General features: G+C 48.8%; 1 protein-coding gene across 2 annotated transcripts; it reads left to right on the top strand.

The window, feature by feature from the left end:
* The first annotated feature begins 49,969 nt into the window (after nucleotides 1-49,969).
* On the top strand, nucleotides 49,970-126,118 carry SPIN1 (spindlin 1). Of its 2 annotated transcripts, none has more exons than XM_032866424.1 (6): nucleotides 49,970-50,066; nucleotides 90,400-90,609; nucleotides 106,062-106,110; nucleotides 117,120-117,255; nucleotides 121,478-121,711; nucleotides 125,748-126,118. In XM_032866424.1, the coding sequence occupies exons 2-6, from the start codon at nucleotides 90,554-90,556 to the stop codon at nucleotides 125,945-125,947; spliced, it is 675 nt and encodes a 224-aa protein (XP_032722315.1). In that variant the 5' UTR covers nucleotides 49,970-50,066; nucleotides 90,400-90,553; the 3' UTR covers nucleotides 125,948-126,118. The 2 variants fall into 2 exon arrangements, with proteins under 2 accessions (XP_032722315.1, XP_032722314.1); XM_032866423.1 differs by having other exon boundaries at nucleotides 117,120-117,373.
* The last annotated feature ends 16,469 nt before the right edge of the window (nucleotides 126,119-142,587 follow it).

Genomic DNA, 142,587 nt, shown 5'->3' with positions numbered 1-142,587 from the left:
CCCCCCACATATATCACCATCACACACATACACATGCACACACATGCACACACATGCACGCACACATGTCACACATGCATACGCCCTCACACATCACACACATACACACAAACACCCCCACGCACACATATATCATACACGTGCATATGCATGCACACATCACACACATGCACACACATCTCACACATGTGTGTACACACACCACAAACACCCCCTGCATGCACATACATACACACACGCCCATGCACATACCACACACACGCACTCCACACAGACACATCACACGCACACGCACACATCACACATATGCATATGAACTCACATCACAAACGTGCACACATCACAGCACACACACCCCCACACACCACACGCACAGACATACACACCCCACATGGTTCTGACTCCTGAAGATCTTATTTACACACCAAAGTGTTGAATTAAAGACTCAGGCCTGTTGTGTTTCCAAGGAGACCCTCTCAGAGGGGGCGGGAACAGGTGCCTTGATCCCTTTCTAAGAAGATAAAGCAAATCATTGTTCCTGTCCCTCTTGCACAGAGTGTCCTGCTGCTGATGTTAGAAAAACTCCCACCAGCTTGCCTCACATATGCTGATACGCCCATGAGCTCCCCGTGAGGGGCCAGTCTCTGGTCTAGAGAATCTTGTATGCAGTGTGTCAGGCTTCCATTCCTCATAACAGGAGGCCTAAGGTGACAGAAATGTTTTGTTTTGTTTCCGGAGGCCAAGAGTGTGAGAGCAGGGTGTTGTCAGGTCTGGCAGCCACGCAGCCCCCAGGGGCTCCAGGGGAGCTTCTGTCCCAGTTGGTGCCCCTTAGCTCAGGCAGAGTGATGGCACGAGCTGCTGCTTCATCATCACGGGCAGTCTCCCTGCTGCATGTGTCCACGTGCAAACTCCCCTTTGCTCACCAGGACACCGGCCACTAATGCAGTCCACCTCATTCTGGCCTGATACATCTGCAAAGACCCAATCTCCAGAGAACAGGACGTCTGCAGTTTCCAGGTGGACCCGATTTTGGCAGTAATTATTCATCCCTGGCTAAAATTAATAAAGATATACATTAAAAGCCCAACACACCTGTCATCTGGGCATAATTATGAGTAGCTCCCCCTCTGGGCTGAAAAATGGTAAGGTCACTTGAAGGACAGACATTCCTAATGGTCATCCATACCCAGCCCCAGCAACTCTGCTCTCCTGAAGGTGGGTGTGGCCGTAGCCCAGTTGTAGTCAGTGCATGTGAGAAGCGACCCTCCTCCACGACCTCACTGTGCTATCAGACCAAACCTGCATGTACTGCAATAATATACGGAGGCCAAGCAGACCATATCCCAAGACTGCAAGGATGTTATCTGTGAAGGTAATAAACCAGCAGATGAAAAGAGGGGAAATGACCACCTTAACTGATAATGAAAAAATGAAATTCAACATTTATCTGAAATTTGGGATGGGGGAAGACTCTTAATAAACTTAGATTAGAAAAACCTTTAACTTGATACAAAAGTATCTGGCAGACACCTCTGAACGCTTAAGCAGAGATACCAGAATTCTCATTAAATTCTGGGACACGAGGACGGTCACTGTCATTGTCACTGCTCCACAGGATATTCAAGGTCCTCCCAGGAGAAGAGGAGAAATGACATCCATGTTGTCAACAAAGAGGAAGGGAGCCACCTGTTTACTGCCTGTGATCATCCAGCTAGAAAATCACAGGGACCCCATAAAAAACCTTTACAGGCAGTAACACTCAGCAGGACGATCAAAATAACATGTACAGGGGCGCCTGGATGGCTCAGTGGGTTGGGTCTCTGCCTTCAGCTCGGGTCATGGTCTCGGGGTCCTGGGATTGAGCCCCATGTTGGGCTCCTGCTCGGCGGGTAGCCTGCTTCCCCCTCCTCTCTCTGCCTGACTCTCTGCCTGCTTGTGATCTCTCTCTCTGTCAAAATAATAATAATAATAATAATAATAACATGTACGTATAAAAATTAGTATCTTTATATACACTTTTTAATGTCTTGGGAATAAAAGGGATCCATCCACAATGTCACAAGTTACAAAATCCTAGGAGCCTCATAAAAAATACACAAGATTCACATGAAAAATTAGTTTACTCAAAATACAAAAGGCCTTGAAGGGAAGGAAAAAGCCTTTCCCTACTTCTCACAGTCCTCCAGCTGGACTAAGAATCAAATTGACATGAGATTAACAGAAGAAATAGCCCGGTTTTATTACGTGCACACGGAGGCCCAGTAATGAAATTGAAGCTTGCAGAAATGACCATGACAGGAAGTTTTTATACTTTTTACGCAAAGAGATAACTCTGTGAGGAATTGACAGAACAAAGAACACTTAACTTTAGGAGCTTCGAGTAGCAGGGATTCTAAACAGCATTTGGGCTGGGCTAGAAAATTAGTAAAAGTAACAGGGTTATTTATATAAGCTTCTGGGCTCCAGATGTCCCCCATCTGCTGACAAGGATGTCTCCTTCCCTCCTGGTGCAGGGAGGGCACCTTTCACATGGGAGATTTATCTCCTAATTTCAGGAAGGGTCTGTGTCTTCTCGCACAGACTGTCTCTTAATAACTTTTATTGCAAATAATCAATAGGCCAAAGTGCTGTATTTTGGGGCTGCCTGCCCTTGGCTCCTACAGCCTATATAAATGAGTAAATGACCCACACAGTAAGACTCAGGGTCATAGAAACAGAAAACCCCACAAATGTAAATTCATCTTGTTTAAAATGATAATTAAAACAATAAGTTATGTGTGGTCACCTGTGGGTGAGGTTGTTTATTGTGAAACCTTGAGAGAAAGAATCAGCTCATCTTGGATTTGACTTAAAGGCCAACGTTTAAGATACTTAGCTAGTAACTAAGATAAAGAAGAGTAGGAAAGTCTTCATCCTGTGGCCCTGAAAAATTGACAAATAACTGCAGAGCAGAGAAATAAGATTCTTCATTTTAAACTTACACACAATCACATTTCTTCTTAAATGTTTAATAAGTAAGAGTAGAATGCCCCTGTAATATTCAATTTATAACTAAATAGGTTGTTAACCTATAAACTCAAGGATGATCTATAAACTATATTTACTGGAATGTTAGGATGTTTGTTACATACAAGTATAAATTATATTTATACGCTGAAATCTGGAAAGAACATTCGTTGTAAAATATTGAATTTGTTCCCCTACGTTATCATGACCTACCTACTGACTTACAACTCTACCAACATACAAACACTATAAATTATACGGAGAATTAGGGAAAGTACATCTAGATCTTTCTCCCTGGTGATTTGTTGTTCATGAATAATTTCAAATCTCTGTAACTTAATTTATAAATTTAATACAACCTCGTGAGAATATTTTATGAAACTGGACAAGATAATTCCAAATTTAATTAGGAAAAGAAAATATAAGGAAGTAGCCAAGAAAGTTTCCCAAGAAGAAACAAAGGAGAAAATGTTCCTGCCAGATATAAAAGCATGAATAACCGTAGGTATATATATTTTACATGATACATTACACACATCCTAAGCAACTGAAATGTTGGCACCGAGTTGACGCATGAAGCCATGGAACAAAATAGAGATTCCTGGAACAGCTACAGTGGAAAATCCGATCTTATCTCACATTGTACAAGAAACAGGAAAAAATACTTTGAATTGTGCATAGAAGCAGAATTTACAAAACTGGGGTACAGAAGACCTTCTGAAGAGAGACATGAAGCACAAACAGGATAGGACCGTAGTCATTGCGGCTGCATCAAAATGTAAGACTCCGGCCAACAAAAGACAGTAAACCGAGAAAGAGGACGAGAGAGCACGTGCCTGTGTCCACAGAGGGTTTACATTCACACTGTGTATTTACTTCAACTCCTCTAAGTCGATTTTAAACAACAGACAAACTACCCAATGTGATTAGACCAGGTTTACGGACGGTTAAAAAAATGGCCTGTAGACACACACAGAAAAAGGTTTTCACCTGCACGAAGAATCCCAGGAATTATTTAAAACATCTAAGATGCAGGGTGTTCTGTCTCTCAGAGGGACTTCCTCTGTTTGATAACACATCAAAGAAACGAGAGTGAGCTGGGGCAGACTCCAGGAGCGCTTGGTGGCACGTCTGCTGCTAGTTTTGACAGGTGGACCCGAAGAGGATGCATTCCCACTTCACATCCACCCCGATTTCTGGAGGAGGCGTCCCCGTCCTTCTGCCACAGGAGACCTCCAGGGCCTTGCCTTAGGCCGGGAGCACGTCCTGATTGTCGGGCCTCAAATTTCAGGTGATGCCTTGACATCTTCGAGCCTCACGGGTCTAAGCGTGAGCTCCTCTGCTCTCCCCAGAGAGGCCCCTAAACCAGCAGGAAAGCCTCCTTGCCTTCCCGCTGCTCCTCAAGCCCACGGGGTCCCACTCCCTGGCGCACCAATCTGCAGATTCAAGACGATTCCTATCAGAATCACTGCTGACCTCTTCATAGAAACTACTGAACTGATGCTAAAATTTGCATGGAGAGGCACCTGAGTGGTGAAGTTGGGTAAGCTTCTGACTCTTGGTTTTGGCTCAGGTCACGATCTCAAGGTCATGAGATCAATCACTGCACTGCTCTCTGCTCTGGGTTTGGAGTCTGCTTGAGACGCTCCTTCTGCCCCACCACCCGGCTCTCTCCCTCTCTCAAATGAATAAATAAATCTCTAAAAAAAAATAAAACTCGCGTGGAAACTCAAGGGGCCCAAAACAACCAAAACCATCTTGGAAAAGCAGGGCAGCATTGAGGATTTGTGCTTCACAGTCTCAAACTTACTACAGACCCAGAGTGATCAGGACAGTGTCATGCTTGAACAAGGAAAGACAGAGATCAATATCCTATTGATAGAACAGAATTGGGAAACCAGAAATAAATCCTTGTGATTATAGTCAATAGACTTTCCATACAGGTGCCAAGATAATTCAGCGGGGAAAGAACAGTCTTCTTAACAAATGGTGCTGGGAAACCGGACAGCCACGTGCAAAGAATGAACTCGGACCCTCATCCAACACCCTATACAAAAATCAACTCAAAACAGATCAAAGAGGGTGCCTGGGTGGCTCAGTGGGTTAAAGCCTCTGCCTTCGGCTCAGGTCATGATCCCAGGGTCCTGGGATGGAGCCCCGCATTGGGCTTTCTGCTCAGCGGGGAGCCTGCTTCCTCCTCTCTTTCTGTCTGCCTCTCTGCCTACTTGTGATCTCTGTCTGTCAAATAAATAAATAAAAATCTTTAAAAAGAAAGAAAGAAAATAGACAAGTGGGACGTTACCAACATGAAAAATGCTTGCGCTTCCAAGGACGCCATCAAGGAAGTGAAAGCACAACTCAGGGAAAGAGGGAAAATGTGCCCATTATACCTCTGGGGAAGGTCTTGTATGTAGAGTCAAAAAAGAATTCCCAGAAATAAAAAATTAAAAAGAACCTAGTAGACATTTCTCCAAAGAAATTTATATCTATAAAAATGGCCAATAAGCAGAGAAACGCTCAGGCCCCGCTGGTGGAAGGGGGAGAGGAAGATGGTGCAATGGCTTCGATCCACCACGATGAAACGTGCAGCTCACGCGACCCAGCCCTTCGGCTCCCGGCTGTGTGCGCGGAGGGAGGAAAGCACGTGTCCACACAAGCACCCGCGCGCGCATGCTCAGAGGGCAGGCAATACTCCCCACCCCCGAAAGCGGGGAATAAACCGCATACCCGTCAGCTGACGCAGGGAGGGGTAAAATACGGCCTGCGGCGTGGAAAATTCTTTGGCGATAAAAAGGAACAAGTGGTGATAAATACTACGGCACGAGCGAACTGGGAAACACTGTGGTAAATGAAAGAAGCCAGTCGTGAGAGAGAGGGGTCGGCGGGGGGCGGGGGGGAGCAAGGGACAAAGTACAGCAGAGTGTGTACAAATGTCACGACTTGTGTAAATATGCACGTGTGTGTGCAAGGTGTGCGTGGCTGTGCTCGGATCACCCCCTGAACACCGGGGAGCACTGAGACCACCTCAAGGGCTCCGTGAGCTCGAAACTAGGTCCACAGTAACACCAAGACACCCTTCGCTTTTGCGCAGAGTTCCTGTTTCCACCCATGGTGGGAAAGCCACGGAGGGTGACCCCACCAGTGCCTCCACGGGGTCAGGACACAGACCCGCTACCGAGCTGCTACCCTCCCTCCGTGATTCCAGGTCCCTTGACTCTTTTTTTCTTTTCTTTTTTTTAAGATTTTATTTGACAGAGAGAGAGAGAGAGAGAGAGAAACAGCCAGACAGGGAACAGAAGCAGGGGGAGTGGGAGAGGGAGAAGCAGGCTCCACTCTGGGCAGGGAAGCCCACCCGGGGCTCCATCCCAGGACCCTGCGATCACGACCTGAGGGAAAGGCAGTTGTTTAACTGACTGAGCCACCCAGGCGCCCCCCAGGTCCCTTGACTCTTGACGAATGAGTAGGGAATCCCCCTGCCGGACGACTGGGCACCTGAACCCTGCTCCTTCCAGCGCCCTCTTTACTCTCCCCTTCAGTCTGGTGATGAATGAACACATCCCCACTGTCTGGATGGGAAGGAAAGAGTTGTTTCCGCTCCTCCTTAGGTTTCTGAACTGGGGTCCTGTAAATCAGGCTGAACAAAGGGAAGCAAACAGGTCAGGACGACGTGCAGCCCGCACTCAGAGGGGCGCCTGCCACCCGGGGCTCAGGGCGCGGGTCAGCAGAAGGGGGCCCTGCAGAGGAGCAGCAGAGGGCAGAGGAGCAGCAACTGCAGGGGAGTGTGCACAGGGCACTGGTGGACCCAGCGTGCGTGTACCCCGTCCTGGGGCCGGCTCACCGGGGTCACCGCCTGCAGGCTTTCCCGCCAGGGGAATCCACGGCAGTCATTCCTCAGAAGCCGGTGCCGTAGGTCAGAAGACAGGAGCTCAGGGAAGGCGTCCTTCTGCACCTGTCCGTTCTCATCTGGCTCCAGCTCAAAACAATCCTTCTGACAAATGGCACACGTGGGTGACATGGTCCCATCCCCCAAACTCCCATGATGAAGCTGGATTGTCCCTGACAGTGTCCCAAACCTTGAAGCCATCTTCCGGAGACATTCCCCCCTCCATGTGGTCATGTCCCTCCATCCACTGTCACCTCTGCTAGGATGCTCTCAATTCCCCCTGGGAATCCCACATTGTGACTGATGCCACCTCTCATCATGTCCCTTCTGCCGCCTCCAGGGCCTCCACCTCCCTTTCGACTCACCCTCGACACTCATGTTTTCAGCATCCTTGGTGGAAAAGTCCCTCCACTCGGATGACCTTCCCAGTCTGCTCAAGGACAGAAGCTGAGGCCTGAGGAGGCAGGAGGCAAATCCTTCCAGCTTGCAGCCTGTGTGATAGCGCACGTGCCCAGACCCACTTGGGTTCCTGGCTCTGCTCCTGTGGCCTCCCCACCCACCCTGTGCACATTTCCTCTGCGAAGCTTTTGATGGCCGACCAGCCCAAAGCAGCTGCTATTGACAGAGTCTGGGGGACACAGGTGACGTCACCAGACTCCTTCCCATCCTGCTTCTGCAAGTGGTCCATCTACGTGGCACGAAGCTGTGGAAATGATGCCCACCAGTGGCACTGCCATGAGCAAGAGCCACGCCCCACCCACTCTTGTCCGTACACATACCCAAGCGTGTTCTCCCTGATGGAACAAATTCCAGCGTGTGGTTTTCACACATAGCATCGTCTGGTCCCTAAAAGTGTCCTACATAAACTGGAGGCTGGGAAGGAGGCAGAAGAGACCTGCAGCTGAGAGCGGACGTTACGAACATGTGAGGGGAGGGGAGCCTTAGCCCTCCACGAGGGGTCCTGGAGACTCGGAGATTAATGTGGGGTCCCCCGGGTGCCTGCAGGAGATGTGGAGCTGGACGTGGGGTCCCTCAGGCACCTGCTGGAGATGTGGAGCTGGACGTGGGGTCCCCCACCTGCCGCACACACAGAGTTGCAGGCTGCTGGATCCAAACGTCTGCAGTATGGAGACCCCAGCAGCCCGAGGGTAGGCTATAGCTTGAGGACCCAGGTAGTCTCAAGGGCAAGTGGGGGCCCACGGAGGAGGGGAGGGTCCAGAGGCCGAGCTGCGTGGGTTCTTATCTGGCTCTCTGCACCACCCACAGTTCCCAGATCATCACCTCTACTGACCACCCTGCCCCCGCCCCATGCTTTCCACCAATGTGTCACTGATTAGCAAACAGGAGACACTCTTGTCACCATGGACCCCCAGGGTTTTAGGCCAGGAGCCAGGGACACAGGGCCTGCCTCTACCCTGCCCTCACTGGGGTCCTTGAAGTTTGTTGACTGACTCAGGGAGAGGGACGTTTCTGTCCTGAGTCTGGGCGGGAAATGCCTTTCCATCAGTGGGCGCCGCGGACTGTCTGCCTGTCTGTCTGACACTTCTCCGGGCGTACCTGCACACTTCGGCTGTGCCCACCCAGCTACCTCTCTGCTGTGTGCTGGTTGGCTGCAGGCTTCTGCTGCATACTCTAAGGACCGTGGCTTCCATGTCTGAGGCCTTTGGCAGCAGAGCAGAGGGGCTCGCCGGTGAGGCCCTGCTGTCCCCCCCAGCCATGGGCCCTGTGGGTCTGCCTCCTGTGAGACTCGGTGGCCATGCCAAATGGCTGGGGTCCAGGCCGCCCCAGGCTCGGAACCAACCCCCCGCCAGCCTGAAAAGGCAAACCCATGTTTAGGGGTTCCAAATTTCCATTTCTGGGGGAATATATGAAATGGCTTTTTTTTTTTTTTCCTTGAGAAACTTTTCCAAATACAACCCCTGGACCCATCCCTGAGACAGTCAATGCAATGACTCATTCGTCGTGCCACCAGCAAACTGCGCGGCATGTTTGTGAGGACACGGAAGCCTCCGGTCATCGGAGGGATCGTCCAGGAGTCAGGGCTGTGTGTCATGGAGACTCACTTTGTACATCTGTATGTGACAACTACAGAAGCGCAACAATGACCTAGTCATTAGGATGCTTTTCTGCGTGGCTGCCTACTCTGGTCTGGGATGAGCTCTGGCATCCTTCCTCTCTGTCCCTGCAAACCAGGCAAGACTCGTGTCTTGTCCCAGCCCACACCAGCTTCCAGCTGGCCTGGCTGCTCCCCTTTGGACAGTGGAGTCTACCTGCGGCCCACCACACCCCGCTTTGCCAGGAACATTCCTGGGGATTCTAGCAAGTGGGCCGGTGGGATGGCTGGTCACCCAACCATGAATCCAGGTGACTTTGGGACCACCTCAACCCTTGAACCATGCTGAAAGGGACTGGGAGCTCCACACTGGGCCATAAAAGGACATGGTGCTTCATCCACGTTCTCCTGGGGAATAATCAAGCTTTTTATTGTCTGTATCTTATGGAGTTTTGACGTCTTAAACAGCTTGCTGGCCGGAGAGGCAGCCCTGCCCAGAGCCACCCAATTCCGAGACAGCATGGCATTCGAATGTGAATCAGCCCAGCCCAGGTCCGTGCCCCCAACCACCCCTTACCTGACACCACACACCAAGCAATACTCCCCCAGCCCTAGGTCACCGCAAGGCCAGGTTTATAGCCCAGAGCCAGAACTGTCCCAAGAGCCACTCCCAAGCTCTTTGCTGCCCTGCCTTGCCTGTCTGTGGAAACCAGGACAAATGCCAGAGCCCACGCGCTCCCCTCATGCCTGCTTCTGCCTCCTCACCAAACCCCCAGGCTCCCTCCGTGGTCCCATGTGGTGGCCCGGTGTGGCCTGCTCCCGCCCCTTTGGAAATGTTCTTAGTAAATTCTTCTTTGAATGGCATTAGCCTCTCCATGTCATCACATGGTCACCTCCATAAATTAAAATGTCTTGGGTACAAGTAAGCCATCGTAGGATGCCAGCCCTGAGAAAGGCAGCCACCGTGTAAGATGTCCCTGAGACCACTGGGCCGGAGGGGCCTGTGCACAGGAGGGGACTACACTGCCTGATCCCACCCTCTAGCCATCCCCGCTGAGATGCATGTGGGAAGACTCTTTGGATTTCCAGACCAGCCAGCCTGTTGGCCTTGAACCCCTGAGTAACCTCCACTGAGGCCATGTGCCATGGGAGGTCCAAAAGCCGTGCTGAGCCCAGCCCGGTGCCCACCCCAAGGCACCTTCGAGCATCACCGATAGCCCCGCCCGAGGCCCTCACCTTGGAGCAGTGTGCGGTTTGGGGCGTCAGGGGAAGCCGACTCTCCTTACATCATCCGGGGGTTTCAGGATTTGCTTTCTTGGGGACCAGGACTTCTTTGGCACTCAGGGCTGCATGGATGGGCAGTGGAGGGAAACGCCTGCCCCCTCCCTAGCCCACCACCCTGCAGCCAGAATCGCTTTTGTCCCTCTTCGTGATTTGTCTTCCAAGGGAAGATTTCCCACGAGCAAAGAGATGCTCTGGAGCTGAGTGTTCTTAGGTTTATAAACCGGGGACTCCCTTCACTGTACAGAGGAGTAAACTGAGGCCCAGAGAGAGCAGTTGCCACGGTAACATAGCAGGAGCTCCCTGCTCACTAACCTCCCCTTGCCACCGTGGTTGTTCCACGGCCTGACGGCCACCATGCCCTGAGGATCGAGAGAAGGACCGCGCTACTGCTCCCGCGCGCTCCGTTCCCACGTTCCAGGCTGAGCCCATTGGCTGGCAGCTCGGCTCCGCCGGGCCGGCTCTAAGCAGTCCGCCTGTGGTTCTCACGTCAGCTCTCATCGCCACGGTGTCGACACTCCCCAACTTTCGGACCCGATTTTTTTATCACGTGTGATGACTTCAGTGGTGAGCTAAGAAAACGAGGTTATTCACACTTAAAGGAGCAGCATCTAGAATCCAACTTAGTAGTTCTTACTGTTTGTTCCCTTTCCCAAGCTGGAGGGGCCTCACGGCGACGGGCACGTGCCGGCTGCTCAGTCCGCAGGAATGGGCACTTGCTGAGATCGGACCACACGTCCGAAGCTCGCTGTCGTGAGGCTAACGCAGCTGTCCGTGTGGGGGACACCCGAGACACTCAGAAATACCGGAAACACTACGTTGCTTGGATCACCGGAGGACATGCATTTGGAAATGTTAACAACGGCTTGTTGAAAGTCCGTTTGCTGGACGCAGAGATTCTGAGACGCAAGCACCCAGGGCAGCACATGGCAGAGAGATATTCGTGAAGTGAGTCGACCTCCAATACAGCTGACCCTTGCGCAGCGCCGGGGGTTGGGGCACCGACCCCCCACAGCCGAGGATCCACACGTAACTCCGCACTCGCCGAACACTTAACCACTCGTAGCTGCTGTTGACGGGAAGCCTTACCAACCACCTAACCAGTCGGGTAACACATATTCTTTGTGTCATGTTATTATACCCTGTTTTCTCACAATAAAATCAGCCAGAGAAAAGAAATGGCATTAAGAAAACCATCAGGAAGAGAGATTACATTTACAGTTCTGCACTGTGTTTATCGGGAAAAACTCCGCATGTTAGTGGACTGGAGCCGTTCAAACCCTGTTGCTCACGGGCCCCGGTACAACCTGACCTTTGGGGCGTGAGCCTGGGTCGCCCTGGGGGACGGCAGTGTGGCTACCGTCGTATTTGGCAATCAGGACGCAGAGAGGAGGTTCCTGCCCGATGCACGTTCTGCAAGCACAGATGGACAACAGGCCTGCGAGCCGCGGCCGCCCCTTGCCCACTGCCCCGAGCCTCGGCCCCGAGCTTGGCGAAGCACAGGGCTCTTGTAACACATCTGCTACTCAGACTTCGTAGGCCACCCTGGGTGGTGGTCAGGCAGCCATGGGGAGCAGACACCAGGCTCCTCTCCTCGACCACCTCTCGGCGCTGGGAGCGCTGGGTCATGGTTCACGGTTGTGGGCCACCTTGTGTGGCCAGCCCAGACACCATTGAGCCTTCTGTCCTCCCTCCTCATTCCAAGCTGCAGCCGTCTGCACAGCCCACATCTGAGCTGCAGCAGCGAACGATTCCAGCTTTCCCTGTGACTTGCTGTTACGGAGTCTTTGGATTCCCTGGGTCTCCTTAACCCCGGATCTAGACGTTGGAACTTTCGTGACTCTGCACGCGTACATATTAGACTCCAGATCTTTTCTTTCTTTTTCCATTGCTCAGGGCATCTCTCAGGACGGCATTCCCAGGATTCAAGGAGCACGGGGCCTCAGCCCCATGACCTCCAGCTCCCTCCCACCTCCTTCTTCCTCTCGGCTCCACGACCCCTCCCTGGACCCACAGCTGCTCCGAAGGGCCTCCATGCATTCAGCCTTCCCTAAATCCTTCCCGAGGGTCCGCCAGCTCCCAGGCACGCTGTCAGCCAGCAACACTCTTAGCTCATTAAGGCAGATGTCCCTTTGTCCTGGCTCTGGTGGCCAATAAACATCGGTTGATTGATTGATCCCATGAGGTCGCGGCACTTAGAGAAAGTAAAATGACAGAAGTGTCCATGCGGCCACTGTCCACTCCCCCAGGTGTCCACACTCTCTCTGGGCCTGCTCCCTCACCACCCAGCTGCAGCCTAGGCCGGCTGAGCTTGGTGTCTGCTGCAGACCGCCCGATGCCGTCACGGCTCCCTGCTGTGCCTTCCGCGCGCCCACGGGGCAGCCCTCATTACCTCCGCAGTCACATGCAGCCTCGTATGTGGGGCACAACGCAGGCACCAAGTTGGTCTTCAGTGAACGGTGGAGGTAAGGAAGCCATTTACAGGATCTTATTTTAAAAGGCGGAGATAAACCAATTTTTCCTCCTCCAAACAGCAGGCATGCAGGCAGTGAGGTTTATTTCTGTAGAAAGGCTCAGATCTTGAAAGGGAAACCAAAGCCGAGTGTTGCCCCTGGCCCGCCAGGCATCCTCGCCCTTTCTGTGACGAGCCACCGGCTCGCGCCTGGCACCCCCGAGTCCAGAGCTGCCCCAGAGATGTAGGTCACTGCTCAGGACGGAAGTAAAGCATGAGAAAATGGGTTGGCTAAGTCAAGAAATACGACCTTAACAGGCCACAACAAGAAGCGCTCTGAGGATAGCGATCGAGAGAACAGTAAACCGAGCATTTTACGGTATAGTTACTAGGGAAGAGAAGCATCATTTCCAAGGGAACAGGGCCTTTGATTGCTAAAGGGGTCACACTCCCCAAATTTGCTCCTGTCGGGGTGCGCCTCAGAGTGTCGGTGCCAGACGGTGCAGGGCGTGCTGGTGGTGGAGTCCTGGAGGGTTCGGTGTGCGTGACCTTTAACACAACAGGGTCTGGTGGTTGGCCCGGTGGAGGAGGCCAGCCGTGACTTGCCATTTCTGGAGGTTGGTGAGGAGGGAATTGCTTGCAAGACGGGGGTGGCCCAGGCAGGTTTTGCAGGCTTTCAGGGGGTGTGCTGACAAGGGCAACAGGGATGGATACCCTTCTGACTTGGACACTCGCCCAGTGCCGCCCTGCACTCCGTGCCCGGAGCCAGAAGTGTGACTATAGGCCTCAGCCTTCGTTTAAACCAAACAGACCAGAAAAGTTTACACTCAAAATAGCCAAGTAGTAGCTCTTTGGAAATTACTCTTAAAATAGATTTCTCTGGGGGCACTGGGTTGGCTCAGTCAGTGGAGCATGTGGCCCTTGATCTCAGGATGGTGAGTTCGAGCGCCAGGTGGGGTACAGAGTTCACTTACAAATAAAATCTACAGTACACCAACACACACACACACACACACACACATCTGTATTTTAAGAGTTTCCCAAATTCACATTGTATTTGATCAGGCCAAAGTTACAATATTTTTTTTTATAGATTTTATTTATTTATTTGACAAAAATCACAAGTAGGCAGAGAGGCAGGCAGAGAGAGAGGGGGAAGCAGGCTCCCCGCTGAGCAGAGAGCCCGATGCGGGACTCAATCCCAGGACCTTAGATCATGACCCGAGCCGAAGGCAGAGGCCTAACCCACTGAGCCACCCAGGCGCCCCTCAGTGGTCTTTGTTAAAGCAGCCCTAAGAAACTAAAATGACCTGTAAGAAATTTTATTTTGGGGGAAAGAGAGGAAGAGGTTGAAAATTAAAAACCACAGAATTTTATGGCCTTTATTTATTTTTTTTTTAGTTTTGCTTTTGTTTTCCATGTCAATGGAAGTTTTGAGAGGTTTTGAGAGAAGTTTTGAGGTTTTCTTTTCTCCAGGTGTGGGTTATGTCCTCCTGTGCACAGACTGGCAGCTTGGGTCTTGGCTGGCTATTCTGGGCACTCTGGGATTTGCGTGGCTGCTGGGAGGTGTCTCTGCCCCTCTTGGCAACCCCCCCACAGAATTGTTCTGGGGTCTTGATGCACTTTGGTACTCCTGCTGGGGACTCTGTCCCTCCCCGTATCTGTTACTGAAAAGAGTTAACTCTGAGTGCCCATTCTGTGTCCAGCCAGGGAAGCTGGACCCTATGCACGAGGCCAGTGACTTTCCTCATTTTGGAGAAAGGAGGCATTTCTACGCCACAGAAAGCTCCCAGAGCATGAGGTAGCAGGGGCATGGGGATGAGTAAGCTTTCTCAGAGTTTTCCCTTTTCGCCAAGTGCTCTTAGAGGGATAAGCACTGTGTCTGTCCATCTGTGTCCATGAGGGACTTCTCCAGCTTCAGATGAGTAAGTCATGCACTGGACAATGTGGAAGAGGGAGAGAGGATGAGCCCATAAGATTAGAGCCAGATCCGCAGTCAGTGAGCAGGTCTGAGCCTTGATTCCTGACTGTGCAGTGGACCCTGGTCTTCTCCGGCACATGTGGCTGGCCTCCCTGAAGCCTGTGGAGCCCAGAGGCTGCCCCATGGAGGGAACCAGGGCCCTAAGGTGGGACCCTCAGAAAGATGCTTCCCCTTTGGCTTTCCTTCCACCTCTGCCACACCATCAACGCACCTCAGTGGCCCATTTTCATGGAACGGAGTCAACACAGAGAGTAGGGTCCAGAGGGAGAGACCCTGAAATGGCCGTGTTGGAATCAGACTGCAAATTTTTATGCAGAAAAAGTTATTTCTTCATTAGAAGGTAGAACTCTTACAGAGATGGAAATTCTACCTAATTTTTAATTTTTTGTTCAATTTCTATGTAGGGATTTTTTATGATGGCTGGTGTTCCATGAGAATGCCTTGGGGTGTTCATCACTCAGAGGCCTATGTGTTTGCTGGAGGAGGGTCTGTAAGGACCTATTTAGCCAGAGCGACTCCATCTTGGTTAAAAGCCATTTTGTTGTTTGTGCAGTAAAACTGAAACTGACCCTGCCCCCTCCCCCCAGAGAAACTTACTTAGAAGCAAGTCTGGGAAACCAGTAAAATATGGTCGGCTAGTTCCTAATAACAGAGCCCAGAATACAAGGACGAGTCCGGCCAGGTGGAGACATCCAGTCAGTAAGAAACACACATACTTTTCCCCTAACCACCAAAGAATGCAAACCCCGCCCTTTGGGCGCCGACCTTGAGCACCAATTCTGACCAGAGTAATAGGTTGGGTCAAACAGCTACTATAGGGTAAATTGTAATTCAATTGGCCACCTGCGTGTGACCTAACATGACTACAATCTCATTGGCCACCTATGTCTGGCCAGACTTTTGCTCTATAAAAGGTGGTCTGTAAGATGGGGAGGGGTCGCCCTCTTTGGAGGTGGCCCTGACCGGTCAGTCAGTCAATTCTTGAGCCTGTGAGCTGGGGGGGGTTGGTCTCTTTGGAGACGGCCCTGGCCGGTCAGTCTGACTTCTAATGCTTGGCATAGAATAAAGCTTTGCATAACTTTAACTTTGTTTCAGTCCCGTTCCCCTGGCCGGTCAGTCTGACTTCTAATACTTGACATAAAATAAAGCTTTAAATAACTTTCACTTTGTCTCAGTCTCGTTTCGTTTAATAATGGACCTAACAGGACCTGCAGGCCCCACCAAAGCCAATACTTGGAGCGCTGAGTACCCTCTCCTTGTCCAGGGAGAGCAACAGGCAGGCTTGGGACCAGCCTCCTCCAGCAGACCTAATGCGTCCTGGCTGGCGCCTGACTCTCCCTAAACCCCAGGGGGTCAGCCGCACACCCAAGCCCTGGGCGATCCGAGGGCACAAACCCAGCCCACCAGAGAGCCCCCCACCCAGAGCACCACAGAACCCAAGATATGGAGGCCCTTCCGCCCTGCATGGGGCTCATCTAGGTGCGTTCACTCCATCGTTACTGTAGCTAATTCACCGACACAAGAAGAAATATATCCAGTCGCAAGTGAGCTGTTGGCTTCACGCCTTCCTTAAAGGGCCAAAATGTTCCCCAATGCTGACCACTCTTCAGATCGTTAACTTGGACAGACATCGCAAGGGAATCCTCTTCCTTTGTAGGAAACCGTCCGAAGCATTCACTGAAGGGTTTTCCGCCTGTTGTCTTCCCTCCTTGGTAGAGAAATCTGTACTGTATCCACAGCCGGGGCAGTGGACTGGGATGTGGGTGTGTCTATCTGTCCAGCATCCAATCCTGAGGGACAGACCCCTTCCCGATCCACCCAGGTGGCTCACCCAGCTGTCACACTTGCCTTTCGTCACTTTACACAGAAAATAAGAGGATCTATTTCTGTATGACTTTGAGCAATCTAGGGTGGGGGAGGCACATTTGTGTTGTAGCAAACAACTTCATTTCTCCTGCGTCTCGTATTTCTGCCTGCAAGTCCCCTGAAGCCTCCAGTGTGCGGGGGAGATGCCCCGCTGCACACTTTCCATCCCAGGTAATGCTTGAAGTTGCTCCGCGGGGATTCTACTGAACTCCCACTATGGAGAAGTAAACAGCGGTAGAACTGACAGTGAATTTGTGAGCACGAGCCTCGATAAATATGCTTACCAGCACAAAACCTTAGCAATGATCATTTTTCTCCATGAAAAGAAGGAAAGGCTAGGTAAGGACAACCTTGTGCAGACATTTATCTGTGACTCCAAAGGCACGTCTGCTCTGTCTCCGTCTGGGTAAGGCGCAGCCTCGTGCCTTACCCCCAGACTCACCAGCGGGAGTCAGCAAGCCGTCCAGTCCCGGGGCCCCCAGGGGAAGGCCACGTGGGGCCGGGGAGTTTGGTGGGGTCTCCAAAGAAGGCCCTGCAGAGTCTGGATCTGCGGTGCTCCTCCTTCCCTCCCTTTGCATCTGGGCTGGCGGTGGACAGGCTCTGACCACAAGAGTGCAGGGGGAGGGTGGCTGCCAGGACCCAAGGGGCCGAGGAACAGCTGGGCTCCGCTCCTCCCCCTGCAGCTCCGAGCTCCTTATAAAGAGCCACGTGTGGAGAAAGGTCCAGGCAGCTCCCAGGTTTCAGCCCCCCAGGTGGGGCCAGGTTGATGAGTGCCGCCCCAAGGGTTTCAGACCCCAGCCGACTTCCCACCTGAGGTCACAAGGACCAGAAGTACCCAGCTGAACAGAGCCTCAGCTGCTGACTACAGAATTTTGCACAAATAAAATGATTGTTATCTTAAGTCACCACATCTCTGGGTAGTTTGTCATCCAGTGAAACGGTTGAGTGACCCTTTGTACCTGGGGTCCGAGCAGCCTGACAGTGAACGGTGTGGGGGGCTCCAAGCACAGCCGGTGGGAGGTGAAGCACGAGCCACACTAGGGGAACATTCCCTCTGCCAGGCCCACACCCCAGCAGGGCCTCGAAGCTGTCGCGGCACAGAAGGCAGATAGGAGACAGCACGCTGGGGCCTTCGGTGCGGAGGCCCGCTCCTAGAGCAGGTCTGAGCTGGGGTCAGAGATACCAGCACACACAGGTTCAGCCTCAGGGAGGGAGGGGTCCACAGACCCCGGGGATCAGAATGGGTCTCAGCCTGGGAGCTACAGGTCTGTGCGTGGTTGGATGGAAAGGCCTGGCTCCCGCAGACTGAAGGAGCACAGACTGGAAACAGACCCTCACGTTGCTCAGACGGATTCCAGGAGCCTCCAGTGGGGAAAGACAATTATTTTAATAGATGGTGCTACGATGACCAGCGCGCCCCGTGCAATGAAATGAAGTTGGATGTTTACCTAACGCTGTATATGAAAATTGACTTAAAATGATTCATAGACCTGACTGTAATGCTAAAACCACTGGACCCCAGGAGAACACAGAGTGGGCGTCTTTATGCCTTGTCTCTGGTGGTAGCTCTTAGGTATGACACCAAAAACTCATGCAGCAAGAGAAAAATAGGTGATCATTTTTGTGCCATGAACGAGGTCGTAAGCAGGTGCAGAGAGAGCTCAGAGTCGGGGACAAAATGTCAGCAAACCGTACACGGGATAACAGATGTGAACCCAGAACACCCCCGGAGTGACGGGTGGTCCTCACCCACAGCACTGCTCAGCCTGGCCAGGCCCCAGGGCTGTGAGGAGCTGGGGGACAGCAGTTCCCAGGCTGCTGCCCGCATGCCCAGCAGTTTCCTTCTGAGGCCAGCTCACAGGGCTGAGCCTCCAGCCCCAAGGGCCACGGCCGACCTGCCCACACTGAGCCTCGTCCTCCTCCGAGCCCACAGGCAGGGCAGCAGGGCCGGGGTCTGGATCCCCGGCTGCACGGCAGCTGGGCTGTGAGGACCAGCGGGGGAGGCTGGGAGGCCACAGGCTCCACACAGACCCCGGCAGCCCACGTGGTAGTGTCTGCGGCGGGAGTGGGGGGACCCATACAGACGGGGAGACGATCAGATACAGTGCCTTGCTCACGCCACCAACAGCCACCCCGGATCAAGTCTGGGAACAGGGAGCCGAGCAAGAAACAAGCCGCAGACCGTTCCCGCGTCTGTGAAGCCATTCCTGTAAAAGTGAAAAATCCACAGAGGACTTTATGGACAAAAACAAGTCTTTTGGACTGCGGTTTGCTACCATGGTTTTAAAACTTGAGACAGTGTCGTGGCCGAGACTCGTGGCAGGGCCCTGCTCCGCCACCAGGGGCCACGAGACTCCATCATCCGCGTCTTCTCCCCTGACCTGCGGGCCATAGTCCAACGTCCAAGTGCAGGTGGTGGGGGAGGACGAGGCCTCCCTCAGAGAGTAAATGAGGGGGTGATTCCATGTGAATAAAGCAGAGAGGAGGGTGCATTCGCTCCAGGAGTCTGGACAGATTCAGACCCAGGAGCGGAGAGCCCATGCGGTTCACACCCCCTGGAGCTGCCTCGGAGGGGACACAGCCCAGCCGGCCGGAAGAGCCACGTCAATGATGCAACGGGGACACTCACAGCCGTCAGACCCAAGAAGCCGAGAGGCAAAGGGGTGAGGGAGCCCAGAAGTGGGGCGACCTGAGAAGTTAGATGGAAAGGAGAAATCTGCGGGGCACCTGCTGGCCTTGCCGCCCTGATGTAGGAGCACAGCCCCCCACAGGAGCGGTGCGCTCTCCACGAGTACGAAGACCCCGCGTTCACCTGCTTCCGTGTTGCCACGAGGCTTCACGCAAGACAATGTCCTCATTGCCAATATGGTGACTGATTTTTGTACCTTGTGGAAGTATTTCTGTCCCTGGGATGCTACGGATTTTGTTTCAGAATTGAGAATGTGGATGGCGGGGCAGGTGGGGAGGGGTGTTTGGAGGCCTTTAACAGACCAGGAAAAATTTCATGATGTCCTGTGTTGGAGCGTGTAATGTCATTACTGATGTTTTCTTTCTTTCTTCCTTCCTTTCTTTCTTTCTTTCCTTTTTTTTTTTTCTGTTTACAGTGACTTTTTCAGAATTTGAAACACACATTTTATTTTGAAGATTTTATAAAAATAAGATTGTCTAATTTAGAAGGTAGAATTTTCGAATGAAGTGAGAGTACATAATGCTCGAGGTCCTCGCTAATGCAATAGATGGGGCAGAGTTGGGGGGGGCAGGCAGCAAGAACAACAAAGTGGTTATTGTCTTACACACAAAATTTTAAATGATCAACAGGGAACCGAGTGGAAGCAGCAGGGATTTGGGCGAGCAGATACAGGTCCAGCAGATCATAACCGCTGGCTTTTCTGTGCATGAGAAACATCCCGTTAGAAAATGTCATGTAAAATTGTCCCAACAATAACTATGAAAAACTTAAGAAATGTGATCAGTAAAGACAACCCATCCTCAGCCTGGTGGAACTTGGAAAGTGAATCCTAAAATTCTTCTAAAAGAGAAAATACATAATTTACCAAGACAATTTTGTAGGAGAGGAGGTATGAGAGGACGCCGTCCTCACATCCGCTTTGCGGTGAAGACAGTCCGTGTGGCTCTGGCCCCACTGGACACAACCTGACTGTGGGAATTCTGCACGTGACCAAAGGCAAGGTCCAGAAATGGAGGGAAAGAATGGTTATTCTGTAAATGGTGTGAGACAGCTGTCTCCACAGAGAAATGAGGATCCTTCCCAGGTCAACAATCCCATATTCTTTAAAATATTTTTTTATTGGGGTGCCTGGGTGGCTCAGTGGGTTAAGCCTCTGCCTCTGGCCCAGGTCATGATCTCAGGGTCCTGGGATAGAGCCCCGCATTGGGCTCTCTGCTCAGCAGGGAGCCTGCTTCTCCCTCTCTCTCTCTCTGCCTGTGTCTCTGCCTCCTTGTGATCTCTCTCTCTCTCTCTCTCTCTCTCTGTGTCAAATAAATAAATAAAATCTAAAAAAAAAAAAATAAAACAACTCAGTGTGTGTTGGGGGGCACAAAGGATATTAGTGGATGGTTTCCATAATGAAAAATACAAATGGTTAATAAAAATGCTTCCCCTTAGTAGGTATCAGGGAAACCTAAATTAAACAGTGAGATAGCATGTAAGGTAATCACATGGGCATCGATACTGAAGATTAATAACATCCAGTGAATGGAAAGGAAGACCTTTTTTTTTTTTTAATATTTTACTTATTTGACAGAGAGAGAGAGACACAGCAAGAGAGGGAACACAAGCAGGGGGAGTGGAAGAGGGAGAAGCAGGCTTCCCGCTGAGCAGGGAGCCCGACGAGGGGCTCCATCCCATGACCCGGGGACCATGACCTGAGCCGAAGACAGACACTTAACAACTGAGCCACCCATATATAAAAAAATTATATTTTATAATTTTATTATAAAAATAAAATTTTTATTTTAGAGAGAGAGAGTACGAGTGTGAGCAGGGGGAGGGTCAGACCAAGGAGTTGTGTCTCCAGTGGTGCCTGCAACTTTTTCACCCCAGGCTCCCTGCCCACACACCCTAATGTGACCGTGCTGGTGGCCCATGGGCCCCTGTGCTCTTGCTCAAAGTTCACTGGACAGACCCCTGGGGGGACATGACCTCTGTGCAAAATTCACCTGCCGCAGAAAAAAGAACCAACAGTTTTCAAGAGAAATACTTCTATAAGCAAAGGGCTGGACCGGATGGGAGGGAATAATTCGGGGCACCACGTACAAGTTAGAAAGTCTCTAACATACCTGGAGAGATTAAGATTCTTCACCACAAAATACAACCTGGCGAAACAGGGAGCTGGTGTTGAACAAGGACAGAGTTTTGGTTTTGCCAGAGGCAGGTGTTGGGGCATGTGAACGCATGTACTGCCCAGCACTGCACACGCGAAAATGGCTAGGACGCCATTACATTACCACATTTTGCTACCACTGGAAAAGTAAAACCAAGACTCTTTGAGAAACGAAAAACCAAAGACAAAGAACAGCTCTGTCCCCATTCAACACCAGCTCTCCGTTTCACCAGGATGAATTTTGTGGTGAAGGATCTTAACCTCTCCAAGAATGTTAGAAATTTTCTAACTTGTATGTGGTTCTCCAGATTAATTAATCTGGGTATTTCCCACCAAATAACTACAAATTCACTATCACCTCGAAAAAAATTGGGGGGCCCCTGGCTGGCTGTCGGGGGAGCACATGGCTCTTGATCTTGGGGTCATGAGTCTGGGCCCCACGTCAGGTGTAGCGATTACTTAAAATCTTTACAAAGAAAATCTAGGTGCTTTTCTGTGTTCAATAACAAATTCAACTGAGTAATTTTTTTTTACTATTTAATTTATTTATTCGAGAGAGAAATCACAAGTAGGCAGAGGCAGGGAAGGAAAGGGCAGAGAGCCCAACGTGGGGCTCGATCCCAGGACCCTGAAATCATGACCTGAGCCTAAGGCAGAGGCTTTAACCCACTGAGCCACCAAGGCGCCCCCTCAACTGAGTAATTTAAAAGATCAAATTGGCTGTAATAAACAATTCATGAGTAGGACAGCAAGTGGAGGGGAGCTCTGCGGGGCTGCAGAGGAGAAAAGGGTTTTAAAGGCAGAGAGGGCGTGTGAAGGGGGAAATTATTAGCAAAGAATGCATTGTTGGAGGTGAGCCGCCCTCCTGTCTGCTGACTTCCCAGGAGGCTGGCGTGGACAGGTCCCGTTTCCGGGAGGTTGAAAGTGCCTCCGGCTCAGATACTAAGTCCTGACTGGCTGATGGGAGGCTCTTGGCATAAAGGATTCCAATCTGAGCCTGCAGTTTTCTTAACAACTGTACGGTTTCGTTTTGTTTTTTTCAGGGCAGCGGGGGGGGGGGGGGGCGTTTAACCAACCTGGTATTTGTAGTTCTGCTTCCCCAGTGAACAAAGCCTGTGGTTTTAAGGCCTCTCCTGCCTCCCCCACTATGTTGCCTTTCTCTTGGTTTTCCTTGACAGCTGGGCCCTTGCCTCTAAGCTCCAGGCCAAAAAGAAATCACACTCTAGAAAGATGATCTAAAACATTAGTTTATGATTGTATCGTTTTCTACTCCAGGTTTTACAGAGAACTTTTAAATCCATAATGCACAGTGTGTTGGTGTCACCAGCTAGACCCCAGGACCTGACCTCTGCTGCTCCCCCAGCTTGTGCTCTCTCTCTCTCAAATAAATAAGTAAAATATTTTAAAAAATGAATACATACGTACTCATCCTAATCCTAAATAGAAGGGACCCATCCAGCCTTGCTCAGGGGTTGCGGCTTGGAGGTGATTCCCTGGGACCCCTTATTTGCAGCAAACAGTGTCCTCTGCACGACAGCTCACTTGCCGTGGTTTCCATCTGGGACTCAGCAAGGAGCGGACTCATGTGGCATCGGTGACACGGGACTGTAGTAACATGCGGATTCCCCTTTCCGATAAATTGTACTTGACATCCAGGAGCACTCAGCTGTAGCGATCACATGTTCCCTCCACGGGGACCCTCAAGCCTACCTTCGTGCTTTCCTTCAAAAGTGAAGCCAACTGTGTAGCGAGACCAGCAGCTCTCGTGGGGAGGGGTGAGTCAGAGTGGTGGGTGAGCAGGAGCCACGAATCTTTTAGGAAGAATGACCCGCGGGCCCTTCCTGTTTTCCGGGCATGTTCAGGGGCTCTGCCCTGCACAGCCCACGTGCTGTCTCTGTACTTGGGGGTGAAAGCCAAGTTAGGTACCTGCTTCACTATGGCCTACTGCCTGACTGCTGTGTTTCCCTAATGGCGTGACGTTTCTGATGGCAAAGTGTACAAATGATAGCTGATGTGCGAACAAAGGCAAAAAAAATAATTAAATGTTCTTACTACCTACAGCGCACTGGCAAGTCCTCGAAACAGGCAGAGTGACATTCCTCTAGGGACGCAGCTTCATCAATGTTGACACTTTGCTAAGGGCAACAGGCAATTCTAGCCCGCCCCCCACCCCAGGATCCTCTAAGTGTACTTTAACATATAAAAATTTCCTTTATCTCAAAATCCCCCAAGATACTTGTTGGCAATCACCGCCCCCAAGCATATGACCCACCAGTAGACATCTGAAGGGTCTCATGACTAAGGTTTCACTAGATGGTGATAAATGACCTTTTCCCGACAGCAGCCAGCCCCCTCAAGGTCCTGGAAACCTCGCTTCCAAATTCCTTAGAGACTCATGCTCTCCTTAACCCACTCCCAGCTTGAAAGTATATAATGGGCCCCTCCTCATGACCCCGGTGCTGCCCTTTCTGCTCACAGGTCCTGTCCTCATATTTTAATAAAGCCACTTTTTTGCACCAAAGATGCCTCAAGAATTCTTTCTTGACCATTTGCCCAGAACCCCAACATTTCTATAGCAGTAGTGATGTATTTCTACCTGATTTGTGTGTGTTTGTGAATCAATCTGGCTCCTATTTCCTTGTCTCTTTGCAGAAAATACCGTTAAATCAAACAAAATAAGTAAATAAAGGGGGAGCAGATAAGCACCCTAGGTCTTAACCAAGAAAGTAGGCCGTGCTGGAGGGAGGCCCATGGGCGAGCTCCAGGAACATCCCCCCAACACCAAAGGCCAATGGAGGGCCCGGCAAGGCCACTCTGCTGGAGAAAGGAGCGAAGCCTTCCCGCTGACCACCGCGTTGGCCTCCGGAGGGCGGCCTGCCCCGCACTTTGGTCTCCTGTGCTCCTTGAGCAAAAAAAAAGGAAGCAATCTGGGTGTACAGCCCCCCCTTCCCACCAAACACAGAACCCAGCCGCTCTCCCCAGGGTCATTCTGGTACAGTCTGGCCATCTTAGGAACAAAACAAGAAGAAACGCTGAGGCTCCTTCTCTTTTCTCAAGCTAAAGTTACCACTCGGGGAGGAGCTCTTTGTTCAAGGCCATCCTGCGAGAGACGTTGGCCCAGCTGCGGGCCGCAGGGGCACTGGGGCATGTAGTCACGCCAGGCGGGGGCCGGAGAATGGAGCCCCCCACCCACTGGGGCGCAGTCCAGGTGAGGGCTGCAGGCCCGGAGGGCGGTCGGACGCGGCGGGAGGAGGAGTGCGATCCCCTGTGGGGCGGGGATCTGGCCGCACGGACTCTGTAGGATTCTTGGCTACGAGGGTCACCAGGGCCACCAGGGCCGGGGCGGGCGCCTGTTCTGTTCCCGCAAGCGGAGCCTTTGTGAAGCGGCGGGTTTGAACGCGGGCAGCCGGTGCGAGCGTGTGCAAGTGGGACAGGCCGGACACCGCCCCTCCCGCTCCGGGCGGGCCCCCGTCTCTCCGTCCAGGCGCGCAGACACGGCTGTTCGGAAGCGCTCCTCACCCCGCTGCCGGGACAGGCCGGCCTGAGAGACCCAGGAAGCGAGACAGGAGTGGGGGGCGGTGGCCGCGCACACGTCTCTGGTTCCCACCGCAGATGCCGCGCAGGGTCCCGGGAGTCTGCACGCTGAGCCCCTAGGGCGGCGCTCGGCCCTCCGTCCTCGAGCACGTCCGGAGCCCCTGCTCGGAGCCGGGCCGCAGTCCCTGGGGGAGCGGGCAGCTGCGAGGGGGCGAGGGGGCGAGGGGGCAGGGCAAAGGGAAAGCAGGTGGGGCAAGGGGGGAGGAGGAACCGTCCGAGATGCCTCCCCGCCTCGCTGACCTCCCTCCTTCCAGGCCGCGGGATGAGTCCACTCGCGTCTCCCCCGTAGCTCCCCACGCCTGGCCCCGCGTGGACGCCGGCCGCCCAATCACGGGAGCTGGGTTCGGTGACTGAACAAGGGCTTCCTGCCGTCGGGATGTGCACAGAGGCGCCCGCAGTGGCCCGCGAGCTTCCGGCCGCCTCCTCTCTGCGGCTGCTCTCCCGTAGTCATCCCCCGGGTCCCAGGACACGGCTGACGATGCCTCGGAGGAAGGTGTTAGCTCTGGGGGCAGGGGAGATGCTTCCCGGTATCCCCACCTCCGGGAGGCTCTCCCGCTGGGCCCGCAGGTCACCCCCCACAGGAGCCAGACCCACAGGAGAAAAATCGCACAGGCATCCGGGTTCGCGCATGCAGACGCGGACACTCAAAGGGGTGGCCACCGCAGGGGTGGGGGTGGGGGTGGGGCGTGTGTGCCTCCTAACACCCTCCACCTGCTGGGAAGACTGGAGGCTCAGGAACAGGTGTCCTGGCTTCCCCCCAGCGCTGTTTGGGGGCTTTTGTCATGTAGACTCTGGTCCTGCTGTCTCCGTTTGCCTCCTGCTTTTAGGCGGAAGGGGAGGGCAGAGAGCTTTGATTCTCAGTTGTCTTTAGCTCAAAAAATCCTTATACCAGAGTGGCCTCTTTCAGGGTGGCTGTTCTGATTCCCTACAGCCCTTAACAATCCGGAATTTTGAATGGTAGCCGCATAAACGGCAGGACCGTCGTGGTAAAGGGGTGTTTGTGGCGTGGGGATGGCAGAGTTTCCAATCCCTGCTCTGTCGCTCCTGGCCGAGGAGCTGTGCACAAATTTGGAAATCTCTCCAATCACTCAGTACTCAGCAGAGCCAAGAATTATGCGGGAGTTAGCAGGGGTGTGATCCTCAGCACTGATGTGAGACACAGAGGCAGAAGAATAATTATTAAATTTCCTTACCTACTGATAAGCCCTTAAAACAGGCAGAGTGACTTCCACCTTAAGGCTTTGCTAAGGGCAAAGGACAATCCTAGCCTGACTGACCCCCTACCCCAACAGGTCCGACCAGGATCCTGTAAGTCTACTTTAACAATTCCTTCAGGAAACTTTATCTCTAAACCTCCAAGATAGTGTTGAGAATCATTCCCAAGCACAGGCCCCACTGATATACATCTAAAGGGTCTCATGAGAAGACTTTTATTACTGGTAATAAATAACCCTTCTCCCAACAATAGCTAGCCCCTCAAGCTTCCAAAATTCCTTAGAGACGTATGCCATCCCTAATCCCCTCCCTAACTTACAGAGTTAATAACAGTTAATAACAGACCACTCCCACCCCTACTCTACCTTTAAAAACTCTGACTGTAATCCGGTTCCTCGTCCAAGTTCCTATTCCACTGCGTCAGATATGCTTGGGCCCAAGCTTAAGCTTGTGGAATAAACCCTCGTGTGATTGCATCAGTGTTGGCTCTTTGGTGGTCTCTCAGACATGAGAACTAGGGCACAACAAGCACATCGCCGCACACAGTAAGCACTCCATAAATGCCAGTGTCTGTCACTCAGCTACAATGAGACTTCAGCAATAATCCGCAGCCACAGGAACCCCGTGAACTTTGGGGTGAGTGTCTTCCTTTAATGGATTCTATGTGGGTGACAAAGCTTCAACCCCACAGACAGAAGCAACCGACTTTAGTTCGTCCGGAACAGAAAGCTGAGGGCTGGGAAAGCGTTGCACAAGTAGAAGTGGGAAGGAAGGGGGAGAGAAAAGAACTTTGAAAAAATGATGATACAACTTGTTTCATTTGTCCAGTTGCCGATTAGGTTGATGCTCTCCGGAGAGCACATAATGGTCTCTCTCAGGGGCGCCCCATAAATGTCCATCTGCCCATTGGGGTTCTGAGCACCTGGAGAACTAGAACCACGTGGAGCACACAGCCCTGCGCTTTGGTGGCCCTGCCGCCTGCGGGACGCCTGCCTTCGGGGCTCACCCGTCCCTCGCCGCGAGGGCTGGTGGGAGAGAGGTTTCGGAAGAAGCTAGTGTTCCAGAGAATGGAACATTCCTCCGGGCTAAGAGGACCGTCCAGTGGGGAAGCTGTGCCGGGCAGTTTGTGGACATCTCTGTGTCCAACTCTTTTTTTTTTTTTAAGATTTTTTTTTTTATTTATTTGACAGACAGATCATAAGTAGGCAGAGAGGCAGGCAGAGAGAGAGAGGAGGAGGAGGCAGGCTCCCTGATGAGCAGAGAGCCCGATGCGGGACTCAATCCCAGGACCCTGGGATCGTGACCTGAGCCGAAGGCAGAGGCTTTAACCACTGAGCCACCCAGGTGCCCCCCTGTGTCCAACTCTTAATTTTGTTGTGAATCTACAACTGCTCTGAAGCAAACCAAGTCTGCCCCTCCAGGGTGCGCGGGACACGCAGAAGGATGCACACGACAGCAGAGAGAGCGGCTCACGGTCCTAGTGCAACTGCTTCTTTCTCCAGAAGTGTTCAGTCAGGCAGCGTTTTGGCAGACGCTGGTGCTGGCACCGCAAGATGCGCTCAGGTCGGAACCTTCTTTGAAAGGCCAGGAGGGACTGTGTCTCTATGGCAAGACAGGTCACCTGAACCTACTGTCATCGCCTCATAGAATATGTGAATCAGGCCATCCTATTGTGTGCCTTAAACGTGTGCAGCGAGGTATGTCAATGATTTCTCAATAAAACTGGAAAAACAGATAAGTGAAATAAAAGGAAGAGCCACGAGTTGCACGAGGGAGGACCAGCGGGCGCGGACGCTTTCACACGCAGCTCCCCTGACAGAACAAGATGAGCAGAAGGCCGTGTTTCGAAGAAAATCCAACAAGAAGGGAAGACAAGGATGTGGCAAACCATGGCCCCTTGTGTGTCGTGTGTGTGACACCTGCGGGGCCACCCTTGCTCTCCATCAGGCATCGGAGCTGCGTGTTTTATCGCCCTCCACGGGGCTGGGTGTTGGGCCGGGGTGGTGGGGAGTACGCGGGCACCCCCCGTGAGGACACGCAACTCTGGTCAGTGATGACCCAGACTCAGGGAGGGGAGGCAGAGAAGACAAGAACGCTGAATCCCTCCCTGGGGTTTCCCATGGGTAGGTTGCTCCAGATTTCCCTGTGGCAGAGTGCAGACCTGCTGTTAGGGCACGGCTGAAGGAGGTCGGTGGTTCCATTTAGCTTGGGTGAAGAGACATTTCTTAAGGATGAGACCACTGTCCACGGCAGCACTAGGGGATTCTTTCTTTCTTTCTTTTTTTTTTTTAAAGGTTTTTTATCTATTTGTCAGAGAGAGAGTGAAAGAGCAGCAGGCAGAGGGAGAGCAGGGAGCTGGTTGCAGGACTCGATTCCAGCACTCCGGGATCACGACCTGAGCCACAGGCAGACATTTAACTGACTGAACCACCCAGGCATCCCCAGGGACTTCATTCTTATCAGTCCTTCCATTAGATACGGGAACATGGTATTGGTCCCAGTGAGAAGACCAAGTGCCTGACCATTGCCACTGACCATTACCTCCCTCCCCGCCTCCAAAGGACGATGCCAGCCTCTTGCTCAGACTGTCCACCACCGCCAAGAAAGGCCTCCGGACCACTGGGAGCCATGGGAAACATCCCCATCCACCAGTGCCACCATGGCCATGCTAACAACGCTCTGGGTGATGTGGACAAATTCAGCGTTGGGAGTCCAGCCGCCAGAGCCTGCGGTCCTTTTCCACATGCTCTCACTGGGACACCAGGCAGGCCAGGCAGGGTGCTGGTTGCCGGGAGCACCATCCTGTGCCGCCTGCCATCTCTTGCTACGGGCCCTACCGTGCCAAACCTTAGGATAGAGGCCAAGCTCTTACCTCCTGGATGGGACGCTGTCCTCCCAGCCGGGTGTGGCTGCCTTGTGGGAGGGTGCCAGCGCGGCCGCACATGCAGGAGGGCCGGGCCCGCCAGTGTGCGAGCTCCACAGCACGGAGCCCTCTGGCTGGCGGGGCTGGTACACACCCCACAGAAGAGGCTTCACAGTCCTGAGAAATACTGGAAGACAGCCTTCTTCCTCTTTCTTTCAGAACGTCCTTGTCTATCCTTCTTAAATGTATGAAAGTCTTTAATAGCCAAAGAAGCCCTGGGAGGGGATGGGCCGGACTAGTCACCTGACTCCAGATGGCAAATCTACCCAAAGCATGGCTTGTCTGCAGTTTCCTTCTGTCTCTGCGGCACTGTTCCTGGACGCCTGATGGTCCTCACGACTGGGTTTAATGCTTATCTGTGACAACATTGTAACAACATTGCTTTCTTTCTCTTCTACTATTATGGAGCGATTTTCTGGGGCACAAGAGGATTTTGTTTGCAACTGTATCTCCCCACCCCTGGCCCCAGACAAACCCAGTGCGGTTGCCTCAGAGCACCTGCAGGCTCTGCCCGCCCCCCGCCCCCTCCCCAGGCACCAGCGGTGCTCCAGCCGGAGCCCAGGCCAATCACCAGCAATCGGAATTTCTGGGGTAGGGCTGGGAAATCAACATGTTTTGTTTTGTTTTGTTTTGTTTTGTTTTTAACTTCCCAGGAGGTTCCAGTGTGTAGGCACTGCTGAGATTTCCACCCTGGGAGACAAACAAACCCAACTCTAGCAGGAATTGGAGGCTGCAGCCGTTAAGGAGCTGGGTCTCTAGACTGCCTTCTGTTGGGGGAATAATAAGTTTCCATTAATTTAATTTCACTTAAGTTAGCTCACCATGAAAAACCCAATATAGCTCTTCTAAGGAAGCGTGAGGGATAAAGGAAGCTGCCCGTGACCTTCTCAGGGTCCCTGGCTGGGTCTGAAAAGTAAGCGGACAAAGACAGATGACACAGATGGGCAGGGGAAAAGCAGACAAATGGATTTACTATAAGTTTTACAGGACACGGGAGCCTGCATAAGGAAATGAAGACCCAAGGGAACAGCTAAGCACGAGTGTTTTTGTGCGAGGTTTGATGAAGAGTGTAGGTAGGTGTGGGCAACAGCCCAGGATGGCGGTGTGAGGGCAGTGTCATAAATCAGGGCAAAATTAAGGGCTGTTCCTTCAGAGTCCTCTTAGCGTCCCTCCTCCGGGTGCAAGGAGGGCACCGCTTGTGTGAGGGGCTTATGCCCGGCTTCAGGGGAGGGGGTCAGAGAACTCTTCCAGCACCTGTCATTTCTCAGACCCCTTCAGCTTAAAACATGGGGTATGCCAAGGTGCCACGAGGCCTCCAATGCCATGAGAAGGAATCATTAGCCTGAGCTTTATAATGAAAAGTCTAACCGTGAGTTAGATTTTTTCCTAACCTCTCACAGCTTAGAAAATCCAATCCAACCTGCTTAAGACCATGGTCCTGTTAAAGAAAAAATTATTCTGACTCTTGTTGAAACGGGATGTCCAGCCACCTTCATGGTCATGTTGGGCCAGTTTAGCCAGAATCCCCTCTTGATCGGTTGGTTTTAATATCCCAAATGTTCTGTGGTGCCTGAGTGGCTCAGTTGTTAAGCGCCTGCCCTTGGTTCAGGTCATGATTCCAGTGTCCTGGGATCGAGCCCCGCATCGGGCTCCCTGCTCAGCAGGAAGCCTGCTTCTCCCTCTCCCACTCCCCCTGCTTGTGTTCCCTCTCTCGCTGTGTCTCTCTCTGTCAAATAAATAAATAAAAACTTTTTTAAAAAAGCACTAGATTTTAAAACATTATGTAACTGTTGCTATGAATAGATTGTCAACTATTTGTGGGAAGAGACCCTTGTATAGTGTCAACACCCCGCATGGTGCCTGGCCCCCAAGTAGTTCCTCAAATTTAATTTAACTAAACATGAAGACATACATTTCTTTGAAATAAAATAAAAGCCCCCCCCCAAAACAAAGAAAGAGAAAAGCAAAAGAAAAGAGAATGAAGTAAATTTAGACTATAGTTGGTTGATTACAAGGCAAAACTAAACTCAGGGGACTCCCCACAGAGTCACCCCTTGGGTCCCAAGGTCCTCAACAGCCGGCCTTCTTCTCTGCAACTTTCAGAGTCTTGTCATGTCTGTTTAATGTTCAGCATCCAGTGGTCTGGGTTGTATTTAGCAGGAGGGACAGGGAAACCACCATGACTCCCGTCGTGGAGTGGATCATTGGAATAGCCACGTAACTACTAAGAAATGGAGGCCATAATTTAAAACTCTCAAAAAAGAAATATTTAGGGCCGGATAGTTCCATTGGAGACTTCTACCAAATGTTTAGAGAATTAACCCCAATTGTGCATAATCTATCCCAGAAACTAGCAGAGGTGGGAACACCTCCTAAATCATTTTATGAAGTTAGTATTACCTTGTTACTAAAACCAGACAAAGAAAACACAAACGAACAAACAAATAAAAAAAAACGCAGACTAATATCCTTCATGAGTAGAGGTCCATAAATCCTTAAAGTATTAGCAAATAGAATTCTACAGTGTATTTAAAATTGCACACCACGACCTGTAGACTTGGTTCTAGGAATGCAAGACTGGTTCAACATCTGGAAAGCAATCAGTGTAATCCACTAAACTAACGGCATAAAGAGGAAAACAATCACGTGATCATGTCAAGCAATGCAGAAAAGGCTTCTGACCAAATTCAATGCCCGTTAGTGACAGATCTGCCCGAGGGAGTGTGGGATGGAGAGAGGCATCTCTGCAGTTCCTCAGTGTTGCTCTGGGACCGGGCAGCTTCACTCCCAAGCACCAACTGGGAGAAACACAGGGTGGGATGACACAGAAACTCATACACAAATGCTCTGAGCAGCATCTTTCATAATAGTCCCCCAAACAGAATAACCCAAATGTCCATCCACTGATGAGCGAGGAGACAGAATGTGATCTACCTGCCGAACGGTTCTTCTGTCAGAAGGAAGGAAGCACTGACACCTGCTACCACATGCACGAGCCTTACAAACACGTTGAGTGAAAGGAGCCAGATGCAGAACACCACACCCTGCAGGATTCTGCTAATGCAAAATGTCCAGAACAGGTAAAACCACAGAGGCAGGAAGTCCATCAGTGGTTGCCATGCGCTGGAGGAGGAGGGAGCAGGGAGACACTGCTAACGCTGTAAATATGTTAAAGTGATTGTAGTGTTGGTTGCACAACTCTGTGAATACAGCAGGACTATTTAATTGCACAGTTTAAATGGGTAAACTGGGGGCGCCTGGATGGCTTAGTAGGTTAGGCCACTGCCTTCGGTCCAGGTCATGATCCTAGGGTCCTGCGATGGAGTCCTGCATCCGGCTCCCTGCTTGGGGTTGGGGTGGGGGGGGGACCTGCTTCTCTCTCTACCTCTGGCTGCCACTCTGCCTGCTTGTGCGCGCGCTCTCTCTCTGACAAATAAATAAATGGAATCCTTAAAAACATAACATAAAATAAATGGGTAAACTGTATGCTATGGGAATCATATATCAATACATTTTAAAAAAAGATTTTATTTATTTATTTGACAGACAGAGATCACAAGTAGGCAGAGGCAGGCAGAGAGAGAGGGGGGGAAGCAGTCTCCCTGCTGAGCAGAGATCCCATGCGGGGCTCGATCCCAGGACTCTGGGATCATGACCTGAGCTGAAGGCAGAGGCTCAACCCACTGAGCCATCCAGGCGCCCCTCAATACAGTTTTTGAAATATGCTCTATTGGACATTTCTCCTGCCTTATTCCGTGTTCAAAAGGCCAGACCTAAATTAAAAATACAGTGACACCTTTTTAGAAAAGTTTTCACCCAAGTTTATTTAAACATAACCAAGTTCTATGAAGACAAAGAAGAGGAGAACCCCATCCAAATTGTTCCAGGCTTATCTGCACCACATGTGCTCACAGTTCCAGGGGACTCATGCTTGGGTAAATGTGGTTTCCTTCCTCTGAGGCTCATCATGTCTCTCAACTCGGAAGACATTCAGGTGCCAAAGGATACGACTGTCACACGTTTCATGCATGCAAACCAGCTTTGTGCTTTTATTTATTTATTTATTTATTTGGCAGACAGAGATCACAAGTGGGCAGAGAGGCAGGCAGAGAGAGAGAGGAGGAAGCAGGCTCCCCGCTGAGCAGAGAGCCCGATGCGGGGCTCGATCCCAGGACCCTGGGATCATGACCTGAGCCGAAGGCAGAGGCTTTAACCCACTGAACCACCCAGGTGCCCTAGCTTTGTGCTTTTTGTCATAGCTGTATTTCATTGTTTTTAGGCATTATTCACATCTTTTTAAGCGCGACATCCTTGGCGCCTAACAGTGCCTACACAGTCAGTAGAGCAGCAGGTAAGTGTCTGTTGACTGAACAAGGGCAGAGGACAGCGAGGGAAGTCTGATACAAGTAAATTGCAGACTCTAGTATTTCTATTCCTTTGGCATAAAAGATTAGCCAAAAAAAAAAAAAAAGGCAGCATCTTCTAAGGATCTCCATGCCAGGGGATGACACTGTTTACAGCTTCTTTAGGAACAAGACCACCGCACTTAGGATATGAATGGATTAATGATTAAAATGGATCCACAGCAGCTTCCCCAACTTTATGCACTCATCTTGCTTCAATATTATGTTGAACTTACTGACAAGATGCTTCGAAAGATCTTACCTGCATAAAAAACACGCCTGCTGCTGGGACGTGTTCTGGTGAATCTTCTACCCTACCTTATCTCTTTGTTTGCTTGGCAACAGGGGACGAGAAGCCAAGTGATTTTCCATTTTCTTTTCTTCTTCTTTTTTTTTTTAAGTTTTATTTATTTGAGAGAGAGAGAGAGAGAGAGAACAAGGAGGGAAGCAGCAGTAGATGGGGAGGGAGAAGCAGGCTTCTCGTGGAGCAGAGAACCCAATGAGGGGCCTGATCCTGGGACCCTGAGCTGAAGGCAGATGCTCCACCAACTGAACTACCCAGGCGCCCCAGTTTTCAATTTCCTACCACAAATGAGCTGCCCTCTCATTCAGTTAAAATGCTATCTGAGTGACTAACACATTTTCTGCACCCAAGTGGGAAGCCGGCTGTGTGGTGGCCGTCAATGTCCACCATGATGAAATGAAGAGATGCCTGCAGCCCAGGGCTGGGCTCACTCTAGGATTAAACTGTGGAGGCCAAGAAAAACAAGGCTGTACCCACCTCGAGTCTAGCCCTGACATAAATACAGCCATCTTGGCAAAGCAAAAGCTGGCACCTTGCACCCCCTCTCCACCTGCTCCCCTCCCCTTGCTAGTATGTGTGACATTCCTCAGCTACCCCTGGCTGCCCTAAAAGAAAAACAAATGGTTACCTTGCAGAGATCACAGTCCTGCAAGACAGGAGTCACCCTTGGTTTACAAATGTCCTAGTGATTTACAACAAAGAAGCTATCTTCTCAATAGCCCAATTTCCAGAGACAAATAACTCAGTTCCTTAAGCCCTAATGTCGCCCTCCCCACCATAAAACTGAAAGAGGCTAAGGCAGAAAGAAATGTAAATAAAGTTAAATTTCTCCTAAACCCAAATCTCACTAACAAGGACACTTGATAGGAGAAATGTGAAACTTTATCTCTAAACCTCCAAGATAGTGTCAGCGATCATTCCCAAGCATATGACCCACTGATATACATCTAAAGGGTCTCACAAGAAGATTTTTATTATTGGTAATGAATAACCTTTTCCCCAGACAACAGCTAGCCCCTCAAGGTCCTGGAGACCTCGCTTCCAAAATTCCTTAGAGACATACATCATCCATAACCCCCTTTGTCCTCACCCACCGCTGAGTCCACCCCTACTCTGCCTTTAAAAACTTTGACTGTAATCTGGCTTGGGGTCCAAGTCCCTACTCCTCTGCATTGGGTATACTTGGGCCCAAGCTTGTCAAATAAACCTCGCTGTGTGACTTGCATTATCGAGAGTGTTCTCTGTCTAACTGAGGGGTGGTCGACTCCGTACCCTAACAAAACAAGCTTTACAGGGGTGCCCGGCTGGCTCAGTCAGTGGAGCAGGTGACTCTTGATCTCAGGGTTGTGAGTTTGAGCCCCACACTGGGTGCAGAGATGACTTAAAATAAAAAAAAATCTTAAAAAAAAAAAGAAGCTTTACTAGCAAGAATCGTTTTACATCAAACCAAAATAAGACCAACAAAGAGCAGGAACTTTTGCCAAATGGGGTAAAATAATAAGGGATCAACAATAATGAGAATTTTGCAGAGATTGTTCTAGACCAAAGCAAGCTAAACAACACAGCATCTGTTCAGGCCATGGACAGGGCTGTTATTTAACTCAAATCCCACTGGCTTTTGTTTAAACTTGACTATGGATTTTATTGCTCTTAAGTTTGTTTCCTGGAGCAGCAAACAGCTGGTATATGAAGTACCAGGAGAGAGGTTTAAAGGAACAGATCACAGACAGCTCCAGGACCCTGTCTGCATAGACCTGACCAGGTTCTGCAAAGTGTGAGCACCTGCGGGGATGAAGGCCAGAGAGAGATCGGCCATGTGGTACAATCTCCAGGGCTGACTCATGTTCCACCAGCTGGCCTGGAGAGACCCCCAAGAAACCACATCTTGAGAAAGGTACTCAAAAGGGCTTTTTGTCTTGGTGGGAGTGAGTGGCTCCAGAGTAAACGAGTCTCACAAGGGTTAAACCCTCTCCACCACCCTCAGGGTGTACCCCAGAAAAGGCTAAGAATATCTAAAGGGATTTAAAAAAAATCCTGCACCCAAGGACATATTTACCACATGTGTCAAGCAATAAAATATCACATGTGCAAAGAGGCTGGAAACTATAACTCAAAAATAGTAGGAAAGTCCATCCGTAGAGATGGGTGCAGAAGGACACCAGTGCTGGAACCAGGGAACGCGATGTTATAGCAGCCTTGACCACCACACTCCAGATGTGCAGGAAGGCCCGCCAGAGATCTAGAAAAAGGGACCCAAACAGAAGGACCCTCAAGAAATGAAAACACTGGGGCGCCTGGGTGGCTCAGTGGGTTAAAGCCTCTGCCTTCGGTTCAGGTCATGATCCCAGGGTCCTGGGATCGAGCCCCGCATCGGGCTGTTCACTCAGTGGGGAGCCTGCTTCCCCCTCTCTCTCTGCCTGCCTCTCTGCCTACTTGTGAACTCTCTGTCAGTCAAATAAATAAATAAAATCTTAAAAAAAAAAAAAGAAATGAAAACACAACATCTAGCATGAAAACGGCACTGGGTGGGATTCATGGCAATGTAGACAATGTGGGAGAACGTCGAGGACAGAGCAAAACTGTCCAAACTCTGACCACAGCACTGAGCTGCAGGTCACGAAACTGCCCAGTAACGTGGTGATGTGAGCCCGGCATTACAGGACGGGGTGGGGGTACTGGGCGAATCCTATAAACCCAGAGCTCAAACAAGAACAAAAACCAAAACTCAATAACCCCCAGCAGAAGAAACATGGAGAAAATTACCCCAAGCCATATTGTAGTAACATTGCTTAAAGCGAGGGATGAGGGAAAATCTCCCAGCATTGGGAAAACACCGACGCATTGAAGGCAGGCAGGTCAACATGGTGGGGTGCCCGGGGTAGGTGGGGAGGGGACCCTGGTCCTGGAGGGCCTGCCTGTTTTCCCCTGGGCCAGCGAGGTGCATCTGAACCCCTGTGGCACCTTCTGGGCTCCCTGCACGTGCCTCTCTCCAGACTGGGAAGGTGCGCTCCCTCGGAAGGTGGTAGGGAAGGGGGGGTCAGGGGGGGGTACGGGGGAGGCAAGACCTTCCCCTGCACCAGGCTCCAGGCCCCGGTCTGTGAAACAGTCTGATGGCAGCTGGGACACAGAACAGAAGACATACTGATTTGTTAGATTTTATTATTGCGTGAACGGGTGTCACGGGGTAAAAGTGACTGTCCCAAAGGCAGTGGGATGTGAGAGCTTCTGTTCATTCTGATAGGGGCAGGGGAGGGGGCCTCTTAGGGGAAGAAGGATGACGGCACCCTTGGAAGAAAGGCTTAGAAACAAAACAAAACAACCACAGCCAGGACAGTTTCCCTAAACCACGGCTTAACACCGGCCAACTGCAGGTTCCAGCTCGCCTGCAAATGCAGTCTTGACCAGCCAGGCAGGGCAGCAGTGAGGAGATCCGCTACTGGGGCGCATGCCACCCCCTGGGGGAAAGTGGGGGGGTCTGCACTGTAATACTCCTGCCCTTCCCCTGCAGGGAAGGTGACCTCCTCTGGAACAGCCCTTTCTCCCTTTTGCTAAATGCTCGCCGCCTTCCAGCTATAGAAAGCTTGCATTTCTAGAGCTCCTGGGAGACCCCCACCTGCTGGGTGGGCTTCTGCCCTGGTCAGCCAGGAGCTGGAGAGAAAGCCAAGTAGATCTGCAAACTTACCAGGCTGCATTTTTGTTCTTTTTTTTTTTTTTTTTTTTTTTTGAGTCTTTTTTGTTTGTTTATTTGACAGACAGAGATCACAAGTAGGGAGAGAAGCAGGCCTGCGGCGGTGGGGGGAGCAGGCTTCCCCCTAAGCAGAGAGCCCGATGCGGAACTCGATTCCAGGACCCTGAGATCACGACCTGAGCCGAAGGCAGAGGCTTTAACCCACTGAGCCACCCAGGCACCCTGCACTTTTGTTCTTTATCAACAGTTTGGGACAAAGTCTGGGTGTGGTCTGTGGTGGCTTCCAGTCTCCTCTGCTCTGATAAGAGCCAGCCTTCCCCGGTGCAGGGAGCCCTGGGGGCAGACCCCTGCTGAGCTGCTCTGAGGCCTCATCACGATTCGAAGAGGGGACTTCAGAGAAAGCTTCTCCCAGCGTTTGCTCTTTTCAAGAGCGATGTACCAAAGAGGCGTATTTCTGGGTGGCGTGTCCGGAACTCCTTCAAGAGACCATAGAATTTGTGGGTGCAGAGTGAGGGCCTCGGGAATGTCATTTAAATATCTTACAGGCACAAAAGGCAAAAATGCCAAATGCAGAGAAGTTCAGCCACTGTCTTCAGGGCCGGCCGGAGAGCAGTATGGATAACGCCTAACCTGAGTCCTGCAAACGTGGGCTGGGTGGCCCTTTGGCCAGAAATGTTTCCCCCCGTTTTGAGGAGGGTCACAACGGGTTTCTGGAGCTGAGGGATCAGCACTGCTCGGGAAGGGTGTTCTGGCCCTGCTCCACGGTCTGCTGGGCGAGCACGCTTTACTCCAGGGAGATTTCAACGTGGGTGCGTGCCCGAGGGCCCAAAGTGAACCCAGTGTTAGTATTCTTGTGCATATCTGGTATTTTAAGTATTTTTTAAAAGTATAAGGATTTGGGGCACAACAGTCTTATGATTTCAATTTAAAGCATGTAAATAACTGAATGGACTTTTTTTTTTAATTTTGAAAGGAAATCTTTCTCTTCATAAACATTCAGTCCACTTGGAAGTGCCTGCAATGTATGAATTTGTGACGGTTACTAAGCACTCGGGAACGTTTTTGTTCCTTCATTACACAACAAAAGCTCTTACAGAGGAAATCTAGTATTTTGCGAAATGCTTGAGGGAACTTCAGTTGTTTCAAAGCCCCTCCTTAAAACGGATGCAAATGTTTGTTAGACACAGGGAGTAGTAAGAATTATAAGTTTAAGTTGGAGAACTAGGTTTTGACATTTTTTTTTTAAAGATTTTATTTATGTGTTCGACAGACGGAGATCACAAGTAGGCAGAGAGGCAGGCAGAGAGAGAGGGGGAAGCAGGCTCCCAGAGGAGCAGAGAGCCCGATGCGGGACTCAATCCCAGGACCCTGAGATCATGACCTGAGCCAAAGGCAGAGGCTTAACCCACTGAGCCACCCAGGCGCCCTGGTTTTGACATTTTTAAAATTCATAATTCGTATTCATCCCTTCGTAAAGTAAATACTGATTTAAAAAACAAAGGTTGCCCCATGAAGTAGCTTGAGTATGGGGAGCCTCTGTCAAGGATATCCCACACTGTGTTTTGAAGACAGAAGTACTCTGGAGCTTAGCAGGAGTGGTCCCTGAGCCATGGAGGGGAGCTCGTTGTACACAACTCCCTGGCATTCCTTGTGTGTTATTTTTTCCTTAAAGATATTATTTATTTATTTGTTAGAGAGGGAGAGACAGAGCACAAGCAGGGGGAGCAGCAGGCTCAGGGAGAAGCAGATTGACCAGTGAGCAGGGAGCCAGATGCAGGGGTGGATCCCAGGACCCTAGGATCATGACCTGAGCCGAAGGCAGACGCTTAACTGACTGAGCCTGCCAGGCGCCCCGTCTTTCACATACTGATGTGCAGCAGTGTATACAGACACTCCCGTGAAGCACATTTGCACGTGGGGATGCGCAGGGCTTTTAGCGGCCCGATCACACGTTTGAAATTCACCTGTTTTGAGCATGCGAATGCCCCTGCCTTGATGGAGGAGTGTCAGAAGAGCTGAAGAGAACAAAATTCTTGCCTTTTGGTGGGCAAAGTAGGCTTCGGAGGTCACAGGGTAGAGGGTGTAGTTTGAGACAGAAACAGGAAGCCTAGGAGCCAGGTTTGAGGCTCAAACTCCAGTTCCTAAGGACACTCAGATTTGCGAATGTTGGGGGAGAAAATGAGGTCAGCCCTGCTCTCCCCAGATCAAGAAGCTCTCCTCCTCCCAGGCCCAGAGTCTGCTGATGCCAGGAAAGGGCCCAAGAGGACTTGGCACAGATCATGGCACAGGAGCCCTGTGGCCCCGGGCTGTCTAGGTCTGTCCTTGTTCTGGCCACGGGCTGCACTACTGGGGTGACCCTGGACCCGTGTTGTCCGCCAGAATGCAGGTCCTCACCTCCACGTGTGCGCAGACTTCGCTCAGCCTGAGTCACGCTCACAGCAGGAAGAGGCGTGGCGAGGACCAGGATCACCCTTGGAGGGCACTAACCTCACACACCCAAACTGAAGTCGGTAGCTGGGCTGGCAGGCACATTGTGAAAGTCACCTGTCACTCAGGGCCATTGTTTGCAAGCACTGGGGCTTCACATAGTTACTTTCTCCCATTGTATGTCAATTATCCCCATTTTTCAAATCAAAGAAAGCTTTGGAGGCAAATAGGGCCGGGGAAGAGGGTGCTGGGCTCTGTTTCTAAACACACACACACACACACACACACACTCATGACCGTCAGGAAAGTGTGTTTTGGATTTCTAGGGTAGTCATCTCGGAATGATACGGACTAATATTTAAACATGATAGAGGATGAATGTAAATGGTTTTGGGTATTTGACAATGAAAGCCACATTAAAAACATGGGGAAATGTTTATAGACAAAGTCAAAATTAATCTTTTCTACTGCTTAAAGTTATATTGTATCATTCTAACGTCCTAAAGAAGCCAAAAAAGAAAAGTTTCTGACCGTGAGAGGAAAAAAAGCATTATTTCATTATAGGGAAGGTCTTTCCAAACATGGTAAAAAATATGAAGAGGCAACATAACAGCACCAAATCCGCTTGTATAAAGTTTTTAAACCTTTGCAGGAAAAACAAAACAAACAAAACAAAAAACAAAAAACAAAACCACTAGAAATGGAATAAGAAGCCCAACGAAAAATCGGGTAAAACTTCGGCCAGCATGTAATTAAGGACTAATATTCTTCAATGTGCAAAGAGTTCCTATAAACAAAGGAGAAAAACAAACAAAAACCCAAGTAGAAGAGTAGACCAAGGCCACAGACAATTCACAAGACCACAGCCATCAGTGACGTTTTTCTGTCTTATTCCTTCATGTAGCAGCTTGTGTTGAGGGAGAATTCACATAGCAGACAGCCCGCTCATTTAAAATGTCCTGTGTGATGGCATTTGGTACATTCACATAGCTGTGTACCCATCATCACAACCATCCTGGGATGCTTTCCCTGACCCCTGCCTCCAGTCCTGGGTAACCGCTCATCTTTCTGCCTCCATGGATTTGCCTATTCTGGGCATTTGTATAAATAGAAATATACCCTCTGTAGCCCTTTTGACAGTTGATGACTTTCAATGTCTTTTCCGGGGCTTATTGGCCATCTGCTTCTTATTTTGGGAGAACTATCTATTCTGACCCATGGCCCCCTCTTAATTGTTCGTTGTTTTATTATCGTTCTTTATGTTGTTCTGTACACAAGTCCTTTTCCAAAAGGTGATTTTCAGATATTTTCTCCCATTGTGTGGGTGTTTTTTTTTTTTAAGATTTTTATTAGTTTATTTATTTGACAGACAGAGATCACAAGTAGGCAGAGAGGCAGGCAGAGAGAGAGGGGAAAGCAGGCTCCCTGCTGAGCAGAGAGCCCGATGCGGGGCTCGATCCCAGGACCCTGAGACCATGACCTGAGCTGAAGGCAGAGGCTTAACCCACTGAGCCACCCAGGTGCCCAAGAAACCACTGTTCTAACCCAAGCTCACAAAGATTTACATCTGTATTGTCTCCTAGCACTCTATAGTTCTTAGGTCTTTGACACGTTTTGAGTCAATACTTAACACACAGTGTGAAGTGGGGGAAGCAGTTCCAACCTCATTTTTTTTTTTTTTAAGATTTTATTTATTTGACAGAGAGAGATCACAAGTAGGCAGAGAGGCAAGCAGAGAGAGAGAGAGAGGAGGAAGCAAGCTCCCTGCCAAGCAGAGAGCCCGATGCGGGACTCGATCCCAGAACCCTGAGATCATGACCTGAGCTGAAGGCAGAGGCTTAACCCACTGAGCCACCCAGGTGCCCCCCAACCTCATTTTTAACATATGAATATACACTTCTCCCAGCACCATTTGTTGAAAAGACTGGCATCCCATTACACTGTCTTGGAAAATCAATTGATTTCCCCGTGGAAAATCGATTGATTGTAAATATGAGTGTTTATTTCTGGGCTGTTTTCGTGCCTCCTCCTGTAGCTCTGTTCCTAAGGCGGTCCCACCGCTTTGTTACCTCGGGAGGCTCAACAATCGAGAAGCGCGATTCCTCACGCTCCACTCTTTGTTTTCAGTATTGCTTTGCCTATCCCGGATCCCTTACATTTGTACACAAATTTGAGGATCAGCCTGTCAATTTTTGAAAAAAAAAAAAAAAATCAGCTGGGATTTCGAGAGGGATTGCCCTGAACCCGAAGAGCCATCTGGGAGGTACTGTCACCTGTAAGCACGAAGTCTTTTAGTCTGTGACTCAGTTCTTTCTTTTCAACGCTGTTTGGAAGTTTTCAGGGTATGAACTTCGCACTTCTTTTATTAATTTTGTTCCTGTTTTATTCTTTTGAAAACTTTTTTTTTTAAAGATTTATTTATTTATTTGACAGATCACAAGTGGGCAGAGAGGCAGGCAGAGAGAGAGGAGGAAGCAGGCTCCCCGCTGACCAGAGAGCCCAATTCGGGGCTCGAACCCTGGACCCTAAGACCATGACCTGAAAAGGCAGAGGTCACCCACTGAGCCACCAGGCACCTGTTTTGTTTTTTAGATCCTACATATAAATGAAATCATACGGCATTTTTCTTTGACTTATTATAATACCCTCTAAGTCCATCCATGTCGTAGGAATGGTTTTCTCAATCTCACTTTTAGTTTGCTCATTGCTACTATACTTTAAAACTGTTGTACCCGAGTTTTCGCGTCCCAGAGAGCACCAAGGAGCGAACACCGATGCAATCACACGAGAGTTTACTCAACAAGCTTAAGCTTGGGCCCAAGTATACCCAACACAGCGGAGCAGGGACTTGGACCCCGAGGTGACATGCTTAAGCTTGGGCCCAAATATACCCGACGCAGTGGAGTAGGGACTTGGACCCCAAGCTTAGTTAAGGCAGGGGTATTTATGGGTTCCTGTTATTAAAGCAGGGTGGGGATTCCTTTACTAAAGCGGGGGGGGGGGGCCTTCTTAGAACTAAAGTAAAGTAGGGGAAAGTTCTGCCCTTGGGCACAGGGGTCTGAGATGGCTGCCGGAGCTAAGATGGCTATACTTATGCTAAGGCTAAACCTGAGGTGGGATGGCCTTAGTTTTTCTTGGCCTCCACAAAAACTACAATTGATTTTTGTATATTGATCTTATATTCTGCAACCTTGCTAGATTTGTTTATGACTTCTAATAGTTTATAGTGGATTCCCTAGGACCAAGTGACTTTTAAACATATGAAAAGAGACCAGTTTCTCTTATGATGAGAGAAATGCAAGTGTAAACTATCATGGGTATGGTTTTGTTCACCTAATAAATTGGCAGATATCTGAAATTCTATCACTGCATAGGTGTTTTATCTGGTAACACATATACTTCGTTCATAGATCCCACTTCTAGGGGTGTAGCCTATAGCAGCTGTCTTCCAGTCTGTGCACAGGGTCCCTGGGACACGTATAATATTGAAGGATTATGCGATAGGCAGGCGTGTCATTGTTTCATTCCATTTATATAAAGGTCAAACACAGGAAAAACTAATCTTCTGAGAGAAATCAGCACAATTTTATTATCCTCGTAACATTTAATCAAAATTCTTCAGGTTTGTTTTTTTTTAATGATGAGAATTTCCTCCCTCTCAACCTGACCATTGTGCCATCCAACAAAGCAGTAAACCCCCTACCATCAAGTGTCCAGTGTGCTTGGTGTTTGGAAGTTATATCATCCTTTCCATGAGCATTCCATTCAGCCCAAAGCTGTCCCCCAACATCATTACCACAGACTTCTTCATAGTCGCCTGTAGTTCATGATTCTCGAAATTCTCCTCCAGGTAGCACCAGATTGATTCAACAGCCACCCCACAAACCCCCCCAAACATCTTTAGCTGTGTCTTCCTGGACGGTGAAACTCCCTTCTGAGTGTACAGGGCTGTACAGAATTTATTTTGATTCTTGATATAATCTTGTAAGGGTAGGTAATGAGAATTTAAATTGCCCAGTGTCCTGGCATTTGACTCCCTTCACAAGCCCTACGTCCTGATAAATCCACATGATCCAGTATTCCCAGAACAAGTCATATGTTCATCTATAACCAACAGTTGCTGAGTCCTTACTTTCCTTCAGGAGGTATACTGGTAAGGACAGATTTTGATTCTGCCATCACTGGTAAGGACGGATCTTGTCTCTGCCATCTGGATTTCGTAACAGGGTGGCAGACGGGCAACACACACATAAACAAATCAACATTCTATGGGACTGCAAAGGAGAATCAGTGCTCTGAAGAGACACACAAGCACGTACGTCGCAGAGACCAGAGAACAATTGACGTGTGCAGGTGGTCATGGCAGGCTTCTCAGGAGACATTTGAGCACGTTTATTTGCCCGCTGTGCGCAGAATGACCTGGAGGGGCCCAGGAGTGAACCAGGGGAGGAAGCTGCCAGTTGACCAGATGGCTGAACTCTGCTCCTGCCATTTCTCTTGGAGTCATCCTTTCTGCAAACACTTCCTTCGCACCACGTGACATTCCCTCCATGAAGTGTAAACGTTCTTGTGGCCGTGGACATAGGCTAATATGGTGCCTGGGCTGTTCGACATTTGTTAAGCCAGGGGGTGGAAAGGCTCTCCAGGCTCTTTTTCATTTGGCAGGGCGGTGACAGTTTCGATGGCCCAAGAGGAGACTGGTAGGGGCAGGCGCTCAAATTTGTGATTTCGCTGAAGTTCCAGGAGCAAGTTTTTAAGCCAACAATGCCTGTGGAGAGACAGGATTCCCAAGGGGAATGGTCCTCTGGCCCGTCTTGTCCCACTGCTGCCAGACTTCCAGGGTGAGGGGATTATGACAGGCTGGCTCCCTCCCCCTTTATAAGAAGCTTCTGTGTGGGATCTACCTGGTCTGAGGCTTCCTGGGAAGCAAGGTGGCCAGGCCCCTCCAATCAGAGCGGAAAGAGGGGATTTACACCCTCCCAGTTGAGGTGGACCCTGGGGGACCCTGGGTGTGGGGAAAGGGGTCAGCGGCCAGGGTCTAGGCCTGGGACTGTGTGGCCCTCCTGAGCCTGCATTAGCAGCTCTGGAGAACCTGTTTTTTTCCTGAAGGATTACTTCCCCTAGAAGAGTAGCATCTGGACTGAAACCGTGCAGCAAACCTGGGAAGCCATCTGTTGACCACAAATGGTGTGCAGGATCCTCAGTGAACCCATTGCTCACTCTGCTGTAGTCCAGGCAGTGGACATACAACAGAGAATGGAAAGAAAGGGTCTTGCCAGAGATCAAGTGACAGGAGGGTGAGAAGAGGCTTGGAGAATCCAGACTCCAGGGGCCTTGTGTGGGTATATACCTGGAGAAGTTCCAGGCAGAGGTGACCCTGCCCCTTCCTGAGCTTTCCTTACCCCTCCCCCCATTTCTGGCCCCACTGCCAACCATGCAAGCAAGCTCTGGACATCCCTGCACCAGATGACAATGTTAGACCTCACGCATCCTTCTGCATAGTGTGTATCAAGATGGCTTTCAGTGGGAGATCTAACCCCAGTGCCCTATCAGGACCAGCGCAGAATTGATGCCCCTGTCCTGGTAAGGCCGCCATCTAATCAGGATTCATATGCTAGGGATGCCTCATTAGCACAGCCAGAAATCTGGAGCCACAGGTGGGAGTGGATGGGCCAGCCTGAGCTCCAATCATAAGGACCAACATATTAGACAGGAAAGAAGCTCAAGTGTTCTCAGTTCAACGGCTTTTGCTCCCACTGCCCGGGGGGTCCCGGGGGGTCCCTGGGTACTGGGCCAATGGGAGGATGATGTAGCTAGCCAATAGGGAGAGAGCCTCCCTATCTACAAAAAGATGGAAAGCTCATCAAACTCATCCACCTAGAAGCTAAACTAATACAAATTATCCTTGTGCACAGTGTATATGATGCATATTGAATACTTTTTGCTGTGTTGAACAACTGGATTATTTTATAATAAATATAATTTGAGGGGCACCTTGGTGGCTCAGTGGGTTAACCCTCTACCTTCGGCTCAGATCATGATCCCGGTCCTGGGATCAAGCCCCGCACTGCGCCCTCTGCTCAGCTGGGAGCTGGGAGCCTGCACCCCACTCTGCCCCCCCACCCCGCCTGCCTCTCTGCCTACTTGTGATCTCTGCCAAATAATTAAAAAAAAAAAATCTTAAAAAACAAACTTGAAAAGGCTTCTTAAGTTTGGTTTCTAATGAACACAACAAGGTCAGTGGGGTAAGTATACCAATACACCAAGGTTTGCTCTTGGTCTAAGCCCACCCCACTCCCGTATCAGAGATTTATTAATCTCTGGGGCAGAAATTTGCTCTCCTCAAATAGGAGCCCAGAGACCCAGCATTAAGAGACAGAGCCTTAGGGGGGCCTGGGTGGCTCAGTTGATTAAGTGTCTGAGTCTTGGTTTTGACTCAGGTCATTATCTCAGTGTTGTGGGACAGAGCCCTGTGTTGGGCTCTGTTATGTGATGGGTGTGGAGCCTGCTTAAGATTCTCTCATTCCCTCTCCCTTTGCCGACCCCCCCCACCCCCAAATGCTCTCTAGATCTTTCTTTCCCAAGTACATAAATAAAATCTTAAAAAGAGAGAGAGAGAGAGACAGACAGACATAGGCCTAGCAGAGGCTGGACTATTAACATGCCAATTTATATTTACCAGCAACAATGTTGCTGCAGGAGAAAAGATACATGTAGGGGCGCCTGGGGGGCTCAGTGGGTTAAAGCCTCTGCCTTCAGCTCAGGTCATGATCCCAGTGTCCTGGGATCAAGCCCCACATCAGGCTCTGCTCCACAGGGAGCCTGCTTCCTCCTCTCTCTCTGTCTGCCTCTCTGCCTACTACTTGTGATCTCGGTCTGTCAAATAAATAAATAAATAAAATCTTAAAAAAAAAAAAAAAAAAAAAAGAAAGGATACATGTAGGCTCATCTGACCTAATCTCCAGAAATCAAGTGTGGTTAAGAAACTATAAAAAACAAAACAAACAAACAAAACTGTAACTTTTAAGTCTCTGGAAATGCTTGGTTAGCAAGTTGGAAGGTGGCAGGGACTGCTCCCTGAGCCTCCCATCCTAGAGATTCTTGACCTAACTGCGGCTCCACTTTTCCAACTCATTATTTTGAAAAATTTCAGTTTTCCAGAGAAGTTGAACTGGACAGTGAACACACATACACCCGTTATTTAAATGCACCAATTGTTAATGTTTTGTTACATTTGCTTTATCTCTAGATAAAATACATCTGTTTCTGAACCATTTGAGAGTAAGTTGTAGCCACCAGGAATCTCAACTTGAAATAATTCAGAACATATCTCCTAAGAACAAGGGCAGTGCGACAGACGTCATCACACTAAAAACATTTAATGATAATTCAGCAGCAGTCTGAAATACATTTCATATAAAAAAGTCCTCCAGCTGTCCCCCAAATCTCCTTACAGCTTCTTTCCTTCAAAGTGGTGTAGGATTGAGGGTCATGTGAAGAACTTGGTTGTGGTCTCTTAGGTCTGGCCCCGATTCCCTAGCTTTTCTGTTTTGGTTTGATACTGACTTTTTGAAAAGTCCAATGGAGCTGTTTTGCACAATGTCTCTCAATGGATTTGTCTGTTTTTTTTTTCCCCTGTAAATAGATTCATTTAAAAAATCTTCTGAAGATTTACATGGCTGATGTACAAGCCTATTTTTGACATTCAGCATGCTAAAGAGCAAGGCTTCTCTGGGGAGGGTGGGTGAGATACTTCTGGTAGGAGGACTTGGTGGTTGCCGGCTTGGGAGGGTGGCCTTTTCCGACATGGGGTTGGCTTACCTCCCTGCCCGTGCATTGTTGACAGCTCCCAGGAGTCATCAGCAGAGGCAACATTTAAACCCGAGCTTCTCCAGGAGGGACGGGGATGGGAAAACGCATTTGGCTTTGTCTGGAGACCATTTTGACCGTCATAATGTCGGAGAAGGTGCGTGCTACCGGCATCAAGTGGGTAGAGGCCAAGGATGCTGCCAGACATCCCCCTCAACAAAGAATTACTCAGCCTCAAATATCCACAGAGGCAAGGTGGAGGCACGGAAGGGACAGCACTAACCAGCTGTCTCCTTGACACCTGCCTGCTCCCCATCCCCCCGCCCCCGGCTCCTGATCTGCTCCATTACCGTCCACGCCAAAAACCTTAAACACAAACCCAAGCAACGACTTCGCAGTGCTTCTTCACTGCTGACTACAGGGCCACACTCCTATGTTTGTCTAAATGGGCTCTCCAGTTGGCCTGTGAGGTCCCCGCGCACGCCACGTGTGCCACCCGAGACGAGCTTTGATGGCCAGAGCAGGGACGCGTAGTCGTATCTGGGAGAAACGGAAAAGGTGCCAGGCCGATCCCGCGGAGCTTGCTAACTACCCGCTGTGCGCCAGGCCAGAGCCTAGAGCGCTCTCCAAGCCCCGTCATCCGACCTGACAACGCCGGGTGAGGCGCTTTCCCACGACACGGCCGTGCGACTGCACTCGAGGAACCACAATGGCTCCGCGCCCTGCGTGGAGGACATGGGGCTGCTGGGGCCGGGGAGGAAAGCTCCTGGCCCCGGGGTGCGGGCGGCGCGCGCAGAGCTCCCGGCTGGGGTGCGGGGCTTAGATTCAACCTTGAGGTCCTGCACTCAACTCAGCGGGAGTCAAATGTCCTCGCCTCCTTCCTCGCCCCCCTTCCTCCCGCGAACAACCCACACACACTCAAGGGGTATCTCGGGCGCAGCGAGTCCACGGGTTCACGAGTGACCGAGGGAAGGCCTTGCTCCCGATCTCGAAGGACAGCCGGTCCACCTTTCTCGCGGGCGGTGAGGGCCGGGCTCTCAAGGTCACTTGTGGGTGGGCGAGGCCCGGGTCCGCGCGGACGGGGGAGCGGGGCGGCGGCGGCGCAGTGCGGCGGCGCGTCGGCGCGCGGGAAGCGGGCGAGCGCGGGAGACTGGCGTGTGGGCTGCGGGAGGCAGCCGCGGCTCAGCCCGCCGGCGCCCCCACGGCCGTCCCCGGCCTCACCCGCCCCGGCGGCGCGCGGGCAGGACGTCTTGCGGCGTAAATGCCAGCATGACGAGGGCCGCGCAGCCCGCGGAAGCCCTCCCGCCACGCGAAAACGAAACTTCCCAGGACGCTTGACTTCCGGCGCAAGCCGTGGCGCCCCACCCCGGGGCTCCGCGCCCCGAACACCGCCCTTTCCCGGCGCGCACCTGGGGCCCGGCCCCGCCCCGCCGCCCCGGGCCCCGCCCCGCCCCACGGCCCCCGGCGCCGGCAGGTGAGACGCGCGCCAGGCCTCGCCCCTCGGCCCCGCCCCGGCCGCCCACGCCGCCACCTGGCCAGAGCGGCGCCAGGTCCGCCCAGCTCGGTCCCGCACGCCCAGGCGCCAGCTAAGCGGCGCCAGGCCCCAGCGCCCAGCGAGCCCAGCCCCGCTCCCTTCCTCCCCGCCGCCAGGTGAGAGCGGTACTAAGCCCGCCCTGCTCTGTTCACCGCCAACTCCGCCGCCAGGTGAGCAGCTCCAAGCCCTGCCCCGCCGCCAGGCCCCGTCCCGCGTCGTCCCCTCCCATCTCCTCGGCCGCCAGGTGAGTGGCGCCATTGCCCGCTCTGCCGCCCACCAAGTCCCGCCCCGCCGCCGACCCCGGTCGGGCTTCATCTCGCTCCGCCCTCCCTGCCGCCAGGTGCGAGGCTCCAGGCCCCGCCCGCCGCCCTCCAGGCCCCACCCAGACGCCAGGGCCCCGCCGTGCTCCGTCCCTCCCCACCTGCCTCGTCGCCGGGTGAGTCGCGCCCCGCCCGGCTCCCGGGACTCCTCCCACTGCCACGCCAGGCCCCGCCCCGCTTCCAGGTGAGCATCGCCGGATCCAGTCCGGGCTCCAGGCAGAGCCCCGCTGCCCTCCAGGCCCCTCCCGGCCTCCAGGCCCCACCCGCTGCCTATGGCGCCTGCGCAATGCGGCCCGTCGGGCCGGAGCCGGGCGGCGCGGCCGGCGCAGTGCGCGTGCGCCGTGCGGCCGGGGGCGGGCGGCGGCGGCCGCGGAGCGGAGCGGGGGCGGGGCGGCGCCGTCTGGCTCGGTCGGGCCGGGGCGGGAGTGTGGCGCGGGACGGCGGGGCCCGCAGGCTGCGGACGGCGGCCTGGGCGGCCGGCAGGTAAGACCCGCGCGTCGCCGGGGAGCGGGCGCCGCTCGGGAGGGAGAGGGCGCGGGCGGGGCGGGCTGCGGGCGGCGGCGCCCGGGGAGTGGCGGTCGGGCCGCGGCGCATTGTCCGGGCGCGGGCGGCGCCTGCACAGCGCCCCCTGCCGGCCGGGCCGCGGGGCGGGGGGCCTCGGGCTCGGGCCGCGCGCCTTTGTTCGCCGCCCCCGCCAACATGGCGGCCGCCCGGCCCGCCCGGCCCGCCCGGCCGCGGTCCCCGCGCGCTTTGTTCCGCAGGCCTGGGCGCCGGCGGGCGGGGGGCGGCGGGGGCGGGGCGCAGGAGCGTTGCATAACCCGCCGGGCGGGGCGGGGGACGGGACCCCCGGGCGGGGGCGGGGCGGGGCGGCGGGGGGAGGGGCGGGGCGGGGCGGCCCGGCCGTCCGTCCTCCCTTCCTCCCTGCGGACTCGGCTTGTCCCCAGCCCCGGCCGGGGTCTTCCCTTCGCGCCCCCTCATTCCGGGTGACCTTGAGCGCGCTGCGCCCGGCGCGCCGGGATGAGCCGCAGGGCGCGGAAGCTTGCGCAGTGCCCGGGGTGGGCTAGCGCGCCTCCCCGGCCCTGGTTTTGGGGGCCCGCGGTGGCAAGGGCCTGGAGGTGGGCTCCCCGCGTCCCTTGGTGCAGCGGCTTGTATTGGTGTGTGCGCCGGCTGGTTCGTGTCTGGACAGGGAATTTCCGTGCACGTTGGGGCGGCACACGCGGGTGGTGGGGCTGTGTTGGCGAGTCCATCAAGAGGCCGCGCAGGACACCCTCAGACGTGTGACGTGCTTGGAGCCGGGGACCACAGGCCTGCCCAAATGCGAGCACCTGTAACTTTCTTCTGTTGGAATTTTCTGGAAGGAACTCTGCAGTCTGGAAGGGTGGATGGAGAGGGCAGTCACTGCCTTCTGCACAGCTTTTGTTAGGAAAGCCTGCACTTGGGTGTTCCCAGGGCGGGCCGAGTTCGTGAAGGCCCTTCAGAGGTAGTGGCATTTCAGACGGGGTCAGAGGAAAGGGGGGAAGGCTTCCCTCAGCCTTGGTTGATGGGCAACACCCCCAAGTTATGATCGCCAGGAATTGGCAGAACGTTCATTCTTAGACTTGATGATAGCAAGTGAAGGTCGCACAATTTATGTCAAAATTATAGATAGTGGGTATTAGTTTCTTGTGAGAAATAAAATAGAATTTTATTTTTCATCTTGAGTAGCGAAGATGCTTGCGAAAGGCAAGAAAAGGTCTTCTCCTTATTCTTTATGTTTAACATAGAAATTTTTAAAAAAGACTAAGGCGGGTCCCAGGAATTTTGCTAGTACTGCCCTGTCAGTACCTTCAGTTCCCAATTCAGAATACAGTAACAGTATTTACTTAGTTTTGGAGTATGTGAAGCGCTGTTGCTTAAGGTAGTGTTTGTTATTTATTTACTTACGTATTGATTTGACAGAGAGGGAAAAAGAGAGCACAAGCTGGGGGAGCAGCAGGCAGAGGGAAAACAGGTTCTCAGCTGAGCAAGGAGCCTGTTTTAGGGCTCCATGTCAGGACCCTGAGATCATGACTTGAGCTGAAGGCAGACGCCTAGCTATCTGAGCTACCCAGTGCCCTTTAAGGTAGTGTTTGTGATGCGAGTTCTGAGAGATGCTACAGGAAAAACAAAGGGTTCCTCGGTCACCTCAGTTTGGGAAACAGTGCTGCTTTCTGTCCTCCCTTAGGGTCACAGTTAACTGCATCAAATACTGTAGTACTGTTTCCATAGTTGGCTGCAGATCTCGTTTTGTTTTGTTTTGTTTTGTTTTCCTTCAGCACCGGTAAAATCCAGGTAACAATGAAACATTAGTGATTGCTCTCCTCAAAGTGCATCTTAGGTAATTTACATACCTGTACCTTCATTGTGAACTGGGAGGTTGGTGTGGTTTGTCAGTGCGTGTGCATCTCATGGACAGTATCTCAAATCTGGCTCTTAGTCTTAAAATATGAGAGTCATTAATTTGACGTAAGTGGAGAAATTTAATTATAGTGTTTTCATTTCCCAGTGACTTCACCTGATTGCGCACACACTCATAGCTTGACTTGCTGCACTTCTTAATTTTTAGTATTTTTTCCTGGTACATTAAAAATATGTGGCAAAGATACTGTATCTGAAGGATTAATCACATGGGTTATTTATAGATTAAAAACAATGCTGTTGAGTATATCTTTTAGTTTAGTTAGCAGAGTCTTTATTTGCTGAGAAAGAGCAGTTAATACGTATCTACATAAATACTTATATTTACTGATGCCTTAGTTAAATGTTTTCTTTCCCTGTTCCTTGAATGAGAAGAACTTGGAAGAGGGAATCAATTATTTTGCCCAAGTATTTTGTTCGATTTGGCAGACATGGTGTTGTGAAAAGGCTGTAGGCTCTGGAGTTGGCCTTGGAGATAGCATGGCCTTCAGCTCTGGAGAGTCTGGGTAGAAATCCAGCCCCACAGGTGACTGGTCTGAAGCCACACAGAAGATCCCGCCCACTTCGTGGACTTGCCATTTCTCAGCTGTGAACTGGGAGGAGACGTGCCCCGCAAGGCTGTTGCAAGAATTAAGTGGATTTGTAGGGTTCTCAGGGCAGTCCTGAAATGCAGTCACCAATGCCAGTCATTGTTGATTTCCTTCCCTTCCTGCTTTTGAACTTTGCTGTAGTTATTAGCATGGTGTCGTTCATGTTGAGGTGAACAGTTTACTTAGTTATGCGCCAGTATTCATTGTAATTTTAATTCTTTGTTGGGTGCTTATGGCCTTAAAATTGCCCTAAGTTCTTACTAAAATGGGTCATGTGTGGGCATAATATATAAAGATGTGCCCTTGTAGACCTTACAGTCTGGTAGAGAAGATAGGCATGTACACCATGAGGGAATTCGATGCTGAGGGCATTTGGAAGAGAAGGCAGTGCTCCAGCAGGGTCAAGAATGTAGAGCAGGAGAGCAAAGAAGTCCAGGTGGAGGGACAGCAGCAGCAGAGGCACGTGGAGGGTGTTTGAGACCATCCTGGATTTGAATCCCAACCAAAGATTGACCTGTGTTAGCATTTACTTGTATGAGTGTGTTTGTCTGTTGAACAGGTCGAGAACATCTACTTCAAGTGTCAGCCTCTAGGGCTCTGTAGTGGGTGCACCTTGGGCACCGATGATGGTGATGATGACGTTATCACTGCTGACATCACCTGTAGTTCACATGGCTGGTGTGTGTGGCATGAAGTCAGGAGCAGCTTTTACATAATTCTGCATATGCCGTCAAGGCAGCTGGTGTGGGCAAACCTTTGGAAGGCATTAGCCAGCATGAAAGGTGCACTGCAGGAATCTGCTGGCGCAGGATCTCTAGTCCAGCCTGTGGGAGGTGGCAGATGAAGTCATTTGGGACGAGGGGAATCGGTTTGGAGTCACTAAATGTTAAATGTGTTGAGTTTTGGGGGCAGAAGGGGTGGAGGGAGAAGGATCCATTCAGCGTGGGTGTTCTTTTAGCCAGTATGGACAGTGTAATTAAAGAGACTAGTAAAGCATTTTTTATACCATTGTAGATATTTTTAGACTGTAGTAATGTCTTTTAAAAATAAAGGCAGGGATGCCTGGCTGGCTCAGTTGGAAGAGCATGTGACTCTTTATTTATTAATTTATTATTTTTAAACATTTAATTTAAATTGTGTGTGTGTGTGTGTGTTCCAAAATTCATTTATGCACCACACCCAGTGCTCCATGCAATACGTGCCCTCCACAATACTCATCACCAGGCTCACCCAGCCCCCACCCCCTCCCTTCCAAAACCCTCAGTTTGTTTCTCAGAGTCCACAGTCTCTCATGGTTCGTCTCCCCCTCTGATTTCCCCCAACTCACTTTTCCTCTCCATCTCCCAATGTCCTCCATGTTACTCCTTAGAGCTTGTGACTCTTGATCCTTGGGGTCATGAGTTCAAGCCCCACATTGGATTTAGAAATGACTTAAATAAAAATAAACAAGATGGAACAACTTTTTTTTTAACTTAGATTATATTTGTTTATAATAAGTTCAGGTTGCTTATAGTTACATTTTTATAGCGTAGGTATAATTTTTGGACCTGTTTGTGTTTAAAAGAGCTCTGTAGTCCTAGATACATGAATCTATGTTTATAGATTTATATGTGAATGTATGTTTATATATTAGCTAGTTATATATCTTACTTAATATTAATTAGCTGGTTATATATCTTAATATTAAAATATTAATTGCTTAATGTAATAATTAATATTAATTAATCTTACTTAATATTAATAGGTCCTGACAAGTGATCAGAATGTCCTTTTTCTTGTGTACAGGGTTGGGTTGTTGTGAGTTTCTTTTTGCTTTTTTCTGTTTTGAAACCACTGTGGACCCATGGATTTTTGTGTATTCAGTGTGTTTTAGTCAAGTAGTCCTCATTTTCCTCAGCTTTTCCTCACTTGGGCATGGTGCAGTTCCTTTAAGCTGAATCTCTTTCCTTGGATGCCACCCCATTCATCTTTGAACCGTTTGTTGCTTTCTGATACTAGATATCTAAGACTTTGTGCTTTCCTGATCAGCCAGTTCTTTCTGCTCCTTCTATTGGGGTTGGAACTTAGATACCAAAATCTGGTGCAGTGGGTCTGTATTGCTACTGGGATGTCTCTACTCTTCATTGGACAGATTGGGAAATACATAAAATTTGATTTTATATTGATATTTTCCATTTAAATTTAACATTGCGGGTTTTTACTTTGAGTTTATCCTTTTTTTCTGTAATGTCGAAGATTTGCATTCTTTGCAACTTTGCTTTCCTTGTTCTGCAGTATATAAATGATGTTTGAAAACACCAATAACAAAGTGTTGTTTGTATTTCATTACAGTTCTTCTGTTCTTAAAAGTTCTTAAACTGTCCATGTAAGGATGCACAGTTGATGTTCTGAATTATAAAAGGACTTAAAAATACTTTTTTTCTGATTATGTTACCAGTTTAATTGCTAGTTTGGCTTATTTGTATGAAATCTTTAGGTTTTTGTTTCTGTTTTTGTTTTTAAAGATTTTATTTGTTTATCTGTCTTTGGCAGACAGAGATCACAGGTAGGCAGAGAGGCAGGCAGAGAGAGGAAGGGGAGCAGGCTCACTGCTGAGCAGAGAGCCCGATGCGGGGCTCCATCCCAGGACCCTGGGATCATGACCCGAGCCGAAGGCAGAGGCTTTAACCCACTGAGCCATCCAGGCATCCCAAAATCTTTAGGTTTTAAGGGTTTCATTAATTTTTGTTTAATGTACTTTTTAAAATGTTAGTATGTAAAATATGTGTGTAGTTCAAAAGTCAAAGCTGTGGTAGAAAGGTGTGCTCATAGTTCTTCTATTGCTGTCCCCTGCACCATTCCCGTCGTGCCCCCTTTTTATTTCTGGTTTATTCTCCTAGTGTTTCATTTTTGCAAATAGAATCCCGGACTCATATTTTTATTTCCTTTTCGTTTTTAAACAGACGGTAGAGCTCAACACTGGTCTTTCTTTTTTACTTAATATATTCTGGAGATTGCTTTGTATAAGCTCTTTTCCATTTTTTTGTGCTTGTAGTTTCCTGAATGATGAACATGGATTGTTGATATTCTGTTGCTTTTATAATGTTGCTGCAGGGAATAACTTTATGGATATGTTTTTGTATTTGTGCACGTTTAGCTTTAAGATAGTGAGATTGTTGGGTAAAAGATAAATGTGTTTCAAATTTGTTTAGTGTCAAAAAATTAGAGTTTAAAAAGTTGGATCTGATTATGTCACCCTTTTACTTAAAGCTCTCAGTGGCTTTAAGTACTGAACTTGGTGCCATGATCTCAGGGGTGCACCTGATGTTTATTATTCGGCACCTCAGCCTTGTCTTAACAGCACATCTCCCCTGGCTTTCCGTGCTCCAGCCATGGCTGTCAGTCTTCTGTGCCCGGCATCTTCTCCACAGAAGGCACTGGTTCTTTTTCCTTTGCCTGGAATTTTTTTTTTTTTTTCCTGTTGTAGTTCTTCCTAGTCTTCTTTTAGAGTTTGTCTCAAGCATCACTTTTTTCATGAGATTCTTCTTGCGTGAATTTGCAGATTTTCAGGAGAAAGACAACAGTCTAAAGAACTCTGTGTGTCCATCACACGTTACAACAGCCATCAGTTTTCTGAAGTTCTTGAGTTGTTTTCTCGACTTTCCTGTAGTCAGGCTTGCCTGTTAGAGACAGTGCTGTCCTTATTGCTACTTACCAAAATTACAGTGTAAATTAATGTAACTTGGTGAGTTTTTATTTTTTCTAGAAAGTTGAGCTTTATGAAAGCAGAGACTGTTCCTGGTTTTGCCTCTAATTACTTTTCTAGTTCTCAGCTCAGTGCCTTAGTTGTTGAGTGCTCAAACGTCCTGGGCAGTTGTCTAAGGAAAGATGTTGTGTAGTTATGTCTGGTCTGCTGTATGAGACAAGTTGGAAGTTCTGTTGCCTCTGACTTTGGTCTTGGAGCTGACTGCACACATGGCCCAGGAGGTCGGACTCTCAGGGAACCTGGGTAAAAGATGAGCCACCACAGCAGCCTTGCCAGGCCAGCCCTATCTGGTCTCAGTGAGGGGAACCAGCAGGTGGGTGGAAGAAGGCTCCAGACGTGCTGTGGCATGTGCTGCACCCTCCGCCTGCTGTATCAGCAGCTCTCTTGGGGCCCAAACCAGAAACAAACAGGAAAGGAAGTTCTGAGGAATTTGGTTCAGTCTAGCCAAGTTAAAACATTACAGAGCAAAATGATGATCTCAGGGTTTTAAATTCCATCTCGGGTTCCACGTAAGAGACCTTAAAGTTTCTGCAAAGGCCCTAAAAAATGCAAATTGAATTCCAAATTCCTAAACCAGAGCATTGATAAGAAGTGGAATCCTAAAAATTGGATTAAGAAATGTGTGGTCAGAGTCTGATTAAGCTGGAGACCTACTGAATTCTGCTGTGCTACTTTTGGCAGTAGAAGCAGCTTTTCCAACCCTTGTGTGGGGAACTTAATCTCCCTTTGCCTGGCAAACCTGTAATTGCCTGCCCTCCCTCAAGGATCGACCCAGCAGGCCCCAAAGTGGGAGGTATAGAGAGTGTGACTCAGGAGGAGATCCAGAAGATTGTCTGGTTTGCCATTATATAGGTAGGACCTGGGGAGTATTTGTGGGAATGGATCTTAAGGGTGGAAGGGACAAGAAGGTGCGTTAGGCTGAATTTGTTGGTAAGGGCTTAGCAGCAGGCATTCTGGGATCAGTTTTGTAGCTCGAGGGATTAGAGTGCTGGTTGATTGCCTGAAACAAATGAAAAGGTGGTCTGTCAGAGCGGAGCTGGAATGCCAGGACGGTGTCGGTATACCAGGACGAAGAAGGCATCTAAAGGCTCGGGGAGATTGGAGTGTTGCAGCAGCCTTGTTGTGAAAGATCTGCTCACCCACCCTGGGAGGATTTAGATGCCTTATACTGCGGTTTGCAAGGGGAGCCCCAGTACCCTACAGAGCTCCGGTCACTTTTCTCAGTGGGCACTGCAGGATCCGTAAATGTGATGGTGATAGTTGGCTCCTGGAGTGGTATGTCTGTGGAATGGTCTTGTTTTATTGTATTTTATGTATTTTTATTTTACTTTATTTTATTTGAGAGAGAGTGTGAGTAGGGTGAGGGGCAGAGGGAGAAGCAGACTCCCCTGCTGATCAGGATCATGACCTGAGCCGAAGGCAGGTGCTTAACCACCCAGATGTCCCGTTTTTATTATTTTTTTAAAGATCTGTTTATTTTTGTAGACAGAGCAAGTGAGCAAGCTGGAGGAGAGGGAGAGAGAATTTCCAGCAGACACCCCCGCCCCTCCACTGGTTATGGGGCTCCATCCTGTGACTCTGAGACCATGACCTGAGTTGAAATCAAGAGTTGGAAGCTCAATTGACTGAGCCACCCATGTGCCCTGGAATGGTTTTGGTTTAATTTAGAATTAATGCTTGGGTTGCACCTACCGGTAATTTCTTTGGCTTACTCTGGTATTGTTTAATCTTCAAAAGTTTTTTCTTTAAATTGACTCAGTAAAAGACAGAAGTGATACTGTGTGCTTCCACTTATAATTACTTTTCATAATTTTTTAAAGATTATTTGCTTATTTGTCACAGAGAGCACAAGCAGGGGGAGCAGCAGGAAGACCAGGCAGAGGGGGAAGCAGGCTCCCTGGTGAGCAAGGAGCCCCATGTGGGACTTGATGCCAGAACCCTGAGATCATGACCTGAGCTGAAGACAGGTGTTTAACCGATTGAGCCACCCAAGTGTCCCACTTTTCATGATTTCTAAGGTATTAGTCTAATACGATAGGATTAACCTAAGGTGTACACAATTTTTCAATAAATTATGTCATTGGTGGGACTGTAATTTGATAGAACCTTGTTGGAAAGTAGTTTCACTATATTTTGACACTTTTCAAAAAAAAGATTTTATTTTAGAGAGCATGGGGAGGGGCAGAGGGAGAGAATTTCAAGCAGATTCCCTGCTGAGTGCAGAGCTTGATATGAGGGTTGATCCCAGGATCCTGAGATCATGACCTGAGCAGAAACCAAGAGTTCAATGCTTAATTGACTGAGCCACTCAAGCGCCCCTATATTTAGATGTTTCTAAATGTCCATACTGTTGGGCTTTGCTGTTCCACTGATAGGAATTAGCTGTACAGATGCATTTGCCGTGAGGACGCAAATCTGTATGTGTAAGATTTTTCATGATTATAATTGTGATATGACTAATTTGAAACACCTGTCCAATGTTGGGGTTAGGGCAAAATAAGTGAATTTTATATCCATACACTAGACTGTCCTGTTACTATTACAGATAAGAGGAAAATTTTACTGTACTCTGTGGGAAACAAAATACCTAGTAAGAAGGAAGTTATAGAACTGTGTTTGCATTGCTTGTATATGTCTGTGTGTGTTTGTGTTTTTTTTTTTTTAAAGATTTTATTTATTCATTTGACAGATCACAAGTAGGCAGAGAGGCAGGCAGAGACAGAGAGAGGAGGAAGCAGGCTCCCTGCTGAGCAGAGAGCCCGATATGGGGCTCGATCCCAGGACCCTGAGATCATGACCTGAGCCGAAGGCAGAGGCTTTAACCCACTGAGCCACCCAGGCGCCCCTGTATATGTGTGTTTTAAGATGTGTGTATGTCTTTGTGTCTGTGCTTTAAGTATTTGCATAATAGTATGTTCAATTCACAGCAATCTTATAATTGGTTGATTCTGGGGATGGGCTGGCGGAGGAAGGCAAGAGGAGGGTTCTGGCTAACACAGTACCAATTTGGCTCTAAATGGCATAATCTGAGTTAATAGTAGATTTACCTTCCCTTTGAGAACTGTTGACTTCACAGTCTTGCTTTTTCTTTCCATTGTGTGTGTGTGTGTGTGTGTGTGTGTGATGTATAGAAGTAGTGGTACATTCACGGTCTGTGACACACTAACAGGACTAGTCAGGAATTTCATGTATGTGGTCACTAGAGTTGCAGTTTCATGTATGTGTCGTACTATTCATGAGGCTTCATTCTCAGTAAACATTGTAATGTTTCCAGCTTGAGATTGTTCGTTCAGGTTTGTTTGTTGGCTAATTTATTTATTTGTCTATTTAAAAGATCTTATTTGAGGGAGAGAGCGCACAAGCAGACGGGCAGGGCAGAGGGAGAGGGAGAAGCAGGCTCCCCATTGAGCTCCCTGGTCGGGGCTTGACCCCAGAACCTTAGGACCATGTCCCGAACTGATGGCAAATGCTGAGCTGACTGAGCTGCCCGGGTGTCCCAGGTGGGATCCGATGTGGGCGCGGCGGAGGACGGCGTGTGTGGGCGTCCCCATCGCCCTGCCGGCTGCCTAGTGTGCAGGAGGGGCCGAGAGTGTTGGAGGCGGTCTGATGGCCGCCGCGCAGTTCAGAGAAAGTGAAGCAAGGCCAGTGAGGAGCCTTCAGCCAGAGCTGGGAGTCGTAGGGGTCCCTTGTCCTGCGAGAGTAAGCCTGCTTTAGTGCTCTGCTTGTGGCTGGTCATCGGCTAGAAGCAGCCTGTGGGAAGTGTGGCACTGGTGTGGAGCGTGTTGCTGGGTCAGAGTGGAGCAGCTCCCCGTGGTGGGTGATCAAGAGGCTCATTTTCATGGCTGTCACAGGGCTCACATGAGTGGACTTGCTGTGAACTTCTGGGTATACGTTTATTGCATACTTTCGTGTTCGGTACACTTAGGAGTAGAATTGCTGAGTCATGGAGCAGGTCTGTGTTCAGTATTAGTAGATAATGCCAGACTTTTCCAAAGTGGATGTACCAGTTTCTTTTCTTTTCTTTTTTTTTTTAATTTTTATTTTTTAAAAAAATTTTTAATGATTTTATTTATTTATTTGAGAGAGAGAGCACGAGCGAGCATGAGAGGAGAGAGGTCAGCGGGAGAAGCAGACTCCCTGCCGAGCAGGAAGCCTGATGTGGGACTCCATCCCAGGACTCCAGGATCACGACCCGAGCCGAAGGCAGTCGCCCAACCAACTGAGCCACCCAGGCGCCCCGGATGTACCAGTTTCTATTCTTATACAGTGAATGCATCCTGGTGGCTCTACATCCTCGCCAATATTTGGTATTGGTGGTCTTTGTAATTGTAGTTGTTAGTGGTTGTGTGGTTGTATCTGGTTCCTGCTTCCTCAGTTAGATGTGGCCATGTATTTACCTTGGTCAGTGAAATGTGAGCAGAAGAGACTGTTCGCATAAACTTTAAGAGCAATGGTGAGATGTGCCACATCCTCTTCCTCCTGCCAGTGATGTTTCCAGATGCAGCTTCCTGCAGTGCTGGTCTTTTTGTGTGTCTACAGTGAGCAGAAACCAGAGGGAGGTACAGGAGGGGTGGGGTGGAGAGAAGAGGAGGAGTGGGAGGGTAGGGGGTGGGAAGTGGGAATTATTTTGGGTTAAGTTTTCTTAACTAAGATTTGTGGGGTTTGTAACCAAAGGATACATAACATAACCTGACAGATAAATCTTTTTTTTTTTTTAAAGACTTTATTTTTTTTAAAGGACTGTATTTATTTATTTGACAGAGAGAGATCACAGGTAGGCAGAGAGGCAGGCAGAGAGAGGGGGGGGGAAGCAGGCTCCCTGCTGAGCAGAGAGCCTGATGTGAGGCTCGATCCCTGGACCCTGAGATCATGACCTGAGCCGAAGGCAGAGGCTTAACCCACTGAGACACCCAGGCGCCCCCAAAAGACTATTTTTAAGAGCATTTTTTTTTTAAAGATTTTATTTATTTATTTGACAGACAGGGATTGCAAGTAGGCAGAGGCAGGCTGGGGGGTGGGGGAAGAGGGCTTCCCGCTGAGCGGAGAGCCCGATTTGGGGCTCAATCCCAGGACCCCAGGATCATGACCTGAGCTGAAGGCAGAGGCTTTAACCCACTGAGCCACCCAGGTGCCCCTTTTAAGAGCAGTTTTAAGTTCACAGCAAAATTGAGCAGAAATTAGAGTTCACCTGTATCTCCCTATTCCCTGACCACCTCCGCCTGCCCAGCCTCCCCCATTGTCAACATCCTGCACCAGATTGTACGTTTGTTACAATCACTGAACCTTTGTTGACACATCATCACCATTCTAAGTCCATAGTTTTTTGTTAGTATTTACTGTTGATGGTGTATATTCTATGAGTTTTGATAAATATGTGGTATGTATCCACCATTATAGTTGTCATACACAGTGGTCTCACTGTTCTTAGAATCCTTTCTGTTCTGCATATATATAAGGATTTAATTTATTTATTGGAGGCGGGAGAGCATGTGAGCGTGGTGAAGGGGAGAGGGAGAAACAGATGCCCTGCTGAGCAGGGAGCCTGATGGGAAGCTCGATCCTGGGACTCTGGGATCATGACATGAGCTGAAGGCAGACACTTAACCTACTAAGCCACGCAGGCGCTCCTCTTTCTATATTTCTATCTTAATTCTCTTGTGGTCAGAACACTATTTAAAAGCTTATGAAATTTTTGAAGCTTGCTTTATAGCCCAGCATGTGATCAGTTTTTGTAAATATCCAGTGTGTGCTTGGAAAGAATGTGCTTCTCAATTTGTTGGAGGCAGTGCCTATATGTTAGTTCAGCTTGGTTAGTCATGTTGAATTTAACATCCTTATTAGCTTTTCCTTTTAGTCTACTGGTTGTATTGCTTAGCAACAGAAATGTATTAATATTATGTTCTTGCATTTATCTGTTCCTCCTTAGTTTTGATAGTTTTTGCTTTATATAGTTTGAGGATATATTGTTAGGTGCATACATATTTAGAGTTGTATGTCTTCCTCATCAGTTGAGGTTTTTTTTTTTTTTAAGATTTTATTTATTTATTTGAGAGAGAGAGAGAGAGAATGAGAGAGGTCAGTGGGAGAAGCAGACTCCCTGCCGAGCAGGAAGCCTGATGTGGGACTCAATCCCAGGACTCCAGGATCATGACCCAAGCCAAAGGCAGTTGCTTAACCAACTGAGCCACCCAGGCACCCATTAGTTGAGTTTTTAAAACACTATTAAGTGTTCCCCTTTAAGGCAAAAGTATTGTTAGGATAAAGTTTATTTAGCTGAATATTAATGTAGTTGCACTATCTTTTCTCTGGTTAATATGTGTACTGTATGCATTTTTTTGCCCTTTATTTTCATACTTTCTGTGTACTTGTATTTTGAATGAGTCTGTTGTCAATAATGTATAGTTGGAATTTAAACAATCTAGCCTGACAATATTTCTTACATTTGGAACCTTTGGTCTGTTGACACTTAACAAAATCAATGACATAGTTGGGTTTAAATTTTATCTTAAGTATTTTCTCTTTATTATACTTGCTTAATGTACTTTTTTCTCTCCTTTTTTGTTTTTCTTTGGATTTTTTAGTTTTTATTTATTTATTTTTTTTTGTTGGCTAACCTGGAAGTTTTTAAAAACACCTGCTGTCTTTGATTTCTCAAAATGTAGTATTTTGTTATTTCTCTCTCTTCCTTAAACTCCATTTATCTCATTTTCACTTATATGCCACTGTTGGGTACCTTTAATTCTGTATCTGTTTTATCTTAAGACATTATTAATTTGTATAATCAATAACCATTTAGATTTATCCTTTTCATTGTTTTTCATTCATTGCTGTAATTCCAGTCCTCCATCTCTGAACATTGTCCTCCCTGGAGAACACAGTTTTATTTTTCTCACCCATTGTTATGACTGCTAAAAGTGAATTCTTTGATTATGTTAGCTAAAAATTTCACAAATTGATTTTTTTCCCAAGGCATAATTTTGATGTGTATTGAATTGTCTAACTTGTTGGTTTTCTTCTAAGGTGTTCAAAGAAGTTCCTGAATTACATGTTTGGTTTCTATTCTCTTTATGAGAAGGAAGCTGTCACTCCTGTCTTTTTTTTTTTTTTTTTTTAAGATGTTATTTATATATTTGACGGAGAGCAAGAGCACAGGCAGAAGGAGAGGGAGAAGCAGGCTCCCAGCTAAGCAAGGAGCCCGATGTGGGGCTCAAACCCAGGATCCTGGGATCATGACCTGAACTGAAGGCAGATGTTTAACTGACTGAGCCACCCAGGCGGCTGGGTTTTCTTTTTTTTAAAATTAATTTTTATTTTTTATTATTCAGTTAGCCACTGTAGTACATGATTAGTTTTGATGTAGTGTTTAGTGATTTGTTAGTTGTGTATAACACCCAGTGCTCCTCACAACACGTGCCCTCCTTAATACCCATCACCCTGTTATCCCATCCCCCCACCCCCCCACGAGGCCTTCAGTTTGTTTCCCGGGGTCCATAGTCTCTTACGGTTCATCTCCCCCTCTGATTTCTCTGCCTTTATGTTTTTCTTGTGTGTGTCTTTGGTTCTCAGCAGTTTTACTATGATGTGTCTAGATATATATTTTTATGTATATTTTGTTTTTGCAGGTGTAATTAAGTCTGTACTGAAGTTCTTTTCGTTCTTTTGAAAAGTTTGTAGGCACCGTCTTTTGTAGTGTAGGCACTACAAAAAAAGTTTGTAGGCACTTGCCTAATACCTCCTTTTCAGAATCCATTTAAAGCATATTAACCCAGTTTCTTATCCTCTTCATGCTTCATTCTGAATATTTTCTTCTAATTTCTCTTTGTTCACTAATTTTTAACAAGGTTAGCCTACTGTTAATGTCATTCATTAAATTTATTGTGCTTTTTTTTATTTCTGGAAAATCGTGTTCTGTGATATTGTCAAAGGTTCAAAATAGCCAGAGTAAAACCAATGAATAATGGAAGTAATAATTAGTAAAAGTTTGTTGTGCACCCTCCAGACATGTGTTTGCAAACCAGGAGCACTGAAATCAGAACATGGAATGAGGGTTAGGGGTATATTGTTATAAAGAAGCTTATATTGTGAGAAGGCAGTGACTGTCTAATTTACACAGTGATTGGTTACAATATTAGAATTTTCCTAAATGACATGGAATTAATCAGCAGTTACCTCATATCAGCCTTGGGAAACAGTTCAAGTTTTGCTTGTGGTTTGCAGAGGCACAAGAAAGGGATGGTCCAGATCAAGTTAGCCTTGCCAGGTAAGCTGAATGAAGCTTTGCCTGCATGACTAAACTGGTTCTGTCTGCTCAGGGAATCTTCAAGGCTGATCTCTGCCTGTCCTTGATTTTGACAGATTACCCCCTTTTGGGCATTCACTGAGCAGGCTGAGAGTATGACCAACCGCTCTGATGGTATTCTTGGTTACACCGCTGATGGGAGTCAGGCCCAAGAGTAAACACATTTGCTGTTTGCATTAGTTGATCATCAGGCTGGAGGTCCATGTGGTCCCTGTCCTTGTCAGTTCATGGAGTTGTTGATATCATTGAGTTCTTTATCCTGATGGGTGGCGTTTGTCGTCTTGAGTGGCTGCTGATAGGCACTTAAAACCTTTGAGAGATTACAGTGCACTAGACAGGTTAATGAGATGACTATGAGAAAAACAATAGCCAAAGACTGAAAAATTTCTCAGAGCCAGGATTCCCAGGAGCTAAGATTTAACTAAGCAAATAAATCAAATGGGTTATAATCAGATTCACGTTTTTCCTAAGTCAGTTTACATTTTTTTAAGTGACTATGTAGAGCAGAACACGATGTATAAGCAAACACTTATGTTCAAAATACGTAGGACAGGATGAATGAGAGGATGTTGTATTTCAGAAGGTGGTGGTGTGGGTGGGCTTCCATGTAAATTAGGCCTCTGTAAGCTGAGATCCATCAGGTAATTTAATGAGAGGCATTCCTGTGGAAACAAAAGAAAAACAAAGGTTAGTAGTTGCAGCAAATTATAAAATTCTGTTTTGTGAACTTGATGAGCAGCAAGCTGAGGGTTCTGAGTGTGCGGTTCTGAGCCTCTTTAGGTTCAGTGAAGGCAGACAGTGGCAACCTGACGGGTTTTCCTGGTTGGCAGCAAGAATGTCCCTGGTGTGCTTTCTGAGCAGTCCCATAGCAGTAGGTGTGGAAGCTGCACGTGAGCAGTGTGGTTCCTCTCAAGTTTCTGTCCGGTTGTCCAGCCTTAGCGTACATGGCTTTAAGAGTCCGTTTTAGTTTCTTGGTGATTCTGTGTCCAGATGGTGGGAGGAAATTGGAAATGTTAGAGAGTTCTAGCCAAATATTAGAGGAAACTAGAATTCTGGAACCAGTCCGCTTCATTGGTAGGAAACAACAGACTGTAATCTGATATCCATAAAGGTGTATTATTTGATATAATTTTTCTCCTTATATTATTTCCATTTCTATTAAAAATAAGAACTAAGAAAAAAAATAAGAACTAAGCCTAATCTTACAGATTAAGTTAGGTTTTGATAAGCTTGTCTTGATTATTTATCTAATTGCAAGAAGAAGTGTTTTGACCATTAAGGCTCTTTTTAAATCTACTTTGCTGGAACTTTTCATAAGGAATCTTGGATTGAACTTTAAAAGTCTCTTTCGGCTAAAAAGCCTAGCCAAGGACTTGTCTAATTGTTTCCTGTTATAGGGAGAACCGTTTTTTTCTTTTCTTTTTTTTTTAAGATTTTATTTGAGAGAGAGAGTGTGCATGAGCTGGGAGAAGAGGAGAGGGAGAAGCAGTCTCCCTTGTCCAGCAGGGAGCCCGATACAGGACTCGATCCTACGACCCTGAGATCCTGACCTGAGCTGAAGGCAGATGCTTAACAGACTGAGCCACCTGTGCAACCCGGAAGAACACATTCTTATTGAACTTATGCAAAAGTATATACATTGACAGTTTTTTTTTTTTTTTACGTTGACAACTTTTGTTATAAAAATGTTACTAAAATACTGTTAAGTCATAGATAGCTTAAAGGAGAGGAGAAAAAGGGGTCCTTTAAATCAGGAAAACAAAACATTAAACAGCCAGCAGTGTTTTAAATGAAGTCATAAAAATCATGATCATCTTTATCAGCTTATTCAGTCTTCTGTAATTAATTCTTTGTCTTTTGTTAGCAGTTTTATGAATTCACCAGTTTCTGCATCAGAGTTTTGGAAATTCTTACCCCAGTTCAGTTTTACAATTTTAAGAGTTTCAGAAATCTTTATTCTAGAGTACTTGTCTCAGGGGCTTTTCTGTGAATCTCCTTGAAGATGAAGCATTTTTGCAGGCATAGTTTTGTAAAGGCATCAGAGTAAAACAGTAATTGTGACAAAAGACTTAAAATTTGGTGATGGTTGTTAAAGGTCAGATGAGACATTAGTATAATGTATTTGGCAGGAGGGTTTGGTTGTTTTTGTATTAGGCAGTATTGTAAGACAGTAGCTGGAATTACTACTTAAACAGTGTATGCCAGAACATTTCAGATTCTTAAGATTTTCATATAATTTCTGTCATACTTACAGTATATTCACGGAGGTACAGTGTAAAGAAGGGCTAGTATTACTTCTTATTTGATAAGGCTTACCACATCTGTTTTATTGCACTTCACTTTATTGTGCTTTGTGGATTCAGTATTGTTTTTGTTCTTTTTTTACAAATTGAAGATTGTGACAATCCTTTGTTGAGTCTGTTGGCGCCATTTTCTTTTTATTTGTTTAAAAGATTTTATTTTTAAAAGTATATTCTGGGGCGCCTGGGTGGCTCAGTGGGTTAAGCCTCTGCCTTCGGCTCAGGTCATGATCTCAGGGTCCTGGGATGGAGCCCTGCATCGGGCTCTCTGCTCAGCGGGGAGCCTCCTTCCTCCTCTCTTTCTCTCTGCCTGTGTCTCTGCCTACTTGTGATTTCTGTCTGTCAAATAAATAAATAAAATCTTTAAAGAAAAAAAAAAGTATTTTCTGTACCCACTGTGAGGCCCGAGCCCACAACCCCAGGTCTGGCGTTGCATGTTCTCATTGAGACAACTCGGTGCCCTGGTGCCATTTTTTTAAGCAGTATTTGCTTGCTTTGTGTCTCTGTGTCACATTTTGATAATCCTCACAATAGTTTGTACGTCTTCATTAATGTGGTACTTGCTGTGGTGATCTTCGACCATTGATCTTTGATTTTGCTCTTGTAATTGTTTTGGGGCACTACAGACCATGCCCAAATAAGGCAGTCAGCCTCATCGATAAAATGTTTTGTATGTTCTGCCTGTTCCACTGTCTGGCTCTTCCCCCGTCTCTTGCCATCCCCTGAGACACAACAATATTGAAATTAGGCTAACTAATAACCCTGTAGTAATCTCTGCATGTTCAGCTGGAAGGAAGAGCCACATGGCTCTCACTTTCAATCTGAAGCTAGATATGATTGAGCTTTAGTGAGGAAGGCGTGTTCAAAGCTGAGATGGGCTGAAATCGAGGCCTCTTGCACCAGTTAACCAAGCTGTGATTGCAGAGAAAGTTTCTCAAGAAATTCAGAGTGCTGCTCCGGGGAGCACACGGACGACAGGAAAGTGAAGCAGCTTTACCGCTGATGTGGAGGAAGTTGGGTTTGGATAGATGATCGGAGCCGCTGCAGCACTCCATGCAGTGAGTTTCACCCAGAGACAGGTCCTGACTTCAGTTCTGAGAAGGCTGGACGGGGAAAGGAAGCTGCAGAAGAGAAGTTTGAAGCTAGCAGAGGTGGGTTCATGCGGCTCGGGAAAGAAGCTGTTGCTCGGACATGGGAGCGCAAGGCGAAGCAGGAGGTGGCGATGTAGATGCTACAGCAAGTGCCGCTGAAGGTGTGGCTGAGAGAATCAGTGCCCACGCCTCCATTCAACAGCATTTTTAGTGTAGACGAACCAGCCTTGAAGTGGTGTTATCTAGGACTTCGCTCGCTGGAGAGAAGTCCGGTGCGTGGCTTCGAAGCTTCAGAGGACACTGACTGTCTTGCTAGGGGCTAGTGCGCTGCCGAAGCCGGCGGTCGTTCGCCGTTCTGAAAATCTTAGGGGTCTTGCGTAGTAAGCTCGATCTACTCTTCTTGTGCTCTAGAAATGGAACAACAAAGCCTGGAGATAGCACGTCTGTGTACAGCATGGTCTGTGGTGTATATTAAATCTACTGTTAAGACCTACTGTCAGGGGAAAAAAGTCTCCTTTCAAAAAACAAATGACTGCTTGTTGACTGCGTACCACGTCACCCACAAGTTTTGATGGAGATGTGCAGTGAGATTACGGTCTTCATGCTGGTAACACAGCATCTGTCCTGCAGCCCGTGGATTAAGGAGTCATTTCGACTTTGAAGTATTATTGAAGAAATACCTTTTGTAAGGTTATAGCTGCCATAGGTAGTGATGCCCCTGATGGGTCTGGGCAAAGTCAGCTGAAAACTTCTGGAAAGAATTCATTTTTCTAGATGCCATAAAATACATTTGTGATTCATGGCCACAATGTCGGCGTCAACAGGAATTTGGAAGAAGTTCATTCCAGCACTCATGGGTGGCTTTGAGGGGTTCAAGACTCCATGGAGGAAGTCACTGCAGATGTGGGGGAAACAGCAGGAGAAGCGGGATCAGAAGTGTGGCCTGAAGACGGGAAACTGCTAAAATCCCGTGATCAGACTTGAACAGATGAGGACTTGCTTCTTACGGTTGAGCAAAGAAAGTAGCTTCTTGAGATGGAATCTACACCCGGTGAAGATGCTGTGAAGACTGCAGAAATGACAGCAAAGGATTTAGAATATCACATGAACGTAGCTATAACACAGCAGCAGGGTTGGAGAGGATGGACTCCAGTTTTGAAAGAAGTTCTGTGGGTAAAATGCTACTATACAGCATCACATGCTACAGAGAAATTTTTCCCAAAAGATGAGTCAGTCCATGTGACAAACTTGATGGTTGTCTTATTTTCAGAAATGACCACAGTCACCTAGCCTTCAGCCACCAATACTCTGATGGATTAATAGCCATCAACACTGAGGCAAGACCCTCCACCAGCAAAAGATTGTTAATGTCTTTTTTTTTTTTTTTTTTTTTTTTAAGAAAGAAAGAAAAAAAAAAAAAGTCTGGGTGGCTCAGTCGGGTAAGCATCTGCATTTGGCTCAGTCATGATCCCAGGGTTCTGGGATCAGGGCCTGCATCGGGCTCTTTGCTTATTAGCAGGGAGTCGGCTTCTCCCTCTACCTCTGCCTGCCATTGCCCCCTTTACAAAAAGAAGTCAAAAGCTTTAGAACGTTTGATCAGATAGGACTGTAGTTTTTTGTGAAGCGATACTTTGTTATCTGTTCAACCAAAGTGAAAAGATTTCAGTGGTAAGTACATGTAAAAAAAAACCTGCAGAAAATTTAGCTCTTTCAGTAGAGAAGACTTAGTGAAAGACCTGTTAAAGACAATGTGGGACACAGGAAATTATTCTTGTAAGTTACTATATTAAAGGTGTAGAAAAATCTTTGTTTATAATTTCTTATTAAGAGCAGACAGGTAGTCTGAAAAGAAGCTTGTCCATTCAACAGAAAGCCGAATTCTAATCTTGTACCAGGGTACTTTTGAAATTAAAATTGTTTTTTTTCTTTTAACTTAAATAAGTTCATCCTGATCTTAGCTTGACCACACACAAAACATCTTTTTTTTTTTTTTTAAGATTTTATTTATTTATTTGACAGAGATCACAAGTAGGCAGAGAGGCAGGCAGAAAGAGAGGGGGAAGCAGGCTCCCTGCTGAGCAGAGAGCCCGATGCGGGACTTGATCCCAGGAACCTGAGATCATGACCTGTGCCAAAGGCAGAGGCTTAACCCACTGAGCCACCCAGGTGCCCACAAAATATCTTTCTTAAGATTCCTTTTTCCACAAACCTTCTACAACTTTTTCTACACCTATTTAGTTTTTTTTTCTTTCTTTTTTTTTTTCCTTATTCTGGGATAATTATTTTACTTAAGGATGAAATTATTTCTTTCCTTCAACAGAAATGCATCTCCATTCTTCATATCTCTTTTTTCTTTGACGGAAACTGTACCTCCTACTTCTTGTATACGTTTTCTTTCATCATTACTTCTAGTAGTACATATTTGTGTAAAACAAAATACTTTTTTGTTGGTTTGCTGGCAGGATGGCAGAGTGGGAGGGCCTTAAGCTCCCTTGTCCAATGGATACAACTAGATAACACTACAGCCTGAATAACTGAGAAAATGGCCTGAAGACTGGCAGAACAAACTCCAGCACTAAAGGTCGTGAAAATGCCCCTATCGGAGAGGTGGGAGGGGTGAAGATGTGGTCTGGGAGCAAAACAGACTGTGGCCATTTGAGGTGGGGGGGGGGAGCTGGTGGTAGGAGAAGGGCAGTAAACAGACTTTCATACCAAGGAGACTAGAAATACAGGGAGGATGAATCCTTGTAACATTTGCCTTTGAAAGCAGGAGGGCCTGAATTTGTGAGTTTTTGTAATCAGCAGGACTTAAAGCCTGGAATTTTAAAAATCAGCAGGCTCAGCTCAGAACCTGGGAAAGGACATTAGTAACTTGCTCTCCCGCCTTTAAAGAGCTGGCATGACCAGCGGCAGCTGAGCAGATGCAGCATAGAACTAGCAGTTTGAAGAACACTGGTGGCAGCTGGGAGAGTGATTTGCTCATCTTGAAGTATGGCTCACGGGGACTGATCTTAGGGAGGGGAACCTACCCCCTACCCCAGAACAAAGGAGCCGGCATCATGTCCCTCTGCTGACGCCAGCATGGTAAAAAGGCAACCTTTGGGAGCCAGTGTGGCACTGACACTCCTAACTTGCTTACACCTGCACTCCACACCCTCCTCTGGAACCTGCCCCCCCCCCACTTTGGTGGATCTGCCCTTCCCAGCCGTGCTCCCTTCAGTCCCAGCGCTATGGGCCTCTCACCCAGAAAACCAAGACAGACGTGGCCAACACCGTATCTCCTGACCCGCACATTGTGCAGGATGTCAGTTTGGGTGCAGATGTCACCACCACGCTCATTGTTAAAATGCACCCCACTCTGCTGGGGACCAAACACTGCAAAAAATAGGCAGAGTGTGCCACTGCAGACGGCAGGATTGAGGGAAAAAAGCTCCCAAGACTTAGTAGCAGAGCACACACAACACGCATAGGAGACACTCCCTGAAGTGCCAGGACCTGAGGAATGGGACAGTGGACTGCAGGCCACTATAGGACTTCTTCACCAGGCTATTATCAAAAAGAGAAGAAGTAAGTGACTTTCTTAAGACATAGAAATAGACATAGAAGGTCAGACAAAATGAGATCAAGAAACTCTTTTCAGATGAAGGAACAGGATCAAACCACAGCAAGAGACCAAAGTGAAATGGGTAGAAGTAATATACTTGATAGGGAATTTACAGGAATGATCATATAGTCACTGGACTTGAGAGAAGAGTGGAGGACATCAGTGAGACTTTGGACACATAGAAAAAGAAGTAGTCAGATCAAGAACCAAATAAATGAAATTAAAAATACATTTGGTGGAATAAATAGGCTAGGAAGGGGAGGAAGAAATTAATGACCTGGAAGACAGAGTAAAGGAAACTAACGAAGCTGAGCAAAGGAGAGCAGAGGAAATTATGCAGACTGAGAATAGTGTTTGGGAACTCTGTGACCGCATCAGGGTAATAACATTTGCGTTTTGGGGTCATAGAAGAGATAGGTAAGGGGGCAGAAAATATATTTGAAGAAATAATAGCCAATAACTCACTGAGTCTGGGGAAGGAAACCCTCTAGATCCAGGAGGTACAGAGATCCCCTGGAGAACGGAAAGCAAGGAAGTGCACACCAAGACGCATAGTGGCAAAAAGTAAAAATAAAGAAAAACATTTAAAAGTGGTAGAAGGTGATAGCTAAGTGCAAGGAAACTGCATAAGGCATAAAGTAGATTTTTCAGCAGAAAATTTGCAAGTGGGACTCCTGGGTGGCTCAGTTGTTCAACATCTGCCTTCGGCTCAGGTCATGATCCCAGGGTCCTGGGATCGAGCCCCGCATTGGGCTCTCTGCTTGGCAGGAAGCCTGCTTCTCCCTCTCCCATTCCCTCTGCTTGTGTTTCCTTTCTTGCTGTGTCTTTGTCAAATAAATAAATAAGATCTTAAAAACAAAAAGTTTGCAAGCTAGAAGGGAACTGGCGCGTTATAGTCAAGGGCTGAAAGAGAAACATTTGCAGCCAAGAATATTCTCTCCAGCAAGACTGTCATGCAGAGTAGGAGGGATAGAGAGTTTCCCTGACAAAAACTGAAGGAGTTCATGACCACCTAGCCAGCCCTGCAAGACATAATCAGAGAGGACTGAGTGGAAAGGAGAGATGAGGGAGACTATGAAAAGAAGAAAAAACCAAAAGCATGAGTATTTTTATAAAAATAAAAAGATCTGTAAATAAAAGGATGTAAAATATGACACTGTATATTTAAAATGGTGGGACAGGAGTCAAGAATGGGTTTAAACTTACGTGACCATCAAATTAATATAGACTGCTATATGCAGATGTGACTTAGAAATGTAGTGGTAACCACAGATCTAAAACCAGTCATAGATAAGTGAAGATGAAAGAGATAAGAATCCAAGTGTATTACTAAAGGAAGCCAGCAGTCCGTGAGAGCAAGAGAAGAAAAGATCAGAGAAAATCTGCAGAAGGAACCACAAAGTAAGTTAAAGAAGTCGGTAATTACATACCATTAGTAATCGTAAATGTAAGTGAACTAAATGTTTTATCAAAAGACACGGGTGACAGAGTAGATTAAAAAAAGAATAAACCCATCTACATGCTGCCTACAAGAGACTCGTTTCAGACCTAAAGACACCTGCAGATTGAAAGTGAGGGGATGGAGGAACATTTATCATGCAGGTAGATGTCAGAAAAAAGCCAGGTAGCAATACTGGTATCTGACCAAATAAACTTTAAAGACTGTAATAAGAGACAAAGAGGGACCCTACATAGTACTAAAGAGGCTATAACAACTGTAAATACTTATGTACCCAACATGAAAGCACCAAAATAAATAAAATAAATAATAAATAAATAAAAGTTAATAACATGTAAAGGAACTAATTTATAGTAATATAGTAATAGTAGGGGACTTTAGCACCCTGCTTACATTAATGGACAGATCATTCCAAATAAAACAGTAGCTTTGAATGACACACTGGACCAGATGGATTTAGTAGATATATTTAGAACATTCCATCCTAAAGCAGAATACACATTGTCTTCAAGTGCAACATGGAATATTCTTCAGAATAGATGGCACACTCTGCCACAAAACAAGTCTCAGACTCAAATTGAAGTCATACCATGCATCTTTTCTGACCACAATGCTATGAAACTAGAAATCACCCACAAGAAAAAAAATTCGGAAAGAACACAATTACATCGAGGTCAGACAACCTGCTACTAAACAATGGGTCAACCGAGAAATCCAAAAGAAAGAACAAATTACATGGAAAGAAATGAATGTGTAAATACAGTGTTCCAAAATCTTTGGGATGTAGCAAAAGTTGTTTTAAGAGGGAAGTTCATAGCAATACAGGCCTACCTCATGAAGCAAGAAAAATCTCAAACAATCTAACCTTATACATAAAGGAACTAGAAAAAGAACAAAACCCAAACCTAGCAAGTGGAAGGAAATAATGATTCGAACAGAAATAAATGATAAATAGAAACTAAAAAAAACCCAGTAGAACAGATCTGTGAAACCAACGGCTGGTTCTTTGGAATAGTCAGCAAAATTGATAAACCTAGCAAGGTTCATTAAAAAAAGAAGAGTCGGGTGCCTGGGTGGCTCAGTTGGTTGAGCGACTGCGTTCAGCCTCAGGTCATGATCTCGGAGTCCCAGGATTGAGTCCCGCATCAGGCTCCCAGCTCCATGGGGAGTCATCTTCTCCTTGTGACCTCCTCCCCTCTCATGCTCTCTCTCTCTCACTCTCTCTCAAATGAATAAAGAAAATCTTAAAAAAAAAAAAAAGTGAGACCCAAGTAAAAATCATTATTGGAGAGGAGACGTAACAATCAACACCTCAAAAGTACAGATAGTTGTAACAATATTAGGAAAAATCAAATACCAACAAATTGGGACAGCTTAGAAGAGATGAGTAGAAATTCCTAGAAACCTATAACTTAAGAAAACTGAAACAGGAAGAAACTGAAAATTTGAACAGACTGATTACCAGCAAGGAGATTGAGTCGGTAATAAAAAATCTCCCAACAAACAAAAGTCCAGGACCAGAGAATTTCACAGGTGAATTCTACCAAACTTAAAAAGAAGAATTAATACCTATTTTCAAACTATTAAAAAAAGAAAAAGGGAAGGAAAACCTTCAAATTTTATATAGCCATTATCACCCTGATAGTAGAACTGGAAGAAAAAGAAAGGAACTACAGGCCAATGTCTCTCATGAATAAAGATGCAGAAATTCTCAAACATTAGCAAACTGGGTGCCTGGATGGCTCAGTTGATTGTCTGCTCAGGTCATGAGGCCAGGGTTCTGGGATCGAGTCCCACCTTGGGCTCCCTGGTCCATGGAGAATCTGCTTCTCCCTCTGCCCTGCCCCCTGCTCATGCTCACCCTTTCTCTCCTCCCTCTCTGGCAAAAATAAATCTAAAAAACAAACAAACAACGAAAAACAAAACCTGTATCCCAGCAATATGTTAAAGAATTATTCCCCATAATCAAGTGGGATTTATTCCTGGGTTGCAAGGGTGGTTCAGTATGCACAAAGCAGTCATTATGATACATCACATTGGTAAGAGAGAATAAAAATATTTTCAGTAGATGCAGAAAAAGCATTTGACAAGTACAACATCCATTCATGATAAAATCTGTCAACAAAGCAGAGCAGGGAACATACCTCAACAAAATAAAGGCTGTATGAGAAAAGCCCTTATTGAACATCATATTTAATGGGGAAAAACTGAGAGCCTTTCCCCTAAGGTCAGGAAAAAGACAAGGATGTCTCCTTGGTCAACACTTGTATTCACCATAGTACTGGATGTACTAATCATAACAGTTTTATACAGAGAAAAGAAAAGATTGGTGAGGAAGAAGTAAAACTCTCACTGTTTGTAGGTGACTGTAAATCACTATATATGGGATCACTATATATGTGATTGTATATGTATGATACTGTATATAGGAAACCGTAAGACTCCACTGAAAATACTGGAACTGATAAATGAGTTCAGTAAAGTCGCAGGATATAAAATCAATGTACAGAAAGCTGTTGTATTTCTCTACAACAATAGTGAAGCAGAGGAAAGTGAAATTAAGAAAACAATCCCATTTATATTTGCATCAAAACCAATAAAATGGGAATAGACTTAATCTAAGAAGTGAAAGATCTTTACTAAAAAAAGTATAAAGCTTGGGTGAAAGAAATGAAAGGTGACACAAAAAAAGAAATGGAAAGGTATTCCATACTCATGAATTGGAAGAACAAGTATTTTGAAAATGTCTAGTACCCAAAGGATTCTGTCAGTTTCAGTGCATTCTCTATCAAAATATCAACAACGTTTTTCCCAGAACTAGAGCATACAATCCTAAAATTCTCGTGGAACCACAGAAGACCTCAAATTGCCAAAGCAGTCTTGAAAAAGAGAAATCTGGAACTGCCATAATTCTAGAGTTCAAGTTATGTTACAAAGTGATAGTAATTAAAGTCGTAGGATACGGATAGAAAAATAGATGCATAGTTCAATGGAATAGAACAGAAAATCCAGAAATCTACAATTATATGGTCAACTAATTTTTTTAAAAGATTTTATTTATTTATTTGACAGAGGGAGAGATACAAGTAGGCAGAGGCAGGCGGGGGGTGGGGAATGCAGGCTCCCTGCTGAGCAGAGAGCCTGATGTGGGACTCCATCCCAGGACTCCGGGATCATGACCTGGGCTGAAGCAGAGGCTTAACCCACTGAGCCACCCAGGCGCCCTTGGTCAATTAATTTTTGACAAAAGAGGAGTGAATATACAGTGGGATATACAGTCTTCTCAACAAATGGCGTTTGGACAAGTGGACAGCAACATGGAAAAGAATAAAACTAGATCACTTTCTTTCACCATACAGATAAACAAACTCAGAATGGATTAGAGACCTGAAGGTGAGATCTGAAACAATAAAAATCTTTGAAGAGAATATAGGCAGTGATCTTTCTGACAGCAGCCTTAGCAGTATTTTTCTAGATAAGTCTCTGGCGGCAATGGAAACAAAAGCAAAAGTAAACTACACCAACATAAAAAGCTTCTGCACGGTAAAGGAAACCGTCAATAAAAGAAAACAGCAGCTTATGGAGTGGGAGAAGATGTTTGCAAATGACACATCGAGTAAAGGATTAGTATCCAAAATACATAAAGAACTGATAGAAAGTAACCAAAGTAACAAATAATCCGATTAAAAATTGGTTAGAAGACAAGAACCACATTTCCCCTAAGAAGACATCCACGTGTTCTGCAGACATGAAAAGATGCCCAGTATCACTCATCATCAAGGACATGCAGTCAGAACTACAGTGAGGTATCTCCTCACACCAGTCAGAATGATTAAAATAAGAAAGGCAACAAGAAGTGTTGGTGAGGATGTGAAGAAAGGGGCATCCTCTCACTGTTGGTGGGAGTGCAAGCTGGTTCAGCTACTCTAGAGAACAGCATGGAAGTTCCTCAAAACTAGAACTGTCTTACGATCCAGCAGTTGCACTATGGGGTATTTACCTGAAGAATACAAAAGTACTAATCCAAAGGGGTGCATGCATCCCAGTGTTTACTGCAGCATTATCAGCAGTAGCCAGTTGATGGAAGCAGCCCAAGCGTTTATCAGTAGGTGAATGAAAAAGAAGGTGTGGTGTATATATATACTATGGAATATTATTCATTCATAAAAGAATGAAATCTTCCCATTTGCAATGATGTGGATGGAGCTAGAGGGTATTATGCTAAGTGAAATAAGTTAGAGAAAGATAAACACCATAAGAATTCACTAATATGTAGAAGTTAAGCAAAGGGGAAAAAGACACATAAACACACACATGCAAACCAAGAAACAGACTCTTACCACAGAGAACACAGTGCTGGTCACCAGAGGACAGGGGGGCAGGCAGATGGGGGAAGCAGGTAATGAGGGTTAAGGAATGAAAATCACAAAGATAAGTAAACAGATAAATACTTTTTGCTGACAGTTGCAACCTTATCAGTTCAGATGCTCACAATTTATGAAACTCAAGACTCTACCTAGAAAATAAATCGGCAAGGCAGTTGTTAGAGAGTAATCGTGGGTTCACTGTTAGGGGATAACAGGAGTGTTTGTATTACACGGAATGAGTGTAAATTCCTGGTACATAGTTTACATGAGCCAAGTGCCTTTTAGCGATGACAGTATGAAACTGTCTGGAGGCTTCTCCTGATGTTGATCTGCTGGAGTGGGCGTGATAGGACAGGTGGGAACAGGAGCAGGTGAGGACTGTCTCCCTCAGCAGAGGGAGAACCAAGATGAGGAAGGTGGGTCAGCAGCCTCTAAACTGACAGCTGAGCCGTGACTACCAGTGAGCTGCCCCGGCACTCGCAGCCGTGCAAGTTCAGTTGGCTCCTAAACAAGGACTGTGGACTGCACGGGCCCCCTCACGGGCGGGTGTTTTTCAGTAAATCATACAGGACGATACTATAAAAATGTATTTTCTTAAGGACTTTTCCCACTAGCTTACTTGATTGTGAGAATACAGCATATGATACCTGTAACATACAGAATGTATTAACCAACTGTTTTCATGATAGGCAAGGCTTCCAGTCAACAGTTGCGATTACTGGTTAAGGTGTTGGGGAGTCACAAGTTACACGTGGATTTCTTGACAGTGCTGGCAGTCCCAGCCCCAGTGTTCAAGACTGAATTGTAGTTACAAGAAATAGGAGAAGTTCTTTTAAATACAGATTGTTGCCTGCCTGCAAAACAAGGCGAGAACATGTGAGCCTGTTGGAGGATGCTCGCAGCGTGGTCTTGGAGGGCTGTCACTGTGTGTGTGCAGGACGGAAAGAGAGGTGGTTCTTGTATTGGTCTTTCCAGCTGGCTGCGAAGACCCTTTTGTTGCTCAGTATACTGTGGTATCAAAGCAGTGGCTTTCAAACGTGTGGGATCATTCCACAGCAAAAAATACAATGTATATTTTGGCCCAGCACATACTATACAAATATTTATATAACCATGTAAATAACTAAAATAAAAGCCTAATCAACTGACATGTATTTCCTGTTTTCAGTGTATGCCATGCATGCACTCTTGGCACTTTTTGAAATTCTTTTATTTATCCATAGATAAATGTATAATAAATTCTTTATAAGTTATGGACAAACTGAATATAGGCATTATCCATTTATGTATATAGGTAGCTACAAATAATGTGTATATTTCCTATTTACTTTTTTAAAAGATCTTAGAGCGTGTGTGAGTGTGGGGAGGGGCAGAGAGGGGAGGAGAGAGGGAGGGAGAAAGAATCTCAAGCAGACTCCGCGGTGAGCGTGGAACCCGACCTGGGGCTTGATCCTAGGACCTTGAGATCATGACCTGAGCTGAAACCAAGAATTGGGTGGTCAACTGACTGAGCCACCCAGGTGCACCTATATTTCCTATTTAAATAAATGTTTATCACAACTCACTAAGGGTCTGTAAACACAGCTTGAGAAACAGGAAGTTAGAGTGAAGTAGTTTGCAGTGGGAGGGAGCTCTAGGGAGCCTGGCTGCCTCAGGCCTTGTCTGCGAATGGTTGCGTGGAATTAATTTGTGCCACTACTCTAGTGTTCTCATTCTTTCTCTGGTGCACTTTGCATTCCCCTTTTCCAGCTTTAACAGATCTTTACTTTCCAGGGAAAACCAGGAGGCGGGCGTTGTGAGCAGTCTGTCATATGTTAGCATCCTCTAGTAGATTAGCAAACTGATATGTATGTTTTAAAATTACTAGTGTAGGGGCGCCTGGGTGGCTCGGTGGGTTAAAGCCTCTGCCTACCGCTCGGGTCATGATCTCAGTGTCCTGGGATCGAGCCCCGCATCGGGCTCTCTGCTCAGCAGGGAGCCTGCTTCCTCTCTCTCTGCCTGCCTCTCTGCCTGCTTGTGATCTCTGTCAAATAAATAAATAAAATCTTTAAAAAAAATAAAATTCCTAGAGTATTCTGCTTCATATAAAATTTTTTTCGGGGTGTTTGGATGGCACAGTTGGTTAAGCGTCTCCCTTCAGCTCAGGTCGGGATCTCAGGGTCTTGGGATCAAGCCCCACATGGGGCTCCCTGCTCAGCAGGGAACCTGCGTCTCCCTCTGCCCCTCCCCCTGTTCGTGCTTTCGTGCTTTCTCTCTCTTTCAGTATCAAATAAATAAATCTTAAAAAAAATTTTTCAGTCTGACATAAAGCACATTTATTAACAGTCAAATATTTTTTCCCTATAAAAATTAAAAAGTCAGGAATTAGATAAACAGGTTTAGCCTTTAATGTTTATCTAATGTGGAAATGATTTAAATAGTCAGTGAACAACCATTAGTTTAACAGTAGAAACTTTGTTCTTATTTATATTTATTTAAATGGCCTATTTCTTACAATGAGGCTTGGATTAGACATTAAATAATTAATCATCATCTTAACTGTTTTCTTGTTGATACATTCTGTAACCTAGCGACATTGTGAACTTACTTGATCCATAAACCTGGGTAGGAGAGTTTCCTGTTTACATCATGTTCATTATTGGTAACTCTGAAGACATGCCTGTTTTTGTTAAACAAAGAAACAAACTAGCTTTTATTTATCAGAGATTTTCCCAGATTAAATGAACTTGAAGAATGTTTCGATTAGTACAGTGTTTCGGAGAGTGTACTTAATTTATATAAATGTCTGATTTTCTTTAAGCCAGGTGAATAGAGCCTTTTAAAATTAATTCTGGCAATAGCGGTCAGAGGAGTTAATCACATCTGCAACACGTACGTAGGCATCACGAACCTGCAGATAGACACGGAGATCTTACAGCTTCTGTTTCAAAAAATTTTAGTCATGTCTCAGATACAAAACTCAAGAGTAGTTGGCTCCTAATAGGGTTCTTGGCACATGGAGTACGTTAAGGTTGCTTTCTCAGGTGGCCAAGGATTTTACTGAAAATTTTTTTATTTGCATGCTGTAAGGATCCTTTTAGAGCTGTTTTTGAAGTCATTTTTGTGCTTCAGAAGCTTCTGCACTCCATTGTGGTCTCTGAGAGGTTGGGGATCCTCTTCTCCAGGTGCCCCTTAAGGTGGACTGAGCTAAAGAAAGCTTCCCCTAGAACGGTCATTACAGTTTCAGGTTATCCAGAAGTTGACCTCTTCTTGGAGAAAGGCACAAGAGCCTGGTCCCAGGACCTCTTCGCCTTTGGATTCCCTGAAACACCTTAACTGTGAGGGCCTTAGTTTCTAATAGTTGTTGCAAATCACCGGGAACCCTGTGTCTCCCCCTTTGAACAGGTTGGGTGACTTACCAGAAGTTTCAACAAAGGGAAACCAGAGAGCAAAGCAGGGACAGAAAGGCAGTGTGCACAAGAAGGTTGGAGGGCTCAGAACCCAGAGAGACTTACCTTAAAATTGCAGGTTTGGGGAGAAAGCGGGGAGCTCAATGGGCTCTGAGGGCACCAGCACCTGTTTTCTCTGGCCCCAGAGTCACTTGGGAGTCTTGTTTGCATTCCACTCTTGACACCGTGAAGTGTCAAAGGCTCAAAATAGCCAAAGTAAGACCAGTGGGTCAGTGAAATAACAATCTGCAAAAGTTTATCGCGCAGGCACTCAGAAACCAGTTTGCAAACTGGGAGCGCTTGACTCAGCGTGGAGAGAGGCTCGGCGGTGCGGGGTCATAAAGCAGCTCCTCTGGGAGAAGTCGGTGACTGTGTCATCTTCCCAGGTTTGGTCATGGTGCTAGTGTTCTTACGTGGGATAGGGAACTGGTCAGTGGTTGCCTCATACCAGCCTTGGGAAGCAGTCCAGCTTTTGCTTGCATTTCCAGAGGCACAAGGGAGGACGACCCAGGTCAAGTTGGTCTCGGACAATGAGCTAAATGAAGTTTTGCCTGCATGACTGAACTGGTTCTGTCTGCTCAGGGAAACGTCAAGGCTTTTTGTCGACCTTGATTTTAACGAAAGTTTTCTACCAGTTTCTCTGTTAGGTCTTACCCTTTGGAGCATGATGCTGATAGTGGTTTTATTTTTCGTTTACTAATTTATATTTCTACATATTTCTTCCCCCAGCATACATTAAAGTACGGTTTTGCAACTGCAAATACCTAGCAACTCTGGCCTGCTTTTTTCATTCTTATTTGTTGTTTCTGTAAATTTTTGTCTCTGTAGGCCAGTTTGTGCAGATGTGTGCTCATGCGGTACGTTACGTTTTAAAAATTGTTTGAAATAATGCGGAGTCTGGGATGGTATTCCTGGGGAGCATTTACGCTTCCTTGTGCCAGGCGTCTGAGGGAGTGGGGCAGCTCCAAGTTAGGGACACAGCAGCCTGGGTTCACAGCCCTCTCCTTGCTCTGATGCTCCCCGAGAGCCCTGGGGCTCTGGTCCTCAGCTCCTAGCAGAGCCGTCTGCCTTTCAGCCACCCCTTGCTCTCCGTGACCTGAGCGTGGGGTTTACCTCCCTGGATCCTGCCCCTGTGAGTGCTCCCATTACGTCCTTCGATGCCTTCTAAGTGTGCATGTTCTAGATCTTGTCATGGAAGTTTTCAGTCATGTACGGAACTTAAGAAAATGGTTAAGAGAACCCCCTTTCTGACATCCTTCTGGGGATGTCTTCCTGGCTCCTCCTGTGTGTGCTGTACCTGACCTGGAGGTAGCCATTTCTGTAAGAAATCTTGGTTTCTGATAGCTCTTGTTGGGGTATTTTTTTTTTTTTAAGACTTTATTTATTTATTTGACAGAGATCACAAGTAGGCAGAGAGAGGGAGGGATGCAGGCTCCCTGCTGAGCAGAGAGCCCGATGCGGGACTCCATCCCAGCACCCTGGGATCATGACCTGAGCCGAAGGCAGAGGCTTTAACCTACTGAGCCACCCAGGCGCCCCTGGGGTATTCTTTTAGATTTCATTTTGATTTTCTGGCTTTCAGGAGGGTGTTCTCAGTGAAGAGTCCCTCCCTCCCGGGAGTTGTGTGTTCTTTACATGGTGCCTGCAGGTGGCCTGGGAAGGTTTCAGAGTTGCTTGTGGCCAGTGGTTATGGTCCTCTTGGCAGTCTGCTGAAACCTGTGGATGCCTTCTTGTAGTGTTTCTGAATACAGTAAATAAAGTAGAAGGGATCACGGTAGAAATCAGTTATATTTAAGGTTGTAAAACAAACTAAATTTAATGGTACATTGGCTTCTTTATTAATATGTTAAATGCAACTTGATATTAATATAAGTATCATTTAAATTTTATATTTTAAGATACTTAAATGATGGCTTTTTAAATTTTTAAAGATTTTATTTATTTATTTGACAGAGATCACAAGGAGGCAGAGAGGCAGGCAGAGAGAGGGGGAAGCAGGCTCCCTGCTGAGCAGAGAGCCCGACGCGGGGCTCGATCCCATGACCCTGGGACCATGACCTGAGCCGAAGGCAGAGGCTTTAATCCACTGAGCCACCCAGGTGCCCTTGAATGATGGCTTTTGATGCTCATCCAGAAATAAATTGAGGTGGTCTTTGACTTTTCTCCCTTCACATCCCGGTCGACAGGTCATCAGTGGGAGGGAAGGCCGGGGAGCCTTGCACACCTGTGTGTGTTTACAGTGCCGGCTTGCTGCAGACCCCAGCCCCAAGTTTGAGGCTCCCATGGACCTCTCAGATTTGATGATTTATTGGAAGATCTTGCAGAATTCATAAGAGCACTCTACAGGCGCCCCTCTGCTGCTGAGCCTCGCGGTGCTGCTCTGCAGACGCTCTTCTTCGCAGACGGCGCTGCTTTCCCAGTAGCACGTGCTCGCTGCCTGTCCCGGCGTCGTGCTTTGGCACTTCTTGCGGAGTCGCAGACGTTTCCATTGTTTGTTACGGGATCTCGTCAGTGATTAGGACTTGCTGAAAGGTCAGATAATGGTTAGTTTCTAGCTATAAACTTTTCAAAAGAAGGTATTTTTTTTTATTGTTTCAGATTTAATGATTTTATTTATTTAATGATTATATTTTATTAATTTATTATTAGATTTAGATTTAATTTTATTTAATTTATGGTTTTAGATTTAATGCTGTTTTATACTTACTGGGCTACAGTGTAGTGTGAACATAGTGTTTTTATGCACTGGAAAACAGTTCATTTGACTTCCAGTGGTCTGGAATCGAAGGTGTGTTTACTTGCGGAAAAGGATCCAAATCAGGACCAGCTGTAAGAGGAAACAGACACAGGGTGAGGTCTGTGAGGGTCTGAAATGGAAGCGTGTAGTGCTGTTGGTGGATTCAGGAGCGTTGCCTACCTTGCTTGTGGCTGTGTAGCTGTATGTGGAGTTGGAGCGCTGCTGACCAGGGAGCCCACCTCAGCTCCGTGTCCAGAGTTTTACTGGGGTTCCATCATGAAGCGAGGTTGATGGACCACTGGCCATCAGGGTGAGCTGAGCCCTAGCAGTTGGGCTGCCGTCTTGGGACTCAGTGCCTCAATCCTCCAGTCCCGTGATTGGTCTTTCTGGTGTGACCAGCCCCATTCTGAGACATCTTGTTAGCACAAATCATCTCAGGTCCACCATGAATCACAGAGACACCTGTCACTCCAGAAGCTCCAGGGATGTAGAGGGACTCTCCCTGGAATTTGGACCAGGGCTGGCCCAGCTCCTTGTCTTACGGCATCACTGGTTCTGATGCTTTCACAGTTGGAGGACTGCTGACCCACTAGCTGGTCTGCTCTCGTTCCCTCTGGTCTGTGGCAGGCCATGTGACATCATTTAAAAGTGTTGATGATCTTAAAAAGTGACTTTGAGATCTACAACACAGGCAGCGGGATGGAAAGATTGCTTCCTACTGAGGAGGTCAGAGGGTCTAGTAGTATAGTGGATTGTTGTGTGCATTCATGGTGGAGGGAGGTGTTGTCTTTGAGATGAAGGTCAGGAGAATGAAGACGGAGATTTCCCTGTCCGGATTTGTGGCACCTGTGCATTTTGTCCCCGCTTGAGAGCTCCTGTATTAGAACATGGTATTTAGATGTGAAGGGATTCCCTCTGTTCAGTCATTTGGCTTCTACCGATCCATGAGCACTTGGGCTCTGGAGGCCTTCAGATATCCTCTTGGTATTATAGCCAGACACTGGGTAATCAACATTTTATTCATACTGAGCCCTTCAGTTTAATTTTGAGGTTTGAGCCAAAGGGACAGCCTGCCCCAGAGGCCTTTGTAAAGTCTTTAGATGCGATCTATTGGACTTTCTTTTCTCTTCTTTTTTCTTTTCTCCCCCCCCCCCCCCCCGGCGAATATTTATTTATTTATTTTAGAGAGAGAGTATGCGAGCAAGCAGGGGAAGGGGCAGAGGGGGAGAGAGAGAGAGAGAGAGCGCCGTCAGGCAGACTCTGTGCTGAGTGTGGAGCCCATTGTGACGCTGGATCTGGAGATCTGAGCTGAAATCAAGAGTCAGCTGCTCCCCCCCACCTCTGGCTCCGACTGAGCCTCCCAGGTGCCCTCCATTGGACTTCCTGGTAAATTCTAGGAGATAAATTTCCAGTAAACCTAGGAAGGTTCTCAGCTGTACTCCAGTGGTTTCTTTCTAGATTTACAAAGTGAAACCACTGATTCTTTTTCTCTCTTAACTTTTTATTGTGAAAAATTCCAAGCATACAAAAGAGTTGAAATAGGCAGTTGAACATTTGTATGTTCCCCATCTAGATTTAGGAATTACAAATATTTTGCTTTTTAATTTAAAAATACATTTTTTAAAGATTTATTTATTTATTTGACAGAGATTACAAGTAGGCAGAGAGGCAGGGAGAGAGAGAGGAAGGGAAGCAGGCTCCCTGCTGAGCAGAGAGCCTGATTCCGCGCTCAATCCCAGGACCCTGAGATCATGACCTAAGCTGAAGGCAGAGGCTTTAGCCCTCTGAGCCACCCAGACGCCCCTTGCTTTTTAATTAAAAAAAAAAAATTATTTTTAAATTTTCAAAAATATTTTATTTTTGTATTTGACAGAACACAAGCAGGGGGAGTGGCAGGCAGAGGGAGAAGCAGGCTTCCCACTGAGCAGGGAGCCTGATTCGGGGCTTGATCCCAGGACTCTGGCATCATGACCTGAGCCGAAGGCAGACGTTTAACCGACTGAGCCACCCAGGTGCCCCATTTACTGTTTTTTTAAATCCATTTTAAAAATTCACATCTTAGAAAATAAGTCACAGACCTTTGAGCACTTACAGTAAACCTGTGTTGTCACCAGGTCCAAACTTGCCTTTTCTCCTCCCTCTGCTCTTTTTTACCCCAGACTTTTTTTAAAATGAGATTTTATTTATTCATTTTAGAGAGAGTGTGCATGTGCATGTGCACAGTTGAGTGGGGGCATCGGGTGGGGGAATATGAGAGAATCCCAGGCAGGCTCCACACCCAGCTCAGAGCCAGACAGGGACTTGACTCAGGACCCAGAGATCATGACCTAAGCTGAAACTGAGTTAGACAGCTCAACCCACTGAGCCACCCAGGCGCCCCTCCCCCGAGAGTTTATTTATTATTTATTTTTTTCCCCCTGAGACTTTTTAAATGAAATTTTCTATGCACAGAAAATGTGGAGCTAGGTGAGTTCTATCGTATACCCTCCACTGAGATCCATTCACTAATACTTCCTGCACTGACATGTTTTTGTTTAGCCATTTGAAAGCTTGCAGTAAAATGCAGGGAGTATGACACTTTTTACAGTAGGGATATTTTTCCTTATAACTATAATATTGTAATTAAGAATGTTATCTAGTATTTAGGTCATGTTCAGATTTTAGCTGTGTATTGTTTTTCATGTGTTTGTGGTCATACGTGTTCCTCCCACCCATGTCGAATCATCTGTGACAACAGCCTTCAGACAGCTCTTGGCAGGCCAGGCTTCAGCTCACACTGGACGTATTTTGGCCATCAGTGCTCTCATATACTTCTCTGGTAACTGTCCAGAGGTCCAGACCTCTTTGGGACTTGACATCTTTGCTTGAACAGTTTTGGAGCTTTATTTCCTTTTTATAAATAGCACTGTTTGATGATAACAGCTGGCTGCAAATACTTTGATATGTAATTCTGTTTTGTGTTTATTACTTCTTTTATATCTGAAATGTGGAAGCACTCATTTCTTACGCTTTCTTGAAATAGGATATAGTGGCATTGAGTTTTGTGGTGCTCTCTTCCTTTATGGAAACAGTCTCCAAGTTTACGGTTAGCGTAGGACATTCTCTCAGCAGTGCTCCTTGCCGTCTGCCTGTCCTGTGCGGGCTGCTGTAGCTTTCGTGTTGCGGTGTGATCCTTGTATGTGCCTCCTGGTGGCCGTGAGGCCTGGAGCAGCCGCATGGGCTGCAGCGTGTGACGCACAGCGTGTGCTTTCGGACAGTGTTTTCCTGTGACACTGTTTGTGAGAATCTTGTTCCCTTTAAGATTATTATGGAAGGAGAATACCAAGTTTGAATACTAAATTAATGACACATTTTTTTTTTAAGATTTTGTTTATTTATTTATTTGACAGACAGAGATCACAAGTAGGCAGAGAGGCAGGCAGAGAGAGAGGAGGAAGCAGGCTCCCCGCTGAGCAGAGAGCCCGATATGGGGCTCGATCCCAGGACCCTGGGATCATGACCTGAGCCGAAGGCAGAGGCTTTAACCCACTGAGCCACCCAGGCGCCCCTAATGACACATTTAAAAGATCGTTTAGAGGAATTGCAAGCCTGGATAGTTGGCGGTGTTGAGTGAAGATGGATTTAGCAAAGGAAAATCCAGGATCTTTTCTTCCTCAACTTTTTATTGTGGAAAACTTCAAATTGAAACAAGAGTTCCAAGAGTAGCATTAGTACGCCCCTCATTTAGATTTAAGAATTAGTAGTTTGCAGTTTTCGAATGGGTACGTATTTCATTTTCTTTCCTGAACCATTTGATTTACTTGCAGGCCTTCTGGCAGTCTGCCTCTAGAAATGTCCATGTTTCCTGAGAATGACCATATTTGGGTGTACCACCTCAGCTTCACAAGTGTGTGTGAGGGGCCAGCGGTAAGGCCACAGTGTCCTTGAATTTCTCCGCTTGTCTTGAGTGTTGCGTAGCTTCCCCCCAAGACGGCGCACTCGGGGCTCCTGTAGTCTCTGGCTGGAGCCGTACATGGATGTCCGCGGAGTGGGGCCTGTTAGCCTTGTGGATACTTGCATGTGGCTCCCATGTCACCTGTGTTCACTGTAAGCTGGGGATGAGGCCTGATGGCGGCGTTTCTGGCAATGCTGTGTGAGGGATGGCGCCCCGGGGGCTGGCATGTGTGGCCCTTTCACCTTGTGGTGGCCACGTCCGTTGGGCCTCCAAACCTAGGACTGCCTTTTTATGGCCCATGACAGCATTTTCTGTACTACTTGAAAAAAACTTTTATAATTCCCTATTCTCCTAGGAATAAGATTTTACAATGTCAACATTTAAAATTAAAAAAAAAAATTCTTTGCTTTGTCTTGTTGACAGAAAACCACTTAATAGAGTAACTTAAAGGTATGTTTAAAAAGGTTTTTTTTTTTTTTTTTTCCTTTTTTGGAACAAATTAAATTTTCCTCTTTCCGGTAGAAAGAGTGAGATTTGTTCTGGGAAGTTTCCAGAGCATTCCATGGCAGCTGTGGGAAGAGCAACGCCAGGCGCCCGTCAGCACCAAGGCGCCCCCTCTCTGGACTCACAGGGTCAGGGTGCGATTAGGCAGTTGGAGTATCAGCTGCATCTGGAACAGCGCGTTTCTGGATTATTCCGAAAGATGGGGGCCGCCTTCCCGCACCGCAGCTCTTCCTTTGGTGTGGGCCTGGCGCTGTGTTCAAGTAGAGCAGGTGTGACCCGTTGGTCCCGGTGACCCGCCCTGACGTGTGCCCCGGGAAGCAGTGCCGGGAGGCCGGGTTCTTCGTGTTTAGTTTGAGAGGCCGGGGACGTTGGTTGTTGTGCAGAGTAACCTGTCCCTCAGTCTTCGGGGTCGCTTTGTGCAGAGCAGCGGGATCACGGGGTGTTCTTCCGTCGAGCGCTGCTGAGAATGCTCCGGCGGGGGGCGGGGAGCCGGTAGGGAAGGCGGGGGAGCGAGGAGGGCGCTGTCCGGGCCCGGCGACCCGAGGGTGGGCTGGCCTCTTGTGTGCGGGGCTGTCCCCCGTGCCCGCCCGCGGCGCGGACAGCCGGGCGTGCTCGCTCGAGGCGGGCTCTGAACTGGTTGACCCTGCCTCATGGCGAAAGCTGTGGACCGTAGGCAGGGAGCTGGGTCAGGGTTTTGCCACGAAGGTGACAGGACAAGAAGGGTAAGAAAATGGAGAACAGCAAGGGAATGGCTGTTGTGGTTCATGTCCAAGGAGTCAGAGCAGTTAGGAGGGCAGTTAGTCCCCAAGGAAGGCCATGGACCGTGGCACAGTGGTGCGGCCGCAGAGGGAGGTAACTGTTGCAGCAGGAAAGTGTGGGGTGGGAGTGGCCGGGTGAGGGAAGGGGGACTTGGAACGAGGATTCCGGAGGTGTGGTAGTCCTTGGTGCTGAGAAGGTGCGGACTGTGACCCTGGAGGTCAGTCGTGGGGTGGGGAGCAGGTGGCTGGAAAGGAGGGTGTTGGAGACCTGAGGGCCAACTTGCAGAGGCTTTGTTGCCAAGAACGGGGGAGAATGGTGGTGCCGAGGAGGAGAGCGGCCACGGGGTCCTCAGGCGGCTGGAGGCCAAGATGTCAGGCCGTGCTGTGGCTGCGTGGCTGTGTGGGCAGCGGGGTGGGGAGCTGTATGTGCGTGGGGGGACCCTGTGGCGTTCTGCTTTCCGGAAGGCAGGACCCTGCAAGGAAGGGAGTCCCGTGGATGAGTTGCTGGGGGAGCTGGCGCTGAGCAGGAGCAAGGAGCGTGGCTCCCGTGGCTGTGCGTGGACGCGGGAGATGGGTGGCAGCCACATGTCAGCCTTGGCGTGGGCTCCTCAGGCCTTGGGCGGTGAGGCCGCAGAGCGTTGGGACCGCGCGGGGCAAGAGCTGTGTCCAGAAGACGCGCTGCTCCTGGCTGAGGTGTGTACTGCCCCCTCCTTTCTGAGCCTCAAATGGGGGATACTCAGTGAATGCATGAATTCTAAGATTTGGTCATTTTTAAGTCCATCTTCCTTGAATAATAAAAAGTTTTGTATACTTAAGAATTTTTATTGGTTAAATGGATTCTTCTCTCCCCAACAGTTTTGTAATCATTCTGTTTTGTTACATTTTTGTCTCGAGAAAATTAATTCAGCACTGCCTTCACTTCTTAACACCTGTGGTTGCGTGAAACCCGAGTATGCCCAGCCCAGAGCTGTCCTGGGCTTCAGTGAGATTTGCAGCATTTTCATGTTTTATGAGACCGTGTCTCCACCTGTGTATCACTGCATGGACTGAAACTGGAGTCCAGTTTGGCTGAAAGGATAAACGGCTTCGCTCATCTTTTGCTCTGGTTTCCCGAAGCTTGGGAGTGCACAGGGCCCCTCACTCTGACCTGGCCCTGTTCTTTCTCTTGCTCTGGCTTTTGGCTGCTGACCAATGCCCAGCCGAGGTTCTGACCTGAACTTGGTTCCCGAGCTGGTACCCCTCCTCCCCTGTGGGCTGGGCCCTCGTGTCCCGTCGAGGAGATGGGCCATGGCAGGGTCCATTCTCACAGACACCCCGTTGTCCGCCCTTGACTGCTGGTGGCAGCCCCCCCCCCCCCGAGTTGGGTGGAGGCGGCGGATGCAGTGTGGTGTTCTGCGCGGCCTCTGGGAGGCGCTGCTGCCCTTGGCGCCCAGGTCTGAGGAATTAAGGCTAATGGCTTCTGGGCAAAGCACTTCAGAGCTGACATCGTGTTTAAAATCTTACGTAAGGGTACTTTTGGTCTTGTGATGTTCTAGTAACAAACTGTTACTTCCCTGTCTTACAGAGTCCTTATGAGTCCACATGTTTCTGCTGAACTTGTAAAAGAGGCACTTGGATGATGGATTAATAGGAACATTGAGATTCTGTGAAAAGTTTGAAATCGGAGAGTATTCAATTTTCACCCTAGTCCAGCAGCTGTGCTGCTCACTTAAATACAGATGAATGAAGACCCCATTCGGGAAGACCCCTGGCCAGCGGTCCAGAGCGGATGCAGGTAGGCCGTGCGGTCCTGGCGCTCTGTAGTGAGTGTGAAACATTGCCGAAAGCCAGGAGTACCTTCGCGTAGTTGTTCCCCATGGTTTGCTGTTCTTAAAGTCCTGTGCTTTCCACTACTCCGGACACATACATGGGGAAAACAGCTTCCTTCTTTGAAAGACAGGGACCATGTTCGTATTTTTTCTGTGGTCTTTCACCTTCTAACAGGTTACAGCTGTCCACTAAATTTAGCAAGTGAATTGTGAACACCTACCTGATGGGATTATAAGAAAGGAAAGATGGATCGTTTCTTTTTGACAGAAGTGAAAGTGAGACTAGAGCTTGTGAGATTTAGGGTATTTATAGTGATTTTTAAGGAGAAAAGCTTTTTGTATGTGTATTTAAAGGAACCTTATTGGAATAGAAATGAAACAAGTATTTAATAGAAATTAATTCTTACTTTTGTGGGACGCGGGCAGTGCAGCTAGAACAGGTTAGTCTTACAGGCTACACTGTGAAATAAGTTAGTGGTATTTTCTTTAGGACTTCAGTTCCTCTCCATTCAGGAATACATTTAAATGTTGAAAAAGTCTGTCATAACATTTTAAGATTCTTTGATAGATGAACCTGAGAGTTATGCTGGTAAAACTAGGAATTCTACAGAAATTGTTGCTGTTTGATTTAGAACTATTTCTTACATTTATTAAGGTAGTGTTTGGAATTCCCTTGTAGAAGAGCCACAGGGATTAAGATGTTTAAGTACCTCTTACCTCTTTTTTATTTTAGCTCCTCTTTTGTAAAGATAATATTGATTTCACTGTTCAGCATTTGTCTTTAAGATTACTTTGGGCCAGAGATGACACTGATGCGTAAGCCGTCTGCGAGTGTTCTGTCAAATCCTGGCTGTCTCAGCCACATAGACCACATAGATACGAGCACACCGCACATCTTCTCGAGCCTTGGTTTTTATCATCTAAACAGGGGTGTGCTGAGGTTATTAGGAATAAATGAGCCTGCAGGTTGGGGTTTAGCTAGGTGCCTGGCACATTATACCTGTTCTACAAAAAAGCATTGTTATCGTTGATTATACTATTTACTGTAAAATATTTAATTTTTAAATTTATTTTTATTTATTTATTTATTTTAAAAAGATTTTATTTATTTATTTGACAGAGATCACAAGTAGGCAGAGAGGCAGGCAGAGAGAGAGGGGGAAGCAGGCTCTCTGCCAAGTAGGGAGCCCAATATGGAGTCCCATCCCAGGACCCCGGGATCATGACCAGAGCCGAAGGCAGAGGCTTTAACCCACTGAGCCACCCAGGCGCTCCTACAGTAAAATATTTTAAATTTTATTTTGTTAATTGCAAAAATTGCTGTTAAGTTTTCTTTCTTTCTTTTTTTTTTTTTTTAAAGAACTTACTGAGAGAGAGAATGAGTGGTGGGGAGGGGCAGAGGGAGAGAGAGAGGGAGAGAGAGGGAAGCAGACTCTCCGCTGAGTGCAGAGCAGGGAGCCTGACGTTGGGTTCGAGCCCAGGATCCTGGGATCCAAGGCAGATGCTTCACTGACTGAGCTACCTAGGCCCCCCTGCTTTCAGATTTTTTTGTTGATCAGTGAAACCTCCCACGTTTGTCATTTGAAATAGTAATTCATTTTCCAGAGTTCTTTCTATGCACACCATTCCAAATTCAGCATTCCTTTTTTTTTTTTAAGATTTTATTTATTTATTTGACAGACAGATCACAAAGCAGGCAGAGAGGCAGGCAGAGAGAGAGGGGGAAGCAGGCTCCCTGCTGAGCAGAGAGCCCGATGCGGAACTCGATCCCGGGACCCTGAGACCATGACCCGAGCTGAAGGCAGAGGCTTAACCTACTGAGCCACCCAGGCGCCCCAGCACTCCTGTTTTCTTCATTGGTCTTGAGTCCTCGTCACCGGGAAGAGAATGAGCAGATTACACTGATGTGTCCCAAGGTGTGAGTACCTGAAGGGTCTAAACCAAGAGATGCTGTTGCTCTTAAGGGAGAGACTGTTAATCCCAGCCAGTCCTCTGATCTTCCATTTTCTTCTTCCTTGACATTTCTTTTTTTTTCTCCCTAAGGTTATATTTATTTATTTATTTATTTATTTGACACACAGATCACAAGCAGGGAGAGAAGCAGGCAGAGAGAGAGAGGGGAAAGCAGGCAGAGGGGGAGGGGAAGTAGGCCCCCTGCCGAGCAGAGAGCCCGATATAGGGCTCGATTCCAGGACCCCGGGGATCATGACCTGAGCCGAAGGCAAGAGGCTAAACCCTCTAAGCCACCCAGGCGCCCCTTCCTTGACATTCTGTAGAGCTAAAGACAAAGCTGTGCCGTGTAAGTTCTCCTCAGCCCTTGTCTGATGCGTGAACGTGAGACTGTGGCGCTGCTTGCTTCCCTCCGTAGTGTGATAATAGATCCTACTTTGGAAGGGTTGCTGATCCCCAGATCAGTACTGTTTATAAAATTGTCTTAAGTCATTCTTCCTGTTAACATAGATCAAGGCTGTGTTGCTTTTAAACTCCTCTGTCAGTTACGCATGTGCCCACTTAACAAATAAAGAAAATTCACCCAAAAGGGTTTCTTTTTCTCCTGCAGCGAGAAGCCTGGGTGGGTTGGTGCAGCAGGGCTCAGCTGGGCTTGGAGAGAAAGCCCAGGGACTTTTCTCCTCCTCTCTGGGCCTCTGGGGAGCTGGACTGACATGACAGCATCCCCAGAGCAAGTGGCCCAGAGAAACAGGCACAACTGCGAGGCTCCCGTGGCAGAGCTTGGAGCCTTGGGAGTCACACCGGCCAGCTCATACTGTGTTGCCAGCCCAGGTTCAAGGGAGGGAGCGTGTACTGTGCTCGATTGGGAGGAGGGTGAGGAATTGGAGCCCTGCCTTAAAAGTGCCACAGTGGTAAACAGATGGCTGGGCACTCCCTAGTCCCGGGCTCTGTGTTCGACATAGAGCGTGGGTGATGGGTGAGGACTTGGAGAGTCAATGCTCGCTCTCCATGTATCTGGTCCCACCTGTTAGGAATTTCTATTTTAAAATAACTTAGGTTTTTCCATCTGATTATGTTGGAATTAAATTGGTCACTAAAATAGTAATTTATATACACCTGATGACGGGTGGCAGGTCCTATTTTGTGGCACAACATTTTTCATGTGTTTTTTCCTAGAGTTAGCCTCCGTTTTTACTGGTCTATTCAAGATTGCAGTTTTTCTCCTTTTATGACATACTTTAATGATACAGATAGGTACAGGGAGTAGTAATGATGCATACCCATGTGCCTAACACTCAAATTTAGCATCTATTTTTGCTGTGTTTCATTCAGATAATTTTAAAACCTTGATTTTATTTTTATCAAATTAATAAAAAATTATTGTTGAAAATGTCAAGTAGTACCGAAGACTTAGGAGAGAAAGCAGGCGCTCCGTCCCTTCTGACGTTTACCTTCGCCGTTATAAGTAACATGCGTAGACACATTGCTCCTGGGTCTGACAGTGCTGAACCAAGGAAGGCAGTGTGATAACTTTCTTCTTCTTCTTATTCCTCGTCTTTTTTTTTTTTTTTGGCATATTTGTTTTTCCTGGAGTATAGTGATTTCTTAATTTTTTTTTTTTTAAAAATTTTTTAAAATTTTTTTAAAATTTAAAAAAATTTTTTTAAAGATTTTATTTATTTATTTGACAGACAGAGATCACAAGTAGGCAGAGAGGCAGGCAGAGAGAGAGAGAGAGAGGAGGAAGCAGACCTCCCTGCTGAGCAGAGAGCCCGATGCGGGGCTTGATCCCAGGACCCTGGGATCATGACCTGAGCCAAAGGCAGAGGCTTTAACTCACTGAGCCACCTAGGCACCCCTCTTAATTTTTTTTTCTATTTGCTTAAATTTCTTTGCAGCTTGAAGTCTCTTCAACAATCCCCACAGCGTCATAGAACTAACTGTCAGTGTAGTATGCCATGTAGCCAACACCACATAGCCCATCTGTCCGTGGTTCCTTTGGACTCTTGTAGTGCTTTCAGCCCTGTTCTCTGAGCTGCGTCCTATAGCCCCATGGCCATGCTGTCCTCCTTGGAACTTCTGTTTCCTCTCTAGCCGGATTCTTCTCGTTTCTGGTTGCCATGCCCTCCCTCTTTTCCACGTGTACTCTCACCTTGGAAAAACCTCTACAGCATCAGGAAGCTTCCAGAGCAGTCAGTGAGTTGATGGTTAAAGTGAAAAGTGGAGGGATGCTTGGGTGGCTCAGTCAGTTAAGCGTCTGCCTTCAGCTCAGGTCATGATCCCGGGGTCCTGGAATTGAGTTTTGCATCAGGTTCCTTGCTTAGTGGGGAGTCTGCTTCTCCCTCTGCCACTGCCTCTCTCCCCTGGAGCCTCCGCCCCTGCCACTCATGCTTTCTCTAAAGTATATAAATAAAAATCTTTGAAGTGACAAGTGGAATGTGTAGTCTGTCATACTCTCTACTTCTCTGCCCGTTTGAAATTGAGGTCTCTAATACAGTTTTCCTGAAGTGCACCTAAGTGCACCAGTGGTGCCTGGTGGACCAGTATTGGGGCCTCCAAGTGTCTGGGTTAATGGGTATTTTCTCTAGAGATGGGTTTTCAGATTTCCTACCTGTAGGAGGAGAGTATTAATCAACTCTCAGAATTCCTGATTTCTCCCTTAAAGTTACAGTCCTGTACCTTTATGTCTGTTGAAGCCTCGCCACCAGAGGCCGCTTCTGATCACATGAAAGTGGGCTTAGGGACAGGGAGTCCTGAAGAGGCAGAGCTGTTCACAGGGGGAGTGAGCGAGTTGGTAGGGCTGGGGGCACTGAGTGTGGCGTGGATGAGATTGGTGAGGATTCTTGGCCTGAATGAGCCGCTGGAACAGACAGGGTCTTTATCTTTGGAAAATCTGAGCCCACCCCAAATTAACAGCTGGTAGAAGGCATGTCTGGGAGCTGTTGCAAGTTGGGTTCTAGACCACCATGGTAACGTGAATATTGCAGTGAGATGAGTCAGATGAATGTCTTGGTTTCCCAGTGTGTGTTAAGAGTTATGTTTACACTCTGCTGCAGTCTGCCTACTGTGTGCAGTAGATTATGTCTGTTTTGTTTAAATCCATTTTAGAGAGAGAGTGTGCATGAGTGGGAGGAGGGGCAGTGAGAGAGGGAGAAGCTCAAGCAGACTCCCCAACTGAGCGTGGAGCCCAGCGCTTGATCCCACCACCGTGAGGTCATGACCTAAGCTGAAACCAGGAGTCAGATGCTCAACAATGGAGCCATCCAGGCGCTCCCCTTCTCTTTTTAAAGTAAGTTCCATGCCCATTGTGGGGCTTGAACTCACAGCCCTGAGATTGAACTACATGATCTACCGACTGGTCCAGTAGCATTACGTCTAAAAACAATGTACATACCTTAATTAAAAAAAGTTTATTCTAAAAAAATGCTCACCATCTTCTGAGCTTTCAGTGAGTTGCAAGCACTGATCACAGAACACTGTGATAAATACTGTAATAATGAGAAGTTTGCAATATTGTGAGAATTACCAAGATGTGGCACAGAGACACAAAGTGAGCAAACACTGTGGGAAAAATGACGCCGTAGATTTTCTTGATGCCGGGTTGTCAAAGACCTTCAGTTTGTCAAAAGCGTGGTATTTGCAAAGCTGGGTAAAGCGAGGCTCAGTAAAAGGAGGCAGGAGTGTTTTGTAACAGGCGTCTCTGAGTGAGCCGCTGTTCAAACAGCTTGAGGGAAGGTAGTTTTTCTTAGCCATCTTGGTTTAGTATAGTTTAAATAACTTTTGTGAGTCATAGAATAGTTTATTTTATAAATTATGGCTCTATTTTTTTTCACAATTCAATCAACAAATAGATGTAGTACCTAGTAAAGGATCTTGTTCTGTTTTCTGTGGAAAGTCTGTGATCCTCAGATGAGTGATGCCACCCATTTTCAATGACAAACTGACGTCAGGGTGCAGTCCACGGGACAGTGTGCATTGGTGACCGCTCCTCAGCAGGCTGTAGCATGCCTCCTTCCCCCTCTTTGCAGCTGAATGCTATTCATACGCACGTGTTCAGAGGTCAGTTACTTGGACATTAAAGTTGTGTCTGTATTAGACATGATGACTGCAGTGAATACACTTGTATGTTTGTCCTACCCGTGTATTGTCATTCGGAAGAATTTCTAGGCGACCTGAATCAGATCTTAAATGCGTATGTAATTCTGGGAGATATTCATGGGCTTTGTACTGTTTTAGCCTCTTACCAGCAGGCGGTCTGTTAGTGTGTCTCTCCCCTGGTCTTGCTGCTGTAGTATATCATCAGATGGGCAAGAAAGGAGTCTCAGTGTAGTTCCATGTGTGAGGTAATATCATATCCTATAAGGCCTCTTTGGCCTTCCTTTTTCTGTTCTTTACTCTCCTGATTTTCTTCTACTTTTAGAAGCTCTGTTAAAGTCAGAGTTACTTTGTCTGTGGTAGGAGTTATTTTTTAAACTTGCCATTGTGTAGTGCCTGCTTCGGGGAGAGGACTTTCCTTAAGTCCCTGGCCTCTTGTTCGCATCCACGTGGGTCTCCACTCCCGTTGCAGAAGTCATGCTGGACTTCTGTGGTGCTAGCTTATGTCTGTGGTTTCTTGGATCCTGTGTGTGTATGAATCTTTTTCTCACTTGTTTTCTGAAGAATATTCTCCAGTAACTTCCAGATATTTGTGGGAGATGTAATTTTTGAGCCCATATGTGAATGTAAATGTCTGTATCCCCAGTTGGTAATTTAGCTGGGTATGGAAGTCTGTGTTGAAAGTCCTTTTACCTCCACTTTGCTAGTATTGCTTTCTGGTTGTCTAGCTCAGTGTCAATGAAAGAATAGGTCTAATACCTCTTTTTTTTTTTTTTTTTTTTTTTTTAAGGACTTAAAAAAAGGATTTCATTTTTCTTAAAGATTTTTTAAAAAAATTCATTTGAGACAGCGTGCACAAGCAGGGGGAGAGGCAGATTAAGGAGAAGCAGACTCCCCGCTGAGTCGGGAACCCCATGTGTAGCTCGATCCCAGCACCCTGAGATCATGACCTGAGCCAAAGGCAGATGCTTAACCATCTGAGCCACCCAGGCGCCCCAGGACTTTATTTTCTTAAAGCCGTTTTAAGTTCACAGCAAAATTGAGCAGTATGTATGGTTCTCATGTACTCCTGGTGCCCTTCCCTCAGCCTTCCATACAAGTAGTAGCCACCACCAGAGAGTACATTTGTTATAGTAGTTGCATCTGCATTGGACACGTCCCACAGTCCATTGTTTATCTTAAGATTCACTCCTGGTATTGTACATTCTCTGGGTTTGACAAATGTATAATCACTCAAATCCACCATTTTGGTATCAGAGTAGTTTTACTTCCTGAAAGACCACTGTTCTTCAGCTCTTCATTCCTCTTTCCCCCAACCCCTGGTAGCTGCTGACCTTTTACTGTATTCATTGTTATGCCTTTCTTGGAATGTCAGAGAGTGGAGTATTATGTAGCCTTCTCAGGTTGGCTTCCTCACTTGGCAGTATGCACTTGAGTTCTTCCATGCTGTTCCATGACTTGATAGCTTGCTTCTTTCCAGTACTGAGTTATACTCCTTTTGTGGATATACCATTGTTATTTATCCAGTCACCCACTAAAGGGTGTCTTGGTTGCTTCCAAGTTTAGGGAATTCTAAATAAAGCTGCTATACACATATGCGGGCAGGTTTTTCTGCGGACTGGTTCCAGCTTCTTTGGGTAAATACCAAAGACTGTAATTGCTAGATCATATGGTAAGAGTATGATTTGTAAGAAACCACCAGACTGTCTTCTAACACAGCTGCACCAGTGTGCATTCCCTCCAGCCACGAAAGAGAGTTCCTGTTGCTATTTATCCTCTGCTCTGTTTGGTGTTGCCAGTGTTCTCGATTTTGGCTATTCTGTTAGATGTGGAGTGGTATCTCATTGTTTTTAGTTTGCATTTTCCTGATGACATTATGATGTGTAGAGCATCTTTTCATACATGTTTTTTGCCATTTTGTGTTACGCTCTTGGGCCCGTGTTGAATCAGGTGGTTTTCTGGTTGAATTTTAAGAGTTCTTTGTATGTTTTGGATTAACAGTCCTTCATCAGGTATGTTTTCCAGGTATTTTCTTCTTCTGGTTGTCTTCCCTTTTTAAAAAATTTTATTTTAGAATTAAAAACCCCTATGACTAGGGCTGACTTTCAGTAGATCACAGCAAGAGAGCTGCTCTGCTACGTATGAAACCCTGACCTAGAAGCAGGTTGTCTGTGAATGGTTTAGCACCAGGTTCCCCACTAATGTGTGTTGCGTGACTGGCAAGGGGATGGCCCCCTTTCTAGCCACGCCTGTTTCCCCGGGGACGACAGGCCCTTTACACTGGATCCTGGTCCCTAAATGCAGTGGGCTGCTGGTGGGGACAGTGGGGTCTGGCTATCTGAGGCCAGCCAAGGCTCCTCAGTGCTTCCCTTTCATTCCGATGGGCAGGATTCTGACTTAGAGGCATTCAGTCATAATCCCACAGATGGTAGTTTCACTCCATTGGCTCCTCAGCCAAGCACATACAGCCAGATTCTCATTTTCTTGATAGTGTCTTTCACAGAGCAGAAGCTTTTAAATGTAATGAAATCCAGCTTATCAGTTCACTTCTTTCATAGATTGTGCCATGGTATTATCATAAAAAGTCATCAACATAACCAAGGTCATTTGTTTTTTTCCCTATGTTAACTTCTAGAGAAGTTTCATAGTTTTGCACTCTGTATTTAGGTCTATGATCCATCCAGTTAATTTTTGTGAAGGGTGTAAGGTCTCTGTCTAAATTTATTTTTTTGCAGGTGAATGCATAGTCATTCCAGCACTATTTATCAAAAAGACTTTATCTTTTCTCCAATTTATTGCCTTTGCTCCTTTGTCAAAGATCAGTTGACCATATGTGGGTCTTTTCTAGGGTTCTCCATTTGATCTGCTTGTCTATTCTTTAGCCAGTATACCATGCTGTCTTGATTAGTATAGTTTTATAGTATGTCTTAAAGTCCGGTAGTGTCAGTTCCCAACTTCATTCTCCTCCTTCAATATTGTGTTGACTGTTGTGGATCTTTTTGCTTCTCCCTATAAACTTTAGAACTGGTTTGTTGATATCCACAAAATAATTCACTAGGATTTGGATTGGGATTGCATTGAATCTGTAGATCCAGTTGGGAAGAACTGACCCCCCTCTCTCTCTCTTTTTTTTCTTTTTAAGATTTTATGTATTTATTTGAGAAAGAATGAGTGAGGGTGAAAGAGAGAAAACGAGGGGAGGAGGGGCAGAGGCAGAGGGAGAGGAGAAGCAGGCTGTGGGCTGAGCAGGGAGCCCCATGTGGGGTTTGATCCTGGGGCTCTGAGATCATGACCTTAGCTGAAGGCAGATGCTTAACTGACTGAGCCACTCAGCAACATCTGGGAAGAATTGACATCTTGACAGTACTGAGTCTGTCTGTGAATGTGGAATATCTCTCCATTTAGATAGTTGTTCTTTGATTTCTTTCATCAGTTTTCCTCATACCTGTCTTATATATGGGGTCTGTAGTGATGTCTCCTCTTTGATTTCTCACGTTACTGATTTGTGTCTTTTTTCTTGTTAGTTATCCTGGTTAGAGATTTATCAATTTTGATTTTTTCAAAGAATGAGCTTTTGATTTCATTGATTTTTTTTCTGTTGATTTTCTTTTTAAAATATTACTGATTTCTGTTAGAATTTTTAATAACATCTTTTTTTTTTTTTTTAAAGATTTTATTTGCTTATTTGATGGAGAGAGCTCAAGCAGGGAGAGCAGGAGGCAGAGGGAGAGGGAGTGGGAGAAGCAAATTTCCCTCTGAGCAGGGAGCGCAATATGTGGCTCAGTCCCAGGACCCTGAGATCATGACCTGAGCCAGAGGCAGACACTTCACTGACTGAGCCCCAGGTGCCCCAATCTTTATAACATCTTTTGCTTACTTTGCATTTAATATGGTTTCCTCTTTTAATTTCCTAAGATAGAAGCTTAGATTTTTTATTTTAGATCTTTCCTCTTTTCCAATGCATGCATTCAGTGGTATAAATTTCTTTTTACGTGCTGCTTTCCCTGCATCCCACAAATTTTGTAGATTGTATTTCCATTTTTATTTACTTCAAAACATTTTTTAATTTGTCTTGCAATTTCTTCTTTGAACTATGTATTTAGAAGTGTGTTGTTTAATCTCTGAGTATTTGGGGATTTTCCAGCTATTTTGCTGTTACTGATGTTAGTTTGATTTTATTGTGGTTTGAGAGCTGTCGCAGGATTTCTGTTCTTTTAAATCTATTAAGGTGTATTTTATGGTCTAGACTGTTGTTGGATAAAGTGGTCTGTTGATGTCAGTTATATCCATTTGATTAGTGGTGGTTTTGGGTTTGACTTTGTCTTCACTGATTTTCTGCTTGCTGGGTGTGTCCATTTCTGATAGAGGGTTATTGAAGTATCCAACTGTGATAATGGATTTATCAGTTTCTCTTGGTAGTTCTAACAGTTTTGCCCTCCTTAGTTTGATGTTTTGTTGTGAGATATTAAGGATTGTTATGGCTAAGGATTTATCTTTATCATAATATATATATTTTTTCCCTGGTGACTTCCCTGCTCTGGAATCTCTGAAATTAATATAGGTACTCTCATTTCTTTTGATCCGTGTTTATCTTTTTCCTTCTGTCTACTTTTATTTATTTATTTATTTTTAAAGATTTTATTCATCCATTTGACAGAGATCACAAGTAGGCAGAGAGGCAGGCAGAGAGAGAGAGAGAGGAGAAAGCAGGCTCCCTGCTGAGCAGAGCCCGATGTGGGGCTCGATCCCAGGACTCTGGGATCATGACCTGAGCCGAAGGCAGAGGCTTTAACCCTGAGCCACCCAGGTGCCCCATCCTTCTGTCTGCTTTTAATCTAAACAGATCTTTTAAGGTGGATTTCTTGTGGACAGTGTACAATATGGTCTTGTTTTTTGTGCCACTGTGACAGTCTAGATATTTTAATTGGTGTATTTAGACCGTTGATATTAAGGTGATTATTGGATTAATATCTGCTGTATTTATTACTGTTCTCTATTCATTGCCCTTGTTCTTTTGTTTTTTTAAGAGACTGCCCTAGAGTTGGCAGGATACACATTCATAACTCATCCAGTTCACTTATAAGTAAGCTATAATAATCTGATATGTTGTTGCTAGTATTCTGAACAAATGTTAGCAGTTCTGTTAAGAATAATCAAAATAGAAGTTTTTGTTTTATCTTCACTGATTCCATCTCTAATGATCTTTCTGTAGATTTGAGTTTCTCAGCTGTATTTTTCTTTTCTCTGAAAAATTTCTTTTCCCATTTCTTACAGTGCAGGTCTCCTGGCAGCAAATTCTTTCACCTTTTGCTTGTTTGAGCAAGTCTTCTCCTTCACTCTTGAAGGGTAACAGAATATAATGTTCTAGGTTTTTAATTTTTTCCCCAACACTTCAGGTATCTCACTCTTCTCTCTGCATGCTTGATTTCTGAGAAGACGTTGGATATAATTCCTGCCCTGTTCCTTTGTACATAAGGTGTTTTTCCTCTGGCTCTGTCAGGAGTTTTTCTTTGTGTCCTTATATGTGGTTTTGGGGGCATTTATTCTGCTTGGCATTCTCTGAACTTCTGGATCTCTGGTTTAGTGTTTGACCTTAGTTTGGGGAAATCATTAGTCATTATTGCTTCTAATACTTCTTCTGTTCCTTTGTCTCCTTCTTCCTGACATTCCCATTGCACATGTTACGTCTTTGTAGTTGTCCCATGGTCCTTGGTTATTTTGATTTGTTTTTTCCTGTTTTTGTCTTTTTTCTCTTTGCTTTTCAGGTTTGGAGGTTTCTGTTGGCATGTCCTGAAGCCTGCGAGTCTTCTCAGTGGCCTCTGGTGATTGCTGGATTAATGTCGGCCGGTTTCTTACTGTCTCTCTGTTCTTGCCCTGTACTTTCTTCCTTTTCCCTCTTCCACTTTTCCTGCCCTTTGTGGTTTTTAATCAAGCACTTGCCATGATTCTGCTTTCTTCATCATGAGTCCCCCAGACACATTCTTCAGTTCCGTTACGGTGTTTGAGCTCTGCCATGTCTTTTAATTTTTCTCTCTGTTTACATGACTCATCTTTCCTAACATGGTGAATACTTTTTTTTTTTTTTTTTTTTTTGGGCAGAGCCCCTAGCTCGTTACTGATAGTTACTCAAAACTCTTGGTCTCATGGTCCCACCATCCCTGTCTTACCGGAGTCTGGGCCAGGTGCTCGCTGTCTCTTCACACCACATTGTTTGCTTTCCAGCGTGCGGTGCCGTGTGGCTGAGACGCGGCCGCGTCGGGCGCCTGTAGCATGTGCTCTCACGTGTCTGTGACGCAGGCCACCTCCTCCCGCAGGGCGACCGGACGGCGGCTGCGCTTCGAATTCCCCTTCCCTCAGGCCCGCTGGGCTCTGAGCCAGGCCCGAGGTGGAGCTCTTGAGGGCAGGCCTTGCTGCGAACCGAGCGCTTCGCTGGGTTTCTAAACGGGGACTTTCCCCCTCCCCCTGCTGGAGGCAGGAGGGGGTTTTTCTCTCTTCCTGGAGAACCCGGCAGCGTTCCTGGACGTGAGACGTGCCAGCGCGTTGGTGCCCTGCGCCCCGTTGGCACGATTGGTGGCCGGAGGCTTCGTCCCAGCCTTCTCCACCCCGAGGCCCCGGCCGCTGGGCAGTCGCTGCTCGGCCTTTCCTGCTGAGCTGGCGTGGTCCGCGCCCGCGGGTGGCCCCCGGCTCGGCGCGGCGGTTTGCTGGGACTTGGCGGCTCTGACCAGCCGAAGGAGACTGGTTGACTCTTCGCCAGTTCAGCTTGTTTGTTGGGTGCAGCACAGAAATAGCTCGTTCTCCCCTTCGTGGCGTTCAGTTTCCAGGAGCTCTTTGCCTTCCATCTTGGTAGCCTCTTGTTCACGCATAGTGACCGTGATACTCTCAGGTTCCATGAGGACACCTGTGCTTTCCCTTCATCCGTGTGGCTCGGGGATCATTTCATAAACGGCTGCTCGTCCGACAGCACGCCTGCCGTGGAGGCGTTTCCTGAGTGACCACTAGCAGATGGTTTCTGCCAGGGGCCCCTCCAGCTGGGGACGAGAGCTCCATGAGGACGCATGGGGACTTGTGGGCCGGGGCAGCCCAGATGCAGACTCTGCTGTCCTGGCCTGGTGTCCTCGCATGGGAGGGGAGGGCGCACTGACGTCTGGGGCAGCGGACCCTGAGCGAGTCCTTCCTGTCTGTGTGCATGTCTCTCCTCATCTTCTACCCCAAGCCTTGCCATGTTCCACAGCGTTCTGGGGGACTCTGCCTTCTTTCTAGGCTGTGCCCTCCTGTCATCCCTGAGCTGGCTGCGTGTGGAAGGAGGGCGGCCTTTCGCCGTCACCTGGGAATAGTGACAGATCATCCTGCAAAGACCAGTCGGCCATCTCTACCCCTGTTCACTTAACTTGACAGTTGTGAATGGGATGCTGGGAAGGAAATGTGTGTTTACATCACACTCTTCCATGTAAGGCCAAGGAGAGAGAACTTTGTGGATAACCTGCCTGCCTTCAGCCTGGGGAATCACCATGCTGAGCCTGTGGTCAGAGAGTCTTTGTTTTCTGTTTATTTTTGCTGCTCAGCGTGAATTTTGATCCCTGTAGTAAGTACCGTGTTTGCTGCATTCCACGGATTGTGTTTCCATTTGTTTGTTTTTCAAGATCAAGTTTCATGGTGGTTTTGTCTTTGAACTGTGGACTTCTGGAAGATTGTTATTTAATTTTCAAAAACACAGGCATTTCCAGATACTATTTATTTCTCGTTTAATTCTCATGTGGCCAAAGCACAAACTTTTTATGATTTCATGTTGTTTTAAGTGCATGGAGGGTTTGTGTTACAAGGAGCAGATGGTGTGTGGGTAAACGTCTCATGTGAACTTGGGAAAAAGTACGTGTTGGCTGTCTGTGGAGTTCGGGTCTTCCGTGTGTCCGCCGATTTTCTGCCCATGCGTTACGTCCATTACGGAGGGAGGAGCTCAGATGGGTGCATGTGATTTTGGGTGATTCCGTCCTGCCGGCCCTGTCTGGTTTTGCTTGTGTCCTTCACTGTTCTGGGACGAGGTCCACACACATTCGGGTTGGGGTGAAATGTAGGGGCTTTTTGGTTCTTTGGCTCTTACCATCTTGAATGTCGTCTTGATCCTCAGTGACTTTGTCCTGAACTTAACTCGTGTGGTGTTAGCCACTGTGCCGTCCTTTCCATCTCGTCTCTGAGTTGGTGCGTGTGGGGTCTGTGCGCTGTGGTTCTCTGTTCCGTGGGCCTGGGAGCTGCCGGCGCTGGACGTGCGCTGAGTCCACAGGTTCACCCCACTGTCCTCTGTACGGCTCCGCTGTGTCTGACAGTGAATCTGGAGTCAGTATTGCCTTTATTTCCCTACATTTAATGTGTGTTGCATTGTCAGGAACTTTTATTATTGGTTGCTGGTTTTCAGAGATGGGATGGGGACGTGCTCTGGCATGGTTGTCTTTGGTGTCGGTGAGCTCGCTGGCCGTGAGGTTGCATACTTAGCACATCTGGAGGGCACGCTGCCGTTGCTTCTTCCACAGTTGTTTCTGCTTTCCCGTGCCGTCCTCTCTGTCGTGGGTGCGGTTTACTGTGCTTTCGGCCACCGAGGCCGTTCCTGTCCCTGCGCCTCCTCATCGTTGTGGAGCTGGTCTTTGTGGGATCTGGTCCGTGGCTCACCATGTTCGCTGATCTTCATTTCAGACCCTGTGTTTTTCACCAGTTTCATTCCAGTCCTTTCTTCTTCATTTTTAAGTGTTGTGTGTGTCTTCCTTTAAATATGTGAGCGTGTTTATTACAGCACTTTTAATATCTTTGTCTGTTACTTACGTTGTCTGGTGATAACCCACGGGGGTGAGGGGTCCAGTCTGCCGCTTTGCGCTGGGGATGAGCTGTGGTGCGTTGTGACCCTGTCGCTGCCCTCTGAGTTTGTTCCCATCCATGGATGCCCAGATGGGCTGTAGCAGCTTTGATTCCTGGGGCTCCTTCAGCCTTCCTGCTGACGAGCCATCTCTGTGTTTTTTACCACACGGGTCCAAAGAGGTGTCTCAGCGGACTTTGAACACCATTCAGACGCCTTCCTACCCCCAGATGCGTCATACTTTATGGCTAGATCGTTGCTTACTTCTTTGGTTTTTGTCCATGTGGTTTGGGGTGGTTTTTTAAGGGTGATCTGGGGAGATGAGCTGTTGTCTCTGTCATTTTATCTTCCCAGACCTCCTTTTATCTCCTTTTTAAGAATTAGATAAACAGATGGCATTCTACATGTTGGCTTGTTTATGGTTTATTTTCATTTCATGCTTTATGCGGTGGTTTTCAGAAGTTAATTTTTTCCAAGTTCTGAAGTATTTTCTATCCAGTTTTTATTGACTTATATTCACTTTTCTTTTAGGCCATGCTGGTGTGTCTGCAAGTATGATGAAGAAAAGGACGTCCCACAAGTAAGCACCCCTGAAACTTGCTTTTAGATAGCGGGTTGTCACCGTGGGTGACGTAGGGTCTGAGACGCAGCGTGATGCCCTCTCCCCTGGGTTGAGAAGGTCTTGCCTCACTGCATGTTTTCTCCCTTGTCCTTGGCCTGGCCTATGGCTGCCTAGGCCTGTCCATCCACCTCTTAAAGCCTCTGGGTCATGATTTCCCCTCCAGCTCCGAGGGGCTGGACTGACGGCAGGAGGTGTCCACTGAGGGAGGCAGGCGCGTGGTGAGCACTCCTGCTCCTCTCCTTGGAAGGGCTGTATGCTCTTGGCATGCAAGTTCTTTCCTCAGTCTCCGATCTGCTGGACAAGGAGCTCCTTGTGGACAGAGGCCTTTGCTCATACTTGAGGGTCTGGCAAGCATGCTGACAGGTGCACTCACTCACCGCTTTATAACATTTTCAAATAAATGAAAAGCTTGTAATTTAGGGAACACATACGCATGTTGAAAGATAATTAAAAAGCCATGTATTTTAAGTGACCAGTATGTTATAAATCCTAAATTCTGTAGGTACCAGAGTAAAGAAGCCACTTTCTCTCCCTTAAATCTTTGTGTATGATATAGTTACATTTAAAAAGAAAATTGGGATACTATCTTAAATGACAATACTGTGCTTATACTGAATTACATTGAATAGATTTTCACAAGTACCCACCAGGTTCTGGTTGCTGCTGTCGCACCACGGGCATTGCTCTAACGAACCAGTTCTAATTGTTTTGAGTCTTAATTGTAGACCGTTAACTCTGGAAGAGACCCTTTGACCCCAGCTAGCACATCCTGAGCCTCTCATTATAGCCTTTCTTTCCAAATTATTCATACTGAGAGGCTCGTGAGCAAGCAGCCACCACCCTGTGGGGCTGAAGAGCACAAGGCGCCTGTTGGTAATGGTCGGTGGTTGGTGCACACGTGCCTCCTGTTTCAGGGCACATGTGGACGTGTAAATATCTGTCGTGTGTAGTTCAGGAAATGACCTGGAATAGAAAGGTGTGACGTTGAGGTGAGTGTATGTGTCCCTGAGGTTTGAGAAAGCATTTTCCAGATTCCATGAATTTGCCCCTTACCTTCATGCTTCTGCCACGTCCAGGGACGTGGTAATTCATGTTACTGTCTCCCCTCGTTATCCTACCATAGCATTACCGTGAGTGGTAAACCGTGCCACGGTCTCAGCAGAAGGTAACCAAACAAATACAGGCCTTAAATAGTAGGTAATGCTCGAAACGTTAACTACAGTGGAAGAGAGGCAAGGGACATGTTAACTTTGTAGGACCGGAACAGTTCATGCAAAATAAATTTTGCCAATCCGTTAGAAATGATCGGCTTTAAGGATGTAATGCGCATTCAATTTTAGCCATTTTACACATTGCCGGGTAGGCCTGGAAGGTCCTTTTGTTAGGATTTTGGGCCTTGTTGGGTGTGTGCAAGGATTTCACGAGCCTCACCTGCAGCACAGTGGTCATCCATTAACTCCTGCTTCCAAGGTGCTGGTTGTTTCTCCTGCCAGAGCACAAGGAATAAACACCCGCTTTTAAACCTGGGCTGTTGGTGCGTGTACCAGCTGAAGGCGTCTGACCCGTGCGCTCCTGTGTGCGGAGCTTGACCTGGTGCTCATTCCGTTGAGAGAGTAGAGGGCTGTGACCCAGGTACTCTGTAGCCAGAGGGAGCCGGGAAGAAAGGGAAGGCTGCTCCCGTTGGCCCGTGTCTTCTCACCTCTGCACACATCCGAAGGCGGTCGGACGCAAACACCGAGGACGCGCAGGTCTGCACAAGGCACTACGAGTGGCCGTTGCTCACTGCCTCTGGCGGGGCCTCTGCCCAGGAGCTGGCGTAAAGCACGAAGCTGGTGGCTCAGCTGGGCGCCTCGGCACGCTCCTCCCATCTGCCTGGCCCCGCACTTACCGGGCCTAAGAACGCTGACGTGGACCAGGACGGGCCCTCTCCACAAGTGCCATGTTTATGGAAAGCACATGGAAAAGAAGGCCTGGAGCCATGCTCGCCTCCACTGTGGGCCTCCGGGAAGCGAGTCAGGCATGCAGGACTGACCCATGCCTCAGTCTAGGGGGCCTGAGCGGGAACCCCACGTGTGGACACCTCTGCCTGTTGGAGGGAGTCCCAGGGACACTCAGGAGACGCGTGCCGGTGGGGACTCGGGTCTGCTGTGTTGGAGCATCGTGGCACCCAGAAATCATGTAGCGGTGGCTTGTTTCTGCTTTTCCAGTAAATGGAAAAAGCTTCCGTGCCTCCTGGTGGCCGGGCCCCTCACTGCATTTTGGCAGCAAGTGGGTGACAGGTGTGTCCTGGCTTCATAGGAGGGGATTTGGGAAATACGTCGCAGCAAACAGCCTGGGCTGGAACTGCACGGGGCCACACGTACCTGCGTTTATTTCTGTAAGCGCGGGCCCGTGCCGTGTGTGTGTGTGTGTGTTGTCTTCCTTAGCACTGTGTTCGTAGCACTGTTCTCCAGGCTGCTGGGTGGTAAGAACGCCGTGTGGAGTAGAGGCTGGCCACCTGTTCTGGGTATCAGTAAGGCTTCCAGCCAAGCTGTTAAAGTTTGAGGGAGTCCGAAGTTACACCCAGATTTTTGACTACATGGGGTTCAGTGCCCCAGTCCGCTTTGTTCAAGGGTCAGCGTTGGATTTTGAAGGGAAGGCACGATTGGGCGGCCTCTGAGGTCAGTTCACCTGTCGTAGTTGTGTTTCCAGTTTTCAGGTGGGGATCTGCTGCTTTCTTCCCCTAGTTGGCATCATGGAATGCATTTCTGCTTCTGGGTTTTGGTGTACTGCCCCTGACGCGCATTTAGAGAATGGGCCGGGGCTTTTATGCACTGAGTAGAGAGATTTCCAGAGAGCACTTTTCTGTTTAAGACGTTAGTCACTGACAGTGACGAGGACGGAGAGAAACCCCCTCCTCCTCTTCCTCAAGTCCCTGGGTGGCAGCCCTGTCGAGGAACCCTGAGTCCTTTAACGCACAGAGGCCTCACGGCGCCCACACGGTGCCTGTGCAGGGAGTTTGTTCGCGGCCCGTCTGCAGAGTGGTGGTGTCCGCGGGGAGCACGCGGCCTAGTTGAGCATGGAGCCTGGTGCTGCCTGACTTCAACCCATCAAAACCGAGACGACGTCTTCCTCAGCTTGTGAGGAACTGCTCTCCACACCAGGAAGTGGGCAGCGTTTGCAAGGCCCTCGGCTCTGGGAGGCTTCTGTGGACAGCTGTTCGCGTGTAGACGGAGTAACCTGAGAACCCGGTGCGATTTGGGTGGAAGACAGACGCTCGTGGCTGTTTTTCTCTCCTGTTGAGCCAGCAGTGGCGGTTCTGCCATAGAACTTGTGTTAAGCAGCACATCCCAGAAAAGCAGCTTTTTCTTCTCTTTGCTGGTGGGCATCTTGTAAAAAGACAGTCACTTTGGTTTAATCAGTATTTTATGCTGAAATGTGCTGGAAAACAGAATAAGGGAACTGCTTTTCTAGGACGGTACTAAATAGAGTAGGGGAAGAGGGGCAGGAGTTGTTTATACAACAATGTACGTGGAGTGAGACAGGCACTTGCTGGTTCACAGCAGACGTGTGGTGGTTGGAATTTGAGCAAGTGTGGCCCCTGTAACTGCTGGCTACCAAAGTAAGATCTTCCAGTCCTGGGGGGCAGTTAGGGGGTGGGTCTCGGGCACTTAGGGAATTTGACTAAATGGTGGACGGTCTTCCAACACAGAATTTCCTTTGTGGATGGCAGAGCGAATAGTGTGGTCGGGTCAGAACTTACTCGAAGCGTTGACAGTGATGAGCGAGGTACAGAAATGCCCCCTGCATTCGCAGCTTACCTTGTTGGGAACGTGGACGCATAGACATGAGTGTTGGATCTGAATCGTGCTCCCCAGCTGCGGTGCCTGGGGTAGAGAGCCCAGGAGCCCATTAGGTCAGAAGGTCTGGGATTGTGGACTCGGGTCTCTGGGGCTGGCGTGGGCTTCCGCACGTGCTCTGGGTTGCCGTCCGCCTGCCTGCGGCTCCTCTCAGGCTCATCGGGGAGCTGAGCAGTGAGAGTGGTTGCTGAGGGGCTGGCCCCATCCATTGTCCCTGCGGACTGATAGTGGCTCCCAGTGGCCCTGGAAGCCAGTCATTTCAGAGGTGGCTTTTGGAGAGAAGGAGCAAGCAGCGTGATCCTAGGGGTTCACCTCGCTTCTGTACTTTACCTGTGAATCATTTGGGTGGTGACTCGGGGCGCCCTTGTCCTTGCACTTGGTGGCAGTTCCAGCCACCTCCCCAGAGCGAAGCGTCTGGGCGTCTGTCTGCAGCCACCCTGTGTGTCGGCCTGGCAGGTGGTCGCGAGAACATACAGGAAATTGAGAGCGGTTAAAAACATGGGCGTCCAGGGAGGACCTAAGTCAGCATCACCACATTCAGGGAGCTTCATTTTAAAATTAGAGAAGCTGTTTCCATTGTGTGTCATATCTGTGCGCTGCTCTTTGAACCACCCAGAGATGACCCAAGGGCGTGTCTGCTGCCGCCTTCCCCAGAAACCGGACACATTGCTTTTCATTTGCTTTCATATGTACTGTTCTGGCATGTGAAAATAAGCTTTAGTTTTTATTATGGTTTCTGTTGATTTTTATCTAAAGTAGTAATTAGCAATTAAAATAAAAAATTTTTTTAAAAGAATTTATTTATTTGACAGACAGAGCCCAAGTAGACAGAGCAGCAGGCAGAGGGAGAGGGAGAAGCAGGCTCCCCACCAGCAGGGAGCCTGATATGGGGCTCGATCCCAGGACTCTGGGATGACGACCCAGGCCGAAGGCAGTCGCTTAACCAACTGAGCCACCCAGTCACCCTGCAATTAAAATAAAATCTAAGAACTTGTTTAGGATATAATTTTTAACCTTTCTGTTTATGAGCAATTTAAAATGTCCACAAAAATAGAGTAACAGTAAGTCCTGAGCCCTGTCAGCCAGCTTCAGTGATCATCAGAGTTTTGCCTGATGATAGACTCTGAGACGATACCCGAGTGGACCAGTCGTTACCCGGGGAGTTCCCAACCTCAACGCCCAGTCGATGCTGGGTGGAAGAACTTAAATCAGCCTACAAACAACATATATTTGTGCACGCTTACTATGAAATAATGCATGATATTTTAACACGTGTAAGGACATTTTAGAGCACTCTCCTGTAAGCCTTGGCTGTGAGAGCCTTGGGCAGAGTCCCGTCCTCATCGTTGGGGCGCTGGAATTCCACTTGAATCACAAGTGTGTCGTTTGAAGTGCTTGTGTTTGCGTTCAGTGCTGCCGTGGGGAAAATGGTCTCTGTCGCCTTTGTCTCTTTGGCCCGACTGCTAATGAGCCGTCATCTTCCTTTAGCGCCAGGGACACGATGCTCCACAAGTAGCATTACCCCTGACTAAAATGCAGGCACTACAAGTGAAGTTCGGAAGTGGTAGCATGGAGATGTGTAAATCTGTTTTTGTATCTAGCTTTCCTGCAGAAGTAAGATACTCATTGCGTTAATTTAGTAGTAGTTACTTTATTAAAAATTGTGCTTCACATGCTCGCAAAAATGAACTGCTTTTAAGTCATCGTAGGAAAATTTGAAAGCACAGGTTAACCCAGAGGAAGACAACCTAAGTATTTCTAGTGCTGCTCCAGGATTACTCACAGCGGCTGGTACTGTACCAAATGTTTGAGAAGCCCTTTTTCTCCCTGTTGGGGGGTATTTATATGTGCACAAGTTTTTCATGTCCTATTTTCTACATTTCTCATGGATTGAGTAGCTGTGTGTTACGAGCTTCTGCATCCAGGGGGCGGGGGGGGGGGTGAAACGTGCTTTATCTCCCGTCACAGACTCAGCTCAGAGCGCGGCAGCTGGGTCTCTGCACCACTTTCAGATAAATTCCCGGCCCTGGAATCACTGGGACGGCGGATTGCCGAGTTTTGCGTAAGGAGGGCTGGATCCCTACCAGAAGCAGAGAGAGGATTGTACTGTCACCGTAATTTGCATTAAAGTAACTTCCCCAAATTGTCAGTTTTTGTTGTTACTGGTTAGAAAGTTCATCCTACCTCATCCTATTGGCAGGCCAGAACATTAGAAATTCCTGGGAGACCTAAAGCATGTTGGAGCAGATTTATGTAAAAGTTAAGCCGAGCTGGGGAACTCTGCCACTTTGAGGAGAAAGGGAGGCTGTGCGAACAGTGACTGCCTGGGTAGGCTCTGGAATCTGCACAGGTTGGGCACCACCAGGGCTGGCTGCAGCCGAAGAGGAGAGACTGCTTGCCTAGATGCTTGCCTGTCCCAGCTGCCCTCCTGAGGTCTCCGCTCACTCACCTCCTGGCCGCCCTGCAGCCCCCGCCAGACGCCAGGGCTCACCTGGGCCTGAGGAGGTGCTCCCAACCACTGATGCCATGACCCCGGTTTGCATGGAACACGGGAGCCCCGGGAACCAGCAGGCTCCTGAGGAGTGCTGACGGCAGGAGAGACCATCGCACAGCATGGGAGAGCTAACTGGGGAGCCACACGGCACCCCCAACACGGACAAGGCCGACCCGCAGAGTTCATAGAGGAATCAGGCAAGGACATGAACGTTACCCCTGATGTTGAAAGACTTGGTAATTGAAGAGACACTGCTCAAGAGAAGATCAAACCATTAGTATCTAGAAATTAAAGATGCTGTGTAAGATATTAAGTAGATAGGCTGAAATTCAAGCCTGTCTATTTCACCTGCTTTTACCTGATTCAGGAGCACTTGGTCTGAGGCTTTCTGGAAGGTAGGCAGCATTGGGGAAGGTGGATTGTGGAGGATGGACCTGGAAACCCTGTGTGCCTCTGCTACAGAAGGGATGGAGGGGGGGAGGATCAGGAATAAATATGGGAGACAGTTCTGCACAGCTCTCTCTAGACTGACCAAGTGCTAGTTGAGGGGTGATTAAAAACACAAGTCACAAATTCTGGTGACATTTCTGATTGCAGGAGCAAAGAAAATTCTAAAAGCAACTCAGAAAAATCAGTCAGAATGCAGAAGGATCGATTGGCATCGGTTTTCTGTAATTTGGGAGATGGGAGACAGTGACACAGGCTTTGAGGGGAGAGAACGGTCTTGAACCTGATGTGGGGACTGAGGTGGTTCGGGGATGTGGGCCCCAGGACCGTGTTTGGAGGCGTGCGGGAGTGCGTGCTTGCTTCTGAACCCCATTGGAGGCATCCGAGTCATCACCAGGTGTGTTCAGAAAGAGAAAACATCCAGAGATGGGAATGTTACAAGAAGTAACAAAAATCCTTCTTTTCTTGTTTGTTTCTAAATAAGGTAATGTTTTTACAAAGTTACTCAGATAAGAATGAAAACAAAATTTGGAACAGCAGCCCACATTTGAGCAGTGTCAGGTGGGGTCACTATGTGCCAGGGTGTGTTTGTTTTTGTTTTAGAAATTTTCCTTCTTTTACTACAAAATTTTTGCTTGTTTTTGGTCCTGTTAGAGCTAGGAGAGGGAAAATCGAGGTTTTGATTAATTATAGATTTTAGTAGAAGAACGTTAGCTATAAATGCAGCAGCTTACAGGTTAGAGGTAGGTTTGTAACACCAGAGCTAAGCCACGCATGGGGCACAGAAGCCTCTGTCATCCCAGCCGCACAGACCCAGAGAGACGGGTGGGTGGGTGGAGACCTACGTTGCACAGACACACAGAAGGAGATGCTGGACCTCCTGGTGTCCTGTGATGGCAGCAGGATGTGCTACTTCTGGCTCCCTTAATGAAGGCGGAGGGAAGGACCGCTGTGTTCTGGGGTAAAGGGTGCGTGAGCCACTTTGGAGAGTGTTACTGGCAGCTCTGAGTCCCCTGCTGCTGGACACAGCCGTGACGAGGGCCTCCTGTGCAGAAACACGGCCATGCATGGTGCCATGCTCCCTCTTCCAGAACAGCTGCGGGCCACAGCACAGCGCTGCTCATGAGTGTACAAGGGACGCATAGCTGAGCTGGAACACAGCTGCTCTGGGTCTCCAGCTGCCCCTTTGTGCCCTTAAACTGGCCAAGTTAGGGTGGTTTTGAGAATCACAGTAATAGAAGATGTCCTGCTTCGGAATCTTGGGTAGAAGCTTTTCTAGCTGTGGTCTTATTCTCCAAGGAGACAGAACCCGTGGTTATTATGCGTGTGAGTGTGTGTGTAGGTGTGCATGTACATATGTGGACGGAGATTGGAACCCAGGGAAAAGGGAAGATCGCACTTTCCTGTAAGAACACTTTTTTAAGTCCTTCAATTGATTGGATGAGGCCCACCCAAGTGTGGGGCCATCTGCTGGTTTCCATGTCCCATAGAAGAGTGCCCTCACAGAAGACGCTTGGGGCCATGATTGGCCGCATACCTGAGTACTGTGGCCTGGCCATGGTGATAGCCACGGTGACACTGGTGCAGCTGCAGCGTCAGTCCGTAATTTTGGTAGTGATGGTGGAGTGTTTGTGTGAACCACTGAAATGCTGCAGAGGACTGCATTCCTTCCTTGCTAGGGTTTGGGAGCCAGCCTCTGCCCTCTCTGCAGAGAGCCTGACCCCGTCCACACTGTGCATCACTCGGACTTCTGCCTCAGTGTCCCAAGAAGTAGGGGATGGATCGATGGAGGGGAAACGCCCTGCTGGCAGCATTCCAGCCGTTTCCCCACACGGCGCTCCCAGGGGCTGCGGAGAGGGCTGAGGTTCGATGTCATCGGGGTTGAGCAGTGCTCATAGCTGCAGGGCGCGGACTCAGTGGTGCGTAGTACTGGCCTTTTCCTCTACACTGAGCTGCACGCTGCAGAGTCCGGGGAGGACCTGGGGCTCCTTGCCCTGAGCAGCTCTGAGTCCAGGTCTCACTCTCCTTTCTCCCCATCGAATAAGGGGCCGTCGGTCTCAAATGCTCTCTGTCCCGCTCTGCCATGCTTTGTGTCTTCTCCCCACAGGGTAGCTCTGACTCTCGCCCCTGCAGACCGCAGCTGCATGCCCCTCTTCCCTTTTCCTCACATTTGTGTGCAATTGGAGGTGCTCCCAGCCTGCAGTCGGCCTCTGTAGAAACTCCCATGACTTCTCAGGAGGCCCCGACCAGGACATTTCTTCCTGGGCCTCGGACGGCAGCAGAGAACCCTCGGCTCACATTTCCCTGCTGAGAACCTGAACCCCGCCTCACTCTGTTGTCTGGTGGCCCCAGCGTCACTGTCATGTTCCGTTTTCCTTACATGAGATGTGTCCTTCGCTTGGATGCCCATGAGATGCTCCATTTCTGAAGTTCGTTTGTTTGACTGGAATGTTAGTGTCTGTGGTTGAAGGTCCACTTTCCCAACCCAGGGTGGCCTGTGCACATGTCTGTCTTCTATTTCAGGGAATTTTTCTTGAGTTGTGTTGGTGTCCTCCTGTTTTACAGAAGCTGGAATTCACGTCTGTCCCTGTCTCTTCATGACTGTTTTGCCCTTGCTGTCCCCTTGTCCTCTGTCCCAGGCATGCCCCTTGGTGTCTGGTAGCTGGGTTCCCCCAGTTTACTTCTCATTTCTGGGCTCTTCCGTCTCTCCTTCCTTGTCCTGGCCTCTGTTGTGTGCCTGATAGTGGGTGTGTTGTCTTTGGGTGTGCTTCCCTTTCAGTTCCGTTGTGAGGCACCTGTTTGTGAGGAGGCCTGGGGCTCCCCCAACGGCAGTCCTCCCCGCCGAGCTCTGAGCCCTTCTGTGTGTGTGAGGCCTCTGTGGGGTGTCCCCATTGTCCCTTCTGAGGCCCAGCTCCTTTGTCTCCTGCAGCGCCCTGCTCCTGGAAAGGATTGTGTGCCCTGTCTTGCTGGGAGGCAGGCTTGCTGGATGCCTCTGAGTCTTGGGGGCAGGGGGCGCGGGGAGGGCAGACCCATGATTTCAGCTGTCCTCAAAGCGCTGCACGAAACCTTGGGACCCTTCTCCAGCCCGACGTGGGATGATTTCCTCCTGGGCCATGCCCCCTTGCTGAGGTGAAGGCCTGCAGCCACCTGTCTGGCCTCGTTGGGTAGCCGTGGTTTGGTGGAAGCTCTGTCTCAAAGAACCAGTGGATTTACCAGATCGACTACTTGAAATACATCCCTCTGTATACATCACAGCCTACAATAAATTGTTTTTTGTCTCAGAGTTTGTGTGTACTCCAGTCGCTCATCACTTGCGCTCGCGGTGAGGCAGCCGAGAGCTTTCTGCCCGCCGGAAGCTCTCCTGGCAGCACGGGTGGAGCCTGGCCCTCAGCTCGTATTCACGCCAGCCCCGGCCTTGTGTGCGGACTTCCGGGGGGACCAGGATTCCTTCCCTGATCACGAGACCCACGTGTACTGCTTGTCAGTAAACACCATGTGTAGATTTTTCAGTTGTTCATGATCTGGGAAGAACGGGGTTTGGTGTTGCTGCAATAATTTTTACATTACGTTAAGTATTTGTCAAAAATGCAAGTGTGTAAGATTCTGTGTTTTCTAGAGAGTACTGACGGTACAACATGGGGGTGCCAGTCAGCCTGGACTCCTGGCCGGGGGTGGGGGGAGGAGGAGAAGCTCCATGTTTAGTGTCTTCTCACTCACTGATGAAGGTGGTGGGGGCTTGTCGTGTGGGTTCCCGAGTGGGTGAGATTGAACGGTTTGCCCATTTCCGTTAGACGAGGAACGGGTTCACGTGCATGTGTGCGTACTTCACGTGCTCAGCCCTTCTCTTTCTCTGATTTACTGGGATCACTGTTAGTTGACTCCCTAGAGGGAACGGGAATGCTGAGAACGCAGTGCTCGTGCTCAGTATGAGGGCCAAGGTTGCCTAAGGCAGCAGTGCTCTTCTGCCCGGCACAGTGGGTGTACGGGGAGCCCTGTGGCCAGCACTCCGTGTGCACACACAGTGACCCCGAGGGCCCACCTTGAGGCGCTTGGACCGGGAGTGTGGCACCACTAGCTAGTGCAGGCCTGGGAGAACCCGTAGGAGAGCATGCTAGTTAGCGCGGCGTTGGATCGAGGGGTGGGTACTTCTGAGATGATCCCTTACGTGTATATATGTGTGAATGCAGAAAACATCGGAGCAGTGTGGGGCCGAGCAAACCTGTTTCCCAGCCCCGGCGGAACATCGTAGGCTGCAGGATTCAGCATGGGTGGAAGGAGGGGAATGGCCCTGTCACCCAGTGGAAAGGAACCGTTCTGGACCAGGTGCCTGTAAATCCTTCTTTGTATCTTATAAAATACGATGGATTTGACTGTGTTTATGGACTAGAACTTAATAAAGATGAAAGAGTTTCTGCGCTCGAAGTCCTCCCTGATAGAGTTGGTAAGTTCTCTTTACTATTTGTGCGTTGTATGCTTTAAAAATGATTATCGAAATGGATGCTTTTTGATGATTCTTTGCATTATTGGTATTTTTACTTCTGCTGGAGTGCAAGCACTCCCGATACACAGTTAAGTCTCTCAAGCCACGGTTTGAGGGACTGTGAAGGATATAAAGATGTATGAAGTTATTGCTGAAGAAACTGACAATCTGATAATTTCTAACATGGTTATTTCCCACATTTTGCTCACTGTTCATGTGGACTCTGATGGGTAAGAATATTTTCTTATTAGCTCAAATGTGCTGTGTACTTATTCCGATTATAGTAGCTTATGCCTTTATTTTAGAATCCTTAAGTCAAGTGTATCTCAGCGTGTGTATTACTGCGTAAGTGATGCTGCACTTTCAGCCCTAATTCGGGCCGCCAGAACCCATGGGCTTGCTCACGCAGTCTTTAGAGTTGTTTGCACAGTGACAGGGGAAGTGAGCACCCCCTTTCTTTTTTTAAGTGTCATACAAACGTGCTTCACTTTCATAACCTAGTTCCTTAAGGCGTAAGTTGTCAGTTAATAATAGTAATGACTGATTTTACCTTTAAGAATAAAGTAAAACGTTACTGTTGTGGTCAGTAGGATGCATCACCTTCTTCAGCGTGTTGACTCGGAGATGTTTTCAGACGGCCGTGCTGCTCGTGTGTGAGCGCTGGTTTATGCTCTGGGGATGGTCTTTAGAAGCCTCCGTGTTAACGGACGCAGTTCTGGCAGAGGTGGACTTGGCGGGTGGAAGCGTGGGGTCGGATAGTCGGTGCCCTTTGTTTCTGCTGCTGTGCTCTTGGGACCCAGGTGCCTCCCCCACGCTGATGCTCTGCCAGAGCAGCAGGTCCTTTGTTGGGGTTCCCTGTGGGTAGCGGGGCTGTGTCTGTCTTCGTCCTGTTTAAATGCAGGTGTTCTCCCAGAAAGCTTGCTTTCCATCGTTTTTACCCATTTATGAAAGGTAGCTCATCGGGCAGCGCGCCATCTCTGCCAGCTGTCACAGCATACCTGTCCTTTGGGCCACTGCAGCCCTCTCTCTTCCTCCCGAGACACAGCCTCGGTTTCTTCTTGGTCTTGACGTTTGCCCGTTTCCAGCGTGAGAAACTCACGTGGAGGAGTCTTAGCCTGAAGGTCTTAAAAAAAGTCTAAACTCTCATCTCCCTTGTCCGTAGGAAGTAATTGTCATGTGTTCTTCTGACCCAGAGGTTTGGTCTGCATCTCTCCTGGGGCGAGACTGTCCGCTCCCGTGAGATTTACTCCATTTTGCTGTGTGGCCTGTGTCCATTCTCCTGAGTTCTTCTGCCATCGTAGGGCAGGAAAAGACCTTTTATTTTGGTTTGACCAAAATACCCCAGAACCTGTAAGTATCTCTGCTGATGGGCTTCAGAGTTGTCCAGTGTTTTTCTTAGAAGTTCCCAGCAGGAGACGGTTGCTTTTGTAAACAGAGCATTTTAAAAAGGAAATCCAAGGGCTTCTCTGCAGACCAGCAGTGTCTCGTACACTGACTTCACGTAATCGCTAATCATGGTGCTCCCTGCGACCCCGCAGTCTGGGAGCCGCGTGGCCTTCGCTCACGTCCCGCAGGAAGGCAGCAGCGCGCGATGTGCGTCACTCCGCACACGCGGTGTCTTCTGTGTGGGATCGCGTGTCGGTAAAGGATCCACTCGAAGACTGACCGACTGTTCATTTTGTGTGACTGAAGTGTCCTGCCTTGACCGTTGTGCAGCGTCGGTACTTCTGCTGGCGCTGGGTGCGTTCGCACTGCTGCGGAGCGCGTCTCCACATCCCTTCATCTTGTCAGGCTGCAGCTCTGTCCCCAGTGGACAGCAGCTCCCCGGCCCCCGCCCCGCCGCCTCTGGCCTCCGCTTTCGCCACGTCGGTCGCATTCAGACCCCCTCAGCAGGACTGAGACTGTTTGTCTTTCTGTGACCGGCTTCTTCCTCAGCACGGTGTGCTGGGGGAACCCGCCCAGTCTAGCCCAGTCTAGCGGGGGCCGAGTCTCCTTCCCTTCAAGGCCGCGTGACCCCGCACTGCACGTGTGCGCCCCCTTCCGGGCGCCCCTGCCTCTGGATGGACGCCTGGGCCGCGCCCGCCGCACGGCTGCTGCGGGCCGTCAGGTGCCTCTTGGGCCGCTGCTTTCCTTTCCCCGAAGGATTGTCCCGGCAGTGGAATTCTGTGTTTGCCTGAGGAGACCGCGCTCTGTTTTCCACACGTTGGCGGCAGTTTGGTGTCCAGCCGCAGGCGCGGGTTTGTCTGCCGTCGCGCTGGCCCCTGTCCTTCACTCTGGCTTTGGATTTGCGCTTCCCTGACGACGAGTGATGTCGGGCACTTGTCTGCCATCTGTGCAGAGGTGCCTGTTGGGCCCTTCGCCCGTGTCTGGGCCGGGTTATTCCATTTGTTTTGCCGCTGAGTTGCAGGCGTTCTCTGTGCGTTTGGGAGAGACGGCGCGCGCGCCGGTGCGACGGGTCCGCGGGGACGGGTCGCAGGTTCTGCGCTGCGCGTCAGCGTCGGAGCTGCCGCTTGTGTGTCCTGTAGCGTCACACGGGAGCGTCTCCGTTTCCTGAGAACACTGACAAGGAGACGCGCCTTTGCAGCAGCAGGGGCTTGTAGGCTGGATTTTGTGCGCCTGCCAGGACAGCGCGCGACAGGTCGGAAGCGGACGCAGGCAGAGACCGGGTCGTCTTCCGGGAAGCCGCACCGCAGAGGCTGGCAGTCGCAGAGCCCCACCGCCCCCGTGCTGCCTGTTTGCTAGGAAGTGTATTTTTCGTGAGAGATCCGTTGTGTAGCATTGTCACTTATGACCTCTAACACGGCAGTCTCGTAGTTGTTCATGCGAGGAAGGGCATTTTCAGATCCTCAGAAATGCTTAAGCATCATGTACGGGAGTCCAGAGATTGACAAGTTTGAGAACTTCGAAACCAGTAGGCTTTACTTCAGTGTGCAGTGGGGGGGTTTTGTGTAGTTTAGAATTAGTGCATGTGGAAGTAGAGAGAGCCACCAGATGTGTTTAGAGTGTCTTTCTGATCAAATTGGGTAACGGTATCTTTAAAAAGAAATTTTAATCTGTATTCCTTTGAATTTTATTTTAACAGAGATAGACGCACTTGTAAATGAGTAAAACAGAAGTGCTAATTGTTTTTAAAGACAGTTGTCTAAAACGTGAGGACCAGAGAAACCTTAAAATCATTAGGATTCTCTGTAATTTCCCAGTGGTGATAAAAGGAAGGTTGTGATTTTCTGCCTGCCTCTTAAAGACCGCAGAGCAGGGCTGAGGGTTAGTCTGTAGGGCAGGTGTGGACGCCCTGTCATCTCAGGGTTGGGAGACGGGAAGGGTCCTCCTTTTGTCACGGTGTCTGCACGTGGTGGCAGATGTCATTAGGGGATACAGTGGGAGGAGGCGACAGTGGCTGGTGGTCCCGCACACGGGGGAGCCTGGTGGGGAGAAGGGAGAGGCCCGTGGGGGCAGGGACAGGCAAGGCAGGGAGGCCGGCAGGCCCAGGGAAGCAGTTTGTTTTTCACATGACCCAGCGGAGGCGCTGGGCGTTTCATGCCAGGGCTCCGGATGTGTGACCGCCACGAGGCGTGGTCTGGCCGCTGTTGAAAACACAGTGGATGCGAGGGTAACCTCTCGGGCCTGGCGTGAGTGCATTTCTTAGTTTTCATCCCTGGCCTGTGATTACGTAGGTGTTAATAGAGGGAAGGTGAGTGAGGCTGCGTGGGAACCCTCCTTTTCGGCCTTTCTGCCCTAAGGCTGTCCTTCCCGCCACGTAGAAAGTAACTTAATACCAGAACGCACGCTGTGCCTCCAGCAAACCGCGGAGGTTCCAATTTAGACACAATACCAAGGACAGGAGTTGAGGAAAGCGCACAGAAGAATGGCAGGTTCTCATGGCATCCCGTAGTCTGGGGCCCACAGGGCTTGGCATCGTGCGGCCCCTGAGGCCTGCCGGTGGCCCTGGGGCCGCTGGTGTGGCACGTGGTCAGCCCTTCAAGCCTCCCCCTTGCGTGAGCTCAGCCTTCACCGTGTGTGTCCAGTAAAACCCCGTGTGAACCGTTGTTTGCTTCTCGTCCCCAGCGACCTCTCGGATCAGCGATGCGCACCTGGCCGACACGATGATCGGCAAGGCGGTGGAGCACATGTTTGAGACGGAGGACGGCTCCAAGGATGAGTGGAGGGGGATGGTCCTGGCACGCGCCCCCATCATGAACACGTGGTTCTACATCACTTACGAGAAGGACCCCGTCTTGTACATGTACCAGCTTTTAGACGATTATAAAGAAGGCGACCTTCGCATTATGCCTGATTCTAGTAAGTGCCTTGATAGCTTTTGTTCCTGTTAATTCCAGAGGAACCTGAAGGCTAGAACGAGATGTTTGATGAGCTGTTTTGTAGTTGTATCTTGTTTATTTTGATTACTGCGGTTGAATGATCATTCTTTTCACCATGCACCAAGCATGCGTTGTGAAACTTAGCACCGTTTGCCGAGTGCGATGTGTTTTCCGTGCAGTTGCTCTGTGTCAGGCTGCGGATTTGCATGTGGACGAGTATGGTGGGCCCCGTGTGTGTGGTGTCCTTACTCAGCTCAGCATTTTCAAGGCTCGTCGTGTTGTGACGAGTGTCAGTGCTTCATCTCTTTGCACGCCACATGCAGCGGCCCTGCGCGCACGCGTGTCATCCGTCGCGGGTGGTGTGTGGCTTGTCTGCCTCCTGTTGATGGTGAAGGACGCTGCGGTCAGCCCTTGGGTGCAGGTTTCTGAGCAGATGTTTTCAGTTCTCTTGAGTGCGTACCGAGGAGTGGGATTGATGGGTCTGTGGTCACTGTTGAATCACCCTTCTCCGTGCGCATCAGCTGCGTGTGAGGGTTCTGAGGCATACACAGCCTGTTAACCGATGTTTTCACTGTGTCCTTATGGTTGCGAAATGCTACCTTGTCATGGTCTTGGTTTACATTTCCCTGATCACTCAAGATGTCAGGTATCTTTTTGTGTGTTATTGGCCGTTTCTGTGTTTTTTTTTTTTTTTTTCTTCTTTTTAGATTTTATTTATCTGTTTGAGAGGGAGAGAGAGAACACAGAGGGAGAAGCAGGCTCCCCGCTGAGCAGGGAGCCTGACGTGGGGCTCAACCCCAGGACCCTGAGATCACGATCCGAGCCAAAGACAGACGCTTCACCGACTGAGCCAGACGCTGTCGCCGTTTCTGTGTCTTTTTCGGAGAGAAGTCTGTTGGTGCTGTCTGCCTGTTTCCCAGTTGGGCCCCTGTTCTGTTGCGGCGTCAGAGTCTGGATCTTGATGGAGGTCTCTGGACCCATGTAGGATTTGCAGACACTTTCTTTTATTCTGTGGGTTTCTGTTTACTTTCTTGGTGCCCGTTGAAGCACAGACGTTTTTAATTGTGATGAAGTCCAGTGTTTTCTTTCAGAGCTCATGCTCTGGTAGTGTGTCCGAGGTCATGACGATTTACCCTTTTGTTTTCTTTGGCAAGTTTTACAGGTCTTGCTCTTACATTTAGATCTTTGATACATGTTGAGTTCATTTTTATGATGTGGTGGAAGGGTCCCCCTTCGTTCTTGTGCATGTTGTCTGAGCACCACGTTGTGGAAAGACCTTCTTTCCCTGCTGGCTGGTTTCGGTGCCGGCGGTGAAAGGGAGCTGGCTGCAGATGGACGGCCGTGCTCCTCTCTGCTGGGCACGTGCCGTTCTCGGTCACGTGGCTCTCAAGTAAGTTTTGACATTGAGAGGTGCCGAGTCCTACTTTTTTCTCTCAGAATTGTTTTGACTCTTCTGGGTCCCTGGCAGTGTCCTGAGTTTTGGAATCCGTTTGTCAGTTTCTGCAAGGAAGTCAGCTGGGATTCTGATGGGGATTGTCTTGAATCTCTGATCGCCTTGACACTGTGAAGCCTTCTGACCCAGGAGCCCGGGATAGTTTCCCATTTATTGAGAATTAAAGATCTTCATCAGTAGTATCTTGTAGTTTGCAGCGTATTGGTTTTACACTTTGTTAAGTTTATTCCTAAATACTTTGCTTCTTTTTTTTTTTTTTAGATTTTATTTATTGATTTGTCAGATCGAGAGAGAGAGAGCAAGCACAAGCAGGCAGAGTTGCACGCAGAGGCAGAGAGAGAAGCAGGCTGAACGAGGAGCCCGATGTGGGACTTGCTCCCAGCACCCTGGGATCATGACCTGAGCTGAAGGCAGTGGCTTAAGCGACTGAGCCACCCAGGCGCCCTTACTTTGCTCTTTTTGATGTGGTTGTGAATGAAATTATTTTCTTAGTTTCATTTTTGGGTAAACCTGTTCTTTTTTAAACTACTCCATAGCCTTTCCTCCAGCACAGGGTTCCCTGGGCCTGTACAGAGTGACCAAGGTCTGTGATAGCACATCTCGGGTTCTTCTGTCGACAAGTCTGTGAATCTGCTTTCAGGGTGCTCTTCCAGCCCTGACTCTCCACCTTCTTTGTCTTTGGCTTTGTGTACTTTCATCCTAAATCTGTAGAGGGATGTATTTTATGGGCAGGAATTTAATTATCAGGAGTGTTGTTTGTATGAAGTTGATTTTTAGCTTTTTTTTTTTTTTAAGATTTTATTCATCTGACAGACGGAGATCACAAGCAGGCGGAGAGGCAGGCAGAGAGAGAGAGGAGGAAGCAGGCTCCCCGCCGAGCAGAGAGCCCGATGCGGGGCTCGATCCCAGGACCCTGAGATCATGACCTGAGCCGAAGGCAGAGGCTTTAACCCACTGAGCCACCCAGGGGCCCCTGATTTTTAGCTTTTTTGTAGAAAGGATCCACAGTAAGGACTGTTGCTTTGCTGCGTGAAAGCGTAGGGGCATTTGGGTCATCTGGGCTGTCCGCAGACTCTCCCAGTGCCCCCTGGGCCCCCTTTAGCCCCTCCTTAGCCCCTGCTCAGTCCCCGCTTGGCCCCCCTTGGCCTCCCATTACCCCTTCCTCAGCTGCTCAGCCTCCTGCCCCGCCCGCCAGCTGGTTTTGCAAGTGTGGAAGTGCAGCTGCCACCAGTGATGTCCTGGAGCCGGGCGCTTGCAGCGGCCTCTGTGTGAGGCTCTGGCATCTTGGCTCAGTCGCGGGGAGAGGCCCGGCTGTCGTGGCTTTGGAACGCTCTGTAAGCGTGCAGCACCCCGAGGGTGTTGGGCGCTGGCGCCGCTGCCGAGGAAAGAGCAGTTTTGACGAGAGGACGTGAGCTTTGGGTTCGGCATCGCTTCCCTGCTTGGAGGAGCTGATGACCGCCGGACTCGGGCTGGTGGCTGGCGTCATTCGTGGTGTCAGCACCCGCGGTCAGACTAGCCCGGTAGGGCTGTGTCCGCAGGTGAAAGACGGATGTGCTCGGGATGCAGCAGGCTGTGTGTGAGGCTGGGGGTGGGGGTGATGTGCCAGCAGCGAGAGCACAGGCAGCCTGGGGTAAGCGCGGGGTGCAGCGCCCCCCGAGGGCATCTGGAAGCCCTCTCTTGCTCCTTGTAAAATGGCTCGCCCCACGCAGGACCTGCAGGGGTTTCTGAAGAGAGGGGGGTAGCCTCCCGGCCCCATCCCCTGCCCCTTGGGTCTTTGCTGCTGGAGGTTTGCTCTGGTGTCTGTGCTCCGAGAACACCACATAGCCCTGCTGGCTCAGGGCAGGGTTCTCCAGCACACGGGCTTTGCTGCAGACCAGTGCCGTCCTGGAGGTCGTCATGATTAGTCTGGGCAGGGGTTCGCTCAGTACCTATCTCCAGAGCCTGGGAAATCTTATCCGAGAGCTTGGGTAGGAGGACCATGTGAGTGAGATGCAGCGAATGTGGGGAGAAGGAAGCTTTGAGGAGTTCCAGGAAGAAGACCAGGGATGTGTTGAAGTGAATGGCATACTCTCAGCGTCCCAGGAGGTATTGTCTGTTTTGAAGGCCTGTTTCAGGGTCACTGCGGCTTTTGAGAAGTTTTGTGCATCCAGGCTTTTCCCCGGCCTTTCCTTGCCTCACCCCCTCAGCCGGTCTCAGCTGTAATTAAGTACAAGCCACAGGGATTTCTGGTTATGATTTTTCAAAATTCTTGACACGTCTACATCCTGAGGGGGTGGGGAACAGCACACTGTTTTTGTAAATAAAGTTTTATTGGCACACTTTTCGGTTCTGTGCCCCTCGCAGCTACTCTCACAGGACCAACAGGGCCGAGCAGTTGGTGGGTGCAGAGACCTATGTCCTCAAGCCTCTGGCCCTTGAAGAAAAAGTGGGCCGACTCTTGCTCTAGATAATTAGGATGAATCCGGATGTTACGTTTTTAAACACTATTTTTGAAATAGACACGTGAGTTGGTACTTCCGTAAAAATTGACTTTGAATTCTTTCTTCCGCCCTCTTCCACGCAGATGATTCTCCTCCAGCAGAAAGGGAGCCGGGAGAAGTTGTGGACAGCCTGGTGGGCAAACAGGTGGAGTATGCCAAAGAGGACGGCTCTAAGAGGACTGGCATGGTCATTCACCAGGTGGAGGCCAAACCGTCGGTCTATTTCATCAAGTTTGATGACGATTTCCACATTTACGTCTACGATTTGGTGAAAACATCCTAGATGTCATCATGGACTTGGCCAAATTTGTGGAACTATTAAATGTATAATTTGTAGACATAAAGACTTGATTGCTTTCCAGTTTAATGAAAGCTTAAATGTCCCTGCGAACCCACAATCTCTGCCAGCAGAACCGGTTTGTTCTGAATAGTACAGATTGATGTGAACACAGAGCATTTTGTGTAAGAACTCCTTCCTCTTACGAGAAGTCTGTGTGTCTGGAGGAGAGTTACAGGCAAGTTTGGTGAAGTTAAGATAGCACTGCGGTCGTGTAAACTGGACTGGACCGCCCCAGCTCCCCAGCACCGTAGTTCTCCCCACCTGCTGCCACGCTGCAAGCATGGTCTGGCACTGTCGGTACTGCCTTCTTCGTTGAGACGTGTATGGACCTCTCCCTGTCCGCATCTGTGTGTGTCCATACGCGCGCTACACACACACACACGCACACACGCACATGCACACGCACACACGCTTCCTTGGCAGTCCTTTCCTTGTGGATTGGGGCGGGGGTTCAATAATATTCTCCAGTTTAACAGGAGTGCTTGTCCTAAGTCAGTCCGATTTCGTATATTACTGCTGTTTATTTAAAAGTAAATGTGGGCACAGGAGACACAGGGACGTTCAGCGTGTTTTGGAAGTCAGAAGTTCACACGCCTTTTCAGTCTGGAGGCTTTAAACCACGAGTCCGAATAGGAATCATTGTGAACAGTTGCTGGACCCACATTAGAATTTGACAAAACAGAAAGCTGGGTAAAAAGCTGCCTTTAATTTCTAAGCTTTGTAAAATTTTGTTTACATTTTTTATCATAAATACTTTTTTTGTTTTAAAGCAAAGCCCAGGTACTTGGTCCACACGGTGTGATGCCGGGGTGCTTGGGACGGCACAGCCTGGTCTGTTAGTCTGTACCATCAGCAGTCCGGACTCCAGTGCATGATTTGAGAGGCAACGGTGCGCCAGTGGCTGGCACGCATGTGCTACATTCCTGGCAGAACCTAGCGCTGTGATCCGAGAAATACAAGTGTGAGGGTGGTGTGGCCTTCTGACAAGTTCTCTGGGACACTTTTATTTTTATTACTGTTCTTACTGATACGTGGTTTGGTCAGAAGGCTTCCCCTAGCTTTTCCCCACAGAGAGTATGTAGACATGTAATGGCCTGGGTCCCCTGACCCTTTCTGTGGTGCTGAGCACTCTTGGCTCCCGGTGTTCTGCTGACGTGGACTCTCCTGTCATCGTGCTAGCCTCTGGGTGTGACTGTGGCCCTCAGCCTCCCAGCCCTTTCGTGGCTTGTTCCTGCAAGGTGGTTTTGACCGAAATAGAATCACAGAAGTGGTTGGGTGGCAGCGACATGGTCATCTGTCATGTTGTTTCAGATGAGCCCTGACGGTTTGAAAGCCAGGAGAGAGGCAGTACGGAATGCAGTGTCTTGTGGAGGTTGGAGAGCTTACCTGAGGTTCAGGCAGAAGGCGAAATGCACGGGTTGCCAGCCAACTACCAGCAGTCCATACAGCCTCTGTCATGGCTGTTCTCAGTATTGGAGATTCTGTTGTTGGTGGCCTTACTGCGCGTGGTCCGTGTGGTGCCCGCTTTGCCTTCGGAAGGCTGTGCGTTGTCATGCTGTTGGACGGTGACCCCCGCGCTCTAGAATGCAGTGCCTCCCCTCGGGCCGCGGGGGGAGCTTGTCCGCCTCTGCGCCTCTCCCTGCGGTGCCTGCCTGGTCTCACACTTCTCTGGCTTCAGCAGGGGTCGTGCTGCATGACTGTCCGTCACCTTTTTCCCAGTGGCTCTGGTCAGGAGTCCCTGCGTGCCAGTCTCCAGGCTGAGTCCGCTCCCCGAGCACAGGCAGACACGTGTGCCCTGAGTAGGGCATCCGGTGTGTGCACTGTGTGAACATGGTACAGTGGCTTTGGACTGAAAACCAGTGTTCTTTGGAGTATCCTGAGGGCTGGGTCAGTGGCAGCCTTCCCAGCGTCACTTGACGTGCATTGTGGTTTTCCTGCGAGTACCTTTAGCACCTTCGATACTACATGGTCTGCCACTCTCCTGACGAACGTGACACGTGATGATCACCATTATTTTCATCATTTCCATTTGTTGCCTTTAGGGCGGAAGGAAGGGGAAGGGGTTTTTTGTTGTCCCCCCCCCCCCATTCTCTTTTCTTTTGGTGGCTTAACCCACACTTGCGCGGTGACTGATTCCACTCCCTCGCCCGGTACTTCAGGCTTCGTTCTAGGCTCACGTTTCAGATCTGCATGCATTGCTTGCCTTTTCCTGGTATCAGAATGTTGGCTCCTTGTTGTAGGAGCCCGACATGAGTTTCCAAAATTATCATGGGACTTGTGACTGCACAAGCCCTGAACCTGTATAAAATGTCCTGGCCTTCCTCACTGACCTGCTATCGTGTTCCCGTGTCGTGTGCGTGTGATGTCCGGCTGCCACGTGAAGCTTCCGAGGAGAACCTTAAATGCAGACCATCCTTTTTTGCATGCTCTATTCTAAGTAGAATGTTCAATGTAACTAACTGAACTTGCATGTGGAAGATATTTAGGTTTTTTGTTTTCTATCTTTGTTTTGATTTGTTTTCTGTTTTCTGTATATTTGCTTCCTGTGCCGTTGTAGTGGTCGTAGGATGAGAATGCACTGGCGAGCCAGCGCCAGCAGAAGGTGATTTCCCAGCTCTGTCTGTCGTGCAGCATTTGAAGGGACTGTGCATTCTCGAAGCGCCCAGTCACCTCTCAGCCAGAGTTCATTCCTATTCTTGTTTTACGTGCCAAACCCCGCAGTGCATTGGGCTCGAATCTCTGAACCCTGTGGACCCATTAGAAGACTGTTCTGATTGTCACAAATTGTAGTGCCTGAAGACATGCGCAAGCTGATTGTCTTAAAAAAAGAAAAAAAAAAAGAAAGTTCTCCAAAGACAAAACAGGAACAATTATTATAACAAAATAATTATGGTCGAAATATCTGTGGTTCCTTGGAAATGCTGCGCTTTTTGTATTTCCACCATTAGTGCGGTGTGAGCGGGTGTGCATAGTTCAGAGGTCTTCGTGTTCGCATCTTACGATTAGGTAAATGACCTCATCTTTCAAGCTTGAATTCATTTTTAATTTTATTTTATACGATGTGTAGACAGTTCCCTGTTCTCTGCATTTAGAAGTATAAACAATATAAATCTGTTAATTCTGTAAGTAATTTTTATAATTATGATGTAACTCTATCCTATCCTTAAAACATTTAAAATAAACCCTTTATGTGCAACTTCTGACTGTAAATTTTGTGCTCATGAGCAAAATGTGATGTGTTAAACCTGCTTCTGGAAACATTTTTAATTGACTTTAACATTTTAAGTAACCTTTTACTCTCTCCACCACATGTGAACCATCCGATGCGTGCGGAAATGGAAGGAGGTCCAACTGCTCTCATGTGATAACACTTGGTTGTCCCGAGGGGAGAGGGGCAGTGAGCAGGAGTCAAAATACTCGTTTGTGGATTCCTTAAAAGGAGAAAATTTATCATAAAATTTTAAACTTGATTATTTTAAATAGAATTAAATAATGTGTATTTTTTATTTTCATATCTACTTTTGCTTTATATACTGTCTGTAATGCTCTGTACTTGAGTACCGCCAGCGAGAGTGTAGGGGGAAGATCTCCATTGCCCGGTGGTGGGACGAGGAAGCAAAGGTCACACCGTTGACAGGTGCGTGTTCTGTGCTTTATCTTCGTGGGTAATTTTTAATTTTAACAAGTCAGGTAAAAAGTAGATTCAGGATGCGCCTTTAATTAGATTTGTTTTTGGTGTTTCCCTGTTGATCTGGGCCTGTAGATCCCATGGTTAAGGCTGGGGCTGTGTGGAGGTGCAGGCAGGTGTGAGAAAGGGACGCCCGGTCTCATGCCTTCCTGACAACCAGCCCTCGTGCCACCACTGGTGCAGCTCTTGAAGCGTGCGTGTTCCCTGGAACTGACAGCAGGTTTCGTGGGAGGGTTGGCGGTCACTGGCCGCTGTCTGTAGGCCGGTTACTGGGTCTGTTGGGAGCAGTCCCTGCTTGGAGAATGGTGGGTGGGCCTGCCCGTTTGATCGTCGGCATGGCCACAGCGCTGGTGGTGTGTCAAGGGTGGCAGGTGTTGCGCAGCCCTCGGCTGTTGTCACGTGAGACCCCTGGTCCGTGGCGCCCCTGAGGGAGGCGTGGGGGCGTGTGGGGTCCAGGACGACAGTGGCCTTGGTGCGGTCTGGAGAGCCCACAGCCCAGCGTAACCTTCCATCCCAAGTCACTGGCAAAATGTGTGTTGTCTTAGCTTCCAGTTACACGGAGGAAATAGGCATTTCCGTCCCGGGACTGGGGGAACTGTTAAACCTGTCTCCTTATGCCCCCAGTACACGGTCTCCCTCCTGATGTCTAGCAGTTGGTTCGTCCTCTGCCCTGTGTCTGTAAGCACTCGGGCCGCCAAGCCCCAGAGAACTAGGGGATTCTTTGCGTTATTCTGCGGGTGCTGTCAGTTTCTGTCTGCGCCACAGAGTCCTTCAGCTCTGTGAGCCCGTGGCGGATGACTTTAGGGTTACTGTCTGCATATCGCTCTGCCTAAAAATGACCCTGCATTCTTCCTGTGTAGTTCTTTCTTTAGGACGCTGGGCCAGGGGGGCATGTTGACCCCAGCTAGCCCAGGCGACGGCAACACTGACATGCGGGCCCTGGCTGGCCTTTCATTTCGGTGCTGGCTGTTGGTGTTGGGTGAGCGGGCTACCGTCTGCCATGTGGGCGCGTCCCTGCACGTCTCACCTCCGCGCTCCTGGCTTGGGTGTTCAGGGAACTACCCAGGACCCTTCCCAGGATTGCGTGCATATAACTTCGAGACTCTGACTTGGTGCCGGAGCAGCTGCGGCAGATGCCACCTGAGTAGGACCGACAGACTGTGGTGCTGACCTAGAGCTGGCGACTTCAGATTGAAATTCTGGAGTCTGTGTGGACTTGGGGGCAGACTGCAAAAGTAGCGTTAGAGCTTTGCCTTGACTTTGTCCCTCCGGGTGTGTAAGCGACTGGCAGCTGCTGCCCAGGCACCATGTGGGCGTGCGTGTGACAGGTGGCTGGTGTCCTCTCCAGGGAGTTGAGGGGGGCTTTGGTCCCAGAAGTGGGTCTCTCCTGGGGGCCGCATAGGTGTGCGGGCGTGCGTGTGGCAGGCAATGGGGACCTTATTAGCAGAATGTTGCTTGGGCTAAGGTCAGCTGTGTTCAAGCCCTTGGTTGTGTCTTCTCCAGAATGGCCCTGCGGGGAAGCAGTCGGGCGCTGAGAAATGCGTCTGAGGGGACAGAGCCCACAGTCTGCATCATCCTGCAGCCAGAGGGGAGGGTCATGTCCTCACTCGGGGGCCTGACCCCTGTTACCCGAGGTCCGTCTCCTGGACTCTCACGTGTTCACAAAACGGACGTGTCCTCACCAGCCTTTTTTCTGTGTTACTTTGAAATTCCAGTTTTCACTAAGGGTCGTTTTCTGGTTGATGAGGCCTGTGGGAAGCCACCGAGGGCGTGTTTGTGCAAGCACTCTGCATGCCACACGTGTGAGGTTGTGTTGCAGCAGCAGCGAACACAGGACGGGATGGGGTTGTTCACAGCCGCTGCTCTCCCGGTGCTGGAGGCTGGAGGTCGATTTACAGACAGGGCAGGGCTGGCGTCCCCCAAGGCCTCTCCTTGCTATCTAGATGGCCGTGCTCCCTGTGTCCTCACGCAGTTGTCCCTCTGTGTGTAGTTGTGTCCTGATCTCTGCGTCTAAGGACGCAGCTGCATCGGGTCAGGTTCCTTCTGTACAATTTCATTTAGCCTTAGTAACCTCCTCAGAGGCCCTTTATCTGAATGCAGTCCCATTCTGAGGTCCTGGGGGTATAATCTGGGGGACACATGCAGCCCACAGCCCATGTTAAAAGTTAGGTGGGCTTGCTTACTGTGAACACTGTCAAAGAAATCTTACTGGCAGGGCATTATTTTTGACAGACTATTTTTAAGGTGGTGACTAAGGTGCTGTTCTAGCATGAAAGGGGTGGGTAAGTTTCGTGCACTGGAAAGTGTGAAGTCGTGGAATTCTAGGTGCGGCTGCCGCTTCTCCCAGCGCTCATGGGCAGATCAGCTTTACCTTGCTCTCACTGTGCACCGGGAGAGCCCTGCCCGGCTCCCTGAAGTCACGCTTGTGTCCAGCACAGTGCAGACCTGAGCCTGGCGCAGAGGCCACACGCCACCATGTGCAGGGCCTGCCCGACAGGGTTGTGTGGTCCTGCGGGCCTTGCCGTGTCCCGCTCCCCGTTCTTAACTTCAGCTCCCGTGTCCTGCATCCTGGGACATCGGCAGGAAGGTTCTCGTGGGTCCTTCTCCTGAACACTAGGGTCCACGTACATCGTCGCCATAAAGATTGCGGAGGTGTTGGCGAGCTGTTGCTCAGTTTGTTTGATCCTGAGGAGAGTGTGAACCCAGCCTTTGTGCATAAAGGTGCACACATGAGTCTTGTATTTCCACATTGTCACAGGGCCCGGAACGCCACGCTGCCTTCTCACCGCTTTCAAGAGACGTGGTGCTGGAGGCCTCAGCATCCGCTGGTGGCCTGATCACTTATTAGTTAAAAAGTAGGTCTTAGTTCAGAGCCTGTGGCTGCCACACGGGGAGGCATTCTTCAGAACGCGTGCGCTTCTAGTCCGTTTGGTAACTGCGGTGTACACGAACACTTTCACAAGCTCCCTGGCACCTGGAACAAAATGGGGGTATTTGTCCTTGAAGTTCTCCATCCTTCAGTGGTGAGCTTTGCAGTGGTGCCGTGCAAGATTGCAGATAACACACATGCGTGCGATGTGTGGCCTCTCCTCAGAGCGCTGACCTCCTGAGAGGAGGTCACCCAGGAAACCCTCCTCAGCTTCGTGGTCACCGGTTGGTGTGGTTACACAGTGGCTGTGATCTGGGGACTGCAGGAACTGTGCCGTGTGGCAGGTAGATTCCGGGGGAGCAGGGTCGCCAGACCCAAGAAAACCAGCGTGGCAGGGTTTGGTGTCTGGTCTCCATTTTCTGGAAACGTCTCTGTCTTTCATTGCAGGATTTGCTTTAACCTCTCTAAACTTCTAATTTGTTTTTCTAGAATAACATGTTTCCTGTTTCTTTAAAGCACTTAGGAGAGATAAGTGGCGTTTACAACAGTGGCTTGGTAAGTGGCCGTCTGTGGTGTGTATACAGCTGTCAGGCTGTTGGTGCTCACCTCTGCAGGTGGCTCACACCAGTTACGCCTGGGCGTTGGCCGGCGAGCACTGCCATGTAGACATTTTACTTCTCTGTGAAACCAGAAAGCCGTGTGGGATGCGGTAGAATGCAGATTGCAGCCTGTCCTCTGTTGGCGTCGTTCCCAGCTGTCCAGAGGCCACCGAGTGTCAGGGCCGTGGAGTCCACGGGGCTGCCGGGCGGGGCATGTGCACCCTGGCGGCTTCAGTGTGGGTCCTGGAGAGAGCTGTTACCTCGTTTCCCAGGAGCAGCAGAAAGGCCCAAAACCCTTGTCCTAGTTAATGTAAGTGTTCTGGAATTGTGTGTCTCGTGTTTTCATGTTCTAGTTGCCAGTGCCGTGCAGGCCGTGGGGTGAAGGGCTGGACGTGGTTTCGGCCAGACGCCCATCCTGACAGCAGCTCCTGAATTTCCCTCCATATGGTTACCTCTGCTTCCTTTGGAAAAAAGACAGCCTTCCCTTTCTGATGGGGATATTGTTCAATTTGGTGGATTTCAAAAGGTTTAAATGAAAGAAACTTAAAATAGGACTTTAGAAAGCCAAGGCACTTGCGCTTCAATGTTTTCCTTCTACTGTGGAAAGACTGCTGGGTTTTACAAAATCGTTCACATGCTGATTCATCACTGAACTGAAGGTAAATTGGAAATTCTCCAACATTGATTTGAGAGGCTGTTATAATCAACTACTTTAGTTTGAGACCAGTTGTTAATTTTTCTAAGAAAATGAAGTTCCTTTTATAACTAAACACATAAAAATACCTTTGTACTTTGTGGAAACTGTAATGTCTGTATAGTGAAATTATGCCTTTAGTTAGGGATCCTTTTTAAGGATCACAGTAACATAATTTTGTGCTTGATTTATTTATTCTTTATGGTTTTGCAAGATTGTAAGAGTCTTGCCTCATGGATGTTTTCAGATGGTTATGACCTAGGTCACTGGGAAGTATTGTCCAGAGCATCCTTCCGAAACCGTTCTGGGTTTGAGTGACCAGAGAAGAAAATCTTCCCACAGGGACACACACGGAAGTGCTTTGCTGGAAGAAGGACCATTGTTCACGCAGTGCCTGTGGACCTCGGAAGGAATGCTCAGAGCAGGTGTGTTGGGGGGTCTCCCGGGAGCCCATCTTCTGTGCTCCCTGCTCCGGTCGGCTGCCCACCAGCCTTGAGTGTGTGGGCATTCCTGCGAAGCGGAGTGCTTAGCCAAGAGTCTGGAAGTGCCTGTCCTCCGGGGGCTCTGGCTGCCGGAGAGCATTCCCATGACATGTGACTGGTATCCCAGGCCACCTGAAGGTTGGTGCTGTCTCCTGGCACCGCCTCCTTGAAGTCCGTGCTGTGGCCTGGTGGCCAGTGTGAGTGTAGTTCCTGGTGACGGTGGCTATGTGGTCAGCAGGGGGCACAGAGACAAGAAGCTGGACATTCATCTGCCCCGGCCCCAGCCGTCTGGCTTCCCCTCAGGCCCCTTGGCGGAGGGAGGACAATGACCGAACTGGTTCCTGTGCCCAGACAGGTTGTGTAGATATTCTCTCCACGACGGCCCTGCTGTGGGGTCTGTGAGGAAAGGACGTCACAGACGTACCAAACCCCAGCCCCAGGTGGCCGTGCTGGATTGCCCCCCTCGGGCTGTGGCCACCCGGGCCTGTGGCTGCCACACACTGGTGTGTGCAGGTGGGGCTCGCTGTGGTGCCTGGGAGCAGGTCTACCATGTGACGTGGAGCTTCTTTCTGAGTGGTGCCTGGGCAGCCATTGCGGGTCTCCCTGCCTGACCAGAGCTTGCAGAGTGCGTGGCCGGTGGGCCCCGGGCTTCATGTTGGAGCGGGTGCCTGAGCAGCGCCATGTGTGGCGGCAGCGTGCCCACGGATGGGACTGTTTCCTTGCACAGGTGGGCCTCAGTCTTCATACCCACGTCGTCTTCATTCTATCACCACTTAATGTACTTTTTACAAAGGCTGCTGACAGTGGTCATCAGAAGACCTTCCGGAAAACTCAGTTGCTACCACTGTCTCTAAAACGTGCTTTTCCTTTGGTGTCCAACATGGCTCTGTGGCACAAGGGTCCGAGAGCCGAGAGAGGAATTCACTGCACGTGGGTGCTGCTCATCATCCCAAGTGGACGTCGTTGGGACTGGTGGTAAGAACGAGATGCCAGAGCACCTTGGACTCGTGTTCCCAAGTGCACTGTGAGGGAGCCTCAGGATGTGGCGAGGTCTGGGCGAGGTGTGGTGGAAATGCAGAGTCCTGGGCTTCTCTGAATCTGCGGCTCAGGAAACTGCAGTCTAAGAAAACTCCCCAAACCAGAGTAATGTGATACGCACTCATGTCGGAGACTTGCCGTCTTGGGGCTCAGGGCTGCGGAGAAGTCATGGGTGTTCCTCTTTGTTAGTATTTGCAGAGCTCAATTGCTGGGATGATGAGAAAATGTTTCTAATGACCGTGTTCCTGACTGTTTTAAACCTCCCGGTTACGTTTTGCATCAGTTCAAGAACCTTACTCTTAAAGGATGTTGGAACTCCTGAAATGGTTAAGCTATGGAGTTGGAGTTCTGTGAATGCTTTCTGTGGTTGCTCAGATTATCGGCATGTTGGCATTCCTGTGTTTCGCCATCTGTGAGTCAGGCTGTGGGCTGTCCCCATGACTTAAGCCAGGTGGCCGTGGTCTTCTGCTGGCCTTCGTGAATGCCTTCCGGGTGGAGATGGGCCCTCCAGCGTTGGCATCCTAACAGTGTTGGTGGCTGCATCCGAAATGAAACGCACCTCCCTTCCAGATAGCTCCGCTGTTTTCCAGGAAGGATGCCGCTAAGTTTTAGAGCAACACACGAAAACCTGCAGGGCCACGCAGTGCCTGGTCCCAGAATCGTGTTTAGCTGCAGGATGCTCTTGCATTCTCTTGTTAACTTTGGAAAATGGGGTGAAACTTTGGATGATCATGTATTATGTATTACAAGAAACCACTGCTTTATTATAGGAACAGAATAATAGTATTTATCATGGTGCGTTGTCGTGTATTCTTGGAGATGCACTGAGTAATCACCTCAGCTGTGCGTTCCACAGAACTCATGTCTGTCCTTCAGAGGCTGGAACTCGGTCCACAGGCTGTCTCAGTTATGACGTGGGTGTGTGTGCGCAGTGGCTTAGTACCGAGCGCATCCCTACTAACTCTCCAGACTGCACATCAGCCGCATTCCGGGATTGTGTGCAGAGAAGGTGATTGTAACGTGCTTAATGTTAGTTCTCTGCACATGCAGTACAGAACTTGAATTAGTTAACTGATAATCTAGGTCTTATATTGAATTCCCTGATACCTTTCTGGAAGGGAGTTTGACTTTAGCAAGACCTATAATAAGTGGTCATTGAAGAGGTGTTTGTAAACTGAATATGACTTCCTAGTAAGCGTTAATCACAACACAGCACAGCAGAATTTATGAGGAGCGTGACCATGCTCACAGGGAAACTTACAGCTGTAAATATGGAAAAGATTTCAAATCCATTGTCTAAAATTCTACTTTAAAAACACTGGAGAAAGAGGAGCAAAATAAATCCAAAGCAAACAGAAGGAAAGAATAAAGATTAGTATGGAGATCATTGAAATAGGAAGCAAAGACAAATAGGAAGCAAAGAGAGAAATCAACGAAACCAGTAAGTAGCTGGTTCTTTGAAAGGATGTACAAGTTTGGTGCACTTTTAGCTCCAAGGACAAAAAAGAGATGCGAATTGCCATTATCAGGAGTGGAGAGGGGACGTTACCACCAACCTTACAGAAGTCATTAGGGTTGTGAGGAAATAGGTGCACAGCTTCATGCCAGCACACTGGGCCGCTCAAGGGAGGTGGGAAGATCTTAGGCACAAACAGCTGAGACAGTCAAGAAGAAGGGGGAAATTTCAGTTGGCTTAAAACAACGAAACTGAAACAAAATAAAGCCAAGGGCCAGATAGCTTTGCTGGTGAATGCCCCCAAACATTTGCAGAAGAAATAATGCCTGTGTTTCACAGCCTCAGAAAAGAGAAGAGGAGGACTGCCTGCCAGCTGTGGGCTCTGAGCCAGACAGAAACGTCACGAGAATGCTGTGGACCAGTATCCTTCCCGAGTTCTGAGTAGAGATACAGAATCTTCAACAAATCCATGACCCAGGCACACCTCCACCATTCTGCGGTTTCTTTCCCTGATAAAGTAGCATCACAATACAGCAAGTTAGATGAATTTTCTGGTTTCCCAGTACATACAGAAGTTCTGCCTACACCGTATCATAGTCTCTTAAGTGTGCAATAGTGTTGTGTCTAAAAATAAATGTACGTACCGTAATTTAAAAATACAACTAACAAATGCCGAACATTACCTGAGTTTTGAGGGGGTCCTAATTACTGATCTCAGATCACTGTAAAAAATAAAATGATAATGAAGAAATTTGAAATACTGCAAGAATTACCAGAACGTGATGCTTAGATAAGAAGTGAGCAAATGTCAGAAATGCTGATAGACTTGACCAGTGTGGGGTTGCAGAAACCTTTGATTTAAGAGAAAAACCGCTTAATTGTGAGGTGCTATATAATGATGTGTGTCTGTCTAGGAAGGTTTCAGGTACACAGCCAAGTGAGATTTAGTATCAGAAAATCAGTGTACATATTCCATCCTGTTAATAGGTGGAAGGACACAAGGCACAGGTCCGGTCAAAGGTAGGAAAAAAGTCATTTGTCAAAATGTGGTACCTAGTTCTAATAAAGTCTCTAGAAACACGGTATAGGAAGGCATTTTCTCAATCTGATGCAGGGCCTCCATAAGAAACCCCCGGCTGGGACGCTTGGCTGACTCAGTTGGGAGAGCAGGTGACTCTTGATCTCAGGGTTGTAAGCTGGAGTCCCACGTTGGGTGTATCGATTACTTAAAAATAAAATCTTTTTTTCTTTCTTTCTTTCTTTTTTTTTTTTTTTAAAGAAATCTACAGCTGACATTGTACCCCGCAGTGGAAGAATGACCGTCTTCTCGTAGGATCAGGAATGTCAAGGGTATCCACTCTCTTCCCTTCTACTCAACATTGTACTAATGCAGTCAAGTGAGAAAAAAGTATGCATCCAGACAGGAGAGGAAGAAATAAACCCGTCTTTATTTGCAGATGACACGATTCTATGTTGAAAATGTCAAGGGATACACACACAAAACTTGAGAACTAACGAATTCGTTAGTTGGCTCCATAAGTCCATATGGGATTGGGAGGGAGATAAACCATAAGTGACTCTTAATCTCACAAAACAAACTGAGGGTTGCTGGGGGGAGGAGGGTTGGGGGGGGTGGGGTTATTATGGACACTGGGGAGGGTATGTGCTATGGTGAGTGCTGTGAAGTGTGTAAACCTGGCGATTCACAGACATGTACCCCTGGGGGAAAAAAATATATGTTTATAAAAATAAATAAATAAATAAATAAATAAATACGGATGACTGGGTGGCTCTGTCGGTTAAAAAAAAAAAAAGTCAACCCCTTCTCTGCAGACAACACGGTAGTGATCTGTCTGAAGTGAAATTCCATTCACAACAACATCAGGAGGCTCCAACTGCTTGGGAACAAACTGAACAGAAGTGAGGCTGGGCGCTGAGCACCACAGCCGTGGCAAATTGCACGTTCATGGGTTGGAGGAGTCCTCAGTACTATGGCGATCTCTCCTAGAATCCTGCCTGTTTTGTGGCAGAAATTAGCAGGCTGCTCCTAAAATTTTTACAGACCTAGGAAAGGACTCCAAATATAATGATAATAAAAAAAATATTTTTATGTGTGTGTGTGTGTATAAATAAAATGGCCAAAAGAATGTTGAAAAATGAAAATTGTTAAGTTCTACTTCCTCATTTCAGAGCTTACTATAAATTTGCAGTAAGATCGTACCAAGATAGTGTGGTGCTGGTATCAGGATCCGTCTCAGACACAGTGGAGAATCCTGAAATCGCCTGTATGCACAGTCAGTTGGTTTTTCTCTGAGGCACGAGGGCAGCTCACTGGGGAGAAGGTGGTCCTTTCTGCACCTGAGGCTGGAAGAATTTGATGTCCCTACGTAAAAGCGTGAATTTAGAGCCTTTACTGTATACAAATACTAACTCAGAATGGAGCATGGATAAACCTGAAGGTAAGAGCCAACACTGTAACATTCCGAAGAAATCCCAGGTGAGAATCTTCACGGCCCCGGGGTGGCAGACTCCTGTGGGGGCCCTGAAACCCGGTGCGTAAAAGGCAGGGCTGACTCAGTAGGACTTCTTCAGAGTTCTAATGTGTGCGTCATAAGCATCTGCTGATAAATCGAGGGAAGCCACAGACCGGGGGCCATGTTTGCAGGGCACGTTGATAAAGGATTGGTGTCTGGAATCTAGAAGGAACGCCAGCAAGAGGACAAACCAAGTAGAAAAGGAAAGAGCTGAGTGGATGCTCTGAGAAGATCTGCGGGAGACAGTAAATGCAGGAAGGCTGCTCAGCGGCTGTGGTCACCAGGGGAAGGCAGGTGAACGCAGAGCTGCCACTTCTCACTACTGCCACTGCTGTCCCACATGGGACAGGCAGTGACAGAGGTTGGTGAAGACAGGGAGGAGGGTGTCGCGGTTGCCTGAGAAGTTAATGCAGACTTGGCATCTGATGCTGGGTTCCTGGAGGATACTGGTGAGAACTGGAAGCCTCGTCTGCAGGGAACTTGGGAGCCAGTCGGAGTCTTGTCTGGGAGAGCCCCGGTGGCACGTGTGCCTGGGTGGACGCATGGCCTGAGCCGGAGGGACTGCAAGACATGGTGTGGGGGCAGCAGATGGCACCAGCATGGTGTGTGATTCCATCACCCTGAGGAGGGTGAAGGAGACAGAGAGCGGACTGCGGGCTGTGGGGCCGAGCAGGAAGGCAGGCTGCCTGCCAGTGGGCACGGGAGGTGTCTGCGGTGGGACTGTAGTGTTGGTGGACGGTGGATACATCTATTAATGGACGCTCACCCGAAGTGGGCTCTTCTCGGTGTGTGTCAACTCTGCCTGCATGAAGCTGTTGCAAGACGGCCACGTGAGACCTGAAGTCTGAACTAAGTCAAGGCTGCCTGGGAATCTGTGTGTGTAACACTCTGATGGAGCTTGTTTCCGTGGAAGCTGGGCTGGATCAGGGGCGTGGTGACCGCGGGCGGCTGTGACTTTGAGTGGCCTGCGTCTGTGCCCAGGATGAAGGCTGGGGAACCGTGTCCAGCCTAAAATCATGAGAAAGTAAGGTTTTTCCGTTTCAGGATGATGACTGTGGGAACTCGGCGGGTGGGGAGTGGGCGAGGGGGTCCTTACGTGTGGATTCTCCTGCTGAAGGCTGGGAGAGGCAGGAAAGGGGAAGGATGCCCCAGTCCCTGGTGGGCCGGGGTCCTTGGGGGAGACCCCTCTGGTGGCCGTGGCAGGTGCACCTACCGGTGCCGAGCCCAACGCCTCTGCCTGGGGCCCTTTCGACAGTTTCCAGCAGGGGCCCAAAGGGGCTCGCTGTGGAAGAGGCGATGGGCTGGGGAGGAAGGCAGAACCAGAAAGGGATCTTGCAACACAGAAAACAAGGAAACAAAAATGGAAGCAGGCAGGTAGGACATGGCTCGTGTGGGTTTTGTTTTTCACTCTCCAGAGCTTAGAACCTGAAATCTAGCTCAGTGGGAGTGAAATAGGTCACCAGGTGGGGACCAGTGAGGAGGTGGGCCCAGAACTCTTGGCACCTGTGCGGTGTCGCCGCGCCGTTTGCCTGTGGTGGGTGAACGGGTGACAGGTGGGCCCTGGGGCCTCAACTCTGCCGCATCCCAAGGACGGGCACGCGGCCCTGCGGGATCGTTCCAGTCTGCAGAGCTGAGGGCTCGGGGAGCGAGCGAGAGCTGGGCGCGGCCCGGGCCCGGGTCCCCGCGCTTTATCAGCAGTTGGTGGCAGAGGTGCGACGTTCTGCTTGGAGCGGGAAGCCGGGCTGCGCGCTCTACTGCTAACTCAGGCGGGGCTTGCGCGCCCGGCGCCGCCATCTTGGGCGTGTGCGGCGTGAGCGGGCTTCCGTGCGGCGCGGGCAAGGCTCCCGAGCCTCCTGGGAGTCCCGCTGACACTGTCAGGACCGCGCGGGGCACCCCCGGCGGCGGAGCCGGGACACGCTCCCTGGAGGCTGGCGCCGGCGGGCGCGCGGGGCCTGAGCCGGGCCGGGCTCGCGCGCGCTCGCGGTTCTGCGGGGTTCTGTGGAGTTCTGCGGGGTTGTGCGGGGTTGTGCGGAAGCGCGTCTTGAGGAGAATCAGCCACGGCGGCGGAGCAGAGGCGCGCGGGACGGTGTCCGTGGGAGCCCCGCCGGGCGGCTGTGGTAAGTGCGACGCCGCCCGTGACGCCGCTTTGCGCGCGGCCGCCCAGAGCTCCTCGGAAACCCGGCCGCGCGGGGTGCTTCGAAGAAGCGGCGCCGGCGGCGTGTCTGCGGTGGGCGCTTGTCGGAGCGGTTTGGGCGTGTGGCCGCGTGCGGTGGCCTGCGGCCGCGGGGAAGCGGGCAGGGCCGGCGTCGGCCGCGCGGGAGCAGGAACCGTGCGCGGCATTTCCGCCAGGCGCGCCCGGCGTCTCCCGGGCCGAGGCGTCCGCTGAGGCCCTGACGAGGCGCGGGCCCCGGGGAGAGCCGCGCGAGCCGGCGTGAAGGCCCGGACGGTGTCGCCCGAGACTGCCGGGTCGGCTCCCGAGCCGGGGCCGAGCGTGCGGCGTGGGGCCTCGGGGGCGCGATGGCCGCCCCGGGCGGAACCTCGGAGGGTTGCTTCCTTGGAGAAGAGGCCCGGGGGAGCCGCCTCGCGCCTCTCTCCCCGCGGGGACACGGAAGACGGCCGTCGGGGCGCGGGGAGAGGCGCCTAGATCCGGGACTGGCGGCCCGCGTGCCTTCCCGGGAGAGACGCTGCGGCCTTCAGGGGCCGCCTGTAGGGTCGCCGTTCGCGTCACCCCCGGGTGACCCCGGGGGCCGTCTGAGCGTCTGGCGGGTCAGACCTCCTTGGGGGATGCCGGGCCGAGCGCTGCTTGGAACCGTCCGATGAGGGGACGCGCCGGGCAGAAGCTGCACTGCCGTGGCCTGTGGCCTGTGGCCGCCTCCATGGCCGGGGCAGAGGAGGTGCTGGCCGTCGCCTCACGTGGGTGGTCGCCCGTGTCCTCGCTGCTCCGGGCCGTGCGTGGACTGGTACACGCTCCGCGCAGGGTCAATCCCATGCCCTGAAGAGGCGGCTGGGGCGCCCCTCCCGTCTCTCCCAGGAGTACAGCGCGGCGTTTTCGGGGCTTCGCTGGGAGTCCAGGGCCCTCGCTCTGGGAGCCGCGAGACCCCGTTTCTGCCGTGAGCCTGCAGGAGCCCTGTGCAGAGAGGCCGACGGGGACAGTCCTGGCCGCCCCCAGCAGAGATGGTGCATTCTCCATGCCTGGCGAGTGGGCCAGCTTGGGGCCACCCCG

Source organism: Lontra canadensis, unplaced genomic scaffold (assembly GCF_010015895.1).
Source record: "Lontra canadensis isolate GAN:19392208 unplaced genomic scaffold, GSC_riverotter_1.0 scaffold31, whole genome shotgun sequence".
NCBI lineage: Eukaryota > Metazoa > Chordata > Mammalia > Carnivora > Mustelidae > Lontra > Lontra canadensis.
The sequence above is the reverse complement of the archived record's forward strand: the minus strand, read 5'-3'. Positions and strand labels throughout refer to the sequence as shown.

Excerpts from the sequence above, each read along its gene's own strand:
- SPIN1 (XM_032866423.1), top strand. The coding sequence starts at position 90,558 with ATGAAGACCCCATTCGGGAAGACCCCTGGCCAGCGGTCCAGAGCGGAT. Across the intron at positions 90,610-106,061 it reads GCGGTCCAGAGCGGATGCAG|GCCATGCTGGTGTGTCTGCA; the intron begins GTAGGCCGTGCG and ends CTTTTCTTTTAG. Across the intron at positions 106,111-117,119 it reads AAGAAAAGGACGTCCCACAA|AAAACATCGGAGCAGTGTGG; the intron begins GTAAGCACCCCT and ends GTGTGAATGCAG.